Source organism: Gobius niger, assembly GCF_951799975.1.
Source record: "Gobius niger genome assembly, chromosome: 4".
NCBI lineage: Eukaryota > Metazoa > Chordata > Actinopteri > Gobiiformes > Gobiidae > Gobius > Gobius niger.
In genome coordinates this window covers 13,937,309-14,065,614 of record NC_136855.1, presented here as the reverse complement: position 1 = coordinate 14,065,614, position 128,306 = coordinate 13,937,309, and the positions used below count along the sequence as shown (strand labels likewise).

The following is a 128,306-nucleotide window of genomic DNA, read 5'->3' as shown; positions in this document are numbered from 1 at the left end:
GGAAGAGCACAGAAGGGCCACTGGCTCTAGGGCCACCGGTCCCGCCTCAACCGAGCTTTACCCAAATCTAAAAAGCTAAAAAGAAAAGCATCAAAATAGCGAGAAATAGAGGATGAAAACAAAACAAACATGTGCTGGAAATGCAACAAAAAAGTGACAAAAAATGTGATGATAAGGCAACAAAAACATGAGAAAAACACAACAAAAAAATGATAGAAAAAATAATGACAAAAATGACGTGACAAAAAGTTTCCATCAGTTTTGTAGGTCTTAGCTTTCAAATGAGGCGCTACATTGTTGCTCTCCAGTCGAGAAGCTTTTAGATTTTGGTAAAGTATAAAAGTATTAAAAAAAACATGAATCTAAAAGGAATTCCGTGGAGTATGGTGCACCACAAGGTTCAATTTTGGGACCATTATTATTTATCATTTATATTAATGATTTTGCTTCTGTTTCTACGACCACCTTTCCCGTTCTTTTTGCTGATGATACCAATAAAAAAAATAAAATAATAAAAAGCCGAACTGGGGAAAATGCACTCGTTAATGTTAAGGCGGGGGGTAAAAGGTTAAAATATGTATTTGTGGAAGTGTCACAATTACGCTAATTTGGGCCAGGCCAGTCAGAGTCCAGGGCTGTTTTTCAGTCCCAGTCCGCCCCTGATTATAATGAATACGTTTTGTGTGAATTTCTAGTTTTTGAGATTCCAAACCTGGACTTTACTTGTCAGTAGTCGCAGTGGACCTCCTCACTCACATTTAAAGCCACACCGCGCAAGATTTGACCCAATAAACAAAAGTGAAAAACAAGCATTTGTTATGGAAAAGCTGTAAAGTCACTATGAAGTGGCTGAACATATAAACTACTATAATCTATAAACTACTCTACATCTGGCAAAGGACAACAGATGAAAACCAGAATCTTTTGGCTAATTCTGGCATATTATACAGTTGCATTGCGGGTTAATATGCACTGTCCTGTCATAATAAATGAATAAAAATCAACTTATCAATCAACAACTTTATATTTATTATTTGTACCTTTATTTGCGCCTTAGTTTTTTGTTAAGCCAGCACCTCTTTGAGTATAATTGAATACGATGCATTGCCTTCCGCTTATGGATACAAAAACAGTACAAGCACATTCTATAGTGCGGCATGTTGAATAATGGTGATTTACTGTAACCACGTTTTACACAGCTATACTTGAAATTAAGATCCCTATCAAATTGCACAAACCTGCTGCCATATACTGACTGTTTTCTTTGTATCTTACGAAACCCTTTCACACAGATACATCTACTGTTGAGTCACATGTTTCAGGACTGACCCATCTTCCCTCGGTCTGCGTTTATATTTGAACATGTTACTCAAAGCCTCACACAATATGGACATTGTTTTATGATAAAGTGAGAGATGGAACGTTTCTTTCCACAGGCCATATGTGATAGATGCTCTCTGTGATTATATGAGCGAGGACGTGTACATCCATAAGTGCTGTAGGTCGTTTGTAGGGCTGAAACGACTAATTACAACTATCGACAACTATTTTAGTAATCGATGAATCGTTTTCTGGTTCACACAAACTAAAATGGTGCAAAGATGACATAAAAATGTAGTATTTTTGATGAAATCCTACTTTGTTTATATCGTTAGGGTCTGTGTACATTTTGTTCATTGTAAATTTCATGAATAAAGCCTCCAACAAACATTTCCCTTTAGTTTTCTCCATCAACACATCTTCAAGCAGCGCCACTTAAGCTATATGTGAAAAAAAAATAGAAAAAATACAATTTTACAACACCATTCACAGCCAAGCGATTTCTCGATTAATCGTAAAAATAATCGATTGATTAATCGATTACAAAATAATCGTTAGTTGCAGCCCCGGTCCTTTGCGGGATTGGAACAACTTGGAGTACACAACTCTCCAGATGTTGTAATGTCATTTTATTTATTTACTCAGTCCATCTCGTTATCGCGTATATGAAATGTGCTCACCCTGTAGTTTAGGCCAGTGCTCAACTATATGGCATCAGGACGCACCTTCAGGTTCAGGACAAGCCGCCACTCAAATAAGATTTCAATTTGTTGCATATAATACAAAAAACTGGAATATTTTTCAGAACAAAGACAGAAAAGCTCCCAACCCACTGGCACTTGTGGGACCCCCATTGCTTGAGAACCATCAAACCTTTACAAACCCGTTCTGAAATGCTCGTAATTCTTGTATTATAGGAGTAGCTTATACTTCAGTCGTCTCTCAAGCTTTATTGCTGCTAAACTTGTTTAAACCTGTAACTGAATCTTTATTTGAAGAATTACACGGCAGGTCTATCATCAGAAAAAAAGAAAACACCTCATTCAACTATAGAGCTGCTGTATAACTAATAGTAAGTGAATGTATTATTGTGATAGTGGCCTATAGTCACACAGTTATTTGTTATTGTGCATTTAAAGTGTTTGATCACCTTCTTCATATCTTTATTCATACCCGCTGAGAGTATGAGGGTCTATTTGTCATGAGGATTAAACAGTAGCAAAAACACAACATTTAGATTTTTGCTGTTCAATCGTGTAGACTTTGAATATATTAAAGAATAATTACTCAATTCATTGATCATTTTACACTTGATTTTGTTAAATTCTCAACCATCAGAAAAGGGTGCGGAAACTAACTGTTGAGATTCAAACTCCTTCCTATATTTCTCACACATTTCTAACATTTCACTACATTCAGGGAGCAATAGGCTCTGTCACAGTGATGTAAACAACAGCACCCTGCAACTTTTGCACTAGGCTTGCAGGACGTGACCAATGTTATTCCACCACTAGAAAATAAATCAGGTAAAGGGCCTTTAAGAGGATCCTGTGCACCTCGCATTTCATCCTAAACAGAACCCTCAGCGCTCCGGACTGTGCTTCAAAGTAGATATCCAATTCCGTGACTCATCATTGGCTTCTGTTGCCATATGCTGTGTGACATCATCTACATAACCTCTCATCTATGATCTCCTTCCGCGCCTCTAACCGGCCATGTTTAATCTGTCCTTTTCCATGACCATCTGCCTCTCTCTTTGTAATGTAGACAAATCAAGGCGAGGGTCGTATTTGCTTCCAATTACTTCTTAAAGCTTTAACTGTGAAGTGTTGAGCGGCACTGAAGTTACTGTAGTTCCGAATGTGTCCACTCGAGGGCGCTAATGACCTGTTTAAATTAGCATTATAGTTCTGCTATTATACCCCACTATTAGAGGGATATCAATGGCTGGTGAGTGAGAGGTGAGTCTAGTTTCCAGGAAAACATTTAAAAAAACAACAACAACAAAAAACAGACCTGATCATTATTCATCAGGGGCATATCTCTAAATATGCAGCATAAATATGAGACTGCTATGAGAAGATATTATGATCTTAGTTTATACGCTGACTGTAGACTAGAGAAAACATTAAACTTTGTGACAGTTTTTGCTTCATATCGATAGCTCCAACAACTAAACACATATTATTAACCATAATCCAAGTGGAAATGGCTGCATTTTTATAGACCACTGAAGTCACTGCAGCCATACCTCAGTTATAGGCTGTTTATACTGATGCCATTTGAATACAGCCTGTTCAGGGGCGGACTGGGGCTGAGAAACAGCCCTGGACTCTGGTCAGCCTGGTCCAAATTAGTGTAAATGCGACACTTCCACAGACACATATGTTGACCATCACCGAGAGCATTTTCGCCAGGTCGGCTTTACCCAAATCTAAAGGCTTCTTGACTGGGGAGCAACACTGTAACGCCTCATTTGAAAGCTAAAATCTAGAAAAGTGACGGTAACTTTTTGTCACGTTGTCGCTTCATTTTTGTTGCTTTTTCATTACTTTTTTATGGCTTTTTGGCGTGTTTTCGTCACTTTTTTGTCACTTTTTCGTTGTGTTTTTGTCTCTTGTTTTTCGTTGTTTTTTTGTCCTGTTTTTGTTGTTTTTTCACTGCTTTTTTCACTGCTTTGTCGTCATTTTTTCGTCACATTTTGTTGTGTTCTTGTTGCATTTCCAGCACATTCTTGTTTTTTGGATGCTTTTATTTTATGCTTTTAGATTTGGGTAAAGCTCGGTTCCGCCCGGGATAAGGGTAAGGTATAAAGTGAGAGGCCAGACCGGTGGTCCTAGAGCCAGTGGCCCTTCTGTGCTCTTCCAGAATAGACATATGGCCAGTCCGCCCCTGAGCCTGTTGATGATTAAAAACCTCTGAGACTGATTTCTATTCACACATTGATTAATTAAACATTATTAGTTCTTTGACCATGAAATTAATTACGTGTGTGTCCAGTTTACATAATTAAGCTACCATGTTATCATTGTCTACAATTGTAGGTACAACACCATTTCCATTCTGACATGCTATTAGGATACTGTGTTATAATCTGCCACTGAACACACTTTGAATACTCCAGTTTTCTCCCACTGGCCACAGATACATGCATGTGTAGAAGAACAGACTATACATTGACCATTGTGATTGAATCTGAGGCTATATCTCACTGTGTAAGCTTATGTTCTTCCTATATGGTGCCCCAAAATACTCAGGTACAGGCTTTAATTTATATCCAAGAACATAAGAGAAAAAGACTTAAATATGAGTAGCTTTGATGCAATCATTTTAACTGGAGGGAAAGAGCAAGAGATTCACTGCAAAAAGTGGATTCTAAGCAAGTAAAAAATGTCTTACTTTAAGAAATAAGTTATTATCTTTTCCCTAAAAAGTAATAATGTTTTGCCGAGCAAAGTTTTCTTGAGAAAAAAAATCTTATTTTAGGAAATAAAATCTAGCCATTTCTTGTTCAGATATATTTGCTAAAAACATGCTAATTTTCCTTGTAACAAGAAAGAACAACTTTTTGAATCTTCTTCAGCTTTAGACAAAGAATATTTTTTCTTATTTTTAAGACTCTTAATTTAAGAACAGATTCTCACAGATAGAAAATACATTCCATTCTTTAAAGTGGAATAAGTGGATCCTCCAGCCAGGTGATTCTGACCATCAGCCTGGCTCCACATCATGGAGGTGGGTCCCGGGGTGAGGGCAATATTTTCCTTAAATATTAGTTTTTATTAAGAACATTTTGCTCAAAAATGTGTGTAATTTAGAACATTTTGCTTAAATCAAGCAACATTTAAGTAAAATATCCCACAATTTTTCACTAAATAAGAATGTTTTCCTTAAATTATTCCATTTTCTGAGGACATTTTGCTTAATTCTAGCTATTTATTTGCTTAAATTTAGAGTTTCTTTCTTGTTTTATGATGAGAAAAATATTCTAGAAATACAAATTCTTAGCAAGAAAAAAATGCTGACCCCATTGGCAGAATTTTTTCCTTAAAACAAGACAAAATGTCTTATTTTAAGATATTTTTCCTTGTTTTTAGTAGGGCACTTTTTGCAGTGTTGAAATGGTTTTTTTTGTTGTTTTTTGCATGTTGCACTAGATGGCAGCAGATGATAACAATCTAGAAGCGATCGCGCAACTTTCACTTTTTTTTTTTTAAACGTTGCTGTAGACAAAAAATAAAACAAAATAAATAACAATACAATACAATTTACCGCTTCAAGTATTAATCTTGTGGTCTCTAGCTACTGCCTGGTCAGTACTATGTAACCTCTTGGTGGTTTTCCACGACGTGTTTTGTCTTTAGTTTAGTTTCTTCTCGTTATTTTGCCTCTATATTAAGCCTGTAATGTGCTGTCACGTGACCTTATATCCTCACACGAGAATACCCTGGCGCGCTAAGGGAGGGCATTCTTTTTCCGACCAATTAACCTTAAAACTCATTATTTTCCACTTGTTCCCACAGGTGAATGGAGCCTGCTCTTGATATGGGCCTAGAGATGGGTTTGAAGCTGAGGAGATGCTATTCAGAAAGACCTTCACTCACAGAGGAGCAGTGCCCCACGTGCTACCGTGAACTCTGCCTAAACATGAAGTGGGTTGAGTAATAAGGTTACAAAAAATAAATACATGGATTCAAGATGTCAGAGTGGATCAGCACGGAAGAGAAAAAATCATTTCACTGTTTCATCACTGTAACTATAGTATAACCTAATACTGAACATGTCAATCTTAAACTGGGTCGTTTTAGGGTTGATGGTGTTTTTCCTCTCATCTCCAACGGCTTTGTCTTAACTCTGCTGAACGAGTAGCTTTATAGAATATAGATGAGTGGTACGATTAACCAGGCAAACCCCTCCCTTCTAGATGGTCATATATCCAGCCTGCTGCTACAAGATCATATGTCACTGACAAAGCCTATTGAGGTGGAAGGCGAAACGTCCTCAGCACTAAAACAACCCAGATGACAGTTTATGAACTTTAGTGTGTCAGGTGAGCAGGTAGTTATGCGTTTTAAGCCATGTATGAATGATGAGGTTTGTGCCTGGTCACTGTCTTTGCATGGTCCCCCCTAAGGCCCATAGTTACTGCTGGGATAGTCTTCAATAGAGTAACTTCTTCCAACAGCAGGAGCCCTCCAGCCCTTTCCAAATAGCTCCACAAAGTTTTGTTTTGTTTTGTTTTTTACATTTCCATACACTTGATGAGTCACATTTTGGAACATTCAGATTGTGTTTGGAATGAAAAGTAAAGGGCAGTGGTTCTCAAAGTGTACACACCACGTTTCACCCATCGATGTGCACTGCCTGAGCAAAAGAAAAACCAAGGCCCCAGCGAATGCACTCCGTAATCAAAGTTAAATTAGTGTAAATCATAAAATAATAGTTCCTTGGTTTAACCTCGTAAAAATAGCCACCAAAACGAGGATGAAAACAACAAGTGTCAAAAAGTGACAAAGACTACACTTTTTTTTTTAATTGACCAAAAGAAAAGCCTCAAGAGAGCAACAAAAATCACACAAAAACACAACACAAAAGTGACAAATAAGCGATGAAATTGCAACAAAAAATTGACAAAACATGGACAATAAAGCCTCAAGAAAGCAACAAAAACGGAAAATATGACAAAAAAACGTATCACAAAAGTGACAAGAAAGTGATGGAAAAAAAGTGTCCATAATGTTTGGGGGGAAATCCACAAAAGAGCAAGTGACATAACAGCAACAAAAAAGTGACAAATATGCGATGAAAAAGTGACGGCAACGACACAAGGAAAAAGATGTGTTTAGATCAGTTTTGTAGGTCTTAGCTTTCAAATGAGGCGTTACTCTGGCCTATAGGCTGTAAGCTCCAGTAGAGAAGCTTTTAGGTAAGACCAAGCTGGAGAAAATGCGCTCAGTTAAGATGGGGATGAGAGGTTAATGTAATGCAGCCTTTGGCATCGATAGAACAGATAGTAAATAGTTAATTGCTCTTTATGACTAAACTAAAAGCTATAGTATCCTTACATAACCGTGTCATAACCCCCAATGACTTTATCTCCAGGTTAAAGTTTATAGACGGTTGAGCAAACTGCGATTATCAGCCATGTGATAGAGAGTGTGCAGCTGCCATCGCTCTTCATCTGTGCAGCAACATCTATCTGATATAAAAAAAATAAACACGGCCACCACAAGAACTAATAATGACTTTTTCTCATTTATTGACATACAAAAAACATGACAGCTTGCGTTCCTCTGAGGAGCGTTGTAAACATCAGAAGCTGATTAAGACTATAAAGGCATTGCAGTAATTATTGCATTTTTTTTTATATCTTCACAATTATTCTGAAGCCATTGAAGCAGCCAAGCAGGGAGAATGACTTTAGAGGCATATTACTGGCCCAGATTTGCATTAGAAGATAACAACAGAGGTGAAAGGTGTACAATATTGTATATGGACCTCTACTCAAATATAAAAATGGGAAAATCGAATATATATATGTATATATAAAAAAAAAAAAAGGAAATTCAAATCTTTACAAAGTATCGACTAACAGTAAGAAATAATATTTATAGTTTATGTAACCCATAACTTCTATACATGTGTGTAAATAAAAAATACTTTGGAAAACCTTCGGAGTTGGATGAGGAGCCTGCGGTCCCTCTTATAGCGGTGACATTCATAATTGTACCTTATCCTCGGAGTTAATGCTTCCAGGTGTGTCCGTCTTCAAGAAGTGGAGCGTTACCATAGCCAGGCCAGAAATGCAGTAATTATTGAGATTCTGAAGAAAGGTGATTTTTTTTCGTGAGAGCCGGGGATTCTCGGTTTAAAGCAGTTTGGCAAAGGCGATGTAAAATGCACAGCCGTGTCAACAATTCAAACATACTGGACACAAAGACCCAATCCGGACAAAACTCTACACTTCCAGACATGATATTCACACTCTTTACTAAGCTCTAATGTAAGGGTCCGGACTGAGGCTTCATGCCCACTGCTCAATAAAAACTGCCCGTTTCTGGCGCGGCTAGTGGAAGTACGACTGCAGCGTCCCACGGCGGCGCACGTCAGTGGTCCAACAGTGGAAGCCTCCTCCGAGAGAGTTCGCGTGACGAATGCTCACCTTTACGGTCTTTATACCTGAGGGACACAGCCGCAGAGTCACACAAATGAAGCCGTCGTCACTGTCATTACATTTGGATGGAAAACAAAAAACACACAGCGCGTAAGGAAGAAACTTACCAAGGCTTTCAAACATTTTCTGAATGGTGGTCTCATTGGCATCGACCATAACACGCTTCTCATCCAACATCAGAACATTCATTGAGAGCCACTTGGACGACATCCACAGAGGATGGTCTGCACAGAGGAGCAAAAACGTCATGCAAAAAGCTGTAGGATTGAACCTTTCTTACGCAACAGCTCATTGTTTAAGATTACGCACCATCAGGAATCAAAGGTGTTGGAGGTTTCACAACAGTCCAGCCGGCCTTCTGAAACATGTCGATCTGACGGGGCAGATAAAGGGGATAGGTCAAGAGTCCAGGGGAATGAATAGATTATAGAGTTGTACCTGGCGACATGGACGGTCAGGGTTTGACAGCACCAGTCCCGGCCCGATGATGTTGAAAGTGGCATCGATGTGCATGGGGTTTGGGTCTTTGAAGGAGATCACGTGCACCTTGTAGTCAGGGGCAAGATGGCGACGCATCCACTCGATTCCCATGTAGTTTGTAACCTGAGGATAGTAAGCAGTCATGTTTAAATAGAATAGTACTTTTAATAAGAGTTTAGTCCAGCCGTATTTTATATTTTCATGAATTATAAAGTTATTTTTCTTGATAATTTGATGTAAATAATTGTTAAGTGCTTTGAAGCCTGTAGACATACGTATACACAGACAGCTGCAGTTCTTAGTCAGGGTGTGAGATTTTCAGCACATTCTTGTGAATGAAGTCCTGACTCCTCAAACGCACCTGTCGCCCAGTCCATTCATCATTTGTCATTTCTTTGTTTCTACTTTGTGTCCTCAGGGCCTTTTATTCTAAAGCCTATTTATTTATTTATTGGATTATTTGGTAGGGACAGTGCAAGTTAATGAACAAGCCACACAAGCCTTGGGCTAATTTCCATCCGTCGTCCCCCATGTGCACTCTCAAACACTCTCATTCATCCTGGCTTATTGTACATGTTTTTAGTGGTCGGAGAAACCGGAGTACCCGGAGGAAACCTACGCAGACACGGGGAGAACATGCAAACTCCACACAGAAAGGCCCCGTCCCAGGTGGGAATCGAACCCGGACCTTCTAGCTGCGAAGCACGAGCGCTAACCTCTGTGCTACCGTGCCGCCCTAATCAACTGTGCTTCTTTATTCATTCAGTATTTGATCAAAATGTCTTATCAGAGAAATATTCCCCAATGAGGTTTTTAAAAAGTGCTTATATTTGAACATCACAAATATACGTTTGCTGCTCTCGCTCATACCTGACTCCTCTGAACAAACAGGTCCCGTCCCGCTCTGATGAAGTCGGCAGCGTCGAAGCACGGCTCGTGTTCTGTGGTCACAAACTTTCCCTGAGCCGCCAGCTGGTGCCTGTCCTCCACCGTGCGGATTGGGTAGTCCTGCAACCAGCACACGTGAGGTTTGTCAGTGTACACGTTTGTAAATTGTGGAGCTTTTCAGGTTTGAAAGAGCAAAAAATACAAAGCAGGCCTCGATTTAATGAGGCACAAAGAGAAGAGTTGGGTGCAAACATGTTTCTATGTCTAAAATGTGGACGCATTCCAGATTATGTATTAGTAAAGAATATATGCCAGTAGCTGCAATGTGAAATTGAATCCAACTCTTGCATAGTAAAGTTGGATAACTGTACAATCCCTATTTTAGGAAGTTCCGTTCTTTTTTTAGACACCAGGGAAGCACATCCATGGATGACCTTTACCCTTTATTACAGGAGGATATAAAGTTCAATATGGACTACTTGAACCCAGAGCAATTTGTGCATCTTGTGTGTCTTTCTTTCTTTCTTTCTTTCTTTCTTTCTTTCTTTCTTTCTTTCTTTCTTTCTTTCTTTCTTTCTTTCTTTCTTTCTTTTTTCCTTCTATCTTTCCTTATTCCTTTCTTTCTTTCCCTCTTTCTTTCTTTCTTTCTTTCTTTCTTTCTGTCCTTTCTTTTTTCATTCTTTCTTTCTTTCTTTCTTTCTGTCCTTTCTTTTTTCATTCCTTCTTTCTTTCTTTCTTTCTTTCAATACTTCTTTTTTTCCTTCTTTCTTTCTTTCTTTCCTTCTTTTCTTCCTTTTTTCTTTCCTTCTTTCTTTCTTTCGTTCGTTCCTTCTTTCTTTTCTTCTTTCTTTCTTTCTTTCTTTCTTTCTTTCTATCTTTCTTTCTTTCTTTCTTTCTTTCTATCTTTCTTTCTTTCTATCTTTCTTTCTTTCTTTCTTTCTTTCTTTCTTTCTGTCTTTCTTTCTTTTCTTCGTTCCTTCTTTCCTTTTTTTCCTTGAATGGCCGTAAAGTACCAAATGGGCCAAATTTGCAGTGGGCCATAAACAATTGTCCTCTGGGGTCACCCTCCAGTTGGTGAGCAAATGTCACCCTTGCTTTGAACCAAATCTGTAGTGCGTTACCACCTTTTGACGTGAACTTTTGTTAGTGAAAGGGTTGCAAGTTAAACTCTGGTCTTTTCTGTAAACACAATAAATGAAGTCAATCAGCTGTGTCTCTCAGTGACTGCTCTCCCTCACCTGGTCGTACAGCTCGTCCGCCATGGTGGGTTTGGGAGCGGCGGTCCATTTGGCACCTTTCCTGAAGTACTCTTTGATAAGGGGCCTGTAGGCTCTGTACTCAAAGAATCGGGCCCTCCACGCCATGGGGGCCTCGATGATCTCATTTCCCACGACAATGAGGATGTCCCTGGGCATAGCAGCATACATGCCTGCACCATTCAAACAGAACCAGGTCATTACAAGCAGCTTATAGCCCAGTTATAGATGAGTCTGAGCGAGTGTTTTACCAGAGGAGGCGAAGTCCGGGGTCTTGTAAGCCATTGACCAGTCGATGGGCTCGGGGCGTCTCACTGTCACTCCCTCGTGACGCAGAATATTGCACATTTCTTCAATTTCAGCAACTGCTTTTTTCAAGTGGTCCGCAGGAAAAGACTGGCCTCCATACTTCTGATACCAGGGCCAGTACTTCTCATAAGTGTTAGCCTGTAGATTAAAGCATATGTGATGAACCACCGGATCATTGTCAGAAATATTCAATGATCCTAGAACCTGGTAACATTAGCCTTTCCATTTACAACACAAAAACCACTGATGCCAGCGGACAGGTTTGGAAGTATTAATGACCTACTTTCACTTCCACAGTGAAGGGAGGCACTTGGGCGTTCTCGGCGCGGCCCACGATCACTTCCTCGAGCGTGTCCCATTCGTTGTAGCTGCACACGGGACAGTCCTGCGCGGTCTCAGTAACGTGTTCGTCCTCCAGGTGCGGCTCGGCCACAGCAGCGCTGGAGGTGCTCTGCAGCGCCCTCTGTGCCCTCTGCACCCAGCCCGTCACTGCGCGCCCAAACTGTAGGATCACAACAGAGTGTCACTGGCTGTCTTTGATACAGAAGTAATAAACTATTCAGATGATTGCGAGCACGAGCAAGTATGCGCGACGTTTGGAATTCCTGGAGGAAACAAACGTTTAGGTTGGCCGAACAGCAAAACGACACACTGTCCAAACAAAGTAAAAGTGACTGTGATTGTGAGAAATTGGCTTTCTGTCTACTTCTTGTCCCGTTGGCCTTGTGTCAAAGTACACGTGTTGTAAGGACCCTTATCGCAGATGGGTTTACTGCGGCCGGAGCGGGTCACTGAGTTTGGGAGCGCATCTGTGCCAAACAGCTGCGCGCTGTCACTCCAAGAGCCTTCACAGCACGGCGCCGACATGTGTGACGCCAAGTTTTCTCTCTTTTTTTTTTTACTCCTTCTCCAGAACCAAAAATGTTTTTGAGAAATACCGACAGTTTTTTTTACAGTACGTAGGCCTGGATGCAGCAAGTGATGGGGTGCAGGTAAATCAGATAAAAAGGGCCTAATTGACGAATTAAAAAAAAAAAAAAATGATCGCAACGTTCTCTCCTATTAGTTTTTGAAGTAGGCTCTAAGATGCTGCCCAACTGGGTAAGGACTAGGCTACAGGAAGCTCAAATAATATTCAAATACAAAAAACATTGTAATCGTCTTCTAAAAGTGCAATGTTCATCTATATACTATATGTAAAAGATTGTGGACACGTATCAAAGCAAAACATTTTATTTGTAGTTATATTTCCCTATTACTCTGGTGATTGGATTGCTACTCGCGCTAAAATCTGCACAAATCCACGTGTACTGCTCAAAGTCATTTACTGATGCTTTTTTTTTTTTTCTTTTTTTTCTTTCTTTCTTTCTTTCTTTTTTCCTTTTCCTTTTTTTCTTTTTACGAATCCCTCCTGTGACCAGTGGAGTTAAACGTACTATCAATAAAAGACATAAGCGACTGTGAGAGATACCAACCATGGCTCCAATCAGATGGGCTGCCTCTGCGCCCCTGCTACCTCCTCTGAGACACCTGACCCGCAGCATGGTCCGAGCTTATAGTGAGAGATCGCAGACTCAAACGGCGACGTACGTCCTTTACCAAGCTTTACGCACGAATGGGGACGCGTGGCTCCTCGCTCAGCTTTATAGCCACGGGGCTACGTGCCGCCCAAACTATTGGCTGCTTTTTCTTGAGCCGCAACGTGACTAGAGAAACAGTCTATCTCTGAAATCCAATCCCTTACCGCAGCAAATTCTTATCGGCAGATGACGAGCATCGACCCAAACCTCTGAAACGCGCAGCTGAGAGAGAATGACCCCCAAAGTATATAACGTGCATTAAGCCTATCAAATCAGCATTGTGGCATTTATTCACAGATACATATTTATAAAGCAATAGTGGACGTGGTTGTTGTGTGTGTGTGTGTTTGACGCGCAGTGACCCGTGCGTAAAATAGGCTACTCCAATGAACACATAGGGGGTGGCAGAAGTGCTAAAGCAAGAACAGAACTATAATCGGTTTTAGTTTCTGTCCTAAAGCATAAAAAAAGTTCACAAAAACACAGACATGGGTTTTGTGAATGGGGAATTTCATTCAATCTGTCAAAGCCACACATTTAATTCTTATTTATTGGCTTCCATGCGTGTCTCCACGTTTCCCTTTCATGTTTTAATCCAATCAGACCTGAGGTTGATTGGACTGTGCTCAGTTTCATAATTCACTGAGATTATCTGAAACGCGGACCAAAGCCAAAGGTCAGGGGATGCCTTCAGTGTCCAAGGAGCAGCACACCAAACAAGATCAAGCAAAAGGTTTAGAAAAGTTGAGACAGGGTTAATTATGTTCAAAACAAATCTCCTGGTCAACTGTGCACGTGACAGCTGAAAGTATCTGCACTCTGAGTTATTATTTCCGTATTATCATCATCGCTTTAAGAGAATATTCTGTTTCTCAGTGACAGCTTCTGCAGGGGGTTACTGTTCTCACCAGCCTAAACCACTCCTCTCTCCTCTGCGCTCCAGGGTGTCTGTGTGGTGGCGGTGGTGGCTTTACGGGCTTTCCATTGCTTTTACTTTTCACATTTTAAATTATGCAATTTAAAATAGATTTACTATTTTTTATAAAGAGGCTATGTTTAAAGGCCAGCAAGCCTATATAGGCCCACTTTTGTTTTTGCACATTTGCATTGATCTCTTTTTACTTTTGGAAACTCCTCCCACCTGAACAAAGAGTTTGTCCTACTGTCTGTCGTGTGTCTTCTGGCCTTCAACTTTTGCAAATGCAGCCAGTGTCTACAATGATCAACAGTATCGTTGAATTATAAAACACGTATTGCTTTAAACATATAAAACATTTTAAAGGGAAAGCCCCGCCCCTTGAACCAAAATCCCCCTTTCCCACATTCTCTGTTTTGCAGCAGGGATCGACATTTTTCTTGGGTACATTGACCTCAAGACTGGCACGACACGATGGAGCTTTACACAGTCACCATCGCGCTTGCTTCCATTTTGATTGTACATGTTGCTGTCAAAGCCTATTTCCCGTATTTCTGGGTGGATATGAAGTATTTTTGGGACTTGTTTCAAATCATTATGCGGTTTCTCTCACGAAGACGGAGGAAACCCCTCTTCTTCGCGCTGGATCGCTTCTTGGAGCAGGCGGCGGCGCGCCCGGACAAAGTTTTTATCGTCTTCGAAAACGAGCGGTACACCTACGCCCAAACAGACAAACGCAGTAACCAGTTGGCACGCGCGCTGCAGGTCCAGCCCGGATACAGAGCTGGAGACACCGTGGCGCTGTTTATGGGGAATGAGCCCGCCTTCATGTTCACCTGGCTGGCTCTGGCCAAACTGGGCTCCCCCGCAGCGCTGCTCAACCACAACATCCGAACCAAGAGCCTCCTGCACTGCTTCAGCTGCAGCGGGGCAACAGTCCTCATAGCGGCCCCAGGTATTAGCACTAAGACCCCATAGGCCTGTGTAAGTGGTTAAAGATTATCTCTCATTGCATTGTCTCCGTGTCTTTGGGCAAGACACTCGCCTGAAGTGGGGTTTTAAGAGTTAAAGGCTATCTTGTTGACTCATTTTAGTGTCTGACGACCTGAACATCCTGAGTGACCAGGTTATTCCATCAATGGATTCCTTCTTCCCTGTTGGAACAGGCATATTCCAAGATGACAATGCCAGGATTCATCAGGCTCACATTTTGAAAGAGTGGTTCAGGGAGCATGAGACATCATTTTCACACACAAACTGGCCTCCACAGAGTCCAGAACCTCATTGAGAATCTTTGGGATGTGCAGGAGAAGTCTTTGCACACACAGTGGTCACACTCTCCCATCATCGATACAAGATCTCGGTGAAAAATGAATGCAATACTGGATATTTAACATTGCAGGAGCTTATTGAAACAGTGCCTCTGTGAATGTGCTGTAATCAAAGCTAAAGGCGGTCCAATGAACTTCTTGAATATGTGACCTTTTGTAGTGGCAACTTTTTCATGTCCTCAGTGTAGTATTTTGTTGTACTGCACTTGTACATTGCAAGGAAGTTGACTAGCTTAATATTTTGGCCCATAAAGAGATGTCATAAGAAACATTAATTAGGTCAGTTGATAGAGTGGCTTCGCCCACTGATCCAGAGATTGAGGGATCAATTCCAGCTTCCCCCACTGTGTACTTTGATTATGTCCTTCCATGTAAAAGTGCTTTCAGAGCCCAGTCTAAGCACTATATAAAAATAATTACCGTAGTACCTTAGTTCATTCAACACCAAGGATGGAAGTAACAGGGCAACCATTTTCATACAACAACAAAGAAAATACTTGTATTTATTGGTTCATTTGGTTTGGACAGTGCATGTTAATGGACACACCACACCAGATTGTAGTCTTGGGCCAATTTGCGTCCGTTGTCCCACACTCGGAGTCTCAGAGTGAGTTTACTCTCATTCATCCTGGCCTATTGTACATGTTGAAACCGGAGTATCCAGAGGAAACCTCCACAGACACGGGGAGAACAAGCAAACTCCACACAGAAAGGCCCTGTCCAGGTGGGACTCGAACCCAGGACCTTCTTGCTGTGAGGCACAACACACACGGAACTAGCCATGATTCCTGGTAATTTACAGTCCTATACTGCATTGGAGCCAGGGTTTTTAATTCATCAAAGAATAAACTAGGTGATTGTGTGCTGTATCCGTGCTGTTTCCATCCCATTACTGAGCTGTCAAGGAAAGTGCTCCCAAAAACACCACAGGACTCTATAATGTTGGACATAATCTGAAACCATTCTGTTTCCTCTCATTTTGTTTCCAGAACTGAAGGGAGCTGTGGAAGACGTGCTGCCTTCGCTGACCCAGCAGGGCGTCACGGTGCTCCTGATGACCAACCACTGTCCCACACCAGGAATACTGAGTTTTACAGAGAAAGTGAATGCCGCGTCTGACTGTCCTCTACCGAGCTCGCTCCGATCTCATGTTAATTTCAAGAGTCCAGCAGTTTTAATCTACACGTCTGGGACCACAGGTAAAAGAATCAGACATTTCTCAAGCATCTGATCATATCTAATCTACCGGTAATTATATTTGTATAGCCCAATATCACAACAGAACTTGTCTCACAAGGCAGTAAAAAGACATGAAACAGTGAAACCTTTTAGATTAAGATTTTTTTTTTCTTTACAACTGAACTTAAAGGGACTATACAGAGTTTAAAAATTTTAAAATTAAGTATTTTCCTCCCCCTACATGTTCCAACAGTGTCCTAATGTGTAGAATGTGCCCAGACCTGTTCACCACAACTGCCTCTAAAATCCTGCACTGTCACTAAAAACGGTGTTGCTTCGGCCCGAAGTGCCGTCATGCACGAGCTTAATATAGAAGCTGCAGTTACACGTATGACCTGAGGTGGCAGTAGTGAGTATAAAATGGCTAACTTGCGTCTAGCCCCTTTAACTAGAGTTTGTTAGGATATTTATTGTTCATCAAACATAAATTAAGTTACAGTGGTGAGAAACAATCGCCATTTGAGTAGTTAAATATTACAAATACTCTGAAGAACACTGATGCATGACAGACTCAATCGAAGTTCTGCCTACACTGTGCCGCTCTCACAGAGGTTTCAGCAGCTCTTATAGTCTCTCTGTCCAGGAGAGTAAAGGTCACAGAATGGCTCAATGATGTCGTCATCTTCATGTCAAACTGGTTTAAACCTGGAACTTTTCCATTACAACACGAACACAGCACTTAAACTATATAAACAAGGAGCAACCGTTTTGTTCTTTTACGTTTTTGTAACAGAGCTCTCCAAAAATCTAATTCCTTCTCATGGTTCAGCTGCTCACCATGAGATTTTACCTTTTTTAAGGATGTTTTCAAATGTGGAGACCTTTTTGTCATTCATAACTCTCTTTAGCAAGCACTGAAAACACAAAAAAAAGTTTCTCAGAAAATGTAGCAGTTGTGAACATTTTGAATAAATAAAGTAACTCGTTTGGTCTTGATGGATGTATCAGCGAACAACGCTCCAGGATCGACAGTTTTGTAGGTTTTCTGGTGAGAGGGTCTGTCAGAGGTGAAAACCTTCCAAACAATTGATCCCGGAGCTTCTTACACAGTGGCGGAAAGTAAAGGCGCCATGCTAGCTACGCATACAGCCGTTGGGTCACTGAAAGGTCAAATACGCACAAATATATATATTTTTTTTCCACATGAAAAGTTGCATAATGCACCTTTAAGATTAATGTATTGTGTCAATGGGTTCTGTGATGATGTAAAAGGGTCTTCTTGGCTGGTCGTGGCTGAAAGCTCCCAGTTGTTTGATACACACAACACCAATAAAAGCTGTTTATCTGGCGATATCCTCAACTAGGCACAAGGCGAAGGAGACCATTGAGCTTTGATGCTGAACAGTGACCAGCACCTTTTTTGTCCTGGACCAGCTGCTTCTTCTTCAGTGTGTTTATTTTGTTTTTGTGTTTGTTTACTGACTAATACTGACCATAGCACAAATATTTAAAATCTAGAAAAATCAACATATTAACCTTATTTGCGCAATTGCACCCAAGCCAATGTATCTGCAATGTACCTGCTGTTCATGAGTCATAACATTACATTTTTCTCTTACTTGCAAATGAAGTATGTAACTTGTTTCATTGTTTCCTCAATCTACTGCTTGTCTCTGCACTATTATTATTGTTCATGCATCTTCCTTTACTAATAATCATGTAATGTTCTAAGGAAAGTGAATCAAAGCCTGACAGTGCCTCTCTGATGGCAGGTCTCCCGAAGGCCGCTGTGGTGAACCAGAATCGGCTGCTGACTGCTCTTGCGGTTCTATCGTCAAACGGTGTCTCGTCTAAAGATGTGATTTACCTGAACCTGCCTCTGTTCCACACCGCAGGCTTCATCATCGGCTTCATCGGATCCATAGAGACAGGTGACACAGAATCTGAGCAAAGGGCTGAAGTTTGCATGTTCTCCCCGTGTCTGCATAGCTCCTCTAGTTCCCCTATGCTCAATGGGACTTTCCTGGTTAAATAAAGGGTAAATAAATAATAGAATGGGATGGATGAAAGTTGTTCAGTTATACTTGAGCGTCAGTCATTTAATGTGAACCACATGCTCGTGGCTCCTCGCGCCGGATTTAAAAGAAAAGCCCTTTGTCGAGCTGGATTTATTTGGAGCCCAGACCTAAACCAGATTACCTACTTTCACATGTGTGTTCTGTGTTTTCTAATTTAGGTCAAAGTTTATGATGCTTCTGTTCAGTTTTAAAAGAGTGAGTTAGTAATTAGTATTGTATTGCATTGTATGTATTTTGTTGAAAAAGTTTTCCCATGAATTGTAATGCAAGGTTCCCCATTAATGAGGGTTAAAAACTTCCACATAGTTTCACTAAGTGCGTAGATTCATTTGTTTGAGATTGGTCTTGTCTTGTGCTATTTCTTCCTGATATATTTTCTGACATGTTTTCTTGTAGGACCATTTTTGTTGAGGGTAGCTGGTTCAAACCTCTCAGTGTCTTAGAAATGCTATGTTGCTCTATATAATAGCTATAGTCCATTATCCACATTAGCTTATGGTCAGATAGTTCAATGGCTATAGCTGCCCTAGGGCTGATAGACCAAAAATAATGCAAAAAAATGTATCATAATTTTGTCAGAGCCTAGATTCATGATTTGTGTGCACTTAAGATCGTTATGTTGCTTTTACTGAAACTATCAGCAACTTCCCATCATTAGTCAGGTTCACCTTTCACTACGATTGGTAAAGTGGCTTCAATAGATGGAGTGAGAGGGAAAAACTATTTCTTCAAATAAGCAGATTGTTAGAACTTATTCAGGTTTTTATTGTCACATAGCCCTACGTGAAGTCTTGCCCAAGGATGCACTGATATATCCACTGTATTTATCTTGACTAGTTTTTAAATTGCCTTCAAATGCATGGACTCATTGTTTATGCACAAATGGCATCTACAGTAAATGTCTTGAATCTAACACAGAGCTACTAATGCTGCACCTATATTGCTCACTCTGATCCCAGTGTGTGGAAGTTTAAGACAAGAACATCTACAAATGAGGATAAGCACGATGACCACATCTTTGTTGTGTTTTTAGGCTCGACCATTGTTCTAAGGAGGAAGTTTTCAGCCTCCCAGTTTTGGGACGACTGCCGCAAACACAGTGTGACAGTGATTCAGTACATTGGAGAAGTGATGCGCTATCTCTGCAGCACGCCCAAGGTACAAACTAAGATTTATTAAATTAAGTATCAGTGGTCATAGTAAATATATAATTGTTTTAAATATATGTGCGCATGGTGCAGCACTTTGGAAACACTTTGTTTATAAAATGTGCTGTTAACCCTCTACAGGCAGTGTTGGCGGTATGGGGGTGCAGCGGTTAGCGTTCATATATAATCTAAATTTTAGCCCGATTGAATTGGGCCTCCTCATGTTTCATTGTAGCTCTTCTTGGGACAGCTGCTGTAAAGCACTGCTCCACCACCCATTGAACCAGACAACTTTCCAAATCGGTGCATTCCCGCCGTGCGACCGGCACACCTGGCTTACCGAAATAGAAATCATTAAATCTCAACTATCGTGTTCCCGTCTTGTGCGTCATATCCTGTCATTAAAAACCCTAAAAATGCAACTTTACTTTGATATGTTCCTTCTAACTGTACACAATACTGTCGTATAAACTTATTTAAGGATGTAGTTGAAGTATCATGAAGTATTGTAAATATTTAGTGTACGTGTGTGGCCATTCAGAGTGTCTGGTTGCATCACATGAGGGCCCGTGTCACTTTTCTCTGACCCGTTACGAGCTCGACTGGTGGGATCTAGTCAGTACTAGGAATAGATACTGGCCTTTACTTGGAGATCAAATAACTGAAGCCAAAACCTGGCCCTCAGCGCGTGCTAAGTCACATGATCACATTTTATTTACAGAATGTACTGTACGCGAGTAATATAAAATGTAGAAAATGTACATTCGCTTGTATAAATTTGTCCCAGGGCTCCAGAAACGGATCCCATATCAGTTGAAAATCAGCGTCTTTTCCTTTTAGTTCAAATTAGATTTTTTCCAATTGGACATGTTTCATTACATCATGTAATAAATTAATAAAGGTTTTATTTTTTTTATTCCAATTTAATAGTCAGTCTTCTAGCTAGCACTGACACAAATTTAATATCAGTTTTCTGCTTGTTAGTAAGATTAGCAGTTACTGATATAAGTGCAAGCACAGGTTCAGGGTGTAACTGTGTTCCACAAACATCAGACAAAATGTTAGTCCAGTAAGCTGTTCTGTTAGGACAGTTCCAAAAAGAGCTAGTGAAGCCTGTTCCTGGCCACAACGGTCACAAGCTGGGTTCACTTTTGACTTTCACTTTTCTTCAAGTCTTTGAAGAAAATGAATCAATGCTTGTAACAGGTAGTGTGACAACTCTGATTCTCCAATTCAACCCAGTCAGCACCCTTTGCATTACACCAGAAGGACAAAGATGGGATATTAGTGCGAGGTTGTCCAGTTTTATTTAAAAAAAAAAAGACTTAAGTAATAAAAAAAAGGTATCATCGGAACAAAAATTTACAATTTGGTAGAATATTCATTCTCACTCTGTTAATTCTTCCCGCTAGGGAAACTGGGAGGTCGCACCATTTGTCCAAATTCTGGCTTGTTTGTTTGTTTGTATAATGTTGTGAAATTATGTTTAAAAAGACTAGAAAATTGTTGTGTAAAGTTAATCCCTAGATACTTAAATTTATTTGATATAGTAAATGGATAAGAGCTAAATATGGTATTAGATTGCTGGGCTGAACGACTAATAAAAAAAAAAACACCTTTAGAAAAATTGGTTCTTTATCCTGATATTAGTCCAAAATCTTTTAAAACAGACATAATAGCCGGGAGACATTCCAACAATAAATCAGTCAGCGTACAGTGAAACGTTATGTTATGTTGTTCCCCTAAATATGCCAGAGTATCCTTTACTGGTTCATAATGCAATGGCCAATGGCTCGATTGCCAAGGCGGTAAGACACGCACATCCATAGTTCTCAACCAGTGTGCTTGATCCAAAAAACAGAACAGTGGAAAAGGGAAAGGAGATCCACACAACTGTATATGCTCACACCGGCAGAAGTGACGTTTCAATGTCTTAGCCCTTCATCAGACTTAAAAAACAGCTCTGACACACCTGGTATATATACATGGGCTGATTATGTCATGTGATGAGTGAGGTCACATGACCCAACATGACCATAAGTATCCTTAGAATATTTTACATATTTACATAAGTCAACATATAACGGTACATAAATAGAGGTGTGCACACAGGCTAACGACTAAAACGGCGGCTGACCAGTCCGCCGTTTCTTTGTTTCTTTGCACAGCATAGTGCAAAGAAACAATAAGTATATTTACATATGTAAATATGTAACAACGGACATTAACAACCATGGATTCATGTATAGGCCAGCCAGGGATACATAAGCATGTAGATGACATTGTTCATGTTACATGTGATGGTTCCCCTTATAGGGTAGAATTTCCCAGTCCGTGGAGGTTGAAAGTTTTAGTCTTTTGTGTAGCACAATGACCGCGCCTGTAGTCATTTGTGAAAAAATCAGCCTGATGTGTGAAGTTTGTGCCGTGAAATGGTTCGTTGATGTTGTGTCTGGTCAACCCAAAGAGTCACTATGTGACGAAAAAGGGTTTACCTTTTTCGTCACATATTGACTCCAAAGGGCAGTCGTGACGGTAAGAATACCCATTTTGTCACATTTTGACTAAAAAGGTTCAAAATTAGGTATAGTCCTGAATTCCTGCTCTGGGGTCTATTATAAGGATAAATAAGGTTTAACCCTGTGACATGAAGTACGAGGTGTGGCCAGCATCAAGAAGGAAGTTTACTCCAAAAAACATGTGGTCTGAGATATGACCTGCCTATGCCTGATTTAATCATAAAGGTATAATATTTAACTGATGAAAACACTGTATCTAACTTATTTACAGTCATGCATTGTGCTTTGGAGCAACCAATTATATGCCAATTAATTCAAAATTATGTGTATATTTTTACTTTTAACACTTTTTAATGCTGTCCCAAATTTTGGTAATTCATATTTCAGGTCATTTGGTGCAGTGCTAAATAGCAGTAGATTTATATTTTTCATCTGGATATTCATATAATTTCATAAATTCATGGTCAAGAAAGTTATTTTATCAATATGAACAGTGATCGTGCTGTGAAACTTGCAAACAGTGCTTTAAATCAGCCGTGCAGGGCGGATATTGCAGTGGTGATATTAACAACTTAAACCATACAAGGACTGCCTTTAAAAGAGTAAAAAATAAAAATGTACATTTGTTTGTTAATTATGTTTCACAAAACATTTGAAAATATTTACTGGAACTTTACTGGGACTTGGACTGGACGGTGCTCTCATTTGTCCTACTGAAATTCTTATTCTTGTTCTACAGGGGTGCAAAAGGGCACATTGTAATCTCTATCTGAAATGTTTGTGCCCTCAGTTTCAGTCATATCGCTCTCTGTTTGTGGTACTGTTCTGAGCCAGCGCTGTCTTTTGCACTTGTGCCGAACTGTGTTGATACAACCAGGGCAATGTGTCCACACCCGATCCTCCTACCATCACTGGATTCTCTAATCAACCTGGTCCAAGCACCAAACTTGATCTATTTAATAAACTATTCATTGTCAGAGGAACAAATGCTTGCACAGATTCTTGGTCTTTCAATGAATGCACTTTTGTATTTAAATCACAGAGAGAAAACGACAAGGAGCATAAAGTGCGCCTGGCCATCGGAAACGGTGTCCGCGCTGAGATCTGGAGAGAGTTCATCTGTCGTTTTGGGAACGTTCAGATCCGTGAGTTTTACGCCTCGACTGAGGGAAATGTGGGATTCATCAACTACGTCGGGAAAGTTGGAGCCATTGGACGAGTCACCTTCATTCACCCGGTAAAACATGTTTTCATCCTCTGCAAGTCAGAGATAAAAGGGCTAGAATCCTTTAGACAAGGTCCTAAATTATTTCATTATTTTTATTCTAAAAACAAGCCATGAAACCAGACTCAAGTTTTGATTTTCAACTGGATTATCAATATTTGTTTTTGGCTAAATCAATATTGTTATTGTACTATTGTTCTTGGAAGCACATATTTTTCACTTCATATTTAGATACAAAGTAAATCAAAACATGGAAGGATGGGTGGATGGGTGGATGGGTGGATGGATGGATAGTGCCTTCATGCTGTGTGTGAAACTGATTGACACTCTGACTTGAATATATTTGCAGATATTGTTTCCTTTTGTTCTGGTAAAGTACGACACCGAGCGGGACGAGCCGGCTCGAGGGGCTGATGGGCTCTGCGTGCAGGCTCCCAAAGGTGAAGCAGTGGTTTGCTTATAATAATAGTAATACACTTTCCCTTTTGGAGAGGGGCACTGGGGCAACAGTGGCTCAGATGGTAGCGCTTGTTACCGGGAGGTTGCTAGTTCAGACCCCAAGTTCTGTCCTTGGGCAACAAGAAACGTAGTTTTTAATTTCTTTATTCATTTGAGCAGAAAAGTATTTCAAACATTTTTGCAGAAGAAGGAAAGAAAACAAGACTATTGTGCTCAAAGAGAACTTATTCTTACATAATAAACCTACCCCTTATGTCTCATTCAAGCAACATCACATAAACTTTCAGCTACACTACAGTCACTTTCAGCTACAGTCTGTGCTTGTGTATTAATATAAATGATTGTACAAAGATAAGTACATTTGACCTTGATTTGAGTAGGTAGAGTGGAAAGAGTTTCATATTTTAAGAGTTGAAAATACAAATTCCACTGGTATTTTTTATGTAATTGGCAAGTCACAATGACACAAATTAGCTTCATGCTGATTCTAATTTGGATTCAATTATTTTGTTTGTATGGCTGAATATTGCAGATTTAGAACAGTTAACACAAAATGAAAACCCATCAGGATTAGACGGACGGTCTTATTTGCAGTCAACAAAATACTCTGCTTTAATCATTCATGAGGAACACGTTTTATGAATAGAAAACAAAGCTCTTCATAAATACTTATTATGTACTTTATGCTTAATATACTTCTTGGTGCTTAGGTGAGACGGGCCTCCTAGTCTCGAAGATCACAGACATCGCTCCGTTTGTGGGATATGCTCAGAACGAGGAGCAGACGGAGAGGAAACGACTCCGGGACGTCCTGAAAAAGGGGGATCTTTACTTCAACAGCGGAGACCTCATGAGGATCGACCAGGAAAACTTCATCTACTTCCAGGACCGAGTTGGAGACACTTTCAGGTAGAAAGAAGCTACTGAGCTGATGTATGTCAGCTGGCCACTCCTGCTCTTTGTAAAGAATAAGTAAAGTGTGTAGACTGGCCTGGCTGATGTCGACCTCGGCTGCATATTGAGGACACACGCCCTAGTGTGACTGAGGAATGGATTAAAAGCACTTGACAGGTGCTGACTGAGTTGATGTTTTGACATAACAGTGTCATGCACATCAGTACACACCCTGTCTGCGTACAAGTCTGAGGTATGGTAAACTATTGACCCTGAGAGGAAATCCATCTTGGACTACAGTGCCACATTAGCTGAAACACAAAACATAAAACAAAGAAACATAACAGTCATCCTTCTCGGTCATAAATAACAATAATGGCTGCGACTTCTGTTAGTGGTAGACCTTACAGTTCAGCAGTAAATGCAACAATTTTATTATCATCTTTATCATCACCCCGGTGAATGGCAAAAGCAAAACGTTTAAACAACTCTTTGTCTTCAACAGGTGGAAAGGTGAAAATGTTGCCACCACTGAGGTTTCTGACATCCTGACCATCTGCGACTGTATCAAAGAGGCAAATGTTTATGGAGTTCAAGTGCCAGGTAAAACCGGCTCTTATATCCATGTGCATAAGCAGTGGTGTAGCTCTGCTGTTGTGTTTCAGGTCATGAGGGGAGAACAGGGATGGCTGCCGTCACACTGAAAGAAGACGCACGTTTTGATGGAAGAAAGCTGTACAGCCAAGTTTCAGAATATTTACCATCATACGCCCGACCGCGCTTCATACGAGTTCAGGTATCTCCATGAACAACTTATTTACAACTACAGGACACATTAAAGTGCAAGCATTGAAAATGTGCAGTGTCGTGCAGCTAAGTCAGATTAAACGTTACTGAACTGTGTTGTATATTTGCGCAATGCTGCCATCTAGTGACAAGGTCTGCAGATCTGGGTTATTTTCGTAAGACAAACAGGGTTGTCTTAAATATATCATTATGTAAATGTTTTAAATATGAAAACATAGTTAACTTTATTAAGACCTGGAGAGAGGTCTGTTAGAGATTTAACAATGGTGTTTGAGAGGATGGATGAAAAATAGGCAGCAGTCAGTTTATTTACCATCAGTGCGGGACCTGGAGACATGAACTCGAGACATTGCGCGAGTCCTACCATTCAAGTCTGTCTGTGCTTCCACAGAAAAGGGATAAATACCCTCTCAGAGCGTCATACTGATACACAAGCAAACATTCAGTGGCTGAGAGTGGGCGCCTGAGCACCACAGTCAAGACTATGACAGAGATAGTACGACTGTACAGCCTGACCCACGGATAGTATTAGAACCATTTCAACTTTCTATTAACGACATGCATTCAAAGTAATAGTAATGATAATATAATAATACGTTTTATTTGTAAAAAAAAAAAAAAAGCGCTTTCCAAGAAACTCAAAGACAGTGCTCAAATGATTAAAAACATAAATATAATCCCTTTTTTAAACGTAAGAAAGGATGCCATTACAGTAATCAATTCCATAAGTGATGAAAGCATAGATGAGTTAAATTAAATCCTGTGCCCAAATACCTTCTTTTTTTTTAAAGCCACAAATGCAAGAAATATCAACGGATTCATAATTTCTTAAGATTCGCAAACAATGGTTAAACAAAGGAATGAAGGGAAATTTAGACATTCAAGAGCAAATTGGATGCAATGGACAAATGTACTGCAGTCCAGCAAAACCTGAACATGTTTTGAGCCTTAAATGCCTCTTCCATGAGCTTGTGGAGATAAAAATCAAGTGAACTTTCATTATTGTCTAGTTTCTTTTTGCGTCTTTAGTTTGAGAGCATTTTGATTCATGTTTCTGATGTACTCCTCACTCCTCTCTCCCCGCTCAGAGCGCAGTGGAGGTGACTGGGACGTTCAAACAGATGAAGGTGAAGTTGGTGGAGCAGGGTTTTGATCCGGGACAAATCCAGGAGCCTCTGTTTGTACTGGAGGAGCGAGAGAAGAGCTACGTGCCCCTGTCCCTGGCAATCTACAGCTCCATCATCTCAGGAAACGTGAAACTGTGAGGAAGTCCGCTCCACCACTTGTCATCTTTAGCCTCAGGGAATCCAGCATAATCTTAATACAACACAGTAACGAGGAAGGTTGTGTATTTTTAGTCTCTTTTGTGTGTGTGTGATAAATGCTGTATATTCAAATAGTTTTATTTTCAAAATTTGAAAGTGTCTTTTATTGTTGAAAATAAATGCCATAAGTCCTTATTGTCTGACTTAGATTCTTTACATGCTTGCTCTTAATGTGGGATCGAATATTTTTGTGTAAAATCTTAAAAAATTTCAAGGGATCAATATAACCATTGTTTTTATTGTACTAACTATTTGAAATGCAACCTATTTTGGAGGTCAAGGGCTAATTTTTTCTATAATGTTAAATCACAAACTCGTATCTATTACATTGCCTGACCCAAAAAAAAGTTGCCACCTGGATTTAACCAAGTGTTATGATCTGGGGTTGCTGGAGTTGTATAAGTGCAAAATACAAATAGAAAGTGCAAAATACAAATAAGTCTGCAATATCATCAAGTTACAGTATTTTGCAGCATTATTTAAAGTGCAGAAATATGTGAAGTGCAACAGTTTTTTTTCAAAGTTCATAATACAGTGTGGTAGTTGTCAGATGGTACCCGCGGGGGTATCATCTGATGGCCAAATACCCGTAGAAGTAAATGTGCTGTGGTCACACTCTCATCAATACAAGATCCTGGAGAAGAACTATTGCAACATTGGATATTTTGAAAGAATATGTAATATGTAATATGTAATCAAAGCTAAAGGTGGTCAAATCAAGTATTAGAGCGTCTGACCTTCCTTTATTTTTGTGCCGACTTTTTCTTCTTGGTGTTCAGCAAATTGCAATACAGACTCCAAAGCGGCCAATCATGTTGATTTTTCAAGAATTAAACACACAATAATAAATAGTATTTAATAAATTATTTAACCCTAGGGCTTGCCTCTGATATATATTAGCTACCTTTCTCTTAAATCATTATTGCAAGCTATTACATGCTCATCTGCCCTGGGGCTGACAAACGTAGATGTGACTGTGACTATGCACCAAGGGCCTCTCACACCATCTCCAATAAACTACACACGCAGGTGGAGTATCCTCCCAGTTAATGACGTATCCGAGCAGAAGCGCTTCGTACCTTGTGTGTGTTTGAGGTTATGAGTTTTATTTCCTTCTCTATAATGTGAGGCTTTATGGTGTGCTGCGATTGGCTAATGGTGTCCTTGACCGATTCGAAGCTTAGCAACATGGACTTTGACAATAGAAACAGTAATATGACCCACACACAGCAGCGCTCAGCCTTAATTCAAATTATAGATTAGAGTCAAGTGAAAAATAAAGTTCTCACACACTGTCTCACTCTTTTTTCTGGCTTTTATAGCAACATTTCGGTCACACTGACCGTTATCAGGTTTGAGGACAACCCCTTCCTCCTGGTCTTTTAGAAGCTCAGGGGCCGCCCCAACAAACAGCATCCAAGAAATTCTTTATTTTTCAAGTATTAGAGCAGTACTAGAGCAACTATATATTGAGATCGAAGTAAAGTGAAATGCAGTCAAACGCTTGTATACAGGGACATTACCCGACCCACTCCTATTGGCCAGTCTCTCCGGTTATAAGTGAGATGGGGCATAACCAATCACGGTGAAGTGTGAAGCTTCAGGATAAGAGATACCTTTAGATACATTCGAAATATTATTGATGATGATGGCTTACACTTGTATTGTGTTTTACAAGCCTGTATTATAGCACTCACTTCCATCTTGTGTAAAAACATGGAAAGAACTGTAAGTAAACACATAATGTCCTCAGTATAACTTACAGTTTGCATATAAAGTCAGAGAAGCTCAGAGGATCTCTCTGTTCAACACCTTAGCCAAACATCTCCGGGCCTCTGATCACTATGCCAGAATGATCTTAGTGGATTATTAATTCTATGCATGTACATATTTTACTGCACAGACTTATGGACCTCTGTGTTAATGGAGGCATAATCAAGTGAGTCAGAGACTTTTGGTCAAATTGTCCACAAAGAGTTATACTTGGTTCTGACAACTCAGACTGTGCTAAATACAGGTGCACCTCAGGGGACAATTTCATCTCCTTTGCTTTTTTCTATTTACACAAATGCTTTTCAAATTCAAAAAGTCTTTTAAACTATTTAAATACGCTGATGATATGGTGCTGGTTGCTTTGTTACAGAAAGGGAACATTGTGATGGAGAATCAGTATTTTAATTACTTGTTACAACAGTGGTGTGTGAACAGCGTTTTTAGAGATAAACGTTCTTAAAACAAGAAGCTCATTGTGTGTAATGACAATGAGGCACTGAATCCTGTACAGATTCATGGTCAAAAAGTCAAAATCGTTGACAGCTTCAAATATCTCGGCGCACACATAGATGGAGCCCTCGCTTTTCTTGAGAACAGTGAGTTTATTTTTCTGAAGTCACAACGTTTGTAACCGCTTCACAAACCAAAGCCATTCGAGCCTTCCTCACCATTAACATGCTGATGTGGTACGGTAACCGTATGGTGAAGATTAAGAACAAAGAGAGGATCCAGAGGATCGTGAACATGAGCTCAAAGATCATTGGGAAGTCAGAGATCTCTGGATAGTCTATATAAGAGACAGAAGGCGGTGCAAACTTACCACCCGCTAAACAATGAGTTTGAATTACTGCCGTCAGGACGGAGATATAGAGTCATACCCGCAGAGAAAAACATTTATAAGAACTCCTTTGTGCTGAGAGCAGTAAAAGCTGCAAACTCTTTAAAGTTTTAAGTGAAGCTGTTCGTTGCTGCATGTAGTATGAAGTAATGTGGTGCCACATGACAATGTTCTGGATGTTGATGTGTTTTATGTGTGTTAAAGGTGATACCAAAGCCAAATTTCCGCTTGGTGGACAATAACGTTTTCACATTTGTATTTGTAGACATTATTCATTCACGCCATACTCGGTGGTGGTAAGCTACTATTGTAGCCACAGCTGCCCCGGGGTAGATTGACCGAAGCGAGGCAACCGGGCTGTGCCATCGGCCCCTCCGACCACCACCAACCACTCACTCACACACTACATTCACTCTGGCCAATTGTACATGTTTTTAATGGTAGAAAAACCAGAGAATCCGGAGGAAACCTACGCAGACCCAGGGAGAACATACAGACTTCGCACAGACAGGCCCCCTCCACCCAGGGATCGAACCCAGGACCTACAAGCTGTGGAGCTCGAGCTCTAACTGCTGTGCCACTGTGCCATATTCTTCCATCTGCTCCTTTCTGATCATGGTAATGTCTAAAACATTGAATGTTTGTACAGTATGTGGCTTACACAATACTTTCAAATAAGAAAGAAAATTAATTGAATGAATCTAAATTTACTCTTTCTGTGAACAAATGCATAAGATAAGCCCGGTACCTAAAAATCTGTATCTGCACTGATCTGGACCAGATCAGACATCAAGCTGGTACTGCTGGCACCCCTGGCATGGCAACTGGCATGGCAACCAGAAGTGACCAGGTCGGGCCATAAAGGCACGGTTCATATGGGATGGTTTAGCTTACTGTCCAAGTGGGGGTCAGGTCAGCGCCATCAATTGCTCCGTAATCCATAGTATGATATTATTTTCCTGTGTAGACTGTGCTTCCAGATTATGCTTATTTGAAGAGACTGGTGGAAATTCAAGCAAAATACAGTATTGCCATGTCCAGATTGAGCTTGTCGACACTATGGTCATTTAGTCTTTTAGTCATTACTTGCAAAGCATTATAATTGAATGAATATATCAGTCTATAAAGTGAGTGTGTTGTTGTTTTGTACAACCAGAAGTTGAGCAAATCAGTAAATAACATCCAAAATAGTTTGGCTATGTTATTACATGAATGACCACAGGTAATAAATGTGTTCAATGATTTAAACTGGCAACCAGTGGTGTAAATGTCAACTTAATGTCCCGTCAGCAGTATTTCAGTATTTCAATGCCAACATAAGGGTTTAAAGATAAAATGATTTTGGTTCATTGGTTTTGACAACGTTAAGTGAGGTCGTGCCATTGTGTGGGGGACGCGTTAGAGAAACTTGATTGCGTAATACCGCGACTCCTCCTGATTCCTGAGCACAGAAGGTTGTGTAATTGTTCATGTGTAAGTTGTGAATACTTTCTCCAGCGCACAGTTCATTGGCTGTTGTACTTGATACTCCCACAAAAGGGGGAAAATTGTCTCAAAGTTCAGAATAGTCACCCAGTCCACAGACGGGCTCGGCTCTCGCCATGGCTGCGTATTTGCTCTACACGTTTCTCGCGGGTTTGGTGGCACTGATTTTATTCATCAACCTGAAATATCCTTATTTTCTGGACGATTTAAGATACTCCATCATCGTCATCGGCATCGGTATACGCACGGGCAAGTTCCTGAAGCAGAGGCCGTATTACACCATTTTGGACAGATTCCTGGAGCAAGTGAAGAACCAACCGAATAAAACTTTCATCATATTCGAGGGACGCACATTTACGTACAGTCACGCCGATAAAGAGAGCAACAAGGCGGCCAGGGCGCTGCAGAGACATACCAACCTGAAAGAAGGCGACACGGCGGCTCTGTTCATCGGGAACGAGCCAGATTTCCTGTGGTTGTGGCTCGCTCTGGCCAAACTGGGATGCACCGCTGCGCTCCTCAACACCAACATCAGGTCCAAGTCACTGCTGCACTGCTTCTCCTGCTGCGATGCCAAGGTCCTGGTGGCTGGAGCTGGTGAGCACAGTCTTCCGCCCTCCTTTTCTGTCTTTCTTCTTCATACTACAAATAATGAAAGAGAAAGCCATACATTGAAATGTCTCAAATATTTGTTGCATGCCAATGTCAAAACTTGCAGAATCACTTTTCAGGGTCACATTAATGATTAAAAACTAGTCTGAAGCTGAAAATACAAGGTGCGTGCCAGGTTTGGTGATAACTAAGAACAGAAAATAAATTAAGTTATTTGCTAAATTAACTTTTTTTTTCTTTTTCTGTAGCTTTTTCTCTAACTGTGCGTAATAACATGGCAATAGCATTATATCAGATGCACTTCCTGACTCAAGGCTCATTCAAAAGACATAATTAATATAATATAATTAATAATAATTTTTTGTCTTGTAACCATGGAAATTGCTAGCCTGGCTAACACCAGACTAAAATCACAAGTGATATTTAGTCTGGGGACCACCAATTCATTTTCTCGTAGGAGAGGTGTGGTTTACGATCGTCCATACTCGTTTATTGGGCGATACGAAAAAAAAAAAAAAAAGTCTCTTGCGTCTGCACGTAGCCACAGCCAATCGTATCATCGTATGAGATGACGTATGACGTACCCGCTGTAAACTTTTGAATATAAACTATTTAGAACAAGGTCTAAAGCTTGATCAAAAAATACCATCGTGTCTGCTGCTGTCATGTTGGATCCGTAAATAAACTTTTTTTTATTATTATCCGTAAATAAACTACAAGCTTCCATATATCGAATAGCGCGTCATCGTCTTGCCGTCCCTCCTCGCTCTGTGATTGGTTCCCAAATCCACCGGAGATGTCGGCTATGGTCCCCAGGCTGTTGTGCAGTTCGAAATAATTCGAGCGCACACAGCAGCATGGTGTTAGCCAGGTTAGGAAATTGCTTCAGTTGCAAGACATTTCTATGGTTACAATTTTATTCTTGCCGCTCTCAAGTTTTCTTCATTCTTGGTCTTAGTTGTGCAGCTATATCACATTGACACAAGCTTGGGCCTGTATATACCAGGGAGACCATGTAGGAATATAAAGTTATCACTTGTACTGTCACATTTTTAAACATTATGGAGAGGGCCTCAGAATAAACCCTTAAAGGTGTCCAAAGAAAGTCTGGACAATGCACTGTACCCATTTGTCTTTTTCTCATGTTTTGACCATCCTCTTCTGCCCTCTCTGTCAGACCTGCGCGGGGCGGTGCAGGAGGTTCTGCCCGGTTTGAAGACCGATGGAGTGCGCGTGTTTGTGTTAGGACAGGACACTGGTTTGGAGGGCATCGAGACTCTCTCTGGGAACATCCAGGAGGCGTCGGACCAGCCCCTGTCTGTCCAGCTCAGAGCAAACATCAAAGCCAGCACCCCTGTCCTGTACATTTACACCTCCGGGACCACAGGTGAGACTCAAATCACTGAACGTTTGTTCTTCCACTCAGCACAACATAAATTCAGATGAGCAATATAAACATATCTCACCAATATTGTTCACTCTTTGGCTCAGCTTTACATTGTTTTTTAAAGCGTAAAAATAGCCACACAAAAAAAGCACAACAAAAAAAACTCAAAATGAGCAACAAAAAAATGACAAGAAAGCGATGGAGAAAGTGGCAAAAAGTGACAAAAATGTAGCAAAAAAACACAAAAGAGGAGCAAAAAAAAGCAATGGAAAAAGTTTTTTAAAAAAGGTGACGACAACACGGCAACAGCGCAAGGAAAAAGATTTGTTTAGGTCAGCTTTGTTTATTCCGAGTTCAATGTACAATATATTTTTTTACTCAATTTTTTACATAAACAGGTGCAGCTTTTGCATTTTAACATGCATTCATGACATGTATACTTACATATATACATAATGCTGTACATAAACTCGAAAAGGAGTGGGAGGAAGTATAACTTATAAATTCCCACCCCTGTTAATATTATATGTTCCACTGTCTCTCCAGTCAAGAATTTTTTTAGATTTGGGTGAGATCAGCCGAACTGGAGAAAATGCGCTAGGTTCTGGTGGGAGTTAAGAGGTGAAACAAACTACCTATAGTTCTTGTAGTGGAGAGCCAGGACTAATTTATAGTTAGCTCACTGGGACTCCTCGTTCAAAACAACTCTCAGACAGAGAGTGAGGCAGACACATAATGGCAGTTTGTGTATTTTAATGTGTGGTTTTCAACAGAGCGTCTAAGCGTCTCTCACTGACTAATCACCATCATGAAAACATTTCCCTCTTGTCTTTGTTAGATTAACTGGTTGCAGTTTACTACTGATAGCGCAGCACATATGATGTTGAAGGCAACATCAATCATTTTCATGTATATTTGTTTTGCTGTGGCCACTGCAGACAATGGTCGTCCCTTTTGCGTCTGCCAGGTCTCCCAAAAGCAGCCGGGGTCTCCCATTTGAAGATGTGGTACGCGTCCTACATCCAGAGTTTTGCCAGAGTCAATTCAAACGACATCTTGTACCTCTACCTCCCCCTGTACCACAGCGCGGGGTTCCTCATGGGCCTCGCGGGGGCAATAGACAGAGGTGAGTGTGGGCAGCGCAGCGTTTCAAGTGGAGAAGACAAAACACCTTAGAATCAACTGCATACTTTCATTATATTCAATAGTATATTATGGTATAAAATGTGATGTGTGTATCTAAAAAATTGCATGTGATTATTTTAATATCATATTTTTTTCTTTCATATAATTATTTGTAGGTCTAACAATTGTGCTGAAGCGCAAGTTTTCTGCCTCTCAGTTCTGGGACGACTGTCGAAAACACGATGTGACCGTGATCCAATACATTGGAGAGATAATACGCTACCTCTGCAACGCACCCAAGGTACTTTTGACCTCAGCTTCGGGACTACTGTAAAGGTTTACTCCAGTTCATTGGATCTGGGACAATATTCTTTTTTCATTAGAGACACAGCAGATTACAAAAGTGATATTCGGTCTGATGTTTGAGTCCTCCATATAAAGTTTATAGATCGGATTAGAGTTTGCTCTACAAAATCCCTACTTTGAGCACTACAAAGGTGATCACTTTTTGACACTTAATTGTGTTACATAACTTTCCTTAGTCAATATTTTACTTTCAGCTTTGTTAATGAGAGAGACTGTTGGCTGCCACATGTCCATTAGTTTGTCCCAAGTGCAGGCAGATGTGGCTTCTTTACCACCAAGTGTGACAAATGTAAAGCACTAAAAGTGCAAATACAGATAATAAAACTACTAATACATGACTTTGTCTAATCAGTGTCTTTAACCAGTGATCATGTGTTTTCTTCTATTCTTCAGAAAGACAATGAAAAGAACCACAAAGTGCGTGTTGCCATGGGAAACGGGATTAGACTGGACGCGTGGACTGAATTCTTGGATAGATTTGGCAAAATTCACATCTGCGAGTGCTACGGATCGACCGAAGGAAACGTGGGCTTCATCAACTACATCGGGAAAGTCGGAGCCATCGGCAAAGAGCATTTTCTCCATAACGTAAAGTTTATTTCTGGTTTTCTGCATCATGAACTATAGTTTTTGTTGTTGTTTTTTACAGCAGTTCATCCTTTCTATAAACAAAATACAGGCTTCCTCACTGAATTGAAAACAGGCGCATATGAAGATTGTATTGTCTGATAATGAGTTTGTTTCTTGAAATCTTTACAGATGGCGTATCCACATGCTCTCATAAGGTACGACACGGAGAAAGAGGAACCTGTCAAAGACTCTAAAGGCTTCTGTATTGAGGTTCCCAGAGGTGAGAGAGTCCCTGAATCTTGGAAGAAGCTCCCTTACCCGAACAAATCAACAACTCTGCCATCCTGGTCTCCTTTTGTTTTCATAGGGGAGACTGGTCTGCTCGTGGCGAAGATTGGAGAAAGTTCTCCGTTTCATGGATACGCCAAAAACAAACAACAAACAGAGAAGAAGATACTCAAGGATGTTTTTGTGAAAGGGGATTGTTACTTCAACTCAGGCGACCTGCTGCAGACCGACAAAGACGGGTTCGTCTACTTCCAAGACCGGATTGGAGACACTTTCAGGTCAAGTACCAATCAGTTATTGATCCTCTTCCTCTTTTTTCTGTTTTTTTTTTTTAAATACTTTCAAGGAGACACATTGTGATTTTTTCTGGCATGTTATTACACACACACAACATTATTTAACACTTTAAACATTTAGGCAATATTGACCTAAAACAACTTATACACACAACAATACTGATCATAACTTTTCTGTCACATTGACGCCGCATTTACGTCACATTTTTGTCGTGTTTTTGTCTCTTTTTCACTTCTTTTTTGTTGCTTTTTTATGTGTTTTCATCACTGTTTTGCCACGAAACACTGGAGTTACTGCTGCTCTGCTTTAAGTCCAGATTGCAAAAACATGTGGTTTAAATATATCACATCCTCTCAAAAGGTTTACTTTGACAACCAGGTCATGTCAGGTCATGTCATGTTTGGTTGAGCATTAGCGTTTACTCATTTCTCAAACTATATTTTTCTTCTTGGTTAAAAATTGACCTCATTGCAGTTAAAAAGTGTTATTCATGGTTAGATTACTATCATAAAATGTAATAAACCCACCTTGTTTTTGGCATAGAGCAGGAGGCTACATCACCAGAATATTTCATTACAATATGAAAAAATGCTCTTTTAACTTACTGGTAAATATATAACACTATTAGAATTCTGTAGTGTAGGCTTACTTGCATGCTACGTGTTCAAATCTCCATTGGTTTACCATTATACTTACAATTTGTAGCTTTTATAAGATGACACTATGCACAATTTCTATAAGAAGTTGCTAAATAGAAAATGATACACTCTACATTGACTCACTGGGGGAAATCTGAAGTCACCAATAGGTTGCGTTCACGTTCATTCTAAAGGACTTGTATTTTAAAACTGAGATAAGGGTCGAAAATAAATTCAACGCTGCAATTTGCCATGAAAGATACAAGCTGTGAGCACTATAGCTTTTATCTCTGAAGTTCACATGGTCCCTGTGGAAAACTCAAAGCTCAAGGTTGAAAGTGGCTTTATTATCCCACACGGGGATAATGGTTTTGTGGCCAGTACTCCACATACAATACCAAATACAATTCACAATAGAAACTGAGGTAAAGCTTGATGTGCAAAATAAATGTGCTTTTACACTTTTACTATTCTAGCAAATTACAAGCATATATATTGATTTTGTATTCCATTCTTCTTTTACTTACTATAATCTTTTTTTTGTTTACTGTGTTGAATAACAGATACACAGGGTTACTTACAACTGTGTTAGTTTGATGGGTAACACATCAAAGCCAAATGATTCATGTGATTTATCCAAAACAACAATCCCACTTCAATTTTTTGCTGGTCTTTTAATTGTTGCGTTTCTTATGCACTTGCAGGTGGAAAGGAGAAAATGTAGCAACCACAGAAGTAGCTGACCATTTGCTTGTGGTGGACTGCATTGAAGAGGCCAATGTCTATGGAGTCAAAGTACCAGGTAAGAGTCTTCCTCAAATAGTTTTTGACCTGTACAAGCTGGAATATACTGTAGCCCTTTAGTCACTTAATTTGTTTAGATTCAGCAGCTAAATCACATGTATACATTACTGTTTTGACAAGGTCCTGTCAGATAGCCCGTTTAGTGGAAGGTGGTGAAAGAGAGAGCAGAAAGCTGTAATGCTCTGAACGTACGGAGTGACCTATGTCCTTCGCCAACACGCCCAAGCTGTGTACTGTTTTTAACCAATCATTTCCTGTAACCCCTCAGTTATACACATGGCCTATGATAACCCAGTTTTCTGTCCTTGACTGATAGGACATGAAGGCCGCATTGGGATGGCGGCGCTGAAGCTCAAAAACAACATGAACTTTGACTGCAGAGCCACATACCAACATGTGAAGAACTTCCTCCCGAGCTACGCACGGCCTAAATTTATACGAATACAGGTAACTTCAGTGAGATGGCTGTTTTTATAGCTTTGTCTAAGCATGAACTGCAAACGTAATGGCCCTTCTTGAAGATATAAAGTAAGGGATGCTGTCAAGCTGAAGAAGGATTCAAAGGAGGCAAAATACTCAGGTCTGGGAGGGGGTTCGGAGGGGCCATGAAAGACAACTATCGGTGGACCTTGAAGAAATTCCTCGAGAACAGGAGGAAGTGTGCGATGCGTGGATAGAGAAGTCTGGGCATCTCTGCTCCGACTGCCGCCCGGAATAATGTGGAAGAAAATGGATAGATGCACGGATGCATGGATGGATGGATGGATGGATGGATGGATGGATGGATGGATGGATGGAGATAAAAAGTTGAAAAAAAGTTGGCTCATCCTCAAGTTAAAGTTCTCCTGAACAAGATCCTGGTTCAACATCTGAAAAGAGTCTCTGGTGCTGCACAGAGTCGCCCTCTGCTCTTTTGAATGATTATTGGTAAATGGCGCTATATATAGCACTATTCTACCCACATTAGGCACTCAAAGCGCTTTATATCAAGGAACTAGTGACCCATGCACACTCTCATTCATGCATCAGTGTACGCAGACAGGTCTATCTTAAGGGTTGCAAGGTATCAGAGACCAAACCTGCTTAATAGCATCTAAAAACCTATTGGGCCAAAACCTGCAGATATGCGGCTTGGCTGTATTGTTAAATACAATTTATTTATTTTTGTGATGACCGGGACCTTGCTTAAAATACTCACCTCTAGCTGCATCCTCTCATAACCTCTACCTTTTGTAGTTTAAACTTGTAATAATAATAAGATCTATGTCTATATTTTTTATCTATATTCCATAATGCCCAGTGATGCATTTTCATAAACATACAATTTCATTAAAACGTCGATTTAGAACTTATTTACTGGTTGAGGGTTTCCTATGTTGTCCAAAGAATGTATATGATATATTCAACTGTCTTTCTTAGGCTGCTCTGGATGTGACTGGCACCTACAAACAGACGAAAGGGAAGTTGGCAGAGGAAGGTTTTAACCCATCGATGGTCAAAGAGCCCCTGTTTTTCTTGGACGACAGCAAAGGCTACATCCGCATGACCCAGGACCTCTATGACTCCATCGCAGAGGGAAAACTCAGACTCTGAACCAACAGCACATCAGTCATATCCACAAGCAACATGGTGACGAATTAGCGTAGCAACATGTTATTTTACAGCACGGATATAGCACGGATATAGCAGCATGGTACCTAAGAGTGAAGTACCATGGTAATTACGATCTTGTCATCTGCAAAAAAATATCAGTGAAAAACAAACGATTTTTTTTAAATAAAACTACGGCGAAATTTATATTGTATGCATTTTATTTTATCTTTATACAGTTTTACACTTGTTACGTTGGAGTCCTTGTCACTCTCCCATAAGGCAAATAAACCGATAAACACGGACTGAAATCTGAAATGAAGTCTGAACCTAAATTGTTATTCATTAAACCACTTCCAAGTTTTAAGGAGTAAACCTAGAGCAAACCAAGTTAAACCAAAACTCTACAATGAACTCTCCTATAGCACGGTCTTGGCCCCATTCCCCAGTGGGGCATTTGGCGGAGCGACGTCGTTGGCCACGACCGGATTGGACACACAGTTTATCCCCCGGCATGACGAGGACAAGTGTTTCTGATTCCCCTGGTTCGCCTTTAGGGGGCAGCAGAGCGGGTGGCGCCCACACTGCACCCACGGGTTACAAAAACTGGGCACGCTGTAGAACTTCGTCAGCTTCTTGAGCACTTGTTTCCCCAGCGCATCCGAAGAAGGCATCTCTGTGATCGTGTACATGGGCCCTGTGGACGTCGCGGGCGTTGGCGCCTGCGTGGCAGTCGCGGACTCTTTGAATGGGACGCTTTGGTCGCAATTGCACCCGAAATTGTAGATGTAAGGCAGGGGTTCGCTGTTGCAGCTAAGGGAGCGCATCGGCCTCCTTGTCCTGGTCCAAGCTTTGTCGATCCACAGCTCAACGTGGCGGCTGTCTAAAGCAGTCAGCACGTCGTCCTCTTGCTCTTCCGATTCAGGTTTGTCATTCGGACTCTCCTCGCCGACCTGTATGACCTCATCCTCCCCCGATTTGGACCGGGATTCGGAGAGAAGCGCGGCCGCCGTTTTGGAGATGATGCCCCAGTCTCGGAGGATGTCCTCTTCCGTGGTGAACTGGGAGGTGACCGTGAACCTGATGATGCGCTTGGTGCGGATTTCGGCCGGGATCATGTAAATGGAGCCGGAGCGAGTCAGTCTACGCAGAAGCTCCTGGGTCACGGCATTTCCACGCTAACAAACAAAGAGTTAGTATAAAAGTGAATTAAAATGCTGGGCTGATTCCTCAAATTTAGTTGGTAACGTGAAGGGCTATGATCTGTATTCTGTATTCACAAAACTGCCCTCCACATTATTAAAGCCCAGAATCCATCACCACGCCTGTTCCTATAAAGTTTTTATAGTGGCAATAAACCAAAGTGTCAGCGATTTTTATTGTCATAGTTACTGTACATAAAAGCAGCAGCCGATAACACTTTTGATTGTCTCTATGAGCTTTGATAAAACTTGTTCAGCTCGATCAGCTCCTCACCTTTGAACCATATGTGACATACTATACTTGTACTTAATGATTAGCCTGAGACCTTTTAAACATGCAGAAGTCACCCTTTACTTACTTTTAGGCAAAATACGACCAGCCCGAGATGCCTCTGAGCGGGGACCTCAAAGCTTGGATCATTCCTGATGTGAGTTTCCAACAGCTTTGCCATTTTAATGCCCTAAAGAACAGAATACCACAGTAGTTGTATTCATATGGATGTGGTAAATATAATCGAGCTCTTACATGTCGGATGTGCGCCTGGAGGTTCTTCAGTCCGAACGAGCGCAGGACGAACCAAAGTTTCAAGGAACGGAAACGGCGGCTCAGAGGAATTTGCCAGTGCTAAAGGAAAGAGAAAGAGACTTTTTTATTATTATTATAGTGATGAGATTGTTGCACAATTGGAATCAACAGGTAATTTTCACATAAACAACATGAGTTATATGAGTGGTGAGGAGAGAAAGGCCTGTACCATGAAATCAATGGCAGCCCGAGAGTTTTCATGTCTGAGATAAACCGGGTCCACACTGAACGTCTGCTGCAGCTTCAACTTATCCCTGACCCTGAAACAAAACAAGAGGAGCTCATCGTTCACTGAAGAGACGGAGCAAAGGAGGAATGAGTGGGGAAACGTTTCTGTATTTGTGCATTAACCAAGACCAGAATCATGATCACGATGACGATCTCGGCAAATAGGAAGATCATCACAAGGACCCGATCACTGGATGTTTAATTATCATACTGCCCAGCCCTACTTCCTTTGTGTGAAGCACTTTGGGTGGCTTGTGTCATGGGACAAGTGCTACACAAATAAGAGTCCCTTCCTTTTATTTGAGTAAATTTCACTTAGACACCCGTGGTAAGACAATCTATAAGTGAGAAACTCTCAATCGTGGCATCATGGGAAGACCCAAGTTTGTTGTTATTTATTTTTTGATCCTCATTTAACCAGGAAAGCCCCACTGAGATTTCAGACTCAGTTCCAGGTTGTCCTTGCCCCAGAGTAATTACTTTGTATAGTTTTTATACTTGTAATGCTGTGTAAATTCTACATTAATTGTGTTTTTTGTGACCTCGAGTTCCTTTTTTGCATGAGCTAAGCAAGGGAAGTCTATGTTAGTTATTATAGGCCTGTCTAAAGCTCTAACCAAAATGCGGTGCAGTCAAAGTGCACCATCATCCACTTGGAGGGGTTGAAGACAAAAGAATCTGCAAAGTCGATCCCGTCCAGAGACCAGCGCAGCTCGGGACAGAAGTAGGCAGAGCCGGCATAGGCCGCATCAACATGGAGCCACAGTTCCTCCGCTGCACCTGGATATGAGCAGGCCTTTAGTACTTATAAGTACAATAATAGTATATTCAGAGAATTACATACAGATTGGTCCGAGCTCCGAGAGTCTGTCAAAGGCACACACTCCAGTTGTTCCTAAAGTGGCACACACCTAACAGGAGGAGGTTGACATTAACATAATTCAACACTATAATCTAGCAACAAATTGTTAATTAACACGTAATTTAACAAATAAACTAGTAATCCATACAAAGTAATTAACATTATTTGTTAAAATATTTCCATCATTGTTTTAACGTATAATACTTTTAATACTTATCCGGTGAGTAGTAACTGATTGCTAAAACTAAAAACATCTTTAAAAAAATCTAAAAACATAATAACCAGTTGGTGTATCTCCTTTCTTTATTTTTAGTCAAATAGTGTGTATTTGATGTCAAAAAGCCAAATATTTATATCACACCATGAATGGGACCAGTCCGATGCGCCTGTCCTCCTCGATGGCCTTTTTCAGAGTCTCTCCTCTCAGAGACTGATGATCATCGCTTGGAAGAAATCGAATTTTCACCAAAGAGATTAGTCCTGCTTTTTCCACAGAGGAGTGGGCCTAAACAACAGATATTAATAATATCAATATATTTAAAGGGAAAAAGTCAATGGGAAAAAGTCTTTTCATTCATCTGAATTTGGTGCCAGGTTTTCAAAGATTTGAAATCATGAAATACAGAAAACAAGCATTGTTTAAGAAAAGATTTACTATATATACTTAGTACAGTAATGTATTAATTGCAAAAACACTGCTCTTGTTCTTCTCAAATAGGAGACTGTTTGTAGTGAAACCACACCTGATCTGAAGCGTAGGCCACCAGCCGTGAGTTGAGGATCGAGTCGTCCACGTCCTGGCCTAGTTCAGCTCTGAGCTGCAGGATTTTGTCTTTCCTCGCAGCCAAAAGAGCCACCAGAGTGCTCTCACTCACTGTGCTCTGAGGAAGATGGCAATCAGAAGGAGAGTGATCAGTATCTACAGTAGATCATAACATAAACAATATTGTAAAAATGACATACATAGGGTATCATACGTTTGTATTGTTCACGCTACACTACAGCTATTACTCATTCACTGGCCACGCTCGTATAGACACGTAGACACAACTTCCCAAGGAATTATTGACAAAAGCACGGCTTTGGAAATTTGTGGAAATTTGTCTTGCCCAATGACAGTTTGACCTTTGTGGGCGAACTCTCAAATCACAGCACTAAAATTGCCACAATAACATCACCATAAAAAATATAAAATAGAGACAGTGAGAAGTAGATCCCACTCACTAACTGGTGACATTTTACATTCAATGCCTTTTTGATTATTGATCCAATACCTGCAGTATGCCTCCGCCCCTGCTGTCAGGATGGTGATGGAGGAAGAAGGAGGGCAGTCCCAGAGCTTTGCACAGCCAGTCCATCACAATCATCTCCAGCTCAGTGCAGGCTGGGCTTGAGGCCTAGATGACACAAATAATGGCACAATGTCCTTTTTTATTCTATGGACATTCAGGCGGCATTTTCTCACCCAGGTGAAGCCCACACAGTTGATGGCGTCTGCTAGCATGTCGCCGAGCAAGGAGGGCCATGAGGTCAGGCTGGGGTAGTACGCGTGCATGTAGGGGCTCTGCCAGTGAACTACCTGCAGCCAAAGACATAAATGCAACCATTAGATAAGATAAGATAAGATAATAAGATCAATCAATAGCCACTGCTATCTGGCCACACTTGTTGTCAAAGACATTCATAAATGCATTTAAACTGATCCAACATAGTGGGACAGTCTTAAGTCTTTGGTCTCATCTTCAAATGGCAACCTCACCCCAGGGTTCCCACATCACTTAAGAAATGTCTTGTTGGAACTCTCTATTCACATTATACTAAAACGTCAAAACTTCTTCTCCAACTAAATAAATAGCACGTATACCATTGGAAAAATAAACATAAATAAAGAGTTTGAGTGTCAATTTTGATGTCTTATCTATTTAGAGTCTTTGAAATCTCCTTTTTTTTCTCTTTTTGTTACTATTTCAAGGTTCATTCTACTAAAACAATTTAAAAAAAACAAAGATACTTTTTTCATTATTTCATATAGCATTAACATCAATAACTACTCCCTCAAACTCACAGTAGATCAGTGATGTCACTTACCCCAGGCATGATGACCCTCTCGATGTCGTTGAAGATGTTGTCCCAGTCGTCCGCCTCCACTGGGGCAGACTCCGGCAGAAGGTCTCTCATGTATCCGGGCTTCACGTCAGGGATCACCCTCCGCTCCCGGATCGAGCCCAGGTACTGAGTGATGTAGTCCACCAGCTCCTTGCCTGAACAAAACACACCACAGTCACATCATTCATCTATACGGAAGATTAGACTTCTGCATGTTTGTCCTGACTCAGCCCTGGATCAGCCTGGTTTAGTCCTGGTATTGACATAGTTTATATGGTTTACTCCTGAGTTGTTCTTTAGATTTTGTCCTTTGTTAATTCATATTCAGTCTTTGGTTCTGGCAATACATGTGTTTTATTCAAGTTGTTGTTTAAATTAAAAAGAGGCTATTCGAGATTCAGTTTAATCCAAAACAAAAGGTGATATTGGTTTGAAGAGTTACAATCATAATTTTAATATATGTGAGTTGAAGCCTTACCTCTGCGGTTGTACTCCTCAGCCTGCATCTTGTTGGTTTGCGGGATGATTAAGTCCAGAGGTTGGAGCAGGTAGCAGCTGTGAAGCTTTTCAACACAGACCGCGCACAGACTATAAAGAGATGAATATGGAAACCACTCCTCACTCTGACGCAGACCAACTGCAGAAGCATCAACGGCACATTGTCTTTGAATGAAAAAAACAGGACAAAGCCACGTTTTCACCAAATATTGACCAACACACATTTTTCATCTCATGACGATTGACACTTTTCTGATCATTCAAATAAAAGAAGTGATGAATATGAAATCAGTAGTGTGAGTTGAGTAAGCGGTTTCTTTTTTCTGTTTTTTCTGAAAGGTGACTTATACAACTTTTTTATGCGGGGAAAAACAGTTGATATTTGTGCGACCTTGTAGTGACCCAGCCGCTGTATGAGTGGGCAGCATTTCGCCTTTACTTTCCATCACAGTGGTCTCTACAATGCTCCAAGATCAATTGTTTTGTAGGTTTCTCTGGTGAGAGGCTACGTCAGCAATGAAAAACTTCCAAACAGTTGATCCTGGATCGTCCTAGAGGCCACTGTGATGGAAAGTAAAGGTGCCATGCTGACCACTCATACAGCCGCTGGGTCACTACAAGGTAAAATATGCACTAAAATCATGTTTTTTTGCCACATTAAAAGTTGCATAATGCACCTTTCGCTAAAACATTTTGAGGATAAATTAGATTAAATATAATTTTTGAATTTGTTAGTTCCTTTGGTGGGTCACATTATGATCCCCCAACTAAACACCAATCTAAAGGTTGACAGATCAATCTTTACTTCAGCCAATACACTGTTTTGTTGGGGATTAAGTCTATAAACCTGCCATATTATGGCCAAACGTCCCTTTAACTGTCAACATTTATGCATGTTTTCAGAATTGAATGTCACCTTTTGATAATATGTTGAGACATTATTTGATCTACATTAGTTTGGGTACACATAGGATAGGACACAATATAATCCCCTTAGAATAATAAAGTTCTATCTGCGTTCTGAGTCTCTAAGTTTTGGCCTCTCCTTGAATGAAATTGAAATTAGTAAAATATTTTTGCTCATAAAAACCTCAAAACTGTACCAACGTCTATAAAACTTTGAAATAATCTACAGAATGGGTCCAGAAACAATAATATGTAAATAACTACATTTTGACAAATAATCCAGATACTGTACCTTGTAATTAAAAGGGGATGACGTAGCTAGGCACAGTAATCACAGAGTTATTAACCTCAGACAAGGGCAAAACGTCTTCACATAATAACTGTCGCATGGTCAATTTTTTACTATTAAATTATAGCTGTCCCCCACTTCTAAAATAAAGGCTCTTTAAAAAGTTACAGTGTCATACACATGCAACCTGCTCATACTTCATTAGTAATGTTATTAATAGTTCCTTTATCCTGACTGGCTCAAGCATTATATGTGTTTTGTATGATAGTGACTCAATATAAACAAAGATAAACAAAGCCCGAATGCGGATGAGGCTTAGTGAATGAACAATAGCCTCTCAAACTAATGGTTTATTGGGAAAACCCTGTTTAAATTCAGACTTTGAGCAGCTGGACTGGTCACACACTGCGTATTTGTTGTGCTTTGTGTTAAACATTTACCCTTTCCTATACAGCCTTACACAAACTGAAACCATATCTAAACACTGAGATTATCTGCAGTCATTTTGGCAATGAGTAAAGAATACTAATGGCCACTTATCCTCATTGTTAAAGGCTATAACAATGACTGTGATTTTAGAGGCAGATTTAAAAACATTGAAACTTGCCCAACATGATGTTTAAGTGCGCACACACAGACTGTTACAAGTATTATTAGTAGTATTATTATTTAACCCAAGGTCACCTTGGTCTTTTCCTGATTTATTTGTTTTCTCTGAATGTCATGAATTATCAATGTTTATAGTTTTATTGTTTAGCAGTTTATAATTACATAGTTTGGCAGATTTAGTTTTTACATGTAGTTTGGTTCTGGTGTAGGTTTGATTAGTCCCCTCCCAGCCCCCCCAGCCCCGCCCCCCAGGATGAGCAACACTATACTATTATAATATAGGCTTATCGCAAAGGATCAAAAGCCAAAACATCATTAATATAACTGTGGGTCACAATTTCTAAACAGAAGTATAAGTCTTTTGATCAAAGTGAAGGAAACACAGGGCTGTAAACAATGACAGTTAATGTTATTTGGACCAGAGGACAGTGATGCCATTGTCCTGCTCCTTACGTATCAGGCCTGATCAAAGCAGGTTTAACTATTAGCATGCAATTCAAACCACTATGTGAAATCAAAGTCGAAGTAATTTGTCTTTCTTTGGCTTCCACTCAAATGTGACGTTTAATAACACTTGCTATCACACAGAACTAAAGCCTATATATCATTGGTTACAAGAATGACAAGAAATCTTCTTTGGGCAAATTACTGAACTGAGAAAGGATTACATGTGCAAAAAAACACACACACATATTTATTTGTATTTACTGAATTTAAATGCTTGTTGGCCTTCTTGGAGTCCCTGGGAGGGGTACTAGATGGTGCTCCGACTGGGGACTCCATTGTTCTGCTGGGGGACTTCAACGCCCACGTGGGTAACGACAGTGAGACCTGGGAGGGGGTGATTGGGAAGAACGGCCTCCCCGATCTGAACCCGAGTGGTGTTCTGTTATTGGACTTCTGTGCTAGTCACAGTTTGTCCATAACGAACACCATGTTCGAGCACAAGGGTGTCCATAAGTGCACGTGGCACCAGGACACCCTAGGCAGGAGGTCGATGATCGACTTTGTAGTCGTGTCATCTGATCTCCGGCCGCGTGTCTCGGACACTCGGGTGAAGAGAGGGGCTGAGCTGTCAACCGATCACCACCTGGTGGTGAGCTGGATCCGCTGGCAGGGGAGGAAGCCGGTCAGACCTGGCAGGCCCAAGCGTGTTGTGAGGGTCTGCTGGGAACGTCTGGCGGATCCCTCTGTCAGTGGGGTCTTCAACTCCCACCTCCGGAAGAGCTTCACCCAGATTCCGGGGGAGGCGGGGGACATGGAGTCAGAGTGGACTCTGTTCTCCTCCTCCATTGTCGATGCGGCTGCTCGTAGTTGTGGCCGTAAGGTCTCTGGTGCCTGTCGCGGCGGCAATCCCCGAACCCGGTGGTGGCGCCCGGAAGTAAGGGATGCCGTCAAGCTGAAGAAGGAGTCCTACCTGGCCTTGTTGGCTTGTGGGACTCCTGAGGCAGCTGAGAGGTACCGGCAGGCCAAGCGTGCTGCGGCTCGTGCGGTCGCGGAGGCTAAAACTCGGGTCTGGGAGGAGTTCGGGGAGGCCATGGAGGAAGACTATCGGTCGGCCTCGAAGAGATTCTGGCAAACCATCCGGCGCCTCAGGAGGGGGAAGCAGTGCTTCACCAACACTGTGTACAGTGCGGGTGGGGGGCTGCTGACCTCGACTGGGGATGTCGTCGGGCGGTGGAAGGAGTACTTCGAGGACCTCCTCAATCCCGTCGTCACGTCTTCCAATGAGGAAGCAGAGGCTGAGGACTCGGAGGTGGGCTCGCCCATCACCGGGGCTGAAGTCACCGAGGTGGTGAGAAAGCTCCTCGGTGGCAAGGCTCCGGGGGTGGATGAGATTCGCCCTGAGTACCTTAAGTCTCTGGATGTTGTAGGACTGTCTTGGCTGACACGTCTCTGCAACATCGCGTGGCGGTCGGGGACAGTGCCCCTGGATTGGCAGACCGGGGTGGTGGTCCCTCTCTTTAAAAAGGGGGATCGGAGGGTGTGTTCCAATTACAGAGGAATCACCCTCCTTAGCCTCCCCGGTAAGGTCTATTCCGGGGTGCTGGAGAGGAGGATCCGGCCGATAGTTGAACCTCGGATCCAGGAGGAACAATGCGGTTTTCGTCCTGGTCGTGGCACACTGGACCAACTCTATACCCTTCATCGGGTACTCGAGGGTTCGTGGGAGTTCGCCCAACCAGTCCACATGTGTTTTGTGGATCTGGAGAAAGCGTTCGACCGCGTCCCTCGTGGTGCCCTGTGGGGGGTGCTCCGGGAGTATGGGGTCCGGGGCCCTCTGCTAAGGGCTGTCCGTTCCCTGTATGACCGCAGCAGGAGCTTGGTTCGCATTGCCGGCAGTAAGTCAGACCTGTTCCCGGTGCGTGTTGGTCTCCGCCAGGGCTGCCCTTTGTCACCGGTTCTGTTCATTACTTTTATGGACAGAATTTCTAGGCGCAGCCAGGGGCCGGAGGGTGTCCGGTTTGGGAGCCTCAGAGTCTCATCTCTGCTGTTTGCGGACGATGTTGTTCTGATGGCTTCAACGAACCGGGACCTTCAGCACGCACTGGGGCGGTTTGCAGCCGAGTGTGTAGCGGCCGGGATGAGGATCAGCACCTCCAAATCCGAGGCCATGGTTCTCCACCGGAAAAAGGTGGCTTCCCCTCTTCAGGTCGGTGGGGAGTCCTTGCCTCAAGTGGAGGAGTTCAAGTATCTCGGGGTCTTGTTCACGAGTGAGGGACGGATGGAGCGTGAGATCGATAGACGGATCGGTGCGGCGTCAGCAGTGATGCGGTCGCTGTATCGGTCTGTCGTGGTGAAGAGGGAGCTGAGTCGGAGGGCAAAGCTCTCGATTTACCGATCGATCTACGTTCCCACCCTCACCTATGGTCATGAGATTTGGGTCATGACCGAAAGGACAAGATCGCGAATACAAGCGGCCGAAATGAGTTTCCTTCGCAGGGTGGCTGGGCGCACCCTCCGAGATCGGGTGAGGAGCTCAGTTACCCGGGAGGAGCTCGGAGTAGAGTCGCTGCTCCTTCACGTCGAAAGGAGCCAGCTGAGGTGGCTCGGGCATCTGTTCCGGATGCCTCCTGGTCGCCTCCCGCGGGAGGTGTTCCAGGCATGTCCTAGTGGGACAAGGCCTCGTGGAAGGCCCAGGACACGGTGGTGGGACTATGTCTCCGAGCTGGCCTGGTGTCGCCTCGGGGTCCCCCCAGAACAGCTGGAGGAGGTGTGTGTGGATCGGGAAGTTTGGGCATCTCTGCTGAGACTGCTGCCCCCGCGACCCGGCCCCGGATAAAGCGGAAGAAAATGGATGGATGGATAAATGCTTGTTGATCACTGGGAGATACTACAGGTTTTACAACACACAATAATTTGATAAAAGCATCATACGTTTTTATACATCTGTACAAGTAAAAGTTAGTGTGCTAATAGCAATATATTTGTGTGTGTGTATATATATATATATATATATATATATATATATATATATATATATATATAGTGTTCAGTGTTCCAACATCCACAAACGGCAACTGCTATCACAACTTGAGATTGACGAGGTACAACACCAATGCTCCGGCAACGGGGAGCCAGGACACCAGGTTAGAGGGGAGTTAACACCAGCCCTCCCAATGGAGATTGGGTACGAAGCCCCAATAAGCGCAATCACGCTGAACAAGGCAGCGACTGACCTGAAAAATAAGATCATGGCAAAAATGTCCAGCAGGCAACCCCGAAGCCAATTACAGAGGCTAAGAGAAGTACTGTCAGAAAGTCTCCTAGAAGATGTGAATGCAGCTCTGAGAGCAATTCCTACATCAACCATCACTGAAACCAATGAGCTGATATACTCCACAGCAGCAGTGATCCTAGAGACGCTTGGCTATCGGAAGAGCAACCATGAGATGAAATACCCACCATGGAAAAGAAGGCTGGAGGATAACATCAAGGCAGCACGGAGGGAAGTGAGTCAATTGACAGAGGCCTTGAAAGGTGCAATGAAAAAGCAAGTACCCAAAAGGTACAGCCAGATGCCCATACCTGAAGCATTGGAAACTGCCAAACAAAGGCTCCAAGCCTTGGCCAGCCGCCTAAAGAGGTACACGAGAGACAACGAAGCCAGACGAGTAAATCGTCTGTTCGCAACCCAACCTGCGAAAGTGTACGCTCAGTGGCAGGGCAACAATAACAGAGCAGACCCACCAAGGCTGGAAACTGAACAGTACTGGAAAGGCATATGGGAGAAGGAGGCAGCACACAACAGTGATGCACAGTGGCTGGTGGCTCTGAGAGAGGACCACAGCAACCTCCCTGAACAGAATCCAGTTACCATCACAGTGGCAGACGTCCAAGAAAGAGCCTCAGGTATGAAAAATTGGACAGCACCAGGCCCTGACATGATACACGCCTACTGGCTTAAGAAACTCACGGCTCTCCATGAGCGCTTGGCAGCGCAAATGAACCAGCTGCTGAGGGATGGGAATCACCCTGAATGGTTAACCGAAGGGCGCACAATCCTGATCCTGAAGGATCCCTCAAAGGGTACAGTCCCATCCAACTATCGGCCAATAACCTGCCTCTCCACAACGTGGAAGCTCATGTCCGGCACCATAGCGGCTAAGATAAGTAAGCACATGGATCAATACATGAGCACAGCTCAGAAGGGAATCGGTAAAGATACCAGAGGTGCCAAACACCAGCTCCTGGTAGACAGAACAGTCGCTCGAGACTGCAGAACCCGACACACTAACCTGAGCACTGCCTGGATTGATTACAAGAAAGCCTACGACTCAATGCCACATACTTGGATCATTGAATGCCTGAAGCTATACAACATCAACAGGACTCTAAGAGCCTTCATTGCAAACTCGATGAGGTTGTGGAAAACCACCCTTGAAGCCAATGGCAAGCCACTTGCACAAGTCTCCATCAAATGTGGCATATTCCAAGGAGACGCCCTGTCCCCACTGCTGTTCTGCATAGGTCTGAACCCCCTCAGCCAAATAATCAACAAGACTGGCTATGGATACCGACTCAGGAACGGGGCCACCATCAGTCACCTCCTCTACATGGATGACATCAAGCTGTATGCTAAGAATGAGCGAGACATCGACTCACTGATCCATACCACCCGGATATACAGTGCAGACATTGGGATGTCATTCGGACTAGAGAAGTGTGGTCGGATGGTGACTAAGAGAGGGAAGGTAGTCCACACAGAAGGGGTCTCACTCCCAGAAGGAACAATAGCAGACATTGAGGACAGTTACAAGTACCTCGGAATCCCACAAGCAAATGGCAACCTCGAAGAGGTGACAAGGAAAGCGGCTACGGCCAAATACCTCCAACGAGTAAGGCAGGTCCTAAGAAGCCAGCTCAATGGCAAGTCCCGGGCAATAAACAGCTACGCCCTACCAGTAATCAGATACCCTGCAGGAATAATAAGCTGGCCAAAGGATGAGATACAGACCACAGATGTTAAGACGCGAAAGCTCCTAACCATGCACGGAGGGTTCCACCCCAAATCCAGCACTCTGAGGCTGTACGCTAGCCGTAAGGAAGGAGGCCGAGGACTAGTGAGTGTTAGAGCCACTATCCAGGATGAAACATCCAAGATCCATAAGTACATCAAGGACAAGGCTCCGACAGATGACGTGCTCAGTGAATGTCTCAGACAATGGGGAACAGAAGATGAGGTGCTGGAGGTCCCGTCATGGGAGGACAAGCCCCTACACGGCATGTACCACCGAAACATAACTGAAGTGGCGGATATACAGAAATCCTACCAATGGCTAGACAGAGCCGGACTAAAGGACAGCACAGAGGCACTCATCATGGCTGCACAGGAGCAGGCCTTGAGCACCAGAGCAATAGAGGCCCAGATCTACCACACCAGACAAGACCCCAGGTGTAGACTGTGCAAAGAGGCCAATGAGACAATCCAGCACATAACTGCAGGGTGTAAGATGCTGGCAGGGAAAGCTTACATGGAGCGCCATAACCAAGTGGCTGGTATAGTGTACAGGAACATCTGTGCAGAGTATGGGCTGGAAACCCCAAGGTCAAAGTGGGAAACACCTCCAAAGGTGGTCGAGAATGACCGAGCCAAGATCCTGTGGGACTTCCAGATACAGACGGACAAAATGGTAATGGCGAACCAACCGGACATTGTGGTGGTGGACAAAGAGCAGAGGAAAGCCGTTGTGATCGACATAGCAATACCAAGCGACTTCAACATCAGGAAAAAGGAACACGAGAAACTAGAGAAATACCAGGGGCTCAGAGAAGAGCTGGAGAAAACCTGGAGGGTGAAGGCATCAGTGGTGCCCGTGGTCGTTGGGGCACTCGGGGCAGTGACCCCCAAACTGGAGGAGTGGCTCCAGCAGATCCCAGGAAATACATCAGACATCTCGGTCCAGAAAAGTGCAGTTCTAGGAACAGCAAAGATACTGCGCAGAACCCTCAAGCTCCCAGGCCTCTGGTAGAGGACCCGAGCAGGAGGAAAAAGAGAGACCGCCCGCGGAGGGTGAGGAAGAGTTTTTTTTTATTTTTATATATATATATAAAATATTTCCATGGTTTGGGGCCAAAGCTTGAGCTGCTTAATTAACTGGATGATAAATAAATAAATACAAAATAAATAAATACAGAAAAAATAACATAAATACATAAATGCACTTATTATAATAAATGCATGCATTTCTCTGCAAATTTGATCTTTATTTTATTTTATTTATTTATTTACATATTTATTTATAGATATATTTATTGTTTTGGCAGCCACGGTCCTCCATAGATAACACCTTTTGGCGGTAATATCTGAACTGGAGAATTAATACACAGCGACAATGGTAAAAAAAAAAAGAGAGAGAGAAAGAAAGAAAGAAAGACCCAACAAGGGTCGGTGTTGACTTGTTTATTTTCTTTGCCAGCAGAGGGCATAAGTGAGTTGTTTACTTCCCACCGGAAGTTGATCCACCGAAGAAGAGCAGGAAAAAGCGAATCAGGAACCAGCTTCAAAAAGTATCTAAAGTGAAAACAGCGGCTCAAAAGAGGTAACCTTTGATCTCTAGCCTGATATATTAAGTGTAATTATGTTGTGTACGCTGGCGGGTTTTGCAGGAGTTAGCCGCAGTGATCTGTCCCAGTTTGTGCCTGATACTTCCTGCCCTGTGTTAAATGGCTCACGTTAGCCGCTAATGCTAAACTGCGTGAGACCTTCGCGTTTCGCAATAAAGGTGCTAAAAGCTAACACAGGAATCCGCTAATGTGTCATGAAACTACATACAAAAAGCAACATGACACTGACTGGAATATTGCATTGACACGCGAGAGTTTTGTCCGATTTGTCGCTTTATTTGACAGGAAAGTCGACCCGAAGGACCCCTGTCAATGCAATGCTAACATTAGCCTATAAAGTGTGATGTTGTCGTCATTGTTGACAGCCCCACAGCAGTTCAGTAATTACAGTCAGAGATCACGGGAAATAAAATCACTGTCCCTCCGGCCTTGAGAAAGTCCCGATTAATGGTTTACAGACTTGTATCTCAGTGTTTTAGTTTGGAGAAGCTCATTCTTACACAGCTCGAACTGCTTCTGTTGATTCGGTTTGTTTGTAAGGCGCTGTGGCGTCTGAACATAGTGAACGTACAGTTAATATAGTAAAGATAATGAGTGAAAGGTTATACTCAAGCAACTGTAAAACTTCCACTAAAGGGTAGCAGTGTGCGCCTTTACTGGTTAGACGCAGGCAGTACAACAACTCAGTTTGAGCTGCTTTTACCAGCTTCATCAGAGTGTGGAGGAGCCTCACCTCACCTGAGAGTTTGGACCCTTCAAAATGTAGTCACTGAACTGGAAACTGCAATAGCAACACTTATTAGGACTCCATTAGGGACAGGTCTTGGGAGGTTTTGTCAAAAGAGAGATCCTTGACTGGACTGGACTGCAGTAAATACAAATGTGAATAAATGACCATGAAATGTTTGTGTTGTCAAAAGATTTCTGTGATTCTCGGCACATTCCATGATTATAAATTAACTCATGACGTTTTTAAAACTTGATTTAGCATGTTCCAGCAGTGACCCTAACTTACTTGTTCTGCAGCTCTTTATTCTACTTTTTTTTTAGTTTTCAGCCAGTGTCATTTAATGGACAATGTTGCTTGTACACCGTAACGACGTCTGTGGTAATGTTGATCTTAGACGACATTCTTTTCTAAACTCTATGATTAGTCAAATCAACATTTCTTTCACTACAGCATGTTTTGTTTACCTTGTGTTCACTTGAATGGCTGAATACAGTCAACGTTAACACCCAGTGATGTTTCTTCCTTGTACTCTAAATAGATGCACCGAGTCTCTGTGCATTACTAAATGCCCGCTGCTTGTGAGCTGTGATTAAAGACACCTGCCAAGATGCCTGCAGTGTCCACGGGCCCCAAGGACCTCTACCTGTCCACATCTCTGGGTGATCTGAACAAGAAGGCAGAGGTCAAACCAGACAAGATCAACACCAGAAGGTAACACAGATTGGGTCGTCCCTGTCACATTAAGTAATTATATAACAGTTAAGAATTGTTCCACTGCTCTTTTCTTTAGAGTTTGAACATTACAGCGGACTATATGCTTCTGTTATACCTATTTGATTTTTGTTTTCTTCATTTGAACTTGCAGTTATGTTCAGAGTGCCTGTAAGCTCTTCAAAGCAGCGGAGGAGAGCCGCTTGGACAGAGATGAGGAGAAGGCTTACGTGTTTTACATGAAGTATTTAACAATCTATGATCTCATAAAAAAGAGACCGGACTTCAAACAGCAACTGGTAAAGCTCAAAGCCCGTTCAGTAGAAACCTATTCATTGTTATATGTCGTTACATTGGAGATTTCATTTGTAATTTTAATTAAATAGTTTTTAGGGTAGTCTACAGAGTTATATACTGAGAAGAAATTGTGCACTTATATTCATAACTATTTTAATTAACTGAACATGTATTTTCAAGCTGGTTGTGCCAATATAAATGGTCTCACTTTATATACAATTTATTAAAATTCCTTTTTATTTTTTTATAGGACTATTACATGACAATGCTTGGACCAAACAGCATCAAAAAAGCCATTGAAGAGGCAGAAAAGCTCTCAGAAAGTCTCAAACTCAGGTTAGTTGTGTTGCATGGCTGTATCTAGGGCTTAAGGCACTTGGCATGTCAAACCTGTATGTTCAATGTTTCCTCTCCTATTTGAGGTATGAGGAAGTCGAGGTTCGCAAAAAACTTGAGGAGAAAGAGAGGCAGGAGGAGAAGAAGAGAAAGGAGGAGATAACGGAGAAAGAGAGCGGTCGAGCGTCTCCCAAAACCACGAGCAACAAAGACATTAAGAAGGTAGAGCAGTCAAATAATCGATGCGTCCTATTTGAAATGAATATTTAAACTCCTGTAGCAGACAATTGATCCAGCTGAGCCCGTGTTCGATGCAATTTTGTGGCTGGTGAAACTAAATCCGGGCCATTTCCTGTGATTTATTGGGTTTCTCAATTCAAGCACAAGGAAAGCACTGTCCATTTGGCTGAAGTGTTTTCAGCGTATAACCAAAACCTTATTATTGTGTGACTGGAACAAAGTTAATGTTTATGCTCTTTTCTGTTAGATAGAGCTTTGAGTGCCCAGTCATGGTGAAAAATATATATATTACACAGTTACACACCTCTTTTTCCTGGTATTATGCTGAAGTCTGATAATAAAAATGCACTCGCACTGTTTTTGAGGGATTAAAAGAGGTCTGAAATCTTTCCGAGTAGTCACCATTCACCATTTTTACCATGAAATGCAGTTTACCTAACCACCTAAATATTTGAATATGTGTGCGTATGTAGGGTTGCTGATTTAAATGGTGTTGGATGGGAGTGTTTCAACAGTAGTCTGATCTTAGGCCTTTTTCTAGTTATTGAGGTGGGAATGACAGACTTGCAATGAAATATAAGTAAACACTGTATTTTAATGTGTTTTTTTTTCTTTCAGGTAAAAGAAGGGCAAAATGAGATAAAGAATACAGCTCCAAAAGGTAATTTATCACACTACACCTCCAACAAAGCCTTAAACAGGGTTTTGATTATGTATTATTGCAATTCAAACGCTTTATTACAAGACATTGATAGTTGGTCTCGTCTTTCAGCTGTGACACCGGCCGGTGGAGTCACGGCTGAGAAGCTCTTCAATATGATGAGGGACCAGTCCCTGACGCTGATTGTGATGGACGCGCGGAGGGTTAAAGACTTCGAGGAGTCTCACATCCAGGTCCCAGCCCAGACCTGCATCAGCGTGCCTGAGGAGGCCGTCAGCCCTGGGTACTAACACTGCAAGAGGTTTTAGGTATTTATTTTCCTGTTGCATGTTTTGAACTTGTTTTTGTGTGACTGTTGCAGAATCACTGTGAATCAGATTGAGGCCAGGCTTCCCGAGGCGTCCAAAGATCACTGGAGAAGAAGAGGTTTTGTGGATTATATTGTTTTACTCGACTGGTTCAGCGCCGTCTCTGACCTGGCCATGGGCACCACTCTGCAGAGCCTTAAAGATGCACTTTTTAAGGTAAGTGTTGTGAAATTAGAAATGGAAAGCTTATACAAAACACCGGACAAACCCTTTTAAGAATAATAATCCTTAAAAACACCATGATAATTACCACAATACTTCCAGCTAAGACACAATGAGCTTGCACCCATATCTGTGGGTTAATTTAGAGTTTGTGACTTTGTGACAAGCCTTTTCCTCTTTCATATACAGTGAAGATCTTCGCTCTTGACTCAAAACCGTATTCACTTTATAACAACTGTACAAAAGGTGTTATATAACATATTTCTTCACTTTTTCCTTTGTTGCTCACAGTGGGACAGTATCACGATCCTGCGAAGTGAGCCACTGGTGCTGGAAGGAGGCTACGAAAACTGGCTTCTGTTTTATCCGATGTTCACCACAAACTCCAAAGTCAAACCTCCGAGACAAACCTCCACCAGCAACTTGCCCCAATGTAAGGACAGCTGCGGCTGTATGCAATAGCACAATGTAGCTTTATTTCATGATTAGCACAACAATAACCAAGAGAAATATACATTTTTCTGTTCACCATTATGATACAAGGGAAATAGTCCCCAAAACCTACCAAATAGGGTGTGCTTTTATTGTGCGCCTCTGTAGAAATCATTGTTATTTTAATTAAATGTACAGTATATAATTAACATGATGCCTCTTTGCTTCATACATTGCTTTCCTTTTAACCCTGTAAATAATGCTCAGTTATTTCTGCTTTCCAGTGAACTTTAGTTACCCCTCCCTTGAAGACCCCAAACCTCCTGCCCCGCCGCAGCCTGAGCCGCAGGTCCGACCTGAGCCTGTGGAGCCCTCTGCCCCGGCGCTGGTGAACGGAGTGTCCTCAGCTGAACCTCCTCAGTTATCAGTGACAGATAGACCGATTGACACTGTGGATTCTCCAGTGACAGTGACCGGCCCCGAGCTCAGTAAGAAGAACTCTACAGGAGCAGCAACAAGCAAAACACCGGCAACAACCGGAGCCTTCCCTCAGGTGAAGTTCTATCTTATCCCTCCACCAGACTTTACGGTCACTGTGATTCAAAGAACTGCAGTTACATGATGATATTTATCGTGATACATCATACTTGAATCAAAGTTGAACTAAGATGTAACATAGCAGTGCCTTGCCATTTTCTTGTTGTACTTTTTGTTCAGTATCTATTGCAGACCTGTTTGGTGCTAGCCTTGCATCCAGACTAATCTCCAATGTTTATTAATTAATAAACAGGAGACTAGTCTGGCGACCCTGTCGTAGAAAAGCTTCTGCTTGAGGCGGGACTAATGTGGGACAACCGAAGCGCAGCCAATGAGAACATAGCGGATGTGACGACAGAAACAGCGACAAGAAAGTTGTCGTCATTCGGACATCAACAATGGCGCTCCTGCCACACGGAGTTCAGTAAATGACTTCTGTCTTTTATGTCAGAAAAACTTAAGAATACAAGCATACCGGAGCATTACGTGAAGTGGTTGCTTGTGTTGAAAAACTACAAAACAAAGGCGCAACAACGTGACGCCCGTTCAGGGAGCTGCTCTGCTCTGATTGGTCGGTAGGCTCCATATCGCTGCGTCACTTCCTTTGAAAGCGCGTAATGGAATGTTGCCAGACCCTCTTCTGTAAAGAAGCGGAGTCTGGTTGGCGAGACTAGTTTGGTGCAGGATTGTGTATAATACACAAAGTAGGGTGGAAGGCTTCCTTTAAAGGCAAACTCTTTGCATAATTGTTAAAGTACAGCACGGTATATTTTTCCCCAGCTGTAAACCTACAAATTGCTTCTAGTAACAAGGAAGAGTTTTTTCTCTATGCATTTTTTGTTGCTCATTTGCATCCTTGGTCAACACACTTTACCCATCTTGTTGGAATATTTTTTTGCATCGGTGGTGGATGTCAAATCCTGTTACTGTGCCCCTGGGCAGCCATAGCTTACTACTCATTGTAACTGATTGAAGGAATAATGAACTCATAAAAATAGCTTCGAGACACTCATTTTTGGAGGTTTGGAGGTTCCAAACAAGGCTCATGATTACACCACTAAAACTAATCTTTCCTTTACTCTTATATTCACAGTTCGACCGGACCAAGAAGCCCTCCATGCGGATTGTGGACGAGCCCAAACCCATCGTGAACGGCTCAGAGAAAGACTTGACAAATGGACCCATGTTCCCGGACCGCTCCGTCAAACCCTCCCTCAGCTCCAGCTCCGCTAAAGACGAACCCGGTCAGATCCAGGAGCAGGAGAGGAGAGAGCGGGAGCTGAAAGACAGACTGGAGCGAGAGAACAGCGAGAAGAGGAAGAGGGACGAAGAGGAGCGGAGGGAGAAGAAGAAACTGGAGCGGCAGAAGGCGGAGGAAGAGGACGACCGAGGGAGCAGAGGGTTCGAGGAGAGAGAGCGCAGAGGCAAAGAGCCCAACTCCGACACGCCCTCAAAAAGCATGTCCCTGGACTCACCGGCTCCAAACCACATCGTCAGTGAAATAAAGGTGAGTTTGTGCGCGTGGCAAAGAAAACAAGGCGATGCAATTAATGTTGACCTATGAAGCTGCTTATAGAGAGCACATGTTGATGAGTATGAAAGATTTGAAAGGCAAGCAACACGAGCTATAAGATGCATGCTGTTGGTTCATTTTACTAACGATTTATAACTAATAGCAACACAAATGGTTAGAAAGTGGGATGATGTTGTATAACTATATATTCCATGTGTCTTTCACAGAGGGAGCCGCTTACCAGAGCCAGGAGTGAGGAGATGGGCAGGACTGTCCCTGGTTTGCCTGTCGGGTGGATGAAGGTATATTGTACTCAGAATGCTATTGCTTTAAAAGAGCAAAAGTTTAAGTTACGTGATACTAATGATTGCCACCTTGCACATTTCTGTATATTTCCCCCATAGTTTCTCGACATAGTGACCGGCACCTACCGCTACTACCACTCCCCAACAAACAGGGTCCACCTCTATCCACCGGAGGTCACCGTTCCCCAGACTCCGCCCTCGACTCCCCCCACAGCGAAGCCCAAACCAAAATCACCCGAGCCGGATGTCAAATGTGATCGGGATCAGGAGCAGTCCAAACTGAAGCGGTCCTACTCCTCGCCGGACATCAGCCAAGACCTGAGAGAGGAGGCGCAGAAGAAAGCCGCGGCGCCCATTGCTGCCGCCGTCATCCCCACGGTCAACAGAGAGACCAAGTACGGAAGATTTGAATGGTTCAAGCTATGACTAAACTAATCACCACGGCAAAATAATTGAGTTCTTACAGTACAAAAATATTGATACATTAAGAAATACATACATAATAAAAGAACTTACAATACCCCCACTGAGCAGTAATAATATCTACATATACTTGTGCTTTTGCCTCATTGTCATCATTTACACTCTTGTTTTTCTCCCTTAGACCTGTAGTTGCAAAAGTCTACTCTAAGGTGGAGATCGTGCGACCGTCCGCTGCCAAACTACGAAACCTTAACCCCACTTTCGGAGGTCTGGGGCCGTCTTTAACCGGGCTGCGAAACTTGGGGAACACCTGCTACATGAACTCGATCCTGCAGTGTCTGTGCAACACTCCAGCCATGGCCGAGTACTTCAACAACAACTACTACATGGACGACATCAACCGGTGAGATTTGGATTTGAACCTCTGCTTTGTTTTGATATTTATTTACCAGTAGTTTTCGGGAGATGTAAAGCCTGCATAGGAGTCCATATTGCATTTCTATTGTTTGAATCCTTTCGTCTTCTCTGCCAGGTCTAACATTCTGGGGCACAAAGGGGAGGTGGCCGAGGAGTTTGGCGTGATCATGAAAGCGCTGTGGACCGGTCTGTACAAATGCATCAGCGCCAGAGACTTCAAAATCACCATCGGGAAAATCAACGACCAGTTTTCAGGCTACGACCAACAGGACTCACAAGAACTGCTGCTGTTTCTCATGGATGGACTTCACGAAGATCTGAACAAGGTACCACTGTTACCATTACGTCTACAACTTACTACTGGTACTTTTAACTATGAATTGACTGGCAGACCTTGAGTGTCTTTGATTGGTTAATTCGGCCCGTTCAGAACTCGATAACGCCGTGTTCCAGTGTGTCAGTGTGTTTGCTAATACTACACATACTAACAAACTACTGCTCACGACTTCTCTATTATCGCCTTTGATGCACATTTCAACATAGTCTTTTTATGGTTTTCTTTCTTTTTGCTGGTTTCATGTTGATGGATGTAGAGAGTAAGTAAATAGCTGTGTGTGGTTTGTCGCTGTGTCTCTACCTCTGCATGTTAGAGACATTGCCTGTGACTCCTCCCGGCTTCATGTGCATTCAACTCTGAGGCTGTAATCTGTACTTGATATGATTCTATTTAAGTAACAAAAAAAGATGGGAAAGTGCATCTTGTCGTGCCACTCTCTTCATCTCATCACATCCCTTTTGTGTGATGTCCTGCGGTTATACCCAGCGTCTCTTCTAAGTTGTTTAAAGCAAACGTGGATTTTTACTTGGAAACTAAATCATTGTAGAAAAACGTAAATCATTTTTAGGTTGGTCATGTATTTGTTTGGCATGTGCAGCGTAGGGATGATGAACATACAGTTGTGCTCAAAACTAAAGTTTATATACCCTGGCAGAATTTTGGCTTCCAGGCTGATGAGTGACATTTTCCTCCAGTAGGCCAACACAAATTTCAGTAACAACTAGGGCTGGGAAAAAATATCGGATCGGACTTGGATCGCAATACTTTGTGCTGCAATACCAAGTATCGATACTTAATCAAGTATCGCAATACTTTCAATACTTGTGTTTGGAGGCATTTTTTAATCACACACTTTTTTCCCAGTAACCGTTACACAGCACTTGGTTACATTTTGTCTTAATGCACTTTTCAATCTGAAAACTTCAGTAAATGTCAAGTGGCACTTGGTTTATAAACTTTGGACACAGGACTGTTTACACATTGTAAGGACATAAACAACATAAACATATCAATTGTTATAATAACTTGTTGTATCACAATACGTATCGGATCGGCCCCTGGGTATCCTGATTTGTATCAGATCGTGACAAAAGTGGATCGTCCCAGCCCTAGTAACAACTGGCAGGAAAATTGTGGATGCAAAGTAGGGTTGTGCCGATGGACGATGTCATCGTCCATCGGCGATGGATGAGCAACATCACGATGGAGAGCCACCATCGTGATGCCACGCCCCCTCCTGTCAAAAACATGCACTGGTCTTCTGTAGGCCTTGCAAACCTACAAACTTTGCAGGGATTGCACTGTAAATTAAATCACTGATGTAACTAATATGCGCGCTAGCGTCAGTAGCCTGCCAGAAGCCACGATGTGTTAGCCATAATTATTAAAGTAAAGACGCAGCTGCTCTGTTTCTGACGCGCGGAGCTCTCTCTCTCTCTCTCTGCAGCTCAGAGTTTAACAGTGCGTGGTTTTGTTTTGCTTTGCTGCGTATTGAAACTTAAACCGTTTTAAAATGAGATGGCTCTCACATCGGAGCTAGATGAGCGCGTGGACTATTCTCACGAAGGACCGAGAGAGGAAAGAGAGAGGAGAGAGAAAGGCGCGGTGCAGGAGTTAAGAGGTTAGAGCACACGGACCGGGCGGCGCGTGGAGCGGCTTCAAAAACGTAAGCTACGACGCAAACTTCAAAATATTGTTCCGTTCACCCACTGTTTCTTAAACATTATGTTAAAATTGAGCAAATGCAAAAAAAAGCTCCCATTTACATTTGCATTAATGTGATAAGAGCCTTGGAGTTCACGCTCTGAATAAGTCGTTCTCCTCTCAGACTTTGCGCACAAGTTTTAACACATTTCTTTTGCAAAAGTCGTGTCCGTGACTCTGTTCAAATCAAGTTTAGTTTAGATCCATTTATCCTGCAATCTCACATTTTCCTAGCATACATAGTAATATGCAGCATATATAGGCTATGCAAATGTCTTTAAAAAAATGCTTATAATGAGAAATAGACGATATCATCGTCCATCGCGATGGTTCACTGTAAACGGCGTCGTCAACGGCCAATTAAGGGGACATCGCCCAACCCTAATGCAAAGAAAAAACAAGAGATAACTTCAGCTAAAATACAGGACTGGCTGAAAAAAATAAAGTGGTGTAGCTGCTTCATTATAAGGAGGCACTTGATGAAAAACGGGCTGAATGGCCAAGTCGCCAGAAGAAAGCCATTACTTCATAAATGCCACAAAGCATCCGCTTACAATATGCCAAGCAGCACAGAGACGAGCCTCAATTTCTAAGGCAATGTCATTTGAAATGATGAAACCAGATGGAACCTTTTGGCCACAACCATAAACGTTCCATCTGGAGGAGTCAACAAGGCCTGTGATGAACGGTGCACCATTCCTACAGTGAAACACGGAGGTGGATCACTGATGTTTTGGGGATGTCTGAGCTACAGGGAACTTGGTCAAAACTGATTTCAGGATGAAAGCAGCTTGTTATTTAAGAAAACTGGAGGAACAGTGTCACTCATCATGGGACGCATCCATCATGACAACGATCCAAAGCACAAGGCCACATCGACCTCTCATTGGCTCCAGCAGAATAAAGTGAAGGTCCCGTTAGTGGCCATCTCAGTCTCCTGACCTCAATATGTTTGAGCCACTCTGGGGAGATCTCAAACGTGCAGTTCATGTAAGACAGCCCAGGTATTACAGGAAGTGTAGGCTTTTTGGAATGGCCAGTTTTATCCTAGATATATATAAAGGCTAGATGTCCGGCATAACGGGCGACCATCTTGCCACAGGAAAGCGTTCTGGCGAGCTTAAGTGAGTGATTAGCACGAACACAAATCCTCATATCTCGCTCAAATCTTCACAGATTTGCAAACAGTTTGGTTTCTTACAAACGTGGCTATAATTCTGAATGCTGGAACATGTTGAAATAAAGATTTGTCATACCTACATCTCTGAGGTTTATAACAAACCAAACCGTTTGAAAATTGGTAGAAAATTGAGCAAATTATGGTTATTTAAAAGTACATGCACCATAAAACACAATGCTACGAGTGAGCGAGCTCCCTGTGGCAAGATGGCCGCCGTGTCGCCCTCCATTGGCCAGCAGCGCGTATGAGACATCTAGCCTTTATATACATCTATGAGTTTTACTATCTGAGGAAATAAAGAGGCCCATCCACAACTACCACAAAAGAATCCAAGCTGTCACTGATGTTAAAGGGGGCAATACACAGTATTAAGAACTGGGGTATGTCAACTTTTGATCAGGGTCATTTTAGTAGTTTCTTTTGTCATTGTGATTTAAAAAGAGTTTAGATCGACTATCAAAACATGATTTTTGTGCAACTGCATGTTCAAATTCCACTTAAAATTAAAATGCATTTTAAGGCTGTGTAATTGAACTCATCCATTGCAGTTGTGCTATGTAATGTATGATACACATTTTTCACATAAAAATCCTTGTTTGTTGTGAATCAGGCTGTGTGAACAGACATCAGACAAGCCTTCCTCTGCTCTGATGTTTCATTTGAACTGTCTGAACTGCATGCAAATGAATCTCAGAGAGATTTGAATTTTTACACAAATCTGGCTTGCCCCCCTGACATTCTCTACTTTAGACTTACCTTTTATCAATCAACTTTCACCAGTTCTTACCCAAGTTTAGTCATTTCTGCAATCTCTTTTTGTGTTTTCTCTGCTTGATCCCACTGTGATTTGACCCTCTTCAAACGGTCTGCCATCTTTTCCATGACCAGGATGTGTCTTTCCACATGGTTGTTTAAGAATTGAGAAGCTACTCATTGCATCAGTTGGGGTTAAATAATGTGTTTTCCAGAAAGAATCAGCACACAGTAATTTTCCAATAGGAGCCTCTTAGACATGTATTTGTTTAAGGAAATTCGTGACTGTGTTTTTGACCAGTGCATTGCTGGCCTTTACACTTTCTGAATGAGAAATGAATTAAACGTAATTGAGAATCCATGTAAAGTTTAAGCAGAACCGCAGGTAAAATGCTTTCAGTTGCCTAATAGTGTCTCTGTGGTCACAGGCCGACAACAGGAAGCGCTACAAGGAGGAGGAGAACGATCACCTTGACGACGTGGCAGCGGCGGACTTGGCGTGGAGCAAACACAAAGCACTGAACGAGTCCATCATTGTGGCTCTGTTCCAGGGACAGTTCAAGTCCACGGTGCAGTGTCTGACCTGCCACCGCAAATCCAGGACCTTCGAGACCTTCATGTACCTGTCCCTGCCCCTCGCCTCCACCTCCAAGTGTTCGCTACAGGTCAGGACAATGCTGAACACGGGCTCTGTTTAGTAATGGAAAATATACGCGCAGTTGTTGTGCTCGTTTTGCTCACATTCCTTGTGCATCTTATATTTCATCTTATAATTCAATAATTGTGGTTTTATTTTCCAGGACTGTCTGAGACTTTTCTCCAAAGAAGAGCGGCTCACGGACAACAACAAAGTGTTCTGCCGACACTGCAAAGCCCACAGAGACTCCACCAAGAAACTGGAAATCTGGAAAGTCCCTCCCATTGTGCTGGTGCACCTAAAACGGTTGGTGCAAAAACTTACATTACATTTAACTGAATAAACTGAGTGACTATTTAAAATCCTCTCTATGGCCTGACTTGTATTTTCTCTCTCTCTCTCTGCTGACTGCAGTTTCTCGTACGAGGGCCGGTGGAAGCAGAAGCTGCAGACCTCGGTGGACTTTCCTCTGGACTGTCTAGATCTGTGTCAGTACGTGATCGGACCCAAGCAGAACCTGAAGAAGTACAGCCTTTACGGAGTGTCTGTGAGTATCACTTAAACATGTTCTGTAGCTCAATGTAGTTCTCACATCTTTAATACAATTTATCAGGTGGCCGGTTGTGATATAAAGTAGAAATCACAAACTCAGACTGAAGTTGTCGGTTTAAACTTCGCTATGAGAAATGATGGTAGATGGTGAGGTCACTTTCCGCAGCTAAACCAGAAAAGGACTGATGTCTCTGGCTCATATTTTACAAAACAATGACTTTCAAGGATGGTAAACAACTGCACACACATACCCCCCCTAACCACGCCCCCGTCGTTCTGCACCTGCCTCAATACGTTTCCTCATCTTTTTATGTAAGGTGCATTGAGTTGCCTTGTGTACGAAATGCACGGTATAAATAAAGTTGCCTTGCCTACCTATTGTAGCCACAGCTGCCCTGGGATAGACTGATGGAAGCAGGGCTGTCAATGAAAAATGTCATAACCGTTGTCTAGCTGGTCATCAGGAGCATGTTTTGTATTGTTGGCAACAGTATGATCAAAATCGTTACGCAGTGTGTCTTTAATAGATTTAAAAGGTCACTTTTACATTTTTGTCCGTGTTTACAGAATCATTACGGTGGCCTGGACGGCGGACACTACACGGCCTACTGTAAGAACGTCTTGAAGCAGCGCTGGTTCAAGTTCGACGACCACGAGGTTTCTGAGCTCTCCACATCCTCTGTCAAGTCTTCTGCAGCCTACATCCTCTTCTACTCCGCACTCTGAACGCCTCAATGGGCTTAAGTACAATTACTACTAACAACTACTACACGGAGCAGCAACTCTTACCGTGATTAAACGGATCTAGTTCAATCTGCTCGTAAGCCAGCTGCGGTTTGACTTGGCAGGTTTGCTCACGCTGGGTTGTGCCAGAGAAAGTGGTTACGACATCGAAGAAAGTTGCTTTTGAGCGCGTAGAGAAACATTTCGCCGATCATGTAGTGGCCTGAAAACTGCTTCGAGGGGCAATTTAGAGCCGTGTCTTTTTAAGTTGCTGCAATTGCATTCATACTGTGTACTAAGAAGTAGGCTTGTACATAACTTACCAAACGGACGGTCAAGTCTAGTTTCAGCAACACTATGTACCCAAAGACTGATATCAGCCGGACATCTGGGAATGACCAGGTTATTCCATCAATGGCTTGCTTCTTCCCTCATGGCACAGGCATTTTCTAAGATGACAATGCCGGGATTCATCGGGCTCACATTGTGAAAGAGTGATCTTTAATCTCTGCTAAAATTGTGCAATGTACACCTGGCTTTTTAGAGATTAATGCATTTTTTGGTTCATGCGGAAAGGCCCACTGATACATCAATATGTAACCATAAACCAGTCAAAGCATCTGCAATAGGACCAATTAAAAGGCTGCATCTGGCCTCCATCTCAATGCTAATCTATTCTGTCTGAAGAATGTTTTAACGTCACGTGAACGCAGCCTATTCTCACATAGCCACATTTTTTGCACTTACAATATGCAATCAATCTAGTTTATGTAGATCACGTCGTTTAGTATTTTTTGAAATGACACTGATCTTGCTTTAGCCTTTAAAGGAATAGGCCACCGTTTTTACATACTAAAATATGTTCTTACCTCACTTTAGACGTGTTAATATATCCCCGTCTGGTCTTTGTCCGTGCGCTCTGTCACGCAAACGGAGCACATACGCAGCCTCTCCCACATGTCACATAGCTCCAAAAAAGCTCACGATAGAAGCTACCAAGCTCTTCCACGTGTTCCCTATTTGATACGAGGTCTGATACGAGGAGTAAAACGTCCGCGCAGTAACTCCTAAAGGTTATTGACGGAAGTGAGCGGGGGAAGTCTTTAGGAGTTACTACGCGGACGCTGTGCTCCTCGTATCATTACGCCTCACAATATAGTCCCCCTTTTTATTTGCTTATAAAATCGACATGCTACATTTCTGGGTAAATATACTTCGCATGAAAACACTTCACGTAACTTTATTTAAATAGGGAACACGTGGAAGAGCTTGGTAGCTTCTATCGTGAGCTTTTTCGGAGCTATGTGACATGTGGGAGAGGCTGCGTATGTGCTCCGTTTGCGTGACAGAGCGCGCGGACAAAGACCAGACGGGGATATATTAACTCGACTAAAGTGAGGTAAGAACATATCTTTGTATGTAAAAACGGTGGCCTATTCCTTTAAGCTGGTTTTGAGTGGAGACTTGTGGAAAAACCTGTAATAACTCCAAGCATTTTACTTTTAGGTTGCCAAATCTATGCTTAGCTTTTAGTTTGTGTTGCAATGATTTGTTTTGATGAACGATGGCATAAAGCACTTTCTATTTACATAAACCGGAGTATAGTCCAAATCAGAGGAGATGTTGCTGCTTTGCTTTGACAACAGCCAGCCTTATTTTCAGTAACCACACAGCAAGAAGAGTATTGTCTGTCTTTCTTACAGTTTTGTGAAAGTTTAGGCGCAGTTGTGAGCGAGCAACATGTGACCCAGAATGTCCTGCAGTGTCGCTTTAAAAGTTGCTGCCTGTTTTTTATCATTTTCAGGAAGGTTAAGCCACTGCTTATCACAATATAGGTTCGCCACAGTAACTTTACCCTCTGGTTTCCACAAGTCTTCTATACAGCTCCAGTGTCACTAATGTGGACCAACAGCCTGGTCCACTGTCTGTGCCCTGTTCTGTCGTCACATTGTATTGTATTCAACATCACTAAAGAGTTATTTCCACCTAATGCTGGTTTGACACTCATTTCTCGGGTGAATTTGGTTGAGTTGAGTCTCCATGCGTTCACTGTCTGACCGGGGATGATACCGTATAGCACTTGTGAGATGCCATTGTCTGTGGGACTTGGAACATGACGCAAAGGATCTTTCTGAATCTAGAGGACCAGAAACCGGATTTGTCGGGACTTTGATTGGGACTTGTCTTGCCTCGCACGAGTTCATTACTATCCCTTTTCTTGTACATGTTGATTTTATTTCTAATGCTCTAAAAAAATGTTTCAGATGTAACAAATATATTAACCAACAACTTATATGACTATTTATTAAAACGGCTTCAAATTAATCTCATTGTGTGTGCCTTGTTTATTTCACCTACAGTGTTCTGCTGCAGGTCGTGGAGCCTGTGAGCTTTAGTGAGTGCAGCCTGAACAGTAGACATCTCGTCACGGGACTTTTGGTCTGCAAAATTATATGCACCTGAACAACACCTGCCAGGTGAAAGGTTGCATTTTGAAAAGTAAAAAACCTGTACCACTGGACTCAGTTTTTATTTACTGCAGTAGCCTGCCATGAAGTGTACATCTACTCTACTCTAAATTAATTGTTTAAATGAGCTAATTACAAATGTGATTAAGGCCACAGAATGTTACATTTCACCCAGTGAATAGAATAAAATACAAGCAGTTATTTTATTACATATTCACAGTATATTCCCTATTCACCAAAGAAATGACAAAACAGACGTGTCTTTAAATGATAAAATGTCCTCTGCAAACGACAACAAAAGGATTAAACCACAACAGACCTGTTCTCAAGCAAGTCCTGTTGGTTTAGAGTTGATATTTCAGTGTGCTTTTTATGATATGTGTAAAATGTGCACTGTGACAGGGGCGACAGTGGGGCAGATGGTAGAGCGGGTCGTCTCATGATTGGAAGGTTGGGGGTTCAAATCCCACCTCCTGGAAGTGCACACTGTCGTGTCTCACCCACAGTGTCTGTGTACATTGGTGTATGAAAGGGAGTATGAATGGGTAAGTGGATCCTTGCAGTAAAGTGCTTTGAGTGCCTAATGTAGGTGGAAAAGCGCTATATAAGTTGAGACTATTTACCATTTTACTTTCATGCCAATGGGCGAGACACTAAACCCACCTTGCCTCTGAATGTGGTGGGTTTGTTGGGGAAAGATGGAGGAGGTCCAAGAGTCAGTCTACCCCAGGGCAGCAGTGGTTATAATAGTAGTTTATCATCACTATGGAGTGAATGAATGAATGAATGAATGAATGAATGATGTCCACAACACTTTGAAAAGCTTTGTAAGGCTCAATACTTTTGTGAATGTGATGGATCTGGATGAGTTTCTCGGGGTGCACGAAGTTTGAAGTACCAGGAACAGCTGATGAGTCAGTCCTGTGAAGTGACATGGCTTCATGCACAATGGAGGTATTGTGAATGTATGGCAGGTGGAGGCTGAGATCGGAGACCAAAGAAAACATTTACGAACTGTGAAACAAGACAATGAAGGCACTTGGTGTGAGAGAATATGTAGAGAATCGTTGGCAGGAGATTTTCAGTGGCCAAAAACATATGGTTTAACTCACAGAAGCATGCTCATCATTATTACCATTTTTTTCTTTATTTGTTTACAAACCAACACAAAATGTAAACGCATGGCTTTGTTTTTTGAGGTCACTGACGGGATCATAGTCCTTGTATCTGCGGTTTCTGGAAGGGCCTGCGGCTGTAGAGCAGGATGTACGCGTGAGGAGACTGCACAAGGACGCCCTCTACCGGCCGCACCACGGAATCGTCAAAACAGTGCCAGGTCTGAGAGACGGTGTTGAAGCACAGGGCCGTGTAGTGCCCCATGTGCAAGTGGCCGATATGGTTCTGGGGAAAAGACACGGGTGACACAAAATGACTAAGGTTAACAATACATTATGACTCAAAAGGAATAGATACATAAAAGTCGAATTTATTCTATTGGTACCCACACATTTACAATACATTTTATAATATATGTCTATTGTTTGCAAATGTATTGAAATAAGGTTTAAATAGCTGCAAAATAAATGAACAAACATGATTTAGATATGTTGATTAATCAATGCAACAAAAATCAGTAATAATCCATTAAATTAGAAAGAAAAATCTAGGTTACACAATAGTTGTAAGAAAAATGAATCGGATACTAAATACCAAACAAATCCCCCCCCTCCCCACATATATTTGTATGACTGACTCACCACTACAGCGTACAGACTGTAGGAGGAGTGTGAGGAGCTGTGGACAGAGCTGGAGAGGAACGGGCTCAGGTCCAGCTTCTCTGTCGAAAACTCCACGTTCGTCCTGAGTTTGACCTGACTCTTCCCTTTACATCCGAAACTACAGGAGACGACACACACGACACATGCATCTAAAAAGGATATATCGACCATTTACCCCATCCCTTATATTACCTGTGCAGTCATGGGACCTGCTTTATAAGGGGCATTTTATAATGGGGTGTTGTGCATATGCTTTAGATAAGTGTTTTGATTATATCACTTCCTCAATGGATCTCAACTTGATTGTCCCCTAAAGTGGGACAATTTTCAGTGGGTTGCAGACAATAATGACTTAATGAAAGACTTATGGTCAATGTTTACCTCAATAAAACTGTGCGGACATATTATTTATTTATATATATGCAACTAAAGAAGCCCCTTATGACAGGCCCTGTTAGAACCATGAGGCCGTCCTTCTGTGGACCCACCACCTGCAGGAGGAGCCATAAAGGGCTGGTGCATTGTGATTTGGACAGCTCCAACAGCTGCCCCCACGACCCGGCAACGGACAAGTGGAAGAAGATGGATGGATGCAACTAAATGAAAATGAACAGCAACATGCTGCTTTTTTGATTGAAAGTTTATTGTTTTGTCTGTGTGGTTTTGATTTATAATGAAAGGCTGAAGGTGGGTCCCATAGCTACACCAGTTGAGAATCACTGATCTAGTGTGTAGATCTGATAAAAAAAAAAAAAAGTGGACATCTCCATACATCACTTATTTTGTCTTTTGGGGGGGGGGGTATTATGCAAAATGGACTTTTTCAAGCTTTACATCATGTTATTATGTCAGTCCCTCATTAAAAACATGCCTGAAGTGTTGCCTTGTTACATTCACGTGTTTTTGAGTAATCTGTAAAAATTCTGATGGCAGCCATTTTAGGGATAGGTTTGCCTGAGTCCTCCTAGGAACGCCCCCACCTCCTGGAGACGCCTCCGAGCTTTCGTCACCAGCCGAGTAACCAACCACTGCTCCTCAGCAGAACCCCCTCCCCACTGATGCCACAGACAGAGTGTGGAGGGGGCGTGTCGGAAAGGGTGAGAGGTTCTTAAAGAGACAGAGGCCTATTTCAAGACATTCACTGCAGCCATTTTGAGAGAGCAATTTTATACTAGGCAGTTATTCTAATTTACTGCATTTACAGACCAACAGAAGGTTTGGTCATCATTGTAGTGTGATATAGACTGGTGCTATGTGATTGAAAAAAGCATAATACCCCCTCTTTAAGGCATAAAGATGGCAGTGCAATGTTGTATTATAGTAGCATATGTAATTGATTGACTGCGGAATTCTTCCGCAGTCAATTATTGGTTTTCATGTTCTTTATTGATTGACTGCGGAATTCTTCCGCAGTCAATTATTGGTTTTCATGTTCTTTATTATTATTCCTCTTCCATCTTTTTCCCGATTTTCTAGAGCTTTCAGCACCTTCATGCTTTGTGCAATTTATGCAAGTTATGCATCAAAATGTTCCGCATGTTGAGGAGAAGGGTGCTATTACTTTTGGGACTTCTGCAACTTACGGTTTTTCTGCAATCGGCCAAAATGTCGGAGATTTTTCCCATTGACTTATAATGGGGCTGCCGCAAATCCATGCTTTTCTGCACTTTTTTCTGCATTTTATGCAATTTCTGCACTTTGTGCATGTTCAGCTTCTGCAACTTGTGGGTTTTGAGAAAAAATTGGCCTTCTGCAGTTTTCCATTTTTTTTATACGAGAGTTTGAAATTTTTGCATTAGTGTGTATGGGGGGAATCCAGCCAATGGGGAGACTCCAGGACTTTCAGCCATTTGTGCAGCTTCTGCCAATCAAGCACTGAGGCCATTTCAACAGTTTGACCAGTTTATGGAATATAAAAGTTTATGCAATATTAACAATTTATGCAAAATAACCACTTTATGGGATTTAAACCATTTATGCAACTTAAGAGTTTATGCCATTTAGGATTTATGAATTTTAAAGAGTTTATGCAATTTACATAATTTATGCAAATTTACCATTCATGCATTTTACCACTTTATGCAGTTTATACAGTTTATGCAACATGACATTTTATGCATTTTACCAATTTATGCAATTTGAACAGTTTATGCAATTTCTGCATTCGCTTCCCGCAATTCCGCAGTCAATCGCAATGGCGCAGCCATTGCATTTCTAGTTCATAATGTTGTTTGTATTTACCGTTTGAGGTGCAGGACGAGTATTTCCGGGGCTTTGTCGAGGTACGTGACCACAGCCGTCTCTCTCCTCAGGCCACACTCAGAGCACAGCATCTGCTCCCCTCCGGTCAGAACGCTCTGCTCGAAGAACAGAGACAGGCAGTCCTGAAAAACAATATCCTTTTAATGAGTAAAACATATAATCACTAATTTTGCGACTATTATGACCTGCTGCTCAAGGGTGAAGGGAAGTGATATAAAACCCGAGATGTAAGTCAAAAAGACAAAAAAACAAAAACAAAAGTAGGCTGGCCGGCTGCCTTCAGTGATCCTGTGATCCTCTGAAACGGTGCAGCACTTCCTGGGTTTGTCCCTGTTTCAGAGCGTGGTGTCCTGCACTGGTCAGATCCACCTCGTCCTTCCTCTTCCTCCTGCGCAGCTCCCTCCGCTCCACAACAGTCTTTCACCATCTTCTGGGAAGAGCTCAGCAGTTTATCTGTTTTATTCTCCAGTGAACGTCCATTAGCCAGAACAATAGTAGAGACAGAAGGCGCGTGTGGCTTAGCTTTGAGTCTTGCCCGGATACCTCCCCGTCTGTCCCATTCCTGTATCCTGTAGCTCCTCCTGTGACGCCTCCCCTGTGCTGCAGGTGTGGGGGACTCTTGGTGCCTCTTCAGTGTTTCAGAAGAAGAAATGTGTAGGTCTCAATGTGTTTGTTTACTTATAAAAAGATGCTTTGTTCAGGACCTTCATGGACTAATAAAAACGAACCCCACAAAACATGACAAAGATGTACAAAATTATCCAGCCAAACAGTGTGGAACACAGAAACAACACATGTCGTTCACAGAAAAAGGTAAAAAATGCAGCCGTACCAAAAGAGACAAAGGTTGCTGCTTCTTTACACGTCGCCAAAAGTAGAAAAAACCCCCGAAACAATTACAACTCTTAACTTTGCCTACAATATATAGCCCTGATCGACCTGAGCTGAGATGGGTCACCAGAGGCTGCATTGCAATTGCTCACTGCACTTCTCAAGTTGCCTCTTGTGGCATTGAATGATAAATAAAGATAGGGCTGGGCATATACCAATAAAAACAAATCGTGAAAAAGTTGATACAAAAATGGTCACACCCTATAATATTTTGTTGAACCACCTTTAGCTTTGGTTACAACATACATTCACTGTGACATTGTGTCAATAAGCTTTGGCAATGTCAAAAGATCCAGTGTTGGAATAGTTTTACCGCCGATATCTTATATAATGATGGGAGAGTGTGACCACTGCACAAAGCCTTCTCCAGCACATCCCCAAGATCCTCAGTGGAGTTGATATCTGGACTCTGTGGTGGCGCATCCATGTGAGAAAATGATGTGTTATGCATCAGGGAAGAAGAAATTCAATGGATTGGATCCATTGATGGAATAACCTGCATTCTTTGGGCACATAGTGTTGCTGAACCTAGACCTGTCCAACTGCAGCAACCCCAGATCATAACAGTTAGTTAAATCCAGGTGACCACTTGATCTTTGTTTTGTTTAGATCTAGGCTCAAGGAAGAAAGGTGATGTACATTTTTTTGGCATGTCGCCCAGCCCTGGATCAAATGCAAAGGACACATTTCCTCAAAGCACAACGTCTCCTTCAACGACACCTGGGAATAATTACAAAGAAACTAAGACTCTTTCATCTCTACCAGTTAGAAAGCTATTCCTTGTTTTCTTATCTCGAAGTGTTCTGCCTCTGCACCTGTATGGAGCAGGAGATGAGGTGCGCGGGGATGGGCAGAGACAGGATGGTGAACGGCTGTGAGCTGTGAGCCTGATGGTCACAGTGAAGACAGAGAGTGACCCCGCTCAGACGCCCCTCGAACAAACGGGACACCGCGGTACAGTCCGACCTCACACCGCTCCTCCTCCGCTCCGGCCCCAACTGACGCTTCGCAACCTAGAGGCAGAGTAATAATATGGGTAGCTATAAACAATAATACACACAAAAATCCTAAATAAACCTATGCCTATGCAGCATTAATCATTATCCAGAAGCTTAAAGCAGATTGATTTCATAAACTATTTATTTCAAGGTGAAGTCATGAGGTTATTCACCAAATTCAAGTATAATTCTGATCTAGTGACTTTGTTGGCATCATGTATGAACCTTCTTGAGGTCGTCGTGCAGGGCATTGATGCAGTACATGAGCAGCTCCTGAGCGTCCTGCTGCAGGTGGTTGTTGAACTGAGGTAGGACGGAGCAGAGCACGGACCGCGCCTCCACAGGTGCGCAGCGGGACGTCCTGCCCAGCCACATCTGCTCCAAGAGACGCACAAACACCAGGGCCACGCGGCACTTACACCTGCACACAGAGGAGAGCGTACGACTGAATGTATTTATGATGTAGCCTAGCTATTAAAATGCTTTTTTTGGGGGGGAATTATTACATGAAATCGTACTTGGTAATGTCTCTGCGTGTGTCGTGCTGTAGCAGATACTCCACTAGGGGCACTGTGGAGCAGAGACACTGGAACACTGCGTTGAGATAACAGGAGTTCCCAGAGTTGTCCAGACCGCAGACTCCTGGATGGCTCTTCACTTGTTTTTCATCCTTCAGGACTGGACTACAACTGCTGGTCTCGGTGGGCCTGCACAATGAAAGAATAGGCTGACAGGATGTAAGTACACGGTCCTAAAAGACACTAAACCCGACATAAAAAAAAAAATCAATATTCCCATTGTGTCTAAGTATCGTGTATTGATGATACATACTTAAGATTATTATTATATTTGCGTGATGCCACTGAAAGTGTAATTTATATGCAATACAAATTCGAGGTTTAAAGGTACAGTGTTGTAAAATGTTTGTCATGAAGTTCTGTAACATATTTATATCCTTGTGTATTATGATTTTTACATAACACATCTCTATTCAAAGCAATAGAAACTCTGCAATACAAACTAGTCTGGTCACCAATGGCTGGACTAAATTTGATTTGATGACAATTACAGGACCATGCTTTATTCAGGCTTGTACAACTATTTTATACCCTTGGTTTTTGGACCACAACTTAAAATGCATGTTAAAGAGGGGGTATTATGCTTTTTTCAATCACATAGCACCAGTCTATATCACACTACAATGACGACCAAACCTTCTGTTGGTCTGTAAATGCAGTAAATTAGAATAACTGCCTTGTATAAAATTGCTTTCTCAAAATGGCTGCAGCGAATGTCTTGAAATAGGCCTCTGTCTCTTTAAGAACCTCTGACTCTTTCAGACACGCCCCCTCCACACGCTGTCTGTGGCATCAGTGGGGAGGGGGTTCTGCTGAGGAGCAGTGGTTGGTTACTCGGCTGGTGACCAAAGCTCGGAGGCGTCTCCAGGAGGTGGGGGCGTTCCTAGGAGGACTCAGGCAAACCTATCCCTAAAATGGCCGCCATCAGAGTTTTTACAGATTACTCAAAAATACGTGTATGTGCCAAGGCAACACTTCAGGCATGTTTTTAATGAGGGAATGACATAACATGATGTAAAGCTGGAAAAAGTAGATTTTGCATAAAATCTGCATAATAGATTTGTTTGTTTTTACCACAGCCTGAAATAATATCAAGAAACTATCTTTATGCTTGATGAGATAATTAAAAGCAGTTGAAACTTACAAAAAAGATGCCTGGTAAATATGCTAATGAGAGAGTTTGATTGTGGACAAGTGAAGGTGTCGAGACTATATAACACAATGGAAATTCTGCGGACTGAAGTGGGAGACAGGCCAAATTTGCAAGATTAGAGAAACATGTGAATAAACAAAACACCACTTCAAGCATGTTTTTGAAGAGGATATACAGTAACTATGAGGTGGTTAAATCCTCAGAAACGTTGATTTTCCATGAAATTAAAGTATGCCATTATTTGTGTGTGTGTATTTGTGATGAATAAGCATGTGGGCACTAACCTTTGCGTACTGGCATCTGCTATAGGCCCGTCCTGGTAGGAGCTGTGCAGTCTCGGCAGCACTGGCACAGGCACACTGGGGTCCACCACGAGACGAGAGGCCAGAGACTTCGTAAACTCATCCAACTCCGCTCTCCTCTCCTCCCCGAGCCTTGGCTCTCCTGGTGTGTGGAGAACAAACGTATTGATGCAAACCACGTGCAGCGCCACCCACAGGCCAGGTAGGAACACGTCGACCTCAGCTCCTTTGAGGTCCAACAGGCGAAACAGTGCGGGGCCCGTCCAGCCTTGGATATGGGTGGCCATTATTGATTCCTGGTTTGGAAGTTGCTTTCTCGGAGTTGTCAAATCTGGAGGCATTTTAGCAGAAGGCACAAAGTGGAGGTTGACGCCGAAGTTCGAAAAGATGCTGGTGAGTTTTCCATCCGTCGACGCGGAGATGTTGACGCGGACCACGTGGCTATGGCTGCAAAACGGCCTGAGCAGATGGCTTACAACTTGCTGGACCACTGGCTTTTTACTTTGTTTCTGCATTTGCTCAGGGCAATAGAGAAACATGTTGCAAATGAAACCCGTGCTGACATCACAGAGTAGCGCGAGATGCAAGGAAGATGGCTCTTGCTGGTATAAAAGTTGATACTTCTTTATAACTAAATTTTGTCCTGGCCTGTACAAAGTCTGGTAGCGTCTCGATATGTGGCTACAAAAAGCTGCGAGGATTTCAAGCTTGGCCACATCTTCCAATCTTGTGAGCGACATTAAGTTGGTTTGGAAGCCGTTTCTCTTGAGAACGCCTTGCCATCCGTCCAGCGTCAAATCCGAAGCGTGTTTCCCGTCAATGAAGATACCGCTTTTCAAAACGACGGAAAACAACGTTAAGGCATCTGCGTACTCTCCCTCAGTGGATAGGTCTATGTGTTGGTCCTTGGTTTGGTTGTAAGAGGAGCGATTTGGCCCGGATTTGGCGCTGGTGGCGCGCCTGGTCAGCTCGCGGATGGCACGCCGGTCCAGGACTTCCATGAACAACTCCCTCGCGGTGTAGTAGACCTCGTAAGTGGGACCGTTTTGAGATTTGGAAAGGGGTTTAACTCTTTTAGGTCTGAAAATGTTTGGGAGACACAGGCTATTGCTCTGAGCGGATCCATCGTCTGGAAAATGGCACTCCTCTAAGGTCCAAGCACACTCTTTGACGGACAAGGCTTTGGGTTTCATATCAGCAGGGTCTACAGAAAGTAAAGAGGAGATTAACTTATTGTGCGGCATTCTGGTGTAATAGTTTTAGTCACCTTTTACATGAAAATCCCTATGGAAAACAAACCTCATTCCCAGACGACGTGAGGCCTTTTGTGTGGAGTTTGCATGCTCCATGATCTTTACCCGTCAACCCAATTCCTAATGATCAAGAAATGGATTCCTGACCAAACCTGGCATAAGATTTGGAGATGGGATCCCGGATGCTGCACTTCAATTAAAACATTTGTGCTTGATTTAGTTATATTGGCCCCCAGAGGTGACTGTTTGAAACTAAAATAATAGTTGCGGAGACATGATGACTTTTAGTGTAGGTACTACTGGTATCAAAAACTGATACCGACAAAAATAAATAAAACTTTAGATACCAAGTTTTGATGCCTGTTGGGTCCAGGGACAGCGCTAAAGAAAATTACTTGGTTGTTTCATCTTAAATAAATAATACACATTTAAAAGATAATTTATTTTATAAAAGTCCTTTACGGAATGAATTAACATTATTGTTCTGTTTTACGGTTCTTGATGACAAAAATGTAATAGAAATCGCAATCTCTACTTTGGGCAATCTCGATAATCGTCATGGGTCTTTATCATCGTCAGGTTTACAGCAATTTCTTTGGCAGAAACAGCATCTCTTTGTTTGGATGAGACAGTTGGAGATTACTGTGTGTACGGCAGTCTCCGCAACATCTCTGTAACTTGGACTGATTGCGCGCATATAAAGAGCCTATCTCACCGGCTTGAAGACAAGTTGGAGACTAGAGTGGCTGGTCACGGAGATGTCTCCGATACCAACCCTGCCATTAAGGACAGTCTCCAGGTAGTCTCGATGAAAACAAACAGGTTAAATTTTAGCGTTGTCTCCGCATGGTCTCTGAGAGGTCTCTGAGAGGTCTACATGGTCTCAGCAGCTGTGGCAACACTATTTGTTGTTCTTAACCTGTGAGACGTTTCAGTCCCCGATACCAAGGAGATCTCAGAGAGTCGCATGGAGTCTCTTTGAGATCTCCTTGGTGTCCGACAGGTCTCGGAGACAATGTGGGGACTCAGAAACGTCTTACAGTAGTGTTCGCAACACAACTGCTTGAGACCTCTAGTAGACCTCTCGCAGACCATGTGGAGGCCATGCAGAGATCACCGCTGAAATCAAACATGTATTCATCGAGACTACCTGGAGACTCTCTAGGGGACGTCTCGGAGACATCTCCATGACCAGTGGTGACTCGAGTCCCCAACTAGCCTCCAGGCTGGTGATATAGGCCCTTTACATGATACTGGAGGGAAAACAATGATATTGTTTGAGCTGAGGTTTGTATAAAAGGAAGCTGTATCCAAGTTCATAAATCAGCCACATGTATTTACTTTATCATGAAAAAAGTAAAATCTAATCGGAATCGATCAACAAAAACTTAAGTATAGGTATTGCAAAAAGTACTGTTCAGGTGTCGGTATTGTATTTATTTTTAGTATCAAGTATAATTTTTAAGTATCGTTAAAGTACTGGAATAGATTTTAAAAAGTAATGATACACCCCTACTGCTGTTGACGCATAACTATACAAAGTAACTGCAAGTTACTCAATAATTATTTAAATAATTATAACATCATAAACACAAAAGCTAATCAACAAATCCCAAGCACAGTATCTTCAACCTGTCGCGCTGGAGCTCTCAGCAGCTCTACAGTTATTTCCAAAAGCTCTATCCTTTTCTACACAAGTCATGATGAGTAAAATTTGATTTGACAAAACAGCTCATATGTATCACATCACATTTATCACGGGGGGATTTCACTTTGTGCACCAAGTGAACCGTTATGACTCATTGAATCTACAAGCATTTAAATGCATTTTGCTTGGAAACTAAATACATTTCCTTTCTTTGGTCCTTAACTATCCAGGGTGTACTCTGCTCAAGTATTTGCAAAGATTAAGTTAGGTAGGGAAAGGTTAGATAAGTCTGTGGCATAACATGTAATAGTAAATTAATGTTACTCACCTACAGTTGAAGCGTTTTCCCATTGACCCCGAGTGCCTGGATCTCTGCACTCCCATCCATAACAGACCAACCAAACTGAACTCTACTTGCTGCTGTGTTGAAATGCAAACGCTGAATGAAATGTTTACGTCAAAGTGACTCTCAGATGAACCGAGGTCAGGAGGGGGAAGCTCCAGGGATGCTGCGTCTCCACAACTGTGTCCTGGAAACACCAACACAGAACAGGCAATGCTCCAGTGGATTAGACTGTTAAAGATCAACCACAGGCGGAAGATAATAACTTCAACATAGCAACAGTAGTGCTGAATGTTGTACAAGGATTATGTAGGTTTTTTTCATATGGAAAACTTATCTTACACTTTTTACACTGAAAATATATATTTGACATTTTTTGTCCCTGAGTTTTTTGTACATTTGTTTGAAACTAGTCGATTGAAAACCTTTTTGCTGTGAATTTGCAGTTGCATTTGTCAAAGCAAGTTGCAAATTGCAGCTGACACACACCCACACATACTGTATAAGATGCATAAAAACAAACGACAAACAACGTTAATTCAGTCACTAAGTCGCTCACTCATGCACAGTGACAAATTGGTGCATTTTTGGGAAGTTTTAAGCCAATACTTCTTAAGCTCTTAAGCTCATTTGGTCGTGAAATCCACAGCTTTGTACATTTGTAAGAAAAGGCAGACTGACCAAACCAAGTGTATTAGTTTGAGGAAGCACAAATTACCCAAGCTTCCAAAGCGAGCAATGATTCTGTTAAGGAGTTTTTTTAAGCAGCACCATCACAAAACTGTAATGTTAAAAATTACCTACAGAGGGCAGACTTAACCAGCTATTCAAATACGCTCAACATCCCTTTTTTATTTTGTACTGGCAACTTCATCATCATTTTTTGACTTCTACAGAACACCGGTTTTCTGTGAGCACACAATATACAATATGTTTAAGTAAATACTGTACACTGCCTAAAATACAGTACCATTGTCGTATATTACACACACAGATTACACTATGAAGTAATTTATAGCCAATATGTGTAGCAATTGCCAACACATGTATAGTAGCTTAGTGCATTTTTGAAATTGCTCTTGAGCTTCCCATAGTATTAATTTCTTTGAGCGCCTCTTCATTTCATAACTCTATTTGCATCATGCGCCGGCGTTTGGAGCCAAATCATATTCACCTGATCAGCCAGCCTTCTGCGCCCCCATATGTGACCACAGCCCTTTATGTAACTGTAAAGTGTGAGGCAGAAAACACCTTCAGAATCTGCTCAAAACAATGTAAAATACTGAAGATAGATACAGTAGAAGAACAGTGTTTTGTTGTTGGAAATACTGTACCTGAATGTACTGAACGACCAGGTTAAACCATCTATGGATTATTTTTCTTCCTTGATGGCACGGACATATGACACCATGACAATGCCAGGATAGGAGTGTTGCTCACCCTTATTGAAATTCGTGTGTCCACAATCACCAGTATATGTTTTGTGCATGAATCAAAGCCACCATTAATTTGAAATATTATGTAAATTGATTCATTTGATAGCAGCTCCTGCAGATCGCCCTCTCGGCTGTCATCTCACTGACCAGAATAATAAAACTGAAATTATACCCAGTCGCTCAGTACAAGGTGAAGTGGTCATTGATCTGAGCAGTGAAAGGGGAGATACAAAGACAGTGAATTCATTAACATTTAGATTTGCTATTTTTAATCATGCTATTGAAATGAACATCAACAAGGCCACAGTGGTTGTAGTTTCAACGTTGTATTGTGTTTTTCAGATAGTAGACTACTGTATGTATCACATAAGGCATGTGTTTACCATATTATTAAAATGGGAGTTTAGATCAATGATTCAACCATTTTTGTTTGAAGTACTCTAACTCGAGTTTGGCAGAGAGTAGCCAAAAAGTAATTACAAAATAATTATATTTTTACACCAGTTAAAAGGTTCAAGGTCCAAGTTTATTCGTCATATGCATTAATGGTAATGATGGGCGAGTGAAGCCTTATAATGCTTTGAGGCTTTCCTGGCAAAAGCTTCAAAGTCTCTGAGCTGTTGTTTGAACACTGACCTCTTGTGGACAAACTTTATTATCATGACTTCTCATACACAAGACCTAAGCACCAACGCAATCATGTGTGCAAGAGAAGTTTCAAACAGGCGTGTGGCAGTTTTAAATGGGAAATGGGGGAAATACAGCACATTTATTTATCTCTAATGATTTGCATCGCTATATGGACCAGAAAACATCCGTGGTTTAGCGCCTCGCCGCTCAAGGTTTTCGAGACAGTCACATGACCAGCTGTTACTGAAACAGGCTCCGAAGCAGTCTGCTTCAGGAAGCGATGCAAGCTCCGGAGCACCGGGTCTTTTAGCCATCACTTATTAAAGGTGCATTATGGAACTTTTGGCATGAAGAAAACTAAAACTTTATTGCCCAGCGGCTGTATGGAAAGGCAAGTTGATTTGTAGAGCACAATTCATACACAAGGCAATTCAAAGTGCTTCACAGTTGCGTAAAATTACAAGGAAATGGAGAAAATCAACATAAAAATGAATAAATTACAGTAAAAGGCAAGAGTGCAGATAAAATACTTTCAGTTGTCATATGCATGGGCAAAAATAACAGTTTTCAGCCTGGATTTGAACATTGTCAGAGTTGAGGCCTGTTCCAGATTTTAGCTGCAGGAAACTGAAACGCAGCCTCACCGTGTTTATTATTGACTCTGGGAACCACCAGGAGACCCCTCCCTGAAGTTGTCAGAGCCCAAGATGGTTCATATGGCTGTAACATGTTAGTGATGGACTTCGGTGCTAAGTACTTGTTTAAATTCTATTCTCTGAGAGCCAGTGCAGAGAACAGAGCACTGGACTAATATGGTCGTATTTCCTGGTTCTTGTCAGGACTCGAGCAGCAGCGTTCTGGATGTACTGCAGCTCTAACAGCGCGTTTAGAGAGGCCAGTGGGCAGCTGTTACAGTAGTCTAACCTGCTGGATAAGTCTCTCTGGTTTTGACACTATTCCTCTGATCTTAGCCATGTTTTTCAGATGGTAAAAAGCTGCTGATGTTATTACTTTGATGTGGCTGTTTAAGTTCAGGTCTGAGTCCATGATCACTCCTAGATTTCTAACCAGATTTTTTGGTTTTAGAGAGACAGACTCAAGGTGACTGATAACACTTTGTCTTTGTGTCTGTGGGCCAAAAACATGTTCTCAAGAGTTTAGTTGGAGAAAGTTGTTTTGCATCCACAAACTGATCTTTTGGATGCAGTGACAGAGAGTATCTACAGGCCCATGTTCACCAGCCGTCAGTGACACGTAGTTCTGGGTGTCATATGCATAGTTGTGGTGCGACACATTGTTGCTGTTTATTATGGGTGCTGTATGGCTGGTTAGGAGGGATCCTTTACTTTCCATCGCAGTGGCCAGTGGTTTCTGGTAGGTTTCTCTGGTAGGCACACATACAAAACCTCCCAGAAACCCTGAAAAAACAATTGATTATGGAGCGTCATAGAGGCCACTATGATGGAAAACATTCTTTTTCTTTTTTTTTGTGCATAAAAAGCTCCATAATGCCACTTTAAAGTACAAAGTACCAGAAGTGATGAAACAATGTTTTGCCCTGGCACTCTAGTCTCTGCTGAATAGAAATATAAATGTACACATATGAAGGGACTAATATTGAGCAACTGTTTGAAAGATCAGATTTATGATTTAGAGTGTTTAGGTCGGACAATCCCTGTAAGTACTAAATAAAAAGTATGTTCTGTTAAAGCTGCTCTAAGAAGTACAGTTTCTTATGAATGTACTTAAGTAACTGTGTAATATCCCTCTAAATAGGGGGTGTTAATAGTTGTGACAATAATTTACATTACACTTACTGATCACTTATTTTATTATGTAAAAAAGGAAAATCCTTCTTAAAGTCAGAAAATTTGCTTCAAAGAAATATTTACATTGTAGTAGAAGATGACATTACTGAATTCTTCATTTAAAGATTCAAATGCAAAACATTGAAACCTTTTTCTGTACACTGCTATTATGGTAAGATGTATAGACGTCAATGTAAAAACCCTAGAATTATAGGCTTAACTAGACTATCACTTTTTTGTCAAGCTACTTTGCAAATTATGGGTAATTGTCTTGGAAAACCTCAAAAGCATTACAGTATCACTTAAAACTAATACTCAAACATCTGTCAAGGACCAAATTACACAAAAGTATAGTTTATAGTATTTGTACATGTCTAAGCGTATTTAAGTGAACACTCCAAGCTGAGGAAAGCACAGAAACATTGTTTTTAGAAGCGGAAAACAAAACCTTACCGCACTGTAAAATATAGTATAGTTACACAAAAGCAGAGCACAAAAGCAATAGTGGGTTATAAACTGTGATGCCTAGCCGATATGTGAATATTGAGGGCGTGCAGTGATGTCATAGTGTAGCAACAGCATGGCAGCAGAAGCCAATTGAGTGTCAATTCAACATTGTCTTCATTTATTTGGCACTCAGTCCGAAACGCTGAGGGTTTAACTTATTTCGCGTATGATGCTGATGGTTGAAAAGTGTCATCAACTGCAAATCAAAAAGTTTATATTGTCTTTATTTGTTGGTTGTTTGTATCTTCTGTTCTGTCACACAAAGTTAACCTTGGCGACAATATTCGCAGTTGTCTGTACAGGGTGTTGTATCTCCCGTGTTGCCCTGGAGATGCACAGATTGAATGTCAGCTTCACTGTCACTGCCCTTTGTTCCCCACTTGAAGACAAAAGGTCACGTAACAGTATAAAATGACACCGACAAACCACATGGTCACATTTGTTACATGTAACATGAGAAGAAGAGGATGCCAGGTCAGCTATAATGAAAAAAAAAATAAAAAAACACTTTGAATATTGAGAGCAGCTTAGAAGTGACAAGGATTTTGTGACACTCTTGTATCCAACAGGAGCCATCAAATTATGCAGTACTATCAAAGTTCAGGCATCGGCTGTCTAAATCAAGATATGTCCAGCTGTTTTGATTGGCTTTGATTATTTGTCCACAGGATGTCTGAGCATTCTTGTTTGATTAAAGGGATGATTGACCTTTGAGAGCTTTTTACCAGTTTGCAAAGTTGTTCTCTCATTAAAATCATGACAGGAGCTGCGTTTCGAGTACCATTTGGATCTTCTCCAGTGGCCATTCTTAACCATTAGTTTTTGCATCGGTGGCACCCTAAACAGCTCCCCCTGTGGGCCTACGTATCCAGGAATAGGGCTGGGTACCGTTAAACTTCTTTAATGGTACTTGGTTTTCGATCCCGATACCTGAACGATTTTTTCGATACCTATATTAAATTATTTGTCATATAGAACAGAAAACAGATTAATAATGTTAATTCAACCAAGAAACGTCCTTTAACTACAAAAGGGCAGATTTTCAACCTTTTTTCCCCCACTTTTTCCCAATTTTTCTGATTTTTTTTTTTCTCTCAAAATTGTCCCTTTCTCAATAACTTTTTTCACAATTTTTCTCCATATCTTCCCAGTTTTTTTCCATGTTTTTCCCAAAATGTTTCAAAATTTCCCCCAAATTTTCCCACTTGGCTTTACCCCTTTTGTTTGCCTTCTCTTTCCAAATTTGTTCTTTTTTGTTTGTTTGTCAAAACTTGAATATAGAGATTTTATATTTCTTTTCGGTGCCTGCTTTCGATGCTTTTATTTTTTTCAATACCAGCAATAACTTAACTTTTCATTTTCTATTCCAGACTGGCATTGTTACCCTGCCCTAGTCCTCATACGTTAGGACTTAACGGCATTTATCCTTTTTTATTTTTGTGTGTAGTGGTTTTATTTCAGACTTTTGTAGAGAAACAGTTAAGTCACCATGGCAACACCACACTCCGCTCTTTCCCCATGTCTGCTGCTGCTGTTGTGTGAACGGCTGTGATTTTATTAATTTTAGACATTGAACAGGTGAGTAAATGTGTTCATTCTGTGTGGAGAATTTTTTATATGGATGTTTAACACCTTTTTCAGGGTTGTTTTCATGACTGTTAGACCTAATCCAGATGAAGTTGAAGTTGTTCTCTCTCAGAAGCTAGCAGCTAATCGTCAGTTAGCTCAACCGAAGAGTAACAGCCACAGAAAATATATGTTAACGTTAGTATTATGTGGCCACTTAATGATCAGATTACACAAAATTATTTAAAAACACAATTAAAGGTCAAATTTATTATTTCCCATCATTTATTTTCGTGAGAGTTTAAAAGTCTAGCCCTACCATTAGCTTTATTTGACAGGAGAGAAACATGTGAATTATCAGCTGAAACCTCATTGTTTTCTCTGTTGTCTCTCTTTAGGGCTGTTGGTAAAAATGTGTGAAGGCCAAACGTTCAGAGCTTTTGTGAACGAGCGGCTGGCTGTGGCGGCGGGAGAGATACGTGCGCTGTTTGAAAGGACGACAGTGGAGTGTGAGGAGGAACTGCGTGCTTCCGAAGACGAGACCTGGAGGAATCAGCGACTCTTGGGCCAGATACTGAGCCCGAGAGTCGTACTGGTCAGAGTGGACACTGGTCCAAGTTTGAAACAGGAAATCACCGAGACCTCACGAATCAAAGAGGAGCCAGAAGAGCAGAGCGTCACACGGGAGGGAGAGCAGCTGCCAGTGTAGGTTCACACACTTTCAAACTCGTCCGTCACATTATTGTTCCGTCTTTTCATGTTTTATCCTTTTCCAGGTGTTTCCCAGAGTCCAGTGCTGTGTGCGTGAAGAGAGACGAGCCCTCCCCGCGAAGACAAACTGAGCGCGGGAACATCAGCTCACAGCCACACTTCCGCTCAGAGACAGAGGGACACACTGAGCACTCGTCTGACACTGATGACGATGATGAAGACTGGGAACCTCCATTCAGCCGCTCAGAGGCACAGATGGAAACAGAGGCTGATGGAGATCACCTCAACCAGGTCCAGAGCAGAGACAGAAGCACCAAAGTCTTCGCCCAAAACGAGACTGCACCAGAGACGAGCGCTACAGTCAACAATGGAGAGACGTCCGGAGCTGACGGAGGAGCAGTGAGGAAGAAGCTCCAGTGTCATGTTTGTGGGAAGAGATTTGGTCATAAACGTATTATATTAATTCACATGAGAGTGCACACAGGAGAGAGGCCTTTTAGTTGTTCATACTGTGACAAAACATTTGCCCATGAAACTAGTTTAGTTGTGCATAGAAGAACACATACAGGGGAGAGGCCTTACAGCTGTCAGGTCTGTGAAAAAAGGTTTACACAGCTCTCTAACCTCAAGAAACATAGAAGAACACACACAGGAGAGAAACCTTTCTGTTGTCATGTCTGTGAGAAAAAGTTTACAAACCACTTTACCCTCAAGAAACATATAAGAACACACACAGGAGAGAAACCTTACAGCTGTCAGGTCTGTGAAAAAAAGTTTACAGGACTCTCTAATCTCAAGAGACATATAAGAACACATACAGGAGAGAAACCTTTCTGTTGTCATGTCTGTGAGAAGAAGTTTACACGCCTCTCTACCCTCAAGAAACATATAAGAACACACACAGGAGAGAAACCTTAAAAGTGTTCAACCTGTGAGAGTAGCCTAACTGCTGCTCAGTCTGTCAGAAAACATTCACCCAGAGAGATATTCTAAAAAAAAAACACATGAACGCACATTTCAACATCCAACATTTAGAACATTTTTCTTTATTTCTGAAATTGTCTGTTTATTATGATGAATCAAACATCTATTTACATGTTGCTTAACACCATTTTTTTTTAAATGGTTCTTTTTGGCTGTGTGAAAATTAATTGTTCAATTACATTAATTAATTGTAGAATTTAGTGATTTATTATATTTGAATTTACTTTTAAAAGACTGCTTCTGGAAATACCTTTTTCAAAACATTTCCCTTTTCCTCTCAAGAAAACATTTGCTTATGAAATAGTGTTTATCTGTTAAATGAATCATAATCAGAAATGTTTGCATTAATTTGAGTGAACTCCTCAGTCTTTATCAACTCTTGAGAGATCTGTACGTTTAACAATAGTTTTACAATGCTTTCCATTTTGATTGTTAGTTTTGAAATTGTATGTAAATTGTAAAGTTAAATTGTAAATAAAATGTTTTAAAACCTCATCTCTGCAGTCTGTTATGTTATGGACATTATTGCCACTGAAAAATAAGAGACTCTTTCTTTTGGCCATGGTGACCATTTAGTCTAGTTTGGTTTATTTGGTCGGGACAGTGCGTGTTAATGTCACACCAGATATTAGCCTTGCGCTAATTTCCATTCACACTCTCAAACACTCTCTCATTCATCTTGGCCTTTTGTACATGTTTTTAGTGGTAGGGGAAACCGGAGTACCTGCACTGTAAAAAAGTACTACAAACACTCATAACTACAAACTTGTTTATCCAGAGCTGTTAATAGAGGGGAGGTACTGAGTATGGTAAGACAGAGCGGAATGGCATTTCTGAAATAATAAGAAAATAAACATTGACATTGACAATGATAGAAGGAAAAGACAAGGCAACATTTGGACAGCGCCGCCATCGCATCAGCGCGGGCTGGATCACCTGTGAAATAAATTAAAAGTTAACACCTGGCCTAACTAACGGGATCTTTTGGGGTTTTTTCTGCTGCGTTTTCATCCTTGTTTTTATTGCTATTTTGACACTTTTAAAAAAAAGGTTTTTAGATTTGGGTAGTGTCAAACTGGAGAAAATGTGCTCGGTTCAGATACACATACAAGGTTGCATGTCATACAAAATTGGCTCTTTTAATCATTTTATATCTATTTCTACATTTCGAAAACAAATAGACTGCTTCTTTCATGCAGTTTTGAGTAATCTGGTTGTTTCTTCTACTCCTGAAGCGCTCCAATCTTCTGTTCTGAGCTTTACTTGTGTTTATCACGGCACCATTGATTTCTTACCATATAGCTAAAAAGGTGGCTTGAAATGTGTCCCTTTCATGTGCAATTCCCTCTGCTGTCTGTGGAGGGCGCTTTTCACACAAGAAACAACGTCCTTAAAGAGCATAAGCTGTTCAGTCACAAAACAGGCGTGGACTGGGACTAAGAAACGGCCCTGGACTCTGACCAGCCCGGCCCAAGTTAGTGTAAACACACGTGTCCACAAAGACATATTGACATGAATTTATAATTGGCCTAATTTTTATTGCGCAATTGCTGTGTCACCAATTAACAACAGAGCTGTTAAACAAATAGAATAAAGATTTTTTCTTTTTTTTTTTGCTGCTTCGCTGTGCAATTGCAAGGCCGGATAGCAGCACCCCCTTACAGGCTGATGGCCCTCAAGCCAGCAGCCCTTCTGTGCTCCTCCAGAATGGACCTATGGCCTGTCTGCTCCCTGCTCTGACATCACCTAAATGTGGTTGATGGGTTGACAACAGCTGAAAACATTTGGGTCTTTCATAATTTGCGATGTTCGCTTGCTAATGCTAAATGCTAACGGCTACAGGAAAGACACATTGAACAGACTAAAGTGTTCTGACAAGATTCCAGGAGCAGCCGACTCGTTTACTGTCCTCAAGGAAAAATGCTTTCCTCACCTCAATCCTCTCAAGTAAAAACACAGGCCAAACTTTTCCTTTTCTTTTTGCTTTATTGAAACAGCTGCACAGCGAAGGGGAGCAAGGGTAGGGGGAGTTTGAGGGGCTTATTTCGGCTCGCTCATTGGACCAGGAAGTGAAACTACTGAATATTTAGTTTCTGTTGTTTTGGATCAATATTGCATTTTCTAACCAACAAAGTGCAAGATAGTGATAAAGATGTCCTTGGTGATAATGTTTTTTATGTTACATTTGCTTATTAACTGTATATAGCACATGTAGGTGGGAAACGTGCTGTAACCTCTGCTACTGGAAGTGCGGCTGCTCGTCTGCTCCTACAGCTATCGTGATCACCACCACTCACTCACCACCTACCTCCCGATCACAAGGTCCTACAACGACCTGCACGTAATCCCAATCATACCAACTTTTCTGTTTGTCTGAACATGAATCGCAATCCCAGTGCGCGGCTGCAGACCCTGTTAAATAATTCACAAAGCCTCTGTCCACAGTTTGGTGAATCTGAATGAGCGTTTCAGATGGATTTATACACAGACAGTTCAGAGGAGCTCCTGATGAGGCCGTTCAGTCTGACTCGTGACTATATAGATGAACACATGCAGAGAACAGAGGGTTGTGTCGAGGAAATCATTTGCAATTTAAAGTTCATGCAGTATTTTTGTTTTACATGGATGAGGCAGGCCAGTGATTATAGAGCGATGGACGATATGGCAACATTTTTATCATGGCTCATTTTCTCATATTGATCGATCTTGATATTCACTTTCAGTCAGTTATTTGCTTTTTTTTATGCATTGTGCATTTCAACGCACAGAGAACAGCTTTAACTCTAGGGTTTTTATGACAGAATGCTGTGATGACGTGTGAAAGACAACCATATAATTATGACTCAAGATTCTCAGACCATTGTTCTGTACTTGTAACGAGGGGTGCTGACACACTTACAGCTACAGATGCCCAAGGGCTAACTCATCTGCTTTTTCACCTGTGACAAGTCTTTTCAATGTAGGCTGCTTCTACGTATGCACCATAAATAAACTTTACGAAGCTGCATTTCTAAGATTAGCCTCGGTGCCTTCTGAGAACTCAAGCGAAGCAGTACGTGCATAAAACCCTATTATCTAAAAGAGGCACCTGCTTTGGTCCCTTTTCCTTTCCACCTAATCTTCACATTTCCTAAACAGAACATTGAGTGATTGTACATGCACAAAAATCTAACATTCCCTCTCTCAGGTCCAAAAGGCCACTTGTGTTTTGGAAAATGCTGTGGTGGTGTGAGTGCATGCAGGCTTCAAACCGGCCTGAGTCTATGGAACATTTACTGATAAGAGCTTTGTCTTTTTCCACCCAGTTTTATAGAGGCCCCGATGGAGAAGGGTTTGCTGACACCTGGGGAATGTTTTCAGGGGGAATTCATTACTGTGTTCACTTTGGGTAAAGTGGTGTACGAGAAATGGTGTTGAATGAATTTGTTTTGTGACATGATTGAATTGTAAATAGACACAATGGAAGTGTGAAGTTGGTATTTAGTTTGGCTGCATGGGATAAACAGGCCTCCATGCATAGCAGTGACTAAATTTATACGGGTTAATGTAATTACGGTATCTTAAAAGGTGCTCTTCTGAAAACTAAAAGTCATTACTTAACTTGCTTAAACTGTCTGTAAGCTGACTTTTATATACATGGAGTTGTGTATTGTGCATATGACAGGTTTGACAGGTTATGTCTTAGTTTGATGGACTATCACCAGAAAATTGTTTTTCTGTGACTGTCTCTTGATGGATGTTTGGTGAACCTTCGCCACAATCAAAGTGGATTAAGTTTTCTAACCAACACGAGTCCCATTATTATTCAGACTGGCTTTTAACATTAAGAAGCACGGCAACACTTTAGTACATTTTATCTGTTTCATTGTTTGGTTGTATGTATGTTTTTAATGTAATTTTATGTGGTTTTATTGTAAAGCACTTTGGTCGCCTTGAGTGTTGTAAAGGGCTCTATAGATAAAATTTGATTTCACTGATTTGATTTTGATTTATTGTAAACACCTGATTTACGAAGCTGTGTTGCAGATGTCAACTCCTTTTACCTGCATTGTGAAGTAACTTCACTTATTGCTGTGGTATTTTTATTTTTCCTTTTTAAGTTGTATGAGCGGAGAGAGGGGGCGGAGTAAACTGAATCGAAGCGTTGTGTCTTCAGGGTTTGAAGAACCCTGTGGTAGAGGTACAATGTATCATATATACTTCACTTTGGAATGACTAAAATAGCACGATACAGATCCTTTAAAATTGAGTTGGTGCATCTTCGAATTATATTAACTATATAATCTAAATGATGTGCTTGATGTTGATCAGATGAAAGGACTTTCGGCCGTGCACTGAATGTGGCAGGGTTGCGAATCCAATCACTTAATGATCAGGTTCAACAGGGCGTTAGTACAGCAGTTAGCGCTCGTGCTTCACAGCTACAGTAGAAGGTCTGGGTTCGATTCCCACCTGGGACGGGGCCTTTCTGTGTGGAGTTTGCATGTTCTCCACGTGTCTGCGTAGGTTTCCTCCTGGTACTCCGGTTTCCCCTACCACTAAAAACATGTACAATAGGTGAATCCTCCAGCCAGGTGTTTCTGACCACCAGCCTGGCTGCACATCATGGAGATGGGTCCCCGAGCACCGGCCCAGGCTGGCAGCTCACAGCTCCTACAGGTCGCCCCAGCGGCATTGAGGATGGGTCACATGCAGAGAATGAATTTCCCTACGGGGATTAATAGTGTACCTTAACCTTAACCTTTTAGAGTTTTTTTTTTTTTTTTTTTACCTCTACATATGTCACTTTCTATGTCTAATAAGAAAGTGAAACAATAACATCAAAAAAAGTGTCCACTAGAGCAGCCCAGTCATAGTTTTTGTTGCAAATATCCTCCACTATGTATAGTATCTTGCTAATAGCTGGCATCTATTATTTAGCTATTGTTTAAACTGCTTCACTCCCTTCCTTGCCTGTTTGGTGTGAGGCCTGAGGTTCTGTATTCACTAAAGTCAGGGCTAAATAAAGCAGTTTTCCGTTCACATGATTTATTTGGGGTTTTATAACAAACGATTTGCATATTAAAGTGTCTCAAAGTAATAGGGCCCTTAATGTAGTGAGTCTTGCCCAAGGACGCTACACCAACACCCATGCGCGAGTGAAACGGCTTTACTAATTTGCCAAAGACTCTCTTATAATTAGAACATTGCAGTCGCAGTAAGTCAGCCAAGTAACTTTGCGTATCTGTTAAATGCTAAATCTAAAAATAGTTTTATGGGCCATGTTAAACTCAAACCCTACAGCGTTTAAAAGTGCTCAGGTGAAGTGAGGTCAAGGCGGCTGGAAGCTGCGTTTAAAAGACACCAGGTGCAGATCCGTTTGACCTGAGGAGCGTTTCGGAAAGCCCTCTGTGCCTAAGTTTAGCGCCGCTCTCAATAAGGACACATGCTGATGTTAGGAGTCATAATGAAGCAGGTCTATAAGCAGATAACAATGTGCAGATAAACTGGCTCTGCTCTGGTGTGAGGCGACATGCCCAAGAATCTGTCAGTGTGCTGCTCAAGAGTCCAACGCTCATTTACTAAACAAACAATGGTAAGACATTGGCTTTGTGCTGCATAATTAACAGGGAGGCAAGTTGTGCTCTGATGGATTACGAATACAACAGACGTTTTGGGCTTCTGAGTTGTGCCATAGGTTCTGACAACCTAATAACCTGAATTATGGGTTCAAAATCTAAACATACACAAGCTACATCATGTAAGATTGTATTTGTGAATAAATCAACATGACTACAACTATGAGTAAAACCAGTATCTGCTTTATGTGAACATGCTTAAATCATATATGGGGATACAGGCAAAATATTATAAGTTACAATGAAATCACATATATACATGCTTTCCTAACTATACAATACAATAGTAGGCTTCTTCTCCAGACATTGACAGACATTCAGGTCAGTCATATGGTCCTCCCTTGCGCTTTGCACCATTCATCCCATATTTAAACATAAGCCATATTATAGTCGTTTATAATCTCAATATCAGACATCATTAATTAGTCTGAGAGGAAGGACAGATCATCCTTCAAGGTGTTTGAATGTGAAGTTAAGCTCCAGTCATGTGCAAACGGCTGCAGGAGCTGAGCTGCTTGTTCCTCTGTGTGAGAGGAGGGGGGAGAGGAGGAGGGCGATTTTCACCTGACGAGAGGCACAGAGAAAGAGAGAGGGAGTGTTGAGTGTAAAAGACCTCAGAACGAGCTAAGGCAGTGGTTCTCAAACTGTGGTACAGGCTACCACTGCTCGTACACATAATTTACACATAATTTAGTCAATTTTAAGGCTATTAGTCTTTTTTTTTTTATCCTGGGTTAGATCTTGATCTGGTGGTGCTTGGAAGGTCAAACTTAGAGGTGTAGTACCTGGTGTGAAAGGTGTGAGAACCGCTGCTCTATTCAATGTAACCTTTGATTGGAAGTTGCATGTTTGTGAATTGAGGCGTCAATGTACAGTTTGAACAGCGAGGTTAGTCATGTTTTTCTCCATTGTTTGGATAGATACGTAGATACATGATCTTTATGGGCTGTCCCAATAGACATTCATCATCATCAAACATATTGGGCTTCATAGAAATATTATATAGAAAGATCGTTTTATGAAATAGGCTTAATAGGTTGCAGTTTTCCCTCTCAAATAGGTTTCATTTGTAATGGTTGTGATGTCAGAATTATCCAAAAGACAGAACTGGATCTGAAAACACCAGGTGAGCGAGTTCACTGCACACCTACAGTGAACACACGTGCACACCCTACACGTTACATCCAAACACATGACATCAGGTCGTACCTCAGTCAGTGTTTGGCCTAGTTTAACGCAGGCCCAGGGCAGGTCGGGTTTCTCACTCAGCAGAGTCTGAATCACTCCAGCTGGGTTTAATCACTGCGCTGGATCTGTGCCGTTACCAAGAGCGCGCTGCCACAACAACACGTCCCACTGGAGAGGAGGAGCGCAGGAGCAGGGCAACGCGATAATAATGTGAGGGGGAAACGGCGGGTGATGCTCTGTACCTGCTGACCTGGACTCGCATAGCAACATGAGCAGCATCACTCTTCACAGATTGGATTCTGAATTTATATACATGTTTTTATTAATTATTAATCGTACCTGGATATTTTTACTTTATTCAACAGGAATAACATTGTAATGGCATAGTATTCTAAATGTGTAGCTGCAATAAATCCGCCCAGCTTATACTTATACTGTGTGCTATGTATCCCATGTAAATGAAAGCGCACTATACATGAGTGCCCATATTTTTAAGAACCAAAAAGAAGAGACCAGAGACCAAACTCTTTGCCGTTAACTTTATTTTTGATATTTTGTAGAACAGGGTAACCAATGATTACAAAAAAAGTCTTTAAGTGTTCTACATGCTACACCTTAAACCTAATTCATCATGCTTCGCTTTTTGAAAAGGACATTAAAAAAAACCCAAAATGAACAGACAATTGAAACCAACGCACGTTTTTTTTATACTCACCATTGACTTTGAATGTACCTGTCTGTGGCCTCCATGCGCACATTTGTACAGAACATTTAGAGAATAAAAACTTAAGACTTCAGGCGCTTTGTTAACGATAAAGCGGGTTTTCCACTAAATGCACCTTTTAAAAAAAGAAAATTAAAAAAACAAATAGAATGATATCCGTTTGGACAATAACGATGGAAAAAATGAAATAAAAACCATTTCGACGTCTTTTTTTCCTCCTCCGAACATAGATCAAGTTGTATCCTACTGTAAAAACAAAACACTAACACGCCCATATAGTGCCGAAATGAACATGGAAGTCCGTCTCCTTGAGCTCCTCCCAAATCTTCAATAACCACATGGAAATAGCACGTTCTGATAAAATAAATATCGCAAATCTCGCTAGAAATAAATAACTGATTATTGAAAACACCTCACTATGTTAAATGCTTACACAGATTTCATCGATGAGACCTCTTCATTTCATGGGATGACGATGGTCGTTGAGTAAAGCACTAGTTCGGCTCCAGAGTGTCTCGCGCGGCTGTTACCTTGAGGTAGATAACACACATTTTTTTACATTAACGCCTACGATATCATATAATGGTCTGCTGCTGGCATCATGTGAAAGATTTACAGTATGAAAAGGGTTTAAGGAAGCCTTCTTTGGGGAAATAACGTTAAATCAGAATAAAAACAATAAAAAAAGACCCCAGTTCCCCAGTTTGCAGATGTTCAAAAGCCGTAAAAAGCCTAAAGCAACGTTGGCATCTTACCCCCTTTCTTTATGTCACACCCAAACAGCTAAACGACATCTCAGTAAGAGTCCAGAAATGTCCATCTTCACCTTTCCTGCTCTCTCCCCCCGACTGATACAGTACTGAATGTGCAAGCGACATGCCGCTTTAGCGATGAGGGTGTGGACATAAAGCATGGAGGCGTTCAAGGCTCAGTGATGGTTTAAATAACATGCCTCTGATAAAAGGCTAAATAAAAGTAAAAGAACCATAATAAAAAAAAGGTATGAAATGATTCAAGTACAATTATACTAGATTCTTTATAAAATAGCCGTTGCACTGTGAGGAGACAGATGCTTAGTTCAGATGTTTGAAGATGCTGCTGTAGGTCTTGTGGGCGATTTGAGGCGAGCACTTGACGGAGCAGGGCGACAGCGTGGCCTGGATGGACTTGAGGGGCCGGTCTTCAGACAGAGAGTCCAGCTGCATGTTCAGGACGATCTCTGTCCCACAGCCCAGGAAGGCCTCCTCCGGCAGCTCTGCGTCAGGACAGGCCAGAGTCTCTGCGGGACACTCCTCCTTCCGCCCGAACAGCTGGTCCAGGTAGCTGGTGTAGCCGCTCTCTGGCCTGTGGTCCGCCTGCTCCCCACAGGAGTCCCAGGGGCTGGCGGGCCACACGGTGTCGCCCAGCTGCGCCAGGTTGACCAGGCACTTCTCCTCCTTCTCCTGACTGATGGACTTGGACATGGACCCGGAGCGCGGCTCCAGCTGAGACACTGAGGTGTTGAGCTCGTTCAGGAGCCCCACCTGGCTCAGCAGCGCCACCTCTGGGCAGGGCTCAGGCTGCAGGCTCAGTTTGATGGTGCTGGCGATGAAAGAGTCGAAGTCAAAGCCCTGGTTTTGTGGGGCTTGATGTTTCTCCTGCTCACGGTCTTTCTCTGAGACGCTCTGGACGCGCTCCTGCTGCAGCGCCATCTTCACCAAACCGTTCTTCTCACACTTGCTCTTGGACTTGGTCTTCTCTTTGCTCTGCTCTTTCCAGTTGGACAGGTCCATGATGAGTTTGGGTTCGTAGTAGTGGTTGACCTCGCTGTCCCTCCACACCAGGTTGTCCAGGTAGGAGGGGGACAGGGCCTTGTAGTTACAGGTGTGGCTGCACTGCAGGTCGCAGTACTTGTTCTCGTGGTGCTCGTCGGGCCACGAGCGCTCAGCCGGAAACAGTGTCGAGTAATCGAAGGACGGCTCATCCAGGAACTTCTCCCGCTCTCCGTCTGCGTATTTACGAGGGTCCACCTGGAGGAGAGGGGGCGTTTAGTGACACTGCTGTTTAAGGCCATGTGACGGACACACTCCTGTCTGTATGACAGTGTTAACCTCACCTGCACCTCCTCCTCGTCCGTAACGTCAGACAGAGCTCTGGGATCCACCTGCCCCTCCTCAGGGTCATGAGTGCTGTGCAGGTTCCAGTCGGCCTCAGACAACTGACTCTCATGAAACCTGGCCCAGGAGACATGTACATTAAACATTTCTCTCCAACACGTTTCTACACAGTGACTCCACAGATAAGCACTGCACCTGTCCCACGTGTGGCTGTGGCTCTGGTCCATGAGCAGGATGTCGTCCACTTCGTCCTCGATGTGGAAAGGGTGCAGAGAGATGGGCTCATCCAGAGGGAAGGAGTAGTCGGCCATGTACGGGTGAGCCAGCGCCTCCTCCGCGGTCAGACGATCCACGGGGTTAAAGGTCAAGATCTTCTCCAGGAAATCCAGGGCTGTGGACACAGACAAGAGGAGACATAAGTCCAGAGCAAAAAATAAGGGATGTCTATAACCCTGGAACATCTTAAGTCCCCAAAAAGTTGCATGATAACCCCAGAAAACTATATTCAAAATGACTTTCAATTCTCTTCTCTCCATATCTTAAACAAATAAGAACAGCTGTAAAGAAACATTATATTCTAAAACAACAGTCCCAAACTGGTCTATACTTAACAATGGGTTGTGTGTGACCTTAGCACAGTTTGTGACCTGTGCAGGGGACAAACTCATTAACAGCTGATTTGGAGAGCGCTGTGACTTCCTGTTGGAGTGCAGGTCATGTGACGGAGATGGGAAAACGGTCTGGAGGAATTTGGAGCTGAGAGATTTGATTTAAAGCCTCTTGTGACCATCTCGTGTGAACAGTCAGATGGTTTTGCTAATATCTTTTAGTCCCCGAGGCAATGCATTTCCCATAATAATCATCCTGTGCCACAGGCTTTGGGATTAATGTTAGCTCAGTTTATATCCTCCATAAGACAGGAAGCGCAGGTCATTTAACATAAGGTGTATTTATAACCCAGATACTGCACCTTTTGAGTAAACTTTGTAATGGTCTTGTTTTCTTTAAAATGCTGGTGGAATTTACATTTCTAAAGGATTGAGTACATGACTGACCCTGGGGGCTGACTTGGGGCAGCAGGCTCTTCAGAGGGGTGTGGGGGTTGGACATGTCATTGCGGATGAACACGGGGATCACACTGTGCAGCTCCTGTCGGTCCTCCTCTCTCAGCACCGGGATGGACTCCAGGATCAGCTGCATCTGCTCCAGCTCATGGGCCCCTGGACAAAGGGACGACAGCATTAGGGAAGTTTGGACACGGTGGCATTTCCTTTTTTTTTTTTGGAAGCCATCGTTAAGTTTATAAAAATAGTATATTTAGATAACAATCTACAGTGGTCAACCTCTAAAACGGGCAGCAATCGAGTTTGACAATGGTTGCTCCCAAGGCTAAGAATAAGTAACATTTCTTACACTCCAAGTCTCAGGATGAACGTTGTTTGCTAAAAAGGTCCTGTCAGGCGCCTTCTCTGAGCGGTTACACGACTCACTTGAAATTGAGTTTCACTGTGAATCACGAGGACTGCGGCGTTTTGGCTTGTGCTCAGCTCGAGGCATTTGTGATAAAAGGTTAGGGAAAAGGAGAAGCGGTTTGTGGGCATGGGAGTAGGCTTTCTGGTGAACAAGTAAGAGCTCGTCCGCCGTTTCCCACAGTATCATGCCAAATCGACTTTTGTCATGTTAACGCCTCACCAAAAACATACTTGGAATTGTGTTCCGTTTCATTTACGCATGTTTCACTAATCCTGCACAATTAGCCGGTCTCACTCAAAATGCCAGCTCACACGGCAATCCTTTTCAATCAGGCTTCTGAGTTTTAAAATCTACACACGTTCACCACACTTCCTCTCATGTTTGCCCCTCTCCATCAAGTCGACATGTGACAAGAGAAAATCTTTTGACTGAGGCATTAAACATCGTCCTTTATCAAACATGCTTTCTGAAAACTCTCACTGTGCCGCCCTAAAAATCTGCTACAACATTACATCAAAAGTGTCCTGGTTTTGAAAAGAGCATTATTGTAAATAACACGCTGCGACTCCTGACCCGAACTGCCTGCTGACTTCACCACACTGCTGTGTATGGGAGACGTGCGACAACCAATTATTCCAAATCTATTTCTGCTCCAAAAGCTAAACCAGTTCTCCAGACGTGCCCATTATATCGGGAGTACATTCACTGCCGTCTCGGTCCACGTCATATTGATGGCTAAGAACCAAGTAGGGCTAAACATGTTTCAAATAGAGGCCAGTAACATGTGTGTAGTGCAAGAAACCAAGTGTATTTCCTATGGTCTTTTATTGGTCATTTATTGTAGATTTATTCCCCCTCAAAAAAACAACAACACCATCTTTCCACACAGCTTCGCCGATTCTGTAAAAATATGGTCCGTCTATAAACGTGCATAAATGCGGAGTGACTCATGCAAATTTACCCGCAAAGAGGGTCTTCCCCGTGAGCATCTCGGCGAAGATGCAGCCGGCCGCCCACATGTCGATGGCTTTGGTGTAGTTGTTTGGGGACAGCAGGAGGCGGGGTGATCGGTACCACTTCGTGACCAAACCTTCAGAGAGATGCCCCTGGAAAACCAAAAAACAAACTTAAATCAGCACCTTTAATTAACGAAGCAACGTGCGAAAAATCCTCCCCCGCACAAGTGTGAAAAAGTTATTTTAGGGACAAACTCGACATCAAAACCCAAGTGCAAGATAAGTCTAGTGGTTAAGGATGCTGCTCATTGCTGAATGTCTCTCCCCCCGTATTCACATCGTTCCTCTTCTTGCAATAGCACAGCCTAAGAAGGAAATGCATGAACTCCATGTTTGTAATTTGTCACCAAAAACTAGCTTTACTTGTTTCAGACGTACATCTCACAAATATTGTAAAGCAAAGAAGTAAAAACAGTATCTATAAAAGCGACCGCTGTGTTGAAGTTTTCAGTTGTGTCAGGAAAATAGCAAAAAAAGGGGAGAAGACTTTATTGGATTAGCAATGCCAGATGAAAATTTGAAATACAGTAGATGATATTCATAAGAGCATAGGGTGGTAGAGGTCAGCAAGAGGATGAAAAGGTTTTTTGAATTTTTTAAATACATCAATTACTTCCAAAGTTATAAACATTTCAGTTTTCATTTTCGGCCACTTTTGGTGAAATCGTTTTCCATTAAAACAATAGGATATGGTCTGGACCGATTTATCACAAAAAGTGGTACAATCTTCAGCTTCTTTGTGCTCTAACTTTCCCATTTCCCCAAATATCATTCTCAAAATTCACATCCAAGAAGGAAAATTGTCAAGGATTTCAAATATGATGTCAGATTTTAATTGTGGGCTAAGACAATGCAACCAATTTGCATATTTTAACAAATAATTAAGGCAAGACACTGCAGGTGGATACAGAAAACATTTAAAGTGAGTGATATCGATTTTAAACTTCAGCTGTATATTATTAACACAAATCTGAACAAAAACTGTATTGCTGTATTTCCGTAATATTTGTTTATATATAAAAATAAGAGTTTATGCTAAAATATTCAATTTTTTAAATCTAAATAATGCACCATCCATGTTTAAAATAATGGTTTAAGCTTTGTTGGTACATCAGATAAGAAGATTCTTTCAGAGGGGATTTGGGATATCTTGTATAGTTTTTTGAATAAGCCAGTTATGGTGATCTCCCAAAAAAAAAAAAAAAAAGTCAAATATTTAGGACTTTTTTTTTTTTTTTTTTAGTTACTTAATTTGTAAATTCATAGTGGAAATTCAGCAAAACATATCCTATTGCATTTCTGTTATTTTGGTAAATTAATCACGTGAATAAGATTGTTTTAAGAGCTAATTTGTAGTTCAAAAACTCCGCATTGTGGCTTTATGCAAATGAGTGCGCACAGCGGAGCAGAGAGGATTTGGAGCGAGACACGTTATACAAGGGAAACTCGCTTCGTAGCCTCACACTGTGGCTGATGCGGGTGCTCTGTGGACCCGCTGGTTCCCGGTGTACCAGGGCATGTTCCAGGGCCAGAAACAGCCACAGACCTGGGCTACAGTCGGGCCGTTACCGCGCGAGCGGAGCGGAGCTAACGCTAGCTACACCGCGGACTCGCCCTGGTTTAGAGCGGCCGCTGACGGCGCGGCCAGGTTTTATAACTTCATTCAAAAAGCCGCGGGTCAAAATCACATTTATATCCCAAACCGAAGCGCAAATAAGAAAGAATACTTCTTATATTTTATGATCATGATGGTGACTTTTCGAAAAATGTCCACACTTTCAGCCACGATTGCGGAGACTTTCCCCCACAATATCTCAGGATTTACAGCAAATCTGCAGAAGTCACCAGCACCATTGGACTCGGCTACTCGTGTTCTGTTTGACTGGGAAATGTCACGGTCCGGGAGCGTGATTTGTTGCCGCGGAAAACGAGATGAAAAAAGTGTTTTTTTCGAGCGAGGTCCAGACCTCTGATCGACGATTTTGAGGCTGCAGGTGGACTTTACTCATTCATAACTCAACAATTAATTGGCCTACCGAAGAACTAAAAACACCAGTGGATTCCTTGATTCAAGCTGCGTTTAATGATACTAGATTAATAAATATCCGTCGAATATTGTAACCGCTAGATGGCGCTAAAGCTGAGGAACGCTCATTCAGGTCATTTTTCACCACTCAGTGACGGCTGCATTTTGCGTTGCTAATTGGATCCCGTTTAAACAGCATTCGTTCAAGTGGAAAGAGACTCGAGCCAGCGGCCGAACATGAAAGCGTTTGATCAGCTAACTTTGGCTTCATCTATGTGCGTCACTTGCATTGTGGGACTCCCGAGTAGATCGTATTTCTAGTTCAGTGCCCCGTTTCGTTCACTGTTTTAAATGCGTAGAAGGCCGTTGCCTCCAGTGGGACAGGATCGTGGCCTTTCTAAAAACCTCCAAAAGCTGCTCCTACCTCCCCTTCGGTCACGTATGCTTTGGGCCAGAGACAATAAGAGCAAAGAGCGACCGTCACATGGAGGGGAAAAAAAGGTGGTTCAGACACGTGCAGGCCATGTCAGCAGTCCAAGCAGTAATCCCTCTGCCATAGACATCAATGACCCCACTGTGGAGTTCACTGTCCAGCCTGGTCCACCACTGACCACACGAGTGCGTCTGAGGCACTAATGTTGGAAAATTCTTTACAAACATCGTCAACATGCTACTGGATATTTAAGATAAGTTTGGCAATGAATGATACTTCTTTAAACCGGAACTTTGCAAGCTCTAAACGCTGACTTTGGAAACCTGGCAAACATTTACGGTTTTGATAAAGCAGTAGATATTCTAAAACATTTGACAGCATGTTCAGCTCCAATATTCTCAGGACTTCTGGAGTAAAAATGACAGATCAAAGTAGTGGACATCGTAACTCGTAAAGCTCAAAATGATCGAGCAAGTGACAGCAACTTGAGATTGACCAGAAATGAATAAAGTCTGTAACTAGCACCGTCACTCCCCTATCACCCCAGTGACTGGTCGTTTGTGGTGGGACCGAAATGGCCAGCCAACTACCACACCACAGCTCCCATTCCTGTCCTAATTTGGCAGCCCATGACTGCGCCATGAATGCCCCCATAGTAAATCAGAACTACAGTACACACGGCTGTGTCTCGATGTGGTCTCGGCGTAACCTGTGTCCACAGGTAAGCAAATGATCGGTCTGTGCAGTCACGTCTGACACAGGGATCAGGTAGAGTCGATGACGAGCTAGAATACGTTTGAAACCAAGTTTGGGTGACCAGACAAATTGCAGTTCTGTGAGGGAAGGACAGAGGCACATTTTCCCCATGATTAACCACAGAAGTATATTTTAACATTATATACAGTAAGTAGCCGATGAACAGGATGCCAAAGTCAGATTAATATAAAGTTACTCAATCACAAACTTGGTGAAACTGTGTATTTCTGGGAGTTGTGACCAATGGATCATTTATTTCTTAACTCTTTGCGTGTACAAAGTTGAGCGTCTAATCCTGGGTGATTCAGCAAAAAAACAAAACACCTACATTTTTAGCAAGCCCCAAAAGTTGGTATGTTACTCCTTTGGGCAACTAAATATTCAAAGTAATATACTTTGTTGCATTTGAAAACTACATTGCAAACCTATTGGAGTAGCATAGAAAACACAGGACTTCCAAAAGGCATCTATTGCCCTTTGTCAGAATGTCCATAACACTTTTTCTGGCGGCACAAACGGGCAATGATTACTGCAAACCAAGGTAGGAGTAAACTAATAGCATTATGAGATTGTTGCTTTACCAGTTCACCATAGAGGCATCTGCTTCTTAACAATGTAAAGCGACCCATCATCATTGCAAATAAACACATTGACTCTAAAGCTGCGTCTGAACCGCTGCAGCAGTTGGGAAATGAGTTCAGTGACATTTAATGAGACCAAACCGGCTCGTGGTGCCTTAATCCTCTTTGTTTAGTCACACAACCTCTAGCAGGTCGGGCCAGATGTCAACAGAGAGGTTTGACGTAGAGATCTTCTATTTGCAGGATAAAGCTAGGAACATTTGCATAAGCCAGTGCACAGTCATAGGTTCCAAGCTTGCCTTCATTTAGAGAATTATGTATTATTAATACTACAAAGTAGTCAATATATGAAATCTTTTACCACTCTCATGAAGGGCTAGATTCACTTGTTTCTGGGCGTTTCATCGGCCATCTCCCTCGCTTCTTTTGCAAAACCTGGCAACCTCCTGTCATTGTTCATATTTCTCGCTTGTTGCCTACTTTCTCCTGCCCCCGCACACGTGAGCATCAAGGCTATAAACAGCGATCCGCAGCAGCCGCACACATTTCACACATGAAGCGGTATTAATAGAGCTTTTATTAATAGATTTTATTTCAGTGGAGGCTTATCGTGTGTCTCGGCTGTGAACGGCTGTGTCAAATGCTGCTAACCGTTGTTGGCTGCTGGGCTTGGAAATGACCTGCATCTACTGAGTTTAATAGGATAGAGCGAATTTGTTTAAGTAGGAGTGGTAATTGTGCTGGCAACAGTGAGGGCTCAGGCAATTTGAATTTGAATTTATTTCTTTTCGTACACAAAAATGTCACGCATTGCCTCAATAACTGTACAGTTTTATGGGTTTATGACCATTTATGCCACAGTTTTATTCAGTAGCATATCCTTAAACTATGGGGAGCCATCAGTCTTCTCTATAGATGGGAAACACAGCAAGTTGAATCCTAAAGGTATACTATATAAACACAGAGAGCAAACATTGCATATAATATATGCATATATATATTTTATATATATATTTTAACATTTGAAACCACATATTATGTGGTTTCAAATGTTAAAATATGGATGCTGCCTTGCAGTTTTGTCACAGTAAATTTGTTTTTCCATTTCACGCAAGACTGATTAAAAATTGAAATTGATTACAATAAACGCGTCTGCATCGATCTAGTTTGCAAAAATCACTCTCAAAGTACAAGCATTTCATTTTCAACTCCAGTGAAACAAATGGAAGCTTTAGACATGCCGCGTGTCGATCTAGTGCGATGTGGAGACAGAGGGACAGGCCGCTGGCTCAGGAATTGGGTCAGATGTTTTGTGTGCGTTTTTGCATGTGCGGTTTTTGAAGAAAAGAAAACATCTGTGAACCCCCTGCCCCTGTCTGTGCTTTAGAACATTCCTCAAGGGTTCCCTGGTTATTGTTGCTCCCAATACATCGGGTTTCAGTCTTTGATTTGATAGATTTGGCCTAAACATCCAGACTTTAGCTTTTCATCTCTACCCTTCAAGTAAGTTTCAGGCATTTCTCTTCATAAAAAGCGATCGAACACTGTGCAACAAGCATCGTTTTACACCCTTTAACCTCAACACACAGCTAACAACTCGCCTCACATTCATGGGGAGAGAGCCTAAAGGAAACCCAGTCCATCTACCGGAACTATCACGTAAGAGTTAAAGAAGAGATGACTATTAAAAGGTTGTTCCTTCCTGCTTCTAATTGTTAGGCCTGACTGGGAAAAGGTCAAGTTAATGGCTTTCAACTTCCTTTATAATTTTAGGTTTCCTGGCTATTCTTACAGTATGACCTGGTTTGTTTTAGTCTGAGAACCAGGAAAAGAAAGCTCGACTCGGCCTATTTGGACATTTGGTCAAACAATCAGATGAACCCGTTCTATCGACATGCCAAGTTGAAATTGTCAGAAAATGATGTAACAAATTTACTGTCACAATTATGAAACCTTTTGTGAGAGGCACTTCCAAAATAATTCCCTTCTCTGTATGACGCATGATGCCAGTACATAACTGTAACTGTAAGTGTAGTGTGGACTTCTTACGATGGTAAATTTATACCTTGAAGAAGGCTGGCTGTTGGCTATGATAATTAGATTCATTTAAAAAAGCTATTGTTAAATGAAGAGCATCTTGTTTGTCCTTTTCTGGCATCGTAGATTTTAAATACAGCAAGTTGTAGAAGCTCCTTAGACTGTAATGTTAATACATTTCATGCTTTCTATTCTCGAAATCCCACTCAATTTATCGAGGCTTGGGACTGACACAAGGAGGAGTTCTTGTGTCTTATAAACCCCAGACATAAGGACCAAATTTAACCAACCGTCTTGATGTCACTTGTTGTAATTATAGACAAATGAGCACATATTATTCCTTCATTGCTTCTCAAGTACCCACTGATTAAGTCACGATCTATTAACGCTGGGTTCTTGATGTCCCCGCCGTGAGCCACATGTCTCAAACATGTGCAGCACTAAAGAGCACTGGGTCTAATAGCGCTTTACTCGTATAATGCACTGCGGTTACACCCGTTAAAACAAGCGGATCTCAGTCCAGCGACTACAGACGTCTAAACAGATCAGGTCTCTGCAACATTTCTCAGAACAATAGGGTGGATCAGTCTGGAAAATAAACCAGGCTTTGAGGGAGATTCAAACGCAGTAAATCTGGGAGTAGCGGCGCAAAGCTTTTGAGGAGAAGAAAGGCAGATCAGGTTTAGCTCAGTGGATTCTTGTCATTCTTGATACCGAGCCACAACCGGTGCAGTTTTCTCACGGGCAGGAGCAGCTCAATGTCCGTGGAAGAAGCAACAACATGTGGAAAGTCAAAGCAAGGTTCAGTTGTTATGTGCAAAGTTATGCTTGGTTAGTGAAAATATACGGTGCTAGTTCTAGGCAAAACACAACCGACTCGATAGCTACAAGAAACTGCAGATAGTTAAGATAGTGCCCTGTCGATTACACCGATACCACTGAATCTGGATGGCATTTAGATGAAGCCGAGCACGACTATTGAAAAGCTCTTCTTTATTTAGACCTAATGCTGAAATGCCATGCGCCCGCAGACACAGACAGATACTTTAACGCGCCCCTATGCCCGACACAAAGACAGCCTATCCGCTACACTCCCCCACAAAGCAGCTCGTGCGTTTGTGACGTCTCTGCAATCCTCCGGTCGCCCTGGGACGGTGAGGGCGACAAGTTCATATTTTACACCCGTTTAATCTGCGCTCAGACACTGGCACGGATAAATGAGCAGACTGTAGTCACTGAAGAGGGAATGACAGGAGCAGTGTGAAAATATGTGCTGGGTCACAGGGTGTTCGCGGCTTATGGAGATTTGTGAAAGCAACAAACTGGAGAATGTTTGTGAGTGATGCACGGTCTGTCAACAAATAGAGGGAATCTAGGCTGGATATTTTTAAGTGGCCCACATATAAACATTTTGTGTTTAAAGCGGGCTGGAAGCATGAACACCTGTGCACCGTTTTATTTCCATGTGCCAGGCAGTTTAAGGATGCATTGAAAAGTTATGGGAGGTAGCTGGTTTGTGAGTGAGAGAAAAGGAGTTGGTTGTACTCTAAGACAAGATGCAATTGGCACGATGATGAAGAGAAGCCATCAGCCAACAGTCAGGCTAAACAAGTTCATTAGGCTCTGTGTTTGTGTTTGTTACTGGGCAGCAGGTTTGCGCTTCATAATGCAAAAATGATTGAATTTTAATCTAATGACAATGTGGGGCTTTTCAACAGTCCGGTCAACTCATCCTGTGGCTGTAACAGGGCGTGGTTTGGAACTTCCCACCGAGACAGACTCTTAAAGGAACAGGCCACCGTTTCTGCTTACTGAGATAGGTTCTTCCCTGAGCCTAGACGAGTTGATGCGTACCAGTGAGGTCTTTGTGCGTGCACTCAGTCACACAAAAAGACCAAAGTTAAGCCTCTCCTCCTCTCCTCTATGGACCCAAACGGGGGTGAAGTTAGAAGCGACCGGTTGATGCGTACCTGTCTGGAAATGTCTAAGCTAAGGAAAGAACATATCTCAGTGTGGAAAGATGGTGGCCTATTCTGTTCCGTCATTTTATCATGTTGAACACTCAATTCCTTCATTCCTGGCAAAGTTATGTTTTGACGTTGTTTTTAATTTTGTTTTGTTTGGTTCATTCATCTTGTATCTAGTCGCAGTAATGCCTGGTGTACATCAGTCACACAAGTTCAATATGAATAAAACCACAATAATGAACTAAACTGACAAATATCAGACGTTTGTGGTTTTCATTTTTGAGTTTCTGCTTCCCCCAGACGCAGACGGTCTCATTGTGTGCTCGGGGGATGAGTCATAGAGCAGTCATTTCATGTGACTAAACCACTTCGTAATAAGCGCTGCACATTTCGGGTAAACATGTGCGATTGGCATCTGGATATATCGCTCTCTATACGAGTCTGGGCAGGTCCCAGTGTAAGTCGTATGAATGGGGTTGTGTCAGCGTCGGGAGATGGAGCGATCACGTGAAGTTGGACTAATCTGGCACACGTGTGGAGCTAAGGAGATCCAGTCCAGCAGCTGAACCAGGGGCAGGGCTGTGGGGCTAGGAGGCGGGCTGGGGTGGGTTAGGGGTTGGGGCTGGGGGGGTGGGAGGGGTTTCAATGCAGAGCTGCACCATATGGCCTTGAGCTGGAATTTCCTTCCTACATCTCTTTATATAGAGGCCACCAGAAGGGCAGCACGAGACGGATCCAGCTGGTCGCCCGTGCACTGGGTGACCTGCTCTCTTGGGCTTATGCGGTTGCACTTTTCATTGATAAAAGCAGCTGTTGTGTAACTTAATGCAGCAAATTTCAACTGGAGCGAAGGGAATCAAGAGTGGACGTTAGCGAGGTTGGGATTGGTTTTTAACACCTTTTGTGGGATTAAATGTTTATCGAAATAGTGCAGTCTACACAGTTACTGAATATCGCAGGTTTTCCTCAGATTGTAGGAAATATGAGAAATACAGCATCATTCCCAGTTTCTAAATCAAGAGGGAAGCTGCACCTCACTGACACGTCCAAGTTTACAGCCAAGAGCGTTTGCTGCTGCGGTCACAAACGGTGGGGAACAGACGCAAAGCAATACAGTCTTGAGAATAAAAAAAATAAAATAGAAAAAAACCCACTAACTTCCCCCTGTGTGAGGCGTTAACCGAAAAAGGCATAACATCCTGTCCTGTTTACTTCCTGCTGAGAGAGTGCGTCACTCTGGGGACCACCACACGACCGGACTTCACACCATCAGCACATGGCGAGGAAGCGGTGAAGAAAACAGGACATTTCCCACTTGCCAAATGGTCAGTGAAGAGACACAGACATTTCACAACAAGCAAAGACTAAACTATAACCTGAGCATTGCGACTGATGCGATAAAATTTACTAAAAAGCAGGATCCATGAAAGAACTAATAATAGATCATCCTTTACTAGAAAACAAACTCGGAACAAAGATGCCGTGGCATTGAGGCTCGATGGTTATCAGTCTTCCACGAAGGCCAGTGCATCTAGTGACGTACGAATGCAGTCACACGCCATTTAGCTCAGTATAGATAAAGCCTTGTTTATCACCAGTGAATGTGGAAGTCTAGCTTTTTTGACAGAAGATAAACAATAACAATCATGTCCCAGTTTTCCCACAAAGCTGTGATTCCTTGCTGTCTTCATCCTTTCATTATCCAGTCATCGTCTCAAAATGCTACCGTTTCGTTTTTTTTTTCCGGCCACATCATGAGCAAAAACAAACACGCCCAGAAATGTCAACAACAAACTGCACAAAGAACTGTGCGTGCAAATGTAGGGTCGTTTCTGCTGATGTGTCAAGTTCTATAACAGCTGTGAAGACCGCTTTAAGCAACATAAACAAACATCTTGAAGATTAAATCTTAAAGAGACAAAGAGTTGATTAGTTACCCAATCAAAGTCTTATGAATAGAAATGGAATATTCACATATCAATTTCAACTGCTTTCTTTGAACACTGTTGTCTTGATCGCCAAAACAAATCACCGTGGAAAACATTGCCACTTCACAGGTTGTCCTCACACCTGCCTACTCTCCAAGACAAAAAGTTACACTCCCACATCTACGCAACTTCTAAACTCCCAAAAAACTTAACATTGACACAGATTTACACCCATCGCCTTGATCCTACCTTGTGCGAGTAGTGTGGGTCCATGATTCGCGCCAGTCCAAAGTCTCCGATCTTGAGCACCAGGTCCTCCGTGTTGACGAAGAGGTTGGCCGGTTTGAGGTCCCGGTGGAGGACGTTGGCAGAATGGATGTACTTGAGCCCCCGCAGCAGTTGGTACATGAAGAGGCGGGCGTGGTCCTCCGAGAGCAGCCCTCGCTCCAGCACCTGGCACAGGTCAGTCTCCATGTACTCCTGCACGATGTAGACCGAGTTCACCTCCGTCAGCGACACCACGTCCTCCGTTAGACGCCGACCGTTTGGGCCCAGCGTCTCAAAGACCTGGAGACGGAAGAGTTCCACGTTAACTTTTCTACTTACTGTCAAAGGAGTTCAAGTGCAGGATTTGAGAAAGTCTCTGATTGGTTCTTGTGTAAAAAGAAAGATTCTGACTGTGACTACCCTCACCTTGACAATGTTGTCGTGGTCGAGCCGCCGGATGATCTTGATTTCGCGGAGGGCGTGCTTCACACTCTGTGGGTCGGTCAGGATGATTTTCTTCACAGCGACACGTTTGTCACAGTCCGTGTCCACCGCGGAGAACACCAGGCCGTTCCCGCCGTACCCCAGGGGCTTCAAGTCCATGTAGCGCGAACCCAGGTCAAAACCATGGATGTTCATTAGGGACTCAAACTTCTCCGCCATCTTGAACTACCTTTAACCAACTACGGCCTACTTCAAGTCCCAGTTTAAAAAAACTTTGAGACCAGATTAGGCCACTCCTTCAGAGGCTAGCCCTCCCGTACAGCCGACTACCGAGTTCCCCCTGAGGAGCCTTCAGTGTCTTATAAGGGGCGATATTCTGACGGCTAAATCTCTATCCATTGTGAGCTTAAGAGAAAACCTAAAAGTTGAATTTGATTTCCAATGGTGGTTGGAGTTACTGTAGTGTTAAAAAGACTGCGATGGAATGGATTTTGAAGCCAATTCGCAAGCATCTACAAATTCAAACTAAAAAAAGCACGCAGTTGCATCCTCACAGTGCAGTACATTCAGTGTATGACTGGTCCTGAGCAGCTTCATGTGGCTGTGCTAAAACAATGCACTATTTGATCTTTTTTTTTTTCTTCTTTTTTTTTTTTCCTTTTCCGCTACAACTTAATTCGCCTTATCTTTGAATTGAAATGAGTCTGGCCTTTGAGTCTTCTGTGCAAGAGCTATGCCTCAGTAATCAGGTGGCTCAAGTTCGCCACAGTCGCAATCGAAACTATCCTCCATTTTAGTTGGGTATAACCTGAAAGAAAGAAAGAAAGAAAAGGATAGGATAAGGATTAGTGACATGCTTATTTGATAAACATATTACTAGCTATAAATCTATAAATATAAAGCTTACAGTGCACATTTAATGAGACTAAAACTATGAACAGCTAAACAATTATAAAAGTCTTCTTTCTAGAGGTCTCGACGACAGAAGAAAAGTGCCAAGTGCGACGGAAAAGTAAAAGTAAAATGCGCTCTACCGTAGGCATAGAGTGTCAAACTACAACTACAGCACGCACAGAGGGTCAAAATACCGGTATCTCAAGGACAACGCTCAAACCACAAACATACAAGCTTTGGGTTTTAAATAGAAACAAAACTAGCGTAGCCAAACGGTCACAAGCACAGCTGCACACACAGGGGTAACATTTCAAAACATAAACATCATCACACTATAAAACAAAGCGGATGAAAATGCAAAAATCGCCAGGAAGTAACCAACCAGCCAACCGTGCAAGGTCACTTTTTCAACTTTTTTTCAGGCAGCAAAGTTTCACAGAAATGTTTGCACGCTGTGTAGAAAGAAAAATACCTTCAATGGGTCAAGGGAAACTGAACTCAATCCCTTCTTAGTCTAATAATTAACTACAAGAGTGACAGAATAATCCACATGCAAAGTGTAAAGTGCATTTATGCGGCAGCAAACAGAGCTACGTCTCACATGAACAAAATCCTATAAACGTAACTAAAAGTGTAAAAGTTTGTGGTATTTGGGCTTCTTCTAGTGGGAAGAGTTTTCTTTTCTTAGGCATGTTTACACTTTGTTTAGCCATAATTGAGCCAAGTTAGGTTCATTTTAGACCCTCTTTACACCCAATCTAGTCTCTTCACCTAGACCTGGTGGCACTTTTAAGGTCAAATACTGTACAAGATGTTATTTGGAGAGAAAAGTTTGGGAGCTACATCTCAAGTTTGGTGTAAAAAGTCCAGCTGGGAAGCAGAGAAACTGTGATGCCGTCAACAAAACGTGCAACTTCAGCAGTTCAGAATAGGAGCAGAAACCGTCTAGCGTAGTTGTAAGGAAAGTGTTCAAATTACGGGAGTATTTGATCCTAGCAGAAGGGGAAACTACCTCGTAAAGCCAGTCATTTGCCGCTTTGATAATGGAAACCAACCAACCAACCAACCAACCCCTCCCCCGCTCGGTCTGGGCTCTTGCTAGTCGGCTTCCATGGTATCTACAATAACGTAAGATAACCGCCACAATGCGAGATAAGGCGGAACTCCGTAAAAGGTGGTGGTACACAACACATTTAACATGAGAAGATGGGGTTATTCTAAAATGTGGAAATGTTATATATCAGCTGAGGGTTCATTTCAGTCGGAAAAAGAAGAGCCGCTAGCGGGAGCCGAGAGAGCGGCAGACACACAGACCCGCCTCGTTTGGTTGAAATTGTGAGAAAACCGCGTTAAATCCTCACCGGACAAGTGTACAGTACGATAACAAATACACGAAGAACAGCCTATATCCACGTTTCGGCGTGTAAACAAGGTGTAATACTGAAAAAATCCGGGGAAAGCGCGAACAAAGGATCATTGTTGGCTGAGGCTTTGACTACGTGGTACAGGTTTCCCCGAAGAAGAGGAGGAGGCACAAAGCGAGCGGCAGGGAAAACGAAGAAAATGACCAAACGCGAGACATAAACCTTCTATAAAAACAGCGAGGGCTTAAGATAACGTCGTAAATGTTGTACTCACAGTCCTTGGTCGTCTCATGGGTTATTTTAGATGTTATACACCCCGGTCAGAGGGCTGTGTGCGGTTCGCTCGCAGAGCTCTGCGGAACTGTTGCAATCGCCATTGAGGCAGGGCTCGCGAGTCACTGAGGGCCTACGTCACCGCGCAGCTGTACGTGCCGTCGGAAAACCCGATATCAAACTCACTTCTCTAGCACTTTTTTTTTTCTTTCTGTGACTAAATTGTTCGTCACTCAATAACAACAGCACAACAACAATATGCATACGGAAATACATAGGCCTCCGAGTAAACATTACGTTTTAATCTGCTTAATCCTAATGGGGTATTATTACATTTCCAGCCCTGCTGTTTGTAACATTTGTCATTTGTTTTGGTCTGTCTCTTGTGAGTAGTTTTTATTTTTATGCTATTCGCTGGCAAACTGCAATACAGATTGTTAAACGATATTCAGAAATTTAACCTATGATTGTAACTAGGCATAAAAAGAAAATTGAAAATCAAGGCCTAATGATTCGGCCTATTTATATGCAATCAAATCTATACTAGCCTACATACAATCAACTAGTAGCCCAGATCTATTCCAGAATCTGTAGGATGTTTACAGTCCACTGCCCCCAATGGCTATTTCAGAATTTTCCTATTCTGTTTGCATGGACTGAGCCTTTCTGGCTCAAGGCCAACCAAATCTCATACAAGAACAACAGAGAATGTGATGTTTTGGTTCAAGAACTGTTTTAGTTCTGTTGTTTGTTTGTTTGTCTGTTCATCCATTTGTTCAAAGGGTTTATCTCTGTATTTGTAGCTATATTATTATTGATTTTACTTATTCAATGGTTAAGTTTAGATTTAGCCTAAGTTAATTCACCATCTAATTTTATGGTGCATTTTATTATGCTGCATTTTGTATCAAACAGAGTAACTGTTGTATCCCAGCTGCACTTGAAAGCAACATAAGGCCTCACGTGACATGCATTGTAACCTTTAACAGTCCTATATAACATAGGTCTAACTAAAGTCATAGCAAATATGACCGTATGCTGCTCAAATAAACTGTTCTATAGGCCTAAGTCTAACTCAATGGGTTAATTCATCCCGAGGAACTGGGGAGATTTAAAAGAAGAGACATGCTCGACATGACAAATTAGGCTATTTAAAACATCCAATGTGATCTTTGTTTTTAGTTATAGCCTACCCGTGTAGCTGCAAGAAATACGAACCCTCCCTTATTCCAGTGAGTCGGCATCAAAAACTGCTGATCATACTGTGGCCGATCTGATTCAAAAGCATGACAACAGCGTTTTTAGCTCGTTAATTGCGCAGAACAGCTTAATGCAGAGAAACACGTTATTTCAGGCAACTTTTTGACAGTTTTGCATGTTGGCTCTTTTTGAAATGTATAGTCTGTGTTTCATCTTGTCTGACTTAAATGTAAAGGCTTAGCAGGCTTTGAACAGCAGCTAATGCGCAATGCATGTCCTATAAGATCTCTCGTCTCCAAGATTTCCGCTCTGCTTTTTGCACAGTTTACATTTCTCAGCCCGTACTCACTCGCTCTCGCAGGTCACTCACTGCGGCTGGAGGATCTGTCCGGGGAAACACGCGGGCTCTGCAGCAGCCTCAGGACTCCCTGCGCTCTTCACATTTCCATAAATTAGCTATGTTAAATCAAACACTTCCAGAGTTTCTCCCAGTGCTACCTGCGCTCCGCTCTGTGTCTTCGCAGAGGCTGAGAATGGACGCGGATGAATAGGTGGTGCATCAGAGCAACAGCAGCAGCAGCAGCCCCATGTGAGGACCCATGTGCCCGAATGCAGATGCGCTGCCTCGCGCTGGATGGGGTGAGCATGCGCACTGAGGGCCTGGGATGCGACAGCCTGCCTGTGTTCTGATGAGCAAGCATCAGCCCAAAGTTATGTAACACCAAAATGAACTAAACCGGGGCGAGGGGCAAAACTGCAGACAAGCAGGATTTGGGGACAGCACCTCTGGTACTTTGGTGGAGTCTAACCAAAATGACAGCACAAAAATAGCCTAGTATAGATCTGCTCAGATACCATTTCATTCTCTGATTTCTCATTCAACTTTAAACACATGATATCGGCCACATCCTCCAACTATCCCAAAAGAACTCCAGTTCAAGATCTAGGCAAGGGTCCCCACATCATGCCCGTGCACTTCGAACACTGCAGGGCTAATGTGGAACCTTAACATCTTATTCACTTATATCTTTCTTTCTCTCTAAGCTTCCATCCCTATTTTCGTATTTCATTTATTGATCTGATAAATGCTCATCCACTCTCCTGGCTTATACATGCCACTTACTTTATGAACAAGGACAGTGTTTATCTTTCTTCCTTCAATGACATTTTCTCTCCTATTCTCATCCATTTTCTTACGACCACTTCACTGGACGCTGCATTATTCATGTGGATTCTCCATGTTACGCAACAGCTGCAGAGAAACAATGTAATATCACTCACATCACAGCATTACCGTGACATTTCAAACCTCGATTCCTACGATTACAGTAAAATATCAAACATCCAATGAGAAAGAGGGCCTCAAATGCCAGAAGAAGAAACTGCCATGGGTGCTACATTGTGCCACTGAGTCGCGGAATGTATTTAAGTTAACTCTTTCCAAAGTTATGCAACAGCACCTCAGTAAAGTGGAACAAGAAGGGATTTGTGCCTTAGCAGGGTGAAAGGGAATTAGAGCTCAGTAGATTTTGTCGTTGTAGTGGCTCACCTGTTTTAGGGATCAAGCTAAAAAAAAAGTGACGTAACCAAAAGTAAGACATTTTGCACATTTGGCCATGCAGCGTTGCCCCAGATGACCCCACAATATTAGATGTTCATAGAAGTCATGAATAATGTCCTGGTTTTGACGTCGATGTCACATTGTAAGGCATTATAGTTACAAGCCAACATAAAGGCACCATATTTCATCTTTGACGACACTGACTGCCGATCTGTGGCCCTTCACACTGCACTGCAATACGTGGGCCAGTGTTAATTTCGTCGACTAAAATATTTAGTCTTAATTTTAGTCAAAGTGATATTTTTGACGACTAAAATTGGACTAAAACTAAATTAAAAGTTTTTCATGAGACTAAAACTATGACTAAAATGTCCAGATACTTTAGTCGACTAAAATAAGACTAAATAAAAATGAAAAGGAGAGACTAAAATCATCCAAACTTCTATTGACCGTCTGAAAGAGCCTCATATCATGTAAATTCTCTGCCAAAGGATCAGCTCTGAGCTTTGTTCATGTGGAGCAGCTCCATGAAGCAGAGGAACAAGATTAAATATGATTATAATGAATATTATAAATGCAAAGTCGACTAAATTAGTCTTAAATTTAGTCGACTAAATTTACTTGCAATTTTAGTTGACTAAAACTAGACTAAAATTGAAACGATTTTTTGGACTAAATCTTGACTAAAATTAACTTACATGTTAGTCAAAAGACTAAGACTAAAACTAAATTAAAATATGTTGTCAAAATTAACACTGACGTGGGCCATCAATGAGAAAAGTTTGGACACTCCTAGAGCAAAATTGTGCCACACTATATGAGACAGTAAGTTGGACATTGCACAAAGGGCAAACACAAGTGCGTGTCCGGCAAGAGAGTGACGCAAAGTATAAGTAGCTGTGCAGGAAAACAATGATGTAAGTTTTTACATTGCTTTTTGTAGCCTTTGCTTTTGAAAAACAATCACAAAACCTTCACAGAGACTTAAGTTAGAAGTGCTTTCTTCAATGTCATACTACTTTTATATTTATATTTACCAATCAGCACTTATGACTAACCCCAGATTCAGCCAAAATAAGAGCGATCCGGGATCTACTGTCGGTATACAACAATAGAAGTCTGATCCAGGGAATAAAGATGCTCTTAATGAATGACGGGAAATGCATTCACCACTTTTCACATCCAGGTAAACTACTGAATGTTTAACCTCGGTGTGTGGCTTTCCCAGTTACTTAGTCTCTGTGGTTTGAGTTGGCGTTAGGTAGAGCTTGTGCAGAGGATATAGTTGCAAACAGGTTGTAAACAATTCTTAATGGGGAGCCCACCAACATGACAGGCGTGCAAAGATATCTGCGCTACAATTGGGTTTTAAGACTGCAGAATAATGGTATAGACAAATTACAGGTTGTATTTATTGAGCCTGATGAATAAAGAATGAATATGGAGTGCTAGACCAGGACAAAGTAAGTAACACTTAGAGGTACAGTATAAACCAAGATCTCGTTAAAGTCCCTATATTTATGCCTTCTCGACCAGCTTGGATTCTGTACATTTCCCTAACAAATAATGGAATTTATCACTGAAAACTTTCCTTTTTCTAATGTTCAAAAACCAGCACTATGACTCTCAGTGCCGGAATGGGTCCGATACTTGTCACTATGATATTCTTTCCTTTCTTTTTTCATTGATATTTTCTTAACACTTTCTATTTTCACGTATTTATTGTAGCTTTATCTTTTTTCTCACATTGCAACATGATGATATAATCAAACGTGGCCTAAAACGTTTAAGCACAAAACCCCTACAAGCTTTTGTTGTTCTCAAAAGCAGCTCGATAAACATTGTTGCTCGGTGTAAATTGAACAAAACCTGTTACCGACCCTGGACCAAACAAATTCAATTGTCAGGCAGATATAAACCAACACTGACTGCATCAGAAAGTTTCAAAACAAGTCAAAAGCCATACTATCTGGAAACGTTAATAGCAAGACTATAAAAGCATCAAGTGACTATGATTAATGTCGACTATATCGCTTCATTTGCGCCTCTATATAGAGTCATCCACCTCTTAGCTCTCATTTAGCCAAATGTTAAACTAAATAAATTCCCAAATCAAACTTACCCATAGCAGAAATCACAGGTAAATCCCACTGTGACATTGTGTTTATAGTTTATAGTCCATTCATGAGAAAAGCTCCCTGTAATAGTCGTATAGTCCAAATAACAGGTGCAGTAGTAGAGACAGCCAGTACTTTCCTATTGTTGGTGCAATTCTTGGTAGCAGCAGTATTCTCTAGCAGCCCATGTGTCTTGGTTTTGAGGCGGAGCTCTGTGGAGGCTTGATATAGTGCCGGGACGGAGAGGGGAGGAGCCTGCAACACAGTCAGACCTTTACTGGCACTGGCTAAGTCACTACGGACCAGTGTACCCGCATGAGTACTACACTGCTCTGCTGATGCTGGAGAGGCTGAAGTGATGGGACACACTTTCTGACACGTAGCAGACATTTCTCCAAACACTCCACTCACACACAAAACACCGTCCAATCAATGAGTTTACATGAAACTTTAAAAACAACTGCAAATAAAGATGTGAAAGAAGTGAAAATGTGCCAGACAAAGAGAGTGTGGAGCTTTTGGGAATTGTTTGTCTGATCAACTCTTCTCAAGCTCCAAATACTCCAAATAATGAGCCATCCGTGTGCATTTATTCTTAATCCTGTATCAGTTGTCATTATGAACATAGAACCTCAACATCTTCATCTCTGCTTATGTTCTTCTGGGCCGCTGTTGCCACACAGAAAACATTAGGATTGCTGAAAACCTTAGGATTTGGTTGATAAAACTGAAAACCCCAGTATTCAAGCAGAGCTCAGTGGCCGGCCTTTGTCAAGAGCCATTTGTACAGTGCGTTAGAGTTATAAAACAAGCCTCACTTTGGGCTAAATGACTTCACTTGTTACACATTTCAAAAGCCCAAAAGAATGTTGTTTATCACCAGGATCATGCGAGATTTACACAAAGTCCACGAAAGCACCATTGGCACTGGGTCAATGTGGGCAAATAAAACTGTTTAGATTTGACTTGTGGCACAGACGGTGTTGTTTACACTTCAGTATTAAGAGCTTTTCTAGACACTCGCCCAAATGTTGCTGTGGAAATGCATTACAGATTTTGTCAATTGACTGGACACTGCACATCTAAACACTTTCTTCTTTATGATTCACAAAGCTGCACTCTTAGACACACTTTGTTGTAAATACATAAAACCTGCACACACAGTAGATACTAAAACACACTGCACAGTAAAACACTAAACACTGTTCATTTTATGCGATTTCACATGAACCTGCAAGTGATAATAAAGATGTGTTTAAGTGTTAAAAGAGCAGAATGTGACGGAAAAGAGTGAAGTCCATGAATAGCGTCCCTGGTTGTGACAGAAGAGTGTTATTATTAAGAAATTAGTTCAATCATTTACAAAGCGTTTGCGCATGTGAGAGTCTGTGGCATATTTTTTACTCACACTTTATTAACAAATGTGGGACCCTAAAACTAAACAAGCAGTTTCAAATGGTAAATTAGGTGCAACATGACCATGAAATAGCTATATGCTATTTTCCAGCCTACACTTGATAAATTACCACCTCAGTGTCATATCAACCAAGGGACACTGTATTACGTAACTCCACACAATCTGTGTTGGCGACTTCTTCTGTAGCCACAACTGACCCGGATGACAAATATGGCTGCCAACACTGATCACATTCAGACTCGGTTTACAAATCCATGGGACTAGTATGACTCAGTGATTGTTTATAAAATAAAACCTCTCTTTTAGCACAGGGGAATGTGCATAAAGTGTTGTGGGTCAAAGTCTCTGTTTGCTCAAGAAGACACTTGATGTTCTCTTTCTCAGGTGAGGAATGTCCTGGGACTTACTGTTTGCTCAACTGCGCATTATAAATGTGTTGTATAAATGCCTGGAAGGGGTAGTGTTTCCGTAGCCTGGCACAGGAAGACGCCGCTATGAGGGAGCACTGCGTATCAATCAACACGATTGATCATTAAAGTGATCTGAGGACCATGGGCTTTCCTTTCTTTTCTATATATATGTTTTATTTTACAGGACAGCTCAGGAGGGGGTGAGAGACTTTCAGCAAATGATCAAAATCCAGGCTCAGACCCACGACCTTATCGACATATGTGCAGCATTTAACCACTAAATCATCGGCTGGACCAGTATATGAGCCTTTCTGTGTGGAGAATTGCATGTTCTCCTCGTGTCTGAGTGGGTTTCCTTCGCATGCTCTGGTTTCAACCCAAAACATGCACAACGGAGTGGGCGCCACAGTTGCATTGAAAGATTCAGTAGGTCGAAAGGAGACTATGATGTGCACTTTAAAGAGTAAAAATACCAGCAATAATGGTAGTCATTGTAAGTGAATTTCAAGTGAATTTCTCCATTGTGAGATAAATAAAGGCTATCTTATCTTATATTATCTTAAATTCACATATTACACAAACGCCCACGAGGGATCAAACTTAGAATGACTATAAAAAAGTTACCCATGTGACAATAGAGGATGTGTGAAAGAGTTTGTAATAAAAACCGTTCTGTCTGCAGAATCTAGAGCAGTGTGTGTAATCAAAATACATCTGGGTTGTGTGTATATGCGGAATGAGGGCTGAGCGTGTCACCTGAGGCGGGTAAACAACCCGGCGGGGCAAAGGGGAAAATGTAGGTGAAAGCAGGGCAGCGCTGGCACCGGACGACAACACTCCACGAGGCAAATAAAACTGGGGCATGATATTGATACTGTATGATGAGTTAACTGTTGAATTGTAGCCATGTGGGTCACACGCACAGCACTTTCCCTTTATTCATCACTTGTAGTTGAGCGTTCTGAAAGCCGGAAGTTTCTTGAAAGAAAACTAGACCGATTACTCTTATATAGCGCATTTACAACTCTTCAAACTAGACGAGACTATTCAAAGTAAAAAGTACCAATCATTATAAACAACCAGACCGTCTTTGCAGGTAAGTGTGTGCCATAGATTGTTCATTAGTGAATGTATCGTCTTATATCAAAACAAATGTATGTGTTTATTGTAGCACATCATGTTTGCGGCTTCTTGCAATGGGGCCGTGCAGTGTGTGTAATCCAACGTGCGACTGTTAATTTGCTAAAATATTTCCGATCGGCTTTGCTAGTTCACAAGTTGGCTCATTATGAAAGAGAAGTAACGTGATAAATAACTCTTGAGTGTCAGGCAACAACAAAGAGCAGAGGGTCCATACTCTCCCCATGTGTATCAAACTAAATCATTTTTCTCAACTTCTTTTTTGGTCTAATCCATCTCACAGTTTTTAAGCATCTGGCCGTGTGACGAAAATGACAGGCACGGTCGTAATTTGGATCTGGAGATAGAAGCCTGTGGATCATCCAGTATCTCGAAATCCTGCACTCCTTTGTTTTCCAGTATCAGCACTTTGATCAAATTTTGTGTTAATTCACTTTTCGATCTTAACACTTCAATAACTGTCAAATGGCATTCGGTTTATAAACTTTAGACATATTTTTTATATATTTTAAGGTAAACATATTGCAAATCATAATTACTTATTGTATCGCAATACGTATCGGATCGCCCCCCTTAGTATCGTGATACGTATCGGATTGTGGCAATACATAAGCGTAAACTCAAGCCAAAAGGACATATCTGAAACTAGATTAAAGTACATTTAACCATGTTCATGTTTTTGTTAATTCCTTTGTTACAGGGTTCATGAGGTAAGTAAATAATATAGTTAATGTATATATACTGTTCATATACCTTTGTACATCCATCCATTTTCTTCTGCTTTATCTGGGGCCGATCCCCACACACCTCCTCCAGCTGTTCTGGGGGATCCTGAGGAGTTCCCAGGACAGGTGAGATGTAGTCCCTCCCGTGTGTCATAGGTCTTACCTGAGGTCTCCTCCCAATGGGACATGCCCGGAACACCTCCCTGGAAGTCGAACAGGAGCCATCCGAGCCACCTCAGTTGGCTCCTTTTGACAGAAGGAAACTCATTTTGAAGTCAAGATCTTGTCTTTTCGGTCTTTACCCAGATCTCATGACCAGAAGTGAGGATAGGGACTTTAACCAACCAGTAAATCATGAGCTGGAGTATAGTTGCAAACATTTCCATACCATCTTTAAAAGAATAACCAAAATCCAGCTTTATTTAGTCAGTTCAAATATTGAGGGTATGCACATGATGTCACAACGTTCCTCAGATAAAACACATATATGTTTGTGTGGCACTTTTAAGTTCAGAAATGTGTAATTGTTTAATTTCTCCAAGCAGTTCGGACCAATGATGCCTCTGTTTGGAACTGCTGTCAATAAAAGGCCAGAATAAATGACCAAACTAGATTTATTCGCCTTGATGTTCATTTCGTAACACATCTCACAACTGTTTGGCTGCCATTTAATTCACATTGCCAGCACCAGAGCCGGTCTTACATAACCACTATCTCTCGGGACCAGGACAGACCACCATCATAAATCTCCCTGGGGGCATTGGGTGTTCGTCCCGGGACGCTCCGCTCCCTCTGACCCATTCGGAGGTATTCGCACGGCCATCTTCACCTCACATATCACATAACTGCAGGATTTCACAGCTCCGCGGCACAGGCCCTGGCACAGACGAGAGCGGGACACGTTCCCTCCAAAGGAATAAACACAGAGGCTTGATGTACAGGCGAGGACGTGACTAAGTAGGGTTCACTAAAGGGAGGGGCTCAAGGGTATTTGCCAGGGGTGGTCAGTTACTCCGTCAATTTACTCAAGTTTCATGTCTAAAAAGGTCAGCCATTATACTTAATGAATCAACAGAATATTGAGGTAAGTGGTGAAAAATGGCTGAGGAATCTAATTCATTTTTCGTCAATGTTGGCCCAAACCTGGCCAAATCTATACCACTACATAATTAAAATAAAAGCTGGACAGGTGAAAGCAGAGTCATGCAATCTCTATTTCTTGGCGAAGTCAGTGAGAGTGAAATTATTTCTACTGTCTCCAGATTAAAAAGCAAACATTCATGTGATAGTGATGGCTTAGATATGTACATTGTCAAAGAAACTATACATTGCATTGTAGGACCATTAAAATATGTTATCAATTGTCTTTTAATACAGGTTTCTTTCCAGATAAAATGAAGGTGGCTAAGGTTGTCCCCCTTTTTAAATCTGGTGATAGGCATAGTCTTACAAATTACAGGCCTATATCTTTGCTTTCTCAATTTTCCAAAATTCTGGAGAAGCTTTTTGTTAATAAATTTGACTATTTCCTTGAGAAACATTCCTTGATACATGACAATCAGTTTGGGTTTCGAAGCACCCGCTCAACAGCTATGGCTTTGATGAAAATCACGGAGGACATTACAACAGAATTGGGGAATAAAAATCACACAGTTGGAGTTTTTATTGACCTTAAAAAGGCCTTTGACACGATCGATCACGGTATATTGATATCTAAATTACAGACGTATGGTATTAGAGGTGTAGTGTTAAACTGGATTAGTAGTTACCTAGAAAATAGACAACAATATGTAGAGCATATAGGCCATGAATCTAAGTTAGAAACAATACAGTGTGGAGTCCCTCAAGGCTCTGTGCTGGGGCCTAAACTCTATACTTTATATATTAATGACCTCTGTCAGGAATCAAAGATTTTACGTTTTGTTCTTTTTGCGGATGATACACATTTTTTTGTATCAGGGAAGAACTTAAGAACATTAATGAAAACTATTGAACAAGAAATGGTTCAACTTCAGAAATGGTTTAATAAAAACAAATTGTCGTTAAAATTAAGCAAAACTAAATTTATGTTGTTTACAAATCAACAATGCCCTGAAAGTGTTACTTTGACTTTAAATGGAATAAGTATTGAGAAAGTGTCAGAATTTAGGTTTTTAGGAGTCCTCATTGATGATAAATTTAAGTGGAAGTCACACATAGCTTACGTAAGAAATAAAATTTGTAAAAACATTGCCGTTTTGAGTAAAGTAAAGTTTATGTTGAATTATAAGGCAATGAGAATCCTATATTGCTCCTTTATTTTGCCATACTTAATGTATGGTTTGGAGGTATGGGGAAATTATTATGTTACAAATTTAATGCCCTTATTTCTTTTACAAAAAAGGGCTATAAGAATAATTAATGGAGTTGCTCCAAGGGAACATACTACAGAACTGTTTCTGAGGTCAGGACTACTCAAATTGAAGGACTTGGTTTCTTTACAAACTTTATTAGTTGTTCACAAGGCAAAACACTGCCTGTTACCGCATGGACTGCAAGCGCTTTTTACAGTAAACAGTGAGACAAGCAGAAGAAATAATGACTTTAAACAACCTTTCGCAGGAAAAACCCTTAAACATATGTGTGTTTCAGTATCTGGTGTGATACAGTGGAACTCTCTAGAAAATGATCTAAAATGTTGTTCAAATATTCTTCAATTTAAATATAAGTATAAACAGAGGACACTTAACTTGTACAAAGACGAATGTGAAAAACGTTAAAATTTACAACAATATTGATGATGATGACGGTGGTGATGTAGTGGTGCGGCGGTGGTGATGGGGGCGGTGGCGGGTCTGTCTGGTTGTGTGGCGTGTACCTATGCATGCGTATGGGTGTGTGTGTATGGGTGCATACGGGTATGCTTACAGTATATGAAACAAAAGTATAATTTCAAAAAAAGTAATAAAGAGGAAAAAAACAATAATAATAAAATCATTAAAGATTCTTTAGTGCAGGGTAAGCAGGTGCTGGGCAGCTGTGGGAGGTCATACATCTCTCAACAGCTGCCCACACAAACCTCGCTTTTTTAACACACCATACAGCATAGGGCTCATCACGAATATACACATCCTCCTCAGTATAGGGTAAGCAGGAGTGGGGGAATGTCTGGGGCGTAGCACCTCTGGACTTCTGCTAACTCCTGTCTCTTTTTTAAACACACCACCCATTTTAGGGCATCACACAGTCAATCACAAATGTAGGACAAGCAGGTGCTGGGCAGCTGTGAGAGGGTGAACATCTTTTGACAGATGCCCACTCAAACCTTGTTTTTTAATGCAATACACAGCATAGGCCTCATCACATATACATCCATACATCCTCCTCTTCTTCCTTTTGTGTGTGTGCTGTGTGTGCCTGTGTGTGCCCGTGCATGCCTGCCTGTGTGCGTGTGTGGGTGTGCGTTGTGTGGTCTGGTGGCCTCATCGTTGTTTCCATTGCCGCTGTTGTCACCATTGCACTGTTGTTTTAGCAAACAATCATTAATAATAATAGTAATAATAATAATAAAAATAAAAAAATAAAAAAAATAAAAAGTTAAAATCGAAAGTTGATTACATCTGGTTTTTGCGTGTGTATATGTGTGTATATGTGTGTAAATGTATGTATATGTGTGTATTGTGTGTATATGTGTGTATATGTGTATGTATGTGTATGTGTATGTAATTGTTGTTGTTTTTTGTTGTTGTTGTTTTTTACATCGGTTAGGCCATCTAGTTTGTAAGTTTTTTCTTCAAGAATGGGGTTGGAGTTTATAAGATTTTTTTTTTCTTCATCCAACTCATGTTCTTCTTTTCATGGAATGTATTGTTTGTTTGTTTTTTGTTGGATTGTTGCTTTATTTTAGGTTGCATTACCTTGAAAAAAGAATAAATAAAATGAAATGAAAAAGGCTCCAAAGTAAAAATTTGGCCGTGTGTTTTGTTCATTTTAAAAGCCCAATAACACACACTCTATGAACAGTAGGTGGCGCTGTGCAAATTTTCTTTCAAGTCACTGACTCACAACCAAGAAGAGAGAAGGTTTGTTCCCGTCGTGTTGCCACTTATTTAAACTGATGTGTACTTTCTTATTTGAGTACTTCACTACTTTCTACAACAAACTCTTCAGTGCTTTTAAATCATTTACTTAAATTGTAGTATTTGAATATATTTGACCAACATGTCTGTGTAAGCTAAGCTCTCAGTCGTACAGGAGTTGTTCATCCTAGAGTCATCATGTAGCACGTTTCGCCTCTCAACCAAGAGGCTTCATCAGCAACACTAAACCCTTTCTGCCCACAGGTTGACTAAACAACTGGGAGGGGTTCGCTAACTTTAGTTTTACTCGAGTAATGAAATGAAGTACTTTAAGCATCGCTGGTATTGGCTGATCAGAGTGCAGAAATATAAGCCTATGTGGCCAAATCGTTCATTTTGTGTTACAAGCAGCTACTTTAGCATAACTGTTATGTTTTGCTGATTCAGTGTTTCCAAGAGAATTTCCAGGAATAAATGTGGGCTGCTGTGACGCCAATTGTCATATAATTCTGTCCCTCTTTTTAAGGTGGAAGTCCAAAAGTTAGCTAAATGAGGAGAGAGAAAGTAAACGGATAAGCTCCCTCCCCCCCGATTGGACCTGAAAGCCCCTCCTTCTTCCTTGTGGCGATCAATATGCAATCTACTCAATCTGAAACACATTTTAACTATCATGAACCTGTAATGAGGTGTCAAGTCAAAATAAACACAATACTTTGTTTCAACTCAGCCTCGTTTGATCGAAGACCCCCACAAAAAACTCTTCTTTATAGGACCTGCCCCATTTAAAGGACCATGAAGAGCAGTTATACTATTTATACACATTTTGGAGCCTGTATGATGAGGTGAAAGATTTTTGGCCTAATTTGCGTCATACAGCTGGTTCTCAATGGGATGCTATCAGACACACAAATTAATATTGAATAAACATTAAATAAACATAGAAAGCTGAAATCATGACCAAAACATAAAAAAAAAAAACAGGTTTAGATGATTCTACAGTTTACAGATGTACTCTGGAAGAGGCTCACGACCCACTTTTGGGTCCTTACCCACCAGTTGAGAACCACTGCACAGGTGGCCCAGCGACACAGCTGTCAGTCCTTGGCCGCAAGGGGTCTTTCTGTGTGGAGTTTGCATGTTCTCCTTTCCTCTACCACTAAAACATGTACAATAGGCCTCGATGTTTGAGAGTGCGAGAGGAGGGCGACAGATGGAAATGGCTACAATCCGGTATGGCCCGTGTGAGTCCCATGTGTGTTAACAGGACAGGTCATGTTAAAGGAACAGGCCACTGTTTTTCCATACTGAGATATGTTCTTACCTGAGCTTAGACGAGTTGATGCGTACCTGTCTGGTCTTTGTGCGTGATCAAGCTCTTCCGTTTTTATCCGCTTAGAAAATCAACATGTTTAATTTTATGTGACTATACTTGGATTGTCTAACTATTCACATAACCATATTTAAATAACTTCCCCCCTGTTTGGGTCCGTAGAGGAGAGGAGGAGAGGCTAAATGGAAACAACAGCTACAGCAGCCAAAATGTTTGCTTAGGTAAGTACTTCAAAACAATTTGTACCCGAGTAGTTGAGTAGTGATTCACATGTCTTTGTGAGTGAAAGTTTAGTGGACAGTTTCTAAACATTTGATGGACAGACACAGAGTTTTGCTTCTTCTTAGTTCATTTCAATCTTTCCTGAAATATTTTTGGGGGTTAACGCGATGAAAGTGGTGGACCATGTGTTGTTTTGCTTCCCCATCTGTGAGTGCTGCCTCCTAAAACCTTCAGGGCTGTGTACGGATTTGCTCCACGCTGCTGTGATGTAACCTGTTCCGCAACGCACCATGTTCTGGAAAATAGGGATTACATTTTGGCTACGCTTAAAGAGAAATGATTGACGAAAGGCAATGGAGTGACCACTCGGCCAGGACACTGAAGGGTACATGAGTTATTTGGTGATATAATATTTTTGTTTGTGGAGAATCGGGATATGGTTTAGTAACGTAACAGGATCAACAGATTAAGATGCAGAGGTTTCTTAACTGTGCAACACATAAACCTTATTTACATCATTATCTAACACTAATCTCTCGTACTTACACTGCGGATTCTTGGAAACTCTTGTTTTTATTCATCACTTTGTCAAAGAGCTGAAAGTTTCAAGATCCAAACCAAGATCATTCACAGTCTGGATGGTTTTATTCATCAGAAACAGGTTTTATTGCCGTTGTCAAGGTATATTCACAAACTAGGATTTCCAATTGTGCAACATACAGTAAACTGTAATAAAATAAATGAGTCTATAAGGGCATGTAAACGATAAATAAAATAGTTTAAACCTTAAAATAGGTTAGTCGCATTGAGTTGCCTTGTGTATGCGTGGTATGAATAAACATGCCTTGCCTTAAAAAGTAAGATATGCTAAAATTTATCAAACTCTGAATACACAAAATATACACAATATACTGTACATGTCCCGACAAACAACGATTTACAAATGTACAAAAAGCAGCAGGTGTGAGGTGAATAAACACGTCATGCAAATATAATACATGTCCATGAGTCTGAGGGCATCCGTACTATCACCGTCCCAACAGCCAATGGGGACGAGTTCTGACAATATTTTAATACATCATAGCTCTTTACTTGATACCACATTCATAGAGGCCTTTTTCCTGTTGCACATTCCAACCCCACCGTTCAGGATGCAGCCAATGTCGTCCATGACAGGCAGAACCCATGGTCACAAACTGAGCTATGCCTCCCTTAAAGGTGCATTATGCAACTTTTTATGCAGAAGAAAGAGGTTGATATTTGTGCGTATTTGACCTTGTAGTGGCAGCTGCTGGGTCACTACAAGATCAAATACACACAAATATAATTTTCTTTCCTCAAATAAAAAGTTGCATAATGCACCTTTAAAACCAACAATGCTACACGCCCGGATGCATCATTCGCCAAACATTTAATGCAAGTCATGGAAGTGAACAACACGCGCTTATAAAGGAAAACCATAGCAGGGACGTCTGCAGTCCGCAAGGTGAACGGTGTAATAGAAGTCTTGTGTCGTCTCTACAAAAGGAATGAAACAAAACAAGGGCAAATGAGCACCATGTCAAGCTGGTTGGACAGTGGACAAGGATATAGAGAGGTGATGGAATGGAAATAAATGGTAAATGGACTTCTATAGCACGTTTCTACCTTTATCAGGCCCAAAGCGCTTCACAGTAAGAACCTAAAAGTGTA

The 128,306-nt window shown here is 41.8% G+C and overlaps 7 protein-coding genes across 10 annotated transcripts; 3 read left to right on the top strand and 4 right to left on the bottom strand.

Moving 5' to 3' along the window:
• Nucleotides 1-7,606: 7,606 nt before the first annotated feature.
• gatm (glycine amidinotransferase (L-arginine:glycine amidinotransferase)) lies at nucleotides 7,607-13,033 on the bottom strand. Its single transcript, XM_079554853.1, has 9 exons — nucleotides 12,903-13,033; nucleotides 11,711-11,929; nucleotides 11,370-11,565; nucleotides 11,101-11,291; nucleotides 9,845-9,982; nucleotides 8,933-9,097; nucleotides 8,804-8,867; nucleotides 8,602-8,718; nucleotides 7,607-8,499 (listed from the first exon to the last, which is right to left on the bottom strand). Exons 1-9 carry the CDS (start codon nucleotides 12,969-12,971, stop codon nucleotides 8,387-8,389), a joined length of 1,272 nt encoding a protein of 423 aa, XP_079410979.1. The 5' UTR covers nucleotides 12,972-13,033; the 3' UTR covers nucleotides 7,607-8,386.
• A 1,287-nt stretch (nucleotides 13,034-14,320) lies between these two features.
• Nucleotides 14,321-26,971, top strand: LOC306961886 (long-chain fatty acid transport protein 2-like). The gene is made up of 10 exons (XM_079554838.1): nucleotides 14,321-14,878; nucleotides 16,244-16,453; nucleotides 18,206-18,364; nucleotides 19,545-19,669; nucleotides 23,221-23,415; nucleotides 23,753-23,843; nucleotides 24,573-24,771; nucleotides 25,262-25,359; nucleotides 25,422-25,552; nucleotides 26,652-26,971. Exons 1-10 carry the CDS (start codon nucleotides 14,398-14,400, stop codon nucleotides 26,826-26,828), a joined length of 1,866 nt encoding a protein of 621 aa, XP_079410964.1. The 5' UTR covers nucleotides 14,321-14,397; the 3' UTR covers nucleotides 26,829-26,971.
• Nucleotides 26,972-31,099: 4,128 nt separating this feature from the next.
• Nucleotides 31,100-38,716, top strand: LOC306961888 (long-chain fatty acid transport protein 2-like). The gene is made up of 10 exons (XM_079554840.1): nucleotides 31,100-31,581; nucleotides 32,774-32,983; nucleotides 33,951-34,109; nucleotides 34,285-34,409; nucleotides 34,868-35,062; nucleotides 35,234-35,324; nucleotides 35,412-35,610; nucleotides 36,972-37,069; nucleotides 37,388-37,518; nucleotides 38,491-38,716. Exons 1-10 carry the CDS (start codon nucleotides 31,101-31,103, stop codon nucleotides 38,662-38,664), a joined length of 1,863 nt encoding a protein of 620 aa, XP_079410966.1. The 5' UTR covers nucleotide 31,100; the 3' UTR covers nucleotides 38,665-38,716.
• A 227-nt stretch (nucleotides 38,717-38,943) lies between these two features.
• hdc (histidine decarboxylase) lies at nucleotides 38,944-44,261 on the bottom strand. The gene is made up of 12 exons (XM_079555637.1): nucleotides 44,124-44,261; nucleotides 43,628-43,800; nucleotides 43,005-43,118; nucleotides 42,814-42,936; nucleotides 42,283-42,420; nucleotides 41,901-42,044; nucleotides 41,522-41,588; nucleotides 41,295-41,457; nucleotides 40,619-40,709; nucleotides 40,390-40,488; nucleotides 40,223-40,324; nucleotides 38,944-39,839 (listed from the first exon to the last, which is right to left on the bottom strand). The coding sequence occupies exons 1-12, from the start codon at nucleotides 44,149-44,151 to the stop codon at nucleotides 39,081-39,083; spliced, it is 2,001 nt and encodes a 666-aa protein (XP_079411763.1). The 5' UTR covers nucleotides 44,152-44,261; the 3' UTR covers nucleotides 38,944-39,080.
• An 8,639-nt stretch (nucleotides 44,262-52,900) lies between these two features.
• usp8 (ubiquitin specific peptidase 8) lies at nucleotides 52,901-66,356 on the top strand. Of its 2 annotated transcripts, none has more exons than XM_079554826.1 (19): nucleotides 52,901-52,990; nucleotides 54,284-54,456; nucleotides 54,611-54,755; nucleotides 55,004-55,089; nucleotides 55,176-55,311; nucleotides 55,948-55,990; nucleotides 56,102-56,273; nucleotides 56,352-56,514; nucleotides 56,812-56,953; nucleotides 57,237-57,505; nucleotides 58,583-58,996; nucleotides 59,230-59,304; nucleotides 59,407-59,702; nucleotides 59,912-60,133; nucleotides 60,263-60,473; nucleotides 64,550-64,786; nucleotides 64,922-65,064; nucleotides 65,173-65,305; nucleotides 65,878-66,356. In XM_079554826.1, exons 2-19 carry the CDS (start codon nucleotides 54,353-54,355, stop codon nucleotides 66,034-66,036), a joined length of 3,150 nt encoding a protein of 1,049 aa, XP_079410952.1. In that variant the 5' UTR covers nucleotides 52,901-52,990; nucleotides 54,284-54,352; the 3' UTR covers nucleotides 66,037-66,356. The 2 variants fall into 2 exon arrangements, with proteins under 2 accessions (XP_079410952.1, XP_079410951.1); XM_079554825.1 differs by having other exon boundaries at nucleotides 56,075-56,273.
• A 3,349-nt stretch (nucleotides 66,357-69,705) lies between these two features.
• On the bottom strand, nucleotides 69,706-79,818 carry LOC306962353 (uncharacterized protein). Its single transcript, XM_079555472.1, has 8 exons — nucleotides 79,693-79,818; nucleotides 76,446-77,667; nucleotides 74,949-75,137; nucleotides 74,656-74,851; nucleotides 74,248-74,445; nucleotides 72,521-72,663; nucleotides 70,259-70,397; nucleotides 69,706-69,902 (listed from the first exon to the last, which is right to left on the bottom strand). The coding sequence occupies exons 2-8, from the start codon at nucleotides 77,654-77,656 to the stop codon at nucleotides 69,714-69,716; spliced, it is 2,265 nt and encodes a 754-aa protein (XP_079411598.1). The 5' UTR covers nucleotides 77,657-77,667; nucleotides 79,693-79,818; the 3' UTR covers nucleotides 69,706-69,713.
• Nucleotides 79,819-94,679: 14,861 nt separating this feature from the next.
• Nucleotides 94,680-117,473, bottom strand: mapk6 (mitogen-activated protein kinase 6). Of its 3 annotated transcripts, none has more exons than XM_079554835.1 (8): nucleotides 117,318-117,473; nucleotides 109,886-110,711; nucleotides 109,442-109,759; nucleotides 99,410-99,554; nucleotides 98,031-98,195; nucleotides 97,171-97,366; nucleotides 96,975-97,092; nucleotides 94,680-96,888 (listed from the first exon to the last, which is right to left on the bottom strand). In XM_079554835.1, exons 2-8 carry the CDS (start codon nucleotides 110,120-110,122, stop codon nucleotides 95,953-95,955), a joined length of 2,115 nt encoding a protein of 704 aa, XP_079410961.1. In that variant the 5' UTR covers nucleotides 110,123-110,711; nucleotides 117,318-117,473; the 3' UTR covers nucleotides 94,680-95,952. The 3 variants fall into 3 exon arrangements, with proteins under 3 accessions (XP_079410961.1, XP_079410960.1, XP_079410959.1); XM_079554834.1 differs by lacking the exon at nucleotides 117,318-117,473 and adding an exon at nucleotides 114,005-114,258; XM_079554833.1 differs by lacking the exon at nucleotides 117,318-117,473 and adding an exon at nucleotides 112,436-112,589.
• Between the last annotated feature and the right edge of the window lie 10,833 nt (nucleotides 117,474-128,306).

What these genes read in the sequence shown, in the direction of transcription:
- gatm (XM_079554853.1), bottom strand. Translation starts at nt 12,971, where the DNA reads ATGCTGCGGGTCAGGTGTCTCAGAGGAGGTAGCAGGGGCGCAGAGGCA. An exon ending in CCTTCACTGTGGAAGTGAAA is followed by an intron (nt 11,566 to 11,710) that starts GTAGGTCATTAA and finishes TTTAATCTACAG; the next exon opens with GCTAACACTTATGAGAAGTA. An exon ending in CTGACCGTCCATGTCGCCAG is followed by an intron (nt 8,868 to 8,932) that starts GTACAACTCTAT and finishes CTGCCCCGTCAG; the next exon opens with ATCGACATGTTTCAGAAGGC.
- LOC306961886 (XM_079554838.1), top strand. Translation starts at nt 14,398, where the DNA reads ATGGAGCTTTACACAGTCACCATCGCGCTTGCTTCCATTTTGATTGTA. An exon ending in CTACACGTCTGGGACCACAG is followed by an intron (nt 16,454 to 18,205) that starts GTAAAAGAATCA and finishes CTCTGATGGCAG; the next exon opens with GTCTCCCGAAGGCCGCTGTG. An exon ending in TTATGGAGTTCAAGTGCCAG is followed by an intron (nt 25,360 to 25,421) that starts GTAAAACCGGCT and finishes GTTGTGTTTCAG; the next exon opens with GTCATGAGGGGAGAACAGGG.
- LOC306961888 (XM_079554840.1), top strand. Translation starts at nt 31,101, where the DNA reads ATGGCTGCGTATTTGCTCTACACGTTTCTCGCGGGTTTGGTGGCACTG. An exon ending in TTACACCTCCGGGACCACAG is followed by an intron (nt 32,984 to 33,950) that starts GTGAGACTCAAA and finishes TGCGTCTGCCAG; the next exon opens with GTCTCCCAAAAGCAGCCGGG. An exon ending in CGCGGGGGCAATAGACAGAG is followed by an intron (nt 34,110 to 34,284) that starts GTGAGTGTGGGC and finishes AATTATTTGTAG; the next exon opens with GTCTAACAATTGTGCTGAAG.
- hdc (XM_079555637.1), bottom strand. Translation starts at nt 44,151, where the DNA reads ATGCAGGCTGAGGAGTACAACCGCAGAG. An exon ending in ACTGTGTGGGCTTCACCTGG is followed by an intron (nt 42,937 to 43,004) that starts GTGAGAAAATGC and finishes TGTGTCATCTAG; the next exon opens with GCCTCAAGCCCAGCCTGCAC. An exon ending in TGGCCTACGCTTCAGATCAG is followed by an intron (nt 42,045 to 42,282) that starts GTGTGGTTTCAC and finishes TCTGTTGTTTAG; the next exon opens with GCCCACTCCTCTGTGGAAAA.
- usp8 (XM_079554825.1), top strand. Translation starts at nt 54,353, where the DNA reads ATGCCTGCAGTGTCCACGGGCCCCAAGGACCTCTACCTGTCCACATCT. An exon ending in GACAAGATCAACACCAGAAG is followed by an intron (nt 54,457 to 54,610) that starts GTAACACAGATT and finishes TTGAACTTGCAG; the next exon opens with TTATGTTCAGAGTGCCTGTA. An exon ending in TACATGGACGACATCAACCG is followed by an intron (nt 60,134 to 60,262) that starts GTGAGATTTGGA and finishes CTTCTCTGCCAG; the next exon opens with GTCTAACATTCTGGGGCACA.
- LOC306962353 (XM_079555472.1), bottom strand. Translation starts at nt 77,656, where the DNA reads ATGAAACCCAAAGCCTTGTCCGTCAAAGAGTGTGCTTGGACCTTAGAG. An exon ending in TCATCTCCTGCTCCATACAG is followed by an intron (nt 72,664 to 74,247) that starts GTGCAGAGGCAG and finishes ATTGTTTTTCAG; the next exon opens with GACTGCCTGTCTCTGTTCTT. An exon ending in ACAGTCTGTACGCTGTAGTG is followed by an intron (nt 69,903 to 70,258) that starts GTGAGTCAGTCA and finishes TCTTTTCCCCAG; the next exon opens with AACCATATCGGCCACTTGCA.
- mapk6 (XM_079554835.1), bottom strand. Translation starts at nt 110,122, where the DNA reads ATGGCGGAGAAGTTTGAGTCCCTAATGAACATCCATGGTTTTGACCTG. An exon ending in ACCACGACAACATTGTCAAG is followed by an intron (nt 109,760 to 109,885) that starts GTGAGGGTAGTC and finishes TTCCGTCTCCAG; the next exon opens with GTCTTTGAGACGCTGGGCCC. An exon ending in CACAGCCACACGTGGGACAG is followed by an intron (nt 97,093 to 97,170) that starts GTGCAGTGCTTA and finishes CTCCTGGGCCAG; the next exon opens with GTTTCATGAGAGTCAGTTGT.